Genomic DNA, 144,179 nt, shown 5'->3' with positions numbered 1-144,179 from the left:
TCGGATGCCGTAAATTTTCGGGAATAGTAAGCCACTGGGTGCATTAGGTTGTTGTCATCTGCCTGGGATAAGATGGTGCCAATGGCAAAGTCAGAGGCATCGGTTTCGACTTGGAAGGGTTTTGTGGGGTCGGCATGTAGCAGCACCGGGGCAGTGATGAATGCGTGTTTGAGTGAGTCGAACGCATTTTGCGCCTCCGAGGTCCATAAAAATGGAGTGCCTTTATGGGTGAGAGTGATAAGAGGTTGTGCTAGGGTGGAAAACCCCTTATTGAAGCGACGGTAAAAATTCGCGAAGCCGAGGAAGGATTGCACATCTTTAAGTTGCCTTGGAGTCGCCCACGCCTAAATGACAGAGACCTTCTTCATATCCATGGTGATGCCAGTGGGCGAGATGATGTAGCCCAGAAATTCGATCGAGGTACGGTCGAACTCGCATTTCTCGCCTTTGGCATAAAGGCCATGCTCGCGAAGTTTGGCAAGAACTAATCGGACTTGGCGAGTGTGCTCCTCCATGTTTGGCGAGAAAATGAGAATATCATCGAGGTAAATGACAACAAAAAGATAAAGATATTCCCGAAATATATCGTTCATCATATGTTGAAAAACTACGGGAGCATTAGTAAGACCAAAAGGCATTACCTTGTATTCGAAATGCCCATACCGTGTTCGAAATGCGGTTTTCCATTCATCCCCCGGTTTGATGCGTACTAGATTGTACTAGACTGGCGTTGAACCGATTTGGTTCGAAATAATGCCTTGTGCCTCCTTTTATAGTGTTCTAAGGAATACTCCTGAAGTTTCTAGAATGTTCCAGAGAAATCTAGAATATACATCAATTTTCTATAATAAAACATAAATGAAAATAATATTCTATGTATTACAATGTATAGTCTAATGGTCAAGAGCTCGACCCATGTAGTATAAGGTCATGGGTTCGAGTCTTGCCATATCATGACACTATCCCCCCTTTAAAACGACTAGTGTAACGAGTCGTTTTGGATTGAGGACCCGGTTTGGCTGGATATTGACGATGGAAGTCTTCAAGAAGAACACGAGCATTGGTGACATTCTCTATCGGTTCCCAAGTACGCTCGCTGGGACTATATCCTAGCCAGTCGACTAGATAGTAGAGCTTGTTGCGAACAAGCTTGGAATCAAGGATGGTGGCAACTTCGTACTCAGGACCATCTTCAAGCTCGATCGGGGGTGGAGGTTGTGTAATACGTCCTAGGATGGTGCTTTCTTGATAGGGTTCGAGGAGAGAACTATGAAACACCGGATGTATCCGAAGTTGTGGAGGTAGATCAAGACAAAAAGAGACATCATTAATCTTTCCGATAATACGGAAAGGACCTAATCGTCGATAATCCAACTTCTCGCATGGGCGAGTAGTGCTGATGTGTCGTCGGAGTAGCCATACCCGATCTCCAATGTTAAAACTAGATGGGAGTCGATGACGATCCGCATAAACCTTGTGTGTTTGTTGAGCTTGTTGGAGATGAGTAGATAAATCCGCTTGTATCTTGCGTAACCTCTCCAAACGATCCTCTGCGCAAGGATTTGTGGACACCTCTGGGGTTTTAAGTACACACCACCGGGGGTGACATCCTGTATAAGCATAAAATGGCGTAACTTTCATGGTTGCGTGGATAGAGTTGTTATAGGCAAATTCGGCGAAGTGGAGAATATCTGCCCAGTCATCCTGATGATAGCTGAGAAAGCACCCCAGATACTGCTCCAGCGTTTGATTGGTTCGTTCAGCTTGGCCGTCGGTTTGTGGGTGGTAGCTGGAGGAGAGGTTACAAGTGACCTTGAGCATGTTAAAAAGGTGCTTCCAGAATTTTGACACGAACTGGGGTCCACGGTCGCTGATGATACTATCGGGAAGTCCATGATGCCGACATACTTCACGCATGACAATTTCGGCAGTGTCTTCACTGGAGATCTCCTTAGTACATGGCAAGAAATGAGCCATCTTTGTGTATCGATCGACCACCGTTAGAATCGCATTGAACCCCTTAGAGACTGGAAGATCTGTGATGAAGTCTAGAGCAATGGATTGCCACAGCTTGCTTGGAATTGGTAATGGTTCTAATAAACCATATGGATGATGCCTTGGCATTTTTGCTCTGCAGCATGTATCACAAATCCGAACAAAATCCTCGACAAATTGTTGCATACAGGGCCACCAGAATGATCGTTGTACTAAATGTAGTGTTTTAGTACTACCAAAATGCCCAGTTGTATATGTGTCATGACAGTTTTGTACTACTTGAAGGCGGCAAAAACCATTAGGAAGATACAAAAGTTCTTTAAAGAAGAGTAATCCATCATGGTATTTGAATTGCCGATAGTCCGTACCTGGTGGTTGCGATTGTGAACACGAGGCTCGAGAGGGATCAATTTGTGCTAGTATAGCTTGGGCGAATGCATCTGTCTTCAAGTCTTCGCATATGGTATCGATAACGCGGGAATCCATGGGCATGTCAAAGATCTTTGTTGCTTCTAGTCGTGCCGGTCCCAAGATGACTTGTTTTTGGTTATCGAAAGCTGGCTCGCCAGGACGGGGTGCTAGATACGAACGTCGTGATAATGCATCTGCCTTCCCTTGGTGCTTCCCCGGACGATATGTAATTTTGAAGTTGAAACGCGTGAGGAAGTGGGCCCACCGAGCTTGACGTCGATTCAACACACGAGCATCCTGAAAGTAGGCAAGGTTCTTGTGGTCACTAAATACGGTGACCGGATGAGAGGATCCCTCCAAAAAATGCCTCCATTGCATAAAAGAATCCACTATTGCCAATAGCTCCTTATCATGAATTTCGTAGTTGATTTCGGTGGCGTCAAACTTGCGGGAGTGAAAAGCCACAGGATGTAGCTTCTCATCATTCCCCTGTTGTGACAGAATGCTCCCCAATGCAAAATCCGATGCGTCAGCTTCGATAATAAATGGTTTTTCCGGATCGACATGAGCTAGAATTGGAGCCGATGTAAATGCCTTTTTAAGACTCTCGAAAGGCACGTCCATTTCTTCAGACCAAATGAACGGTTGTCCCTTCCTGGTAAGTTGTGTGAGAGGTAGAACGATCTTTGAGTAATCTTGTATGAACTTCCGGTAAAAATTGGCAAAGCCTAGGAAGCATTGCACATCCTGCACCGAACGTGGAGTCTGCCATTCTACCACCGTTTTGACCTTAGCTGGGTCCATGGAGATGCCTTCTGACGAAATGATGTAGCCGAGAAATTCCACTTGGTTGCACCCGAAACTACATTTTTCCAGCTTTGCATACAGACCATGTTCTCGAAGTCGTTTTAGTACTAATAGTACATGAGAATCATGTTCTTCTTGGGTCTTTGAATAAACCAGTAGATCATCCAAATAGATGATCAAACAATCATCCAATAGATCTCGGAATATATCATTAGCCATGTGCTGGAAGACTGTTGGTGCATTAGTGAGGCCGAACGGCATGACCGTATACTCGAAGTGCCCATATCTGGTGCGAAACGCGGTCTTCCATTCGTCTCCTGGTCGGATCCGTACAAGGTTATATGCTCCCCGTAAGTCGATCTTCGTGAAGAACCTGGCACCATTGATCCGTTCTAAAAGACTTGAGATAAGGGGAAGAGCATACATATTCCTGATTGTAACCTTATTCAGGTCACGATAATCTACAACAAGACGAAGCGATCCATCCTTTTTCTTGACGAAGAAAATGGGCGCGCCGGCTGGAGATTTCGAATGCCGGATGAAACCATTTTCCAAATTCTCCCCTATATAGGCCCGAAGGACTTCCAGCTCGGTTGGTTACAAATTGTAGATCGGTCCCCATGGCGGCTCTTTTCCCGGCTGTAAATCGATGGGGCAATCGTACGGTTGATGATGAGGAAGTGTGTTGGCTTGTACTTTATCGAACACATCGGCGTGATGACAATATTTCTCGGGAAGTTGAACGGTGGATCCTTCTTTAGTGGTGTTGGAGGGGTTTATTGATATTGCAAAGAGGAACATTTCCACCTTGTGCCCTTCTTTACGCAACTGACGTAGCGAAATGGTTGCCATCTTCTGAGTTGACCCTTGGGTTTGTCGACACCGGATTTCTCTTGTTCTCCAATCTATGTTTGGGTTATGTAACTCGAACCACGGTAATCCTAAAACTATGGGATGTTCTGGGATACTAATAATATCAAATGATACTACACATGCTGACGGGGACCTAACGTTCCTTATGCACGACGCTCGGCCTCAACCGAGCGTAGAATGATACACAGAAAACGGGAAGTAAAACACGACACAAAGGAGAGGAAGATATACACACACTACATAGGAGGTTTACGTGGAAAACCCAAAGAGGGAAAAACCACGGCTGCCCACAGGCTGCAAACTATCACTAAGTTGGAATGTACAAAACAGTGAGTTCACAAAGGCAACGACCTCGTGCTCACGATCTTCGCCGCAGGCGACGGTTACAACAGAGGCAACGACCTCTTTCTCTCTCTCTCTCTCACTCTGTACACTATTACGTGCTCTCTCTTCTTCTTGCACCAACAAGAAAAGTAACAACAACACAATTAGTTTTGCCCTAAGTCATATTTATACTAATATGACTTTTCGGCTATTTACAAATATAGCCACAATGGGCTCTCAGAAACATATTTACGAATATGTCTCTTCCTCCGGTTCATACCGGGTCTGCACCATCCGGCTCTCCGTAGCCAGGTACTCCTCATCCGGCATCCGGCTCTCGGTAGCCGGGTACTCCTCATCCGGTTCATACCGGGCCTGTATCATCCGGCTCTCGGTAGCCGGGTACTCCTCATCCGGTTCATACCGGGCCTGTATCATCCGGCTCTCCGTAGCCGGGTGCTCCTCGTACCGTTTCGGCCTCGACCGAGTTTGTTCGTCGGCACTATTCTTCTCCCTTCCCATCCGGAGGGACCTGTCTCCCAACAAACTCCCCCTTCACTCCGGCATGGGGTGTCTTTCCAGTCCGATTCTCTTCCGGCATGCATCCAGCTTGTCGGGTGTCAACACTTTGGTCAGCATATCTGACCCGTTCTCGTCCGTGTGGATCTTCGTCAGTGCGAACTCCTGGTCATCTACTCTTTCCCGGATCCAGTGATACCTCCGCTGGATATGCTTCGTCCGGGAATGGTAGGCCGCATTTTTAGCAAGGTGGATGGCACTTTGACTGTCGCAGTAGAGTCGGTATTCCTCTTGCCGTATACCGAGCTCTCCAATGAAGTCCTTCATCCATAAAATTTCCTTGCCGGCTTCCACAGCCGCCATGTACTCCGCCTCTGTGGTTGACAATGCAACCGTCTTCTGCAGCCTCGACTGCCACGAAACAGCTCCCCCTGCATATGTCATCACATACCCGGATGTAGACCGGCTGGTATCCACATCAGCCGACATGTCCGAATCGGTGAAACCGTCCAGTTGAGGTTTTCCGGAGCCGAATCGGAGACACATATTTGAAGTGCCCTTCAAATACCGGAGTATCCATTTGACCGCGTTCCAATGCTCCTTGCCGGGATTACTCATGAACCGGCTCACCACTCCGACTGCGTATCCTATATCCGGTCGGGTACACACCATAGCATACATCAAGCTCCCGACGGCAGAGGCATATGGAATCTTCATCATATCCGCCTTCTCTGCTTTCGTCTTCGGGCTTTGCTTGCCGGATAGCCTGTAGTTTGCCGGAAGTGTCGATCCGAAAGGTTTCGCTTCTGACATGTTGAACCGGTGAAGCACCTTTGTCACATACTTCTCCTGTGACAGCCATAGTTGCTTCTTTAACCGGTCCCGAATGATGTGCATCCCCAACATCTGTCTTGCCGGACCCAAGTCTTTCATTGAGAAGGTCCGGTTGAGAGCCTTCTTCAGCATCCGTATTTTGACTTGGTCACGTCCGACGATCAACATGTCATCTACGTACAGGAGGAGTATTAAGAAGTCGCCTCCTTCGAACTTCTTCACAAACACACAGTGATCGGCCTGTGTCTTGTGGTACCCTTGATCGGTCATGAAGGAGTCGAACTTCCGGTACCATTGCCGGGGAGCCTGCTTCAATTCCGTACAGGCTCTTCTTCAACCGGCATACCAGGTGCTCCTTCCCTTTCTCCACAAATCCTTCCGGTTGCTGCATGTAGATCTCTTCTTCAAGGTCGCCGTGAAGGAATGCCGTCTTCATGTCCAGCTGCTCTACCTCAAGGTCCATGCTTGCTGCTATACTCAACACCGTCCGGATGGAGGTCATCTTTACTACAGGGGCAAATATCTCGTCGAAGTCCACGCCCTTCTTCTACTGGAACCCCTTCACCACGATCCTTGCTTTGTATCTCGGAGGGTTGCCGGCATCTCCCGGTTTCAACTTGTACACCCACTTGTTTCGGAGTGCCCGCTTTCCTTTCGGCAGGTCCACCAATTCGTATGTATGGTTCCCATGTAGGTGTCTTCCTTCATTTCTTCGAAGCTTTCCGGCTCCCCCTCATCGGTCAGCAGAACATGCTCTGCATCCGGAAATCTCCGGGGGGGCCTTCTCTCTCTGAGAGGATATCTCCGTCTTTGGGCTTCGGTGACCGGCTCATCCATGTGCTCTTCATCCGAATCCGATTCGGGGTCTTGGCCGGTTCCGGTCTCAGCTTCCTCTTCTTCTTCTTCTGTCGGTTCGGTATCCTCACCGTAACCGGCTGGTTCCTCGAGTGCTAACTGGTCTCTTGCTGGTTGGGTCTGCTCATCGTAGAGTCTATCCTTACCGGTCGACTCGGAGTTCATTATCTTCTTCTCCGACTCCCAGTCGGCGAGCGTCTTGTCCTCCATGAAGATAATATCTTGACTCCGGAATACCTTCTTGTCGACCGGGTCCCACACTCAGTAGCCGAACTCATCGTCACCGTAACCGAGGAATATGCATGGCCGGGTCTTTGGATCTAACTTACCTCTCCGGTCCTTAGCTACATGCACGTAAGCGAGACACCCGAACACCTTCAGATGCCGGTAGGATACTTCCTTACCGGTCCACACTCTGTGTGGCGTGTCTCCGTCCAAGGGTACTGAGGGTGATCTATTTATCACGTATGTCGCCGTCGACAGTGCCGGTTCATCCTCTCGGTTCATCCTCTCGGCCAGTCCGTTTAGTTCCGGCGTCTTCGGCACGGTAAATTCGAGTCGGATTCCCTTCGAGCGGCAGTACTCCTCGAACTGCCCCCGGTACTCTCCTCCGTTATTTGCTCGAACCGCCTTCAGCTTCCGGCCGGTTTCTCTTTCCACTCTCGCGTGGAGCTCTTTGAAGACGGATAACACCTGATCCTTTGTCTTCAACGGTGTGGCCCACAGCTTCCGGCTGTGGTCATCTATGAACGTTACGAAGTACTGCGCTCCGGCATGTGACTTCGTGTCTACTTGACACACATCCGTATGCACCAACTCCAGTGGTGCATTACGTCTCATCGGTGGCCTTGGTCGGAAGGAGGTCCGGTTCTGCTTACCGGCCAGACAATCAGTGCACCTCTCTAAGTGCACGTTCTTCACTGGAATAAGGTTGTCGTCTGCAAGCCTCTTCATCCCCTTCTCACTCATATGACACAGCCTCTTGTGCCACAGCTCACCGGCAGTGTCGGATGCCACGTTCACTTCTTCCGGACATAACCGGGCATTCATCAGGTACAGTGTGTTTACCTTCCGGGCCCGAGCCACAATCAGGCTCCCTTTGCTGAACTTCATGACACCATTCCGGATGCTACCTGTGTAGCCTTCATCATCTAGCCGACCGGCTGATATCAGGTTCAGACGAACTTCCGGAACGTGTCCTTCAGCAGCAACTTGCATCCGGTTGGTGTTGACAGCCACACGTCTCCTATGCCGATAATCCGGCATGTACCTTCATTCCCCATCTGGACACAACCGTGGTCACCGGCTGAGTAGGATGAGAAGCATTTCCGGTCTGGGGTAAGGTGGAACGATGCTCCGGAGTCTACCACCCAGGTCATCTCGTCGCCGGCAAGGTTTATCTCACACTCCTCGGTGATGAGCATCAACTCTTCTTCACTTGCCGCGATTGCCGTCGTTCCCTTCCGGTCCGGCCCCTTTCGGTCTTTACCGTTCTGGTCTGAGGTTTGCTTCGAATCGGTACCGTCGGTTTCCTTGTCTTTACGGAAATGCCGACAGTTCTTTTGGAAGTGTCCCGGCTTGCCGCAATAGAAGCAAGTAGGCCTCCCCCTTGACTTTGACCGTGTCCCCGACTTCTCCCGGTTCTGGGGACTACGGTTTCTATGTCTTCCACGTTCCGATTTGGTAAGAAGCGCTTTGGAGTCGGAGCTCGTATCTTTGTCTTTCCGACGCGCCTCCTCATCTAGCAAGCTCGACTTTACTCTTGCTAGGGATAACCGTTTTCCTTCCGGCCCGGTGTTGCCCAAAGTGACAACCAACGTCTCCCAGCTATCCGGGAGGGAACCGAGCAGAAGTAGCGCAAGTACCTCATCCACGAGAGGTACTTCCAATGAAGTTGCCTGGTGTATCAGCCCCTGGAAGGCATTCATGTGCTCCGCCATGCTGGAGCCATCTTGGTACCGGAGTCTTACTAGCTTCCGGAATACCGAAACCTGATTAACAACATTTTTGTTTTGGAACATTATGCCGATCTTCTCCCAGAGCTCATCAGCCTTGCTCTCTTCATTGAAGTTGTTGTATAGGCTCATGTTGATGAAGCACCGTATGTACGCCGTTGTCTTCATGTGCATCACCTCCCATATCGCGGCGTCGATTTTGTCCGGTCTCTTGTCCCCGAACTGAACCGGCAGCCAAAGGTCTTTAACAACGAGCATGTCCCTCATCTTCGACTTCCATACTGAATAGTTGGAGCCGGTGAGCTTGAACATGCCGCCAAATGATTTGTCCATTTTCTGTGTCGATTTTGCTCTGATACCACTTGACGGGGACCTAACGTTCCTTATGCACGACGCTCGGCCACAACCGAGCGTAGAATGATACACAGAAAACGGGAAGTAAAACACGACACAAAGGAGAGGAAGATATACACACACTACACAGGAGGTTTATGTGGAAAACCCAAAGAGGGAAAAACTACGGCAGCCCACAGGCTGCAAACTATCACTAAGTTGGAATGTACAAAACAGTGAGTTCACAAAGGCAACGACCTCGTGCTCACGATCTTCGCCGTAGGCGACGGTTACAACAGAGGCAACGACCTCTTTCTCTCTCTCTCTCACTCTGTACACTATTACGTGCTCTCTCTTCTTCTTGCACCAACAAGAAAAGTAACAACAACACAATTAGTTTTGCCCTAAGTCATATTTATACTAATATGACTTTTCGGCTATTTACAAATATAGCCAGAATGGGCTCTCAGAAACATATTTACGAATATGTCTCTTCCTCCGGTTCATACCGGGTCTGCACCATCCGACTCTCCGTAGCCAGGTACTCCTCATCCGGCATCCGGCTCTCCGTAGCCGGGCACTCCTCATCCGGTTCATACCGGGCCTGTATCATCCGGCTCTCGGTAGCCGGGTACTCCTCATCCGGTTCATACCGGGCCTGTATCATCCGGCTCTCCGTAGCCGGGTGCTCCTCGTACCGTTTCGGCCTCGGCCGAGTTTGTTCATCGGCACTGTTCTTCTCCCTTCCCATCCGGAGGGACCTGTCTCCCAACACATGCTAAGTTATCTAGGACAATATTAATGGGCTCTAACTCTTCTATGATATTTCCGGAAGCAATGGGACGTCCATCAATGACTACTACAGAGGCTGGACACTAGAGTTTTCTTAGGGATATCTTATGAGCTTGAGCAAATTTCTTATCCATAAAGCAAGAGTTAGCTCCGGAATCTAGGGGTGCTAGGACATGTACTGGAGGGGTACTTTTAGTACTAACTATTACTTGGGCTACGAACACATCACTAACTTGCTTAGAGGGAATGGAACCACTAATGGGTTGCACAGATCTAGGGTTGTCCAACCAAACGGCTCCTATTTTGGCTGGACTTAGTCGTTTAACTCTTCTTCTAACTGACTAAGGACATCAAATCTGTTTGCTAGATCTGGGCTATTCGTACTATTAGGACTATCAGATATCCCTACTGAAATAGGCTCGGGTTTAGTACAATTAGAACTAGCGACTATTTGGTTTACCTGTCTTCTTGGCCTATGGGGGCAATTTATTGCAATATGTCCTGGTCCACCGCAGTAAAGACATAGTCGATTTGTACGGCGTCACTGCTTTTCTTCTTCGGATAATGGCCCTCAACGACGTGTAGTGTCAATCTCCATCGGAGTCGGAGTATTCGTTGGAGGAGCATTATATGACTCCCTCGGAAAAGGTCTTGCTACCACTGAGGCGTAGGTGGGCTCTGATCTTGCCCTCGGCATCTGTAGTTGTCGTTTCGAACGTCGCTCAAAGAGGCGGTTGTCACATCTCACCGCGCGACTAATTGCTTCTCCTAAGGACTTTGGCTCTTCGGGGAAGGTCAAGAGTAAATCCTTGACATCGTTGCGTAAACCATAACGGAATTGCTCCATCAACGCTTGATCATCCCAAGGGATATCGGCGGCGAGTAGGTGAAAATCTGCAGCATATGCAGAGGCTGGACGGTCACCTTGGCGTAATCGCCGAATTTTGTTGATTACGGTCCTGATGCTGTCAGTATCTCCGAAACATGCTTTAAACTCACCTAGAAACTCTTCAAAATTGTTGAGTAACGGGGATTCCTTTTCTAATAGTGGAGCGAACCATGCCAACGCTGAGCCACTTAACAAAGTGCCTACTAAACCCACTCGTGATGCATCGGTGGGATACCGGGAAGGATGCATTTGAATAACTAATCGTACCTGGTTAAGGAACCCTCTAAACTGCGATCGCGTTCCATCGAACTTCGTGGGAAGGCCAATCTTGGGTTCTTTATGAATCCCTTGTGTTTTGGGCCCTTGTTGTTGCATCGCTACGATGGTTGCTTCGAGTTGTTGCACGCGTAACGCAAGTTCCCCATGTTGTTGTTGCGTTTGCTGCTTTTCTAAGGAGATTTGCTGAAGATCCCCCAGCAACCGTTGGTTTTCTTGTTCCAAAGCATGGAACTTCTCTTTCAAGCATTGAAATTCCGAGAAAACATATTGATATTCTTAAGTGCTAACAGTGGCCATGGGATGAAAGAAAAGAGGAATAAGATATTAGTAGGAAATAAGAGAGATAGAAGGTAGGCAAATCGGTTCAAACTGTCAGGAATAGTACTAAGACAGAGAAGGAATTAGTACTAAAAGAAGTATTAGTACTAAGAGAGGTGAAGAACTCTCGAGAGAAGGAAAGAGTGAGTGAGAGGGAGGGAGAGAGAGATCGAGAGAGAGAGAGAGAGTGATGATAAGAAAAGATATATATTATGTGAAGAAAATGTACAATAGCTAGGAGGCTTAAGACTGGCGTTGAACCGATTTGGTTCGAAATAATGCCTTGTGCCTCCTTTTATAGTGTTCTAAGGAATACTCCTGAAGTTTCTAGAATGTTCCAGAGAAATCTGGAATATACATCAATTTTCTATAATAAAACATAAATGAAAATAATATTCTATGCATTACAATGTATAGTCTAATGGTCAAGAGCTCGACCCATGTAGTATAAGGTCATGGGTTCGAGTCTTGCCATATCATGACAACGTTAGTCCTAAGACAATCGGATATCGAGGAGATGCGATGAGGTAAAAGGCGAGCTCCTCCTGGTGTGAGCCCACCCGAAGCCCTAATGGGATTGTAGCTTGAGTAATTGCACCTGACGAGAGGACGCACCCGTCGATGGCTTGAACTGGAATAGGTTTTGAGAGGCCAACGATAGGTACGCCATGTGCTTGGGCAAATGCGACGTCGATGAAGCAAGAAGATGCCCCAGAATCAAGTAAAGCAACAGACTGAATGGAACTAGAGTTAAACGAAAGCCATACCTCCAATGTGAAATTGCCTGATGGTCCGGCAATGGAACCAAGAGAATGTGGGCGACGGGAGATGTCCAGTTACATGGCTCCTACTGCAATCGAATGATGTCGTTTTCCGGATGTTGGGGTCCGTTAGCTCGATGGAATTGTGGGCGAGTACTCCTAGGACAATGGCGAACGACATGACCGGAGGCGCCACAATACATGCACAAGCCATTAGCCCGCCGAAATTGTCGTTCAGCATCAGTCAATGGCCAAAATCGGGCTTGATCAATTTCCATGGGGATAGGAGCATCTGCCAAAGTAGGCGAGTGTGAGGATGCCTGGGGTTGTATGACCGGGGCGTGGCGTGGAAGTGAATGAGGTGGAACCCAAGTCCGGCGCTCTTCTTGGCGAAATTCGAAAAGACGATTGTCACAATGGATTGCTTGTGAAATCACTTGGGATAACGAGGTGGGCTTCGGAAAGTTTAAGAGAAGATTCTTGACATTGCTTTGAAGGCCGCGTTGAAAGTGATCAGCTAAAGCTTGATCATCCCAATTGACGTCACATGCTAGTTGTTGAAATTCTAAAGCATAGACCGAAGCTGCACGCGAACCTTGTTCGAGTGCATAAATCTTGTTAAGAGTTGTACATCGTCGGTCCGTCTCTCCAAATGTGGCCTCTAACTCGGCGAGGAAGGCGGGAAAGTTCTCCAATAGAGGTGACGAGGTTTCTACCAATGGTGCAAACCAAGCTTGGGCCGGACCGGAGAGAAGGGTGCCCACAAGGCCGACTTGTCAAAGACCATCTCCATAACGTTGAGGTTGTAGCCGAATGATAAGTCGAACTTGGTTGATGAACCCTCGGAAACGCGACCTCGTTCCATCAAATTTTTCTGGGAGGCTAACCTTAGGCTCAAGAAACTGTGACGAAGCTAGGCTAGATGTTGGTAGAAGATCGGGCTCTAGGCTAGGTTGTTGTGGGAGACTAGGGTTCGGGGGTTGTGAGGATAGGGAGGTACTGACTTGAAGTTCTTGTAAAGAATTTCGAAGAGCTTCATTTTCAAGTTGTAGTTGTCGTAAGGCTACCATTATTTGGCCTAACTCACTAGTTGAGTCGGACATAGCTATGGCTTATGAGGGGAAGAGCTATGAGGATGGGAAGGTGAACAAAGTGTCACGGATCATAAGCTCAAGAGACAAGCAAGAAGATAACCAAATGGACAAGAAAGAAGATAGTATTAAAGGAAAGACTCCATAACTGGTGTTGTTCACCTTGAATTCCTTCAAGGTGAACTCCTCTATTTATACTACATGGCATGCATAATTGTTGCACACATGTGAATCTACAATAGAGCATGTAGGTATGTATGCATGTGCCAAGTGTAAATACTACAAGGGAGCAACTATGCACATGATGCTAGCAAAATAATAAGGACCAATTACATACATAACTATGTACTAGATATCTTGGTTAACTCATAATACTAGATTATAACATGGTCGTGTCAAGAGTTTGAATCTTTACAAGGCCAAGTGAGTCGTCACCGATAGCTATAAGGAGACAAATGGCTGACAGAGCCAAATCTGAGTCGGTCGACTCGGAAAGACCGACAGACTATGAGTCAGAGTCGGTAGAACTGTTGAAGTCAATTGATGAATATGAGTTGGAGTTATCCAACCTAGAGATGCCGATTGACGAACAGAATCCCGAGCAGAGAGAAGAGTTGGCAGAGACATCCAAACTGGAGCCAACAACGAGTGGACGAAGATACCCACTCAAAGAAAGGAAGGCACCGATTACATATGCCAATCAATACGTCCTCTTGACTGATGACGGTGAACCGGAGTGCTATGAAGAAGCCATTGCCGACAAGAGCAAAGATAAATGGCTGAGCGTGATGCAAGAGGAGATGGAACCCTTGCACGTGAATTACACCTACGACTTAGTAGAGCTGTCGAAAGGTAAGAGAGCACTCAGGAATAAATGGGTCTACAAGGTGAAGACTGGAGAAGTCGACAACAAGCCTAGGTATAAAGCCCGCATAGTGGTGAAGGGTTTCCAACAGAAGAAGGGTGTCGACTTTGACGAAATATTCGCACCAGTCATGAAGATGACATCCATTCGAACTGTTCTTAGCATTGCGGCCAGTTTGGACCTAGAGATTGAACAGTTGGATGTCAAAACCGCATTTCTGCACGGGGAGCTAGAAGAAGAAATTTACATGCAACAACCTGAAGGCTTTGAGGAGAAGCAAGGAAAAGAACGAGGTCGAAGAATCAACGAAGAAAGGAAAAGAACGAGTGGCACCGACTTACAAGTTAAGATCGGACATAGAACAAACAACTGACTTGCGGAAGATCCTTGAGGAGAAGGTTTTAGACAGTCATGTTGACCTTACTTTGAGAGAACTGCTTGGGATCGTGAAGAAGGAGTTCCATGATACTATTGTGGACCTTATTAAAAGGAAGCGGCAACAATCTGATGAAGAGGAGGTGAAAACAAGTGCCATAACCATGGAAAGATTGGAAGAGGAGGAGGAAGAAGAAGTGGTGGCAGATAGCCATTACTCTCGACCTCATTGGGCAAGAGCGACAACGTAGAAGCCGGTGAAGATCAGGGAGAAGAAAGAAACCGTGGTAGCCTTGATTGACCATGGCTCGGAGATTAACCTCATGTTGACCGAGTTCTACAAGAAAGGAAGATGGCCGATTAATACAAACCACGGATGGAAGATTCGAGCGGCGACGAAGGCTACGGAGGACTTGTACGGAGCTTGCCCCAACGTTAAAGTCACGATCGGGGATGTGGAGATTGATCAACACTTCTTCGTGCAAGACTCGGCTTCGCATCTTGTCATCCTAGGACAACCGTATATAACATCGTCCCGGATGGAGACCAAGGTGTTCGATAATGGAGCAACCTTCGTGCGCGTCAAGAGTCTTGATAGTAAAAGATCTGTTCAATTCCTAATGGTGCGAGCTAATCACGAAAGGAACTGAGATAGCCTTGGAGGTGAATCCTCAGATTTTTAAAGTGAACTATTGAAGTATGGGGCACAAATAGTCCGAGCAATCATAAGTCCCCACAAGGAAGCAGAGTGCGTGGATTGCAAAGAGAAGCAACATGCGTCACACCTAGCGGCGCATGCAAACTAAGATCACTCAACAAGGAGGAAAAGTGTCTGATACAAGACTTCGAGGAGGTGCTGAAAGAAGAAAGCATAATCGAAGAAGAAGAATTCGTGTCTTATATTCTGGAGGAAGCCTCATTTAACGACACCATCGGCAAAATCGAGGAAGTCATGGACTTGAGCTATCCTCACCATCAACATGTGATTTCGATTAACTCCGTCAACATGTATGCTATCATCGATGAATATCATCGAGGCATCTTGATAGAGGAAGCCGAAGTCAACACAAAATATAAAACCGTGGATAGGAAGGTCAAGCCAGTTGCAGTTCCACTATCGGAAGATAGCTGGCAAAAGATGAAGGAAGTTGCAAAAGATCCAAGCTTAAGGAACCCAAATACAATTGGTCACGTCTTCACTGAAGAGGCGAAGGGAAAGCTATGAGTTGGAAGGGAGGATTTCCTCCTTCCTGAAGAGGAGCAAATGTTCTGCGAAATGCTTGAAAGACATGGGAAGGCTTTCACATTTTTCCCACAAGAAATCGGACGTGCTAATCCAAGGATGGTAGAACCGATGGTGATCTTCACGGTGCCACATGTGCCTTGGAATTTAAACTAATACAGGTTCCGAGAGCACACCTACCGAAGCTGATCGAGCTCTTAAAGGAGAAGGTGAGGATGGGAATTTTGGAACCGTCGAACACTCCTTATTCTAATAGATGGTTCATGGTGCCAAAGAAGAATGGATCGTTGCGATTCATTCAAGATCTTCAACCTGTCAACAAGGTGACAATTCGGAATGCTGGAATCGGTCCAAGTGTGGATGAAATTGCTGAGGTGTTTGCGGGTCGGTCGATCTACTCCATTGGTGATCCCTACTCTGGCTACGATCAATTCCAGTTGGCGGTCGACAGTCGTGACATTACAACCATGAGAACTCCTATCGGGTTGGTGCGGATGTGTACCTTACCTCAAGGTGTGACGAACTCGGTGGCTCATATAATGAACGCCATGAACAAGGTCTTGAAGGATTGCATCCCGGATATCACGATGCCATTCTTGGATGATATTCCGATAAAAGGATGTTCGGATGAGAGAAGGATGAATCAAAAGATAAGGATGGATGTAGAAAGTTCGTCGTGGATCATATGAAAGATTGCGAGAAGGTGCTCCAAAGGGTCGAATATGCGAATTTGACATTTTTGGGAGAAAAATCTACATTCGGGCAACCAGAGATCTTGGTGGTAGGTCACTTGTGTGGAGCATACAGTCGGAAGCCTTCGCCATCCAAGGTGAATGCAATCCAAGACATGAAAGAAGAATGCGTAACCCAAACGGAGGTTTGAAGGTTCCTTGGAGCATGCGCATTTTATCATATTTGGATTCCACACTACGCCCACATTGTTGAGCCATTATATGGTCTACTAAAGAAGAAGCGGATGTTCGAATGGACGAGCGAGCATGCAATCGCCATCCGAAGGCTGAAGAAATTATTGATGGAGGCACCTGCATTACGGAAAGCGGACTATTCATATGACAAGTCAATTTTCGTGACCGTGGATACTAGTCCAATCGGAATCGGATGGGTTATCAACCAAGAAGATGAAGATTGCAACCGATATGCAATTCGGTTTGGCGTGAAAGTGTTAAGTGACAGGCAAAGAAGGTATGCCCAAGTGAAGAGGGAACTATGGGGAATCGTCTCAGCAATCAAATATGATCGTGATTACCTTATTGGAGCAGAAGTCATAATTGAGACAGATTGCCTACCAATTTTGGGTATGATATCTGGTTGTAGTACACTGGATATTGCCATGTTGCGTTGGATTGCATATATCGGGAAAATAACAATCTCCGCCAAAGCTTTTGGCTCAAATCACTCAACCTAGAGATCCATCATATAACTGGGAAGCGTAATGTCGTTGCAGATATGCTATCACAAGCGAGATACAATGGAGAAGAAGATCGACATTCTAATGAAGAGGATGTTGGCTTGGATTTCTTTACAAGTTCCTACGCTCGGGTGCTGACTACTTTCATAGAAGAGGATTACGAAGGCGAATTCGTGGAGATCGGGAAATACTTGAGTTCTCTCCAAAAAGATGAATCATGGTCGACGGAAGACATGCTAGTGGCGCCCACCCTTTTGCTTGCCGGAAGACTTCCATCGAATTCGGAAGAAGGCATACAAGTATTTTCTTAAGGATGGAGCTCTTTGGAGGCATGCAAAAAAAAAGAATGGGACTCCAATGAGAGTTGTCTGCAAGCTAGAAGACCGACAAAAACTAATGTCTGAATTTCATGATAGTGTTTTTGCAGGCCATCGAGGAATATGGGCTACGTTTGCGAAGCCTAAGGAGAAATATTGGTGGCCGGGCATTTACAAAGATGTAGCAACTTATGTGGAAACATGTAAGGAATGTCAGATGTTTTCGAATATTCGCCATCGAGATGAACTTCATCCGACTTACTCGTTGGCTATGCATTACAAGTGGATGGTGGACATCGCGATGATGCCAATGGGGGGATGGCAGATGAAGTATCTTGTGCTCGTGAGAGAGGATCTTACCAATCAAGTTGAAGGGCGAGCATTGAGAACTAAGGAGACATCATCGGTATGCAGATTCCTTCTTGAAGATGTTATTTGCAGATATGGATGTGTCGGCAAGATAGTGGCTGATAGAGGCGAGCTAGACGCCAATGAAGCTAGAGAATTCTTCTCTAGGATGGGAATCAAATTATCTCTTACCATGGCGTATAATCCGAAAGCAAATGGGAAAGTGGAACGTGGACATGGACCGATTGTGAAGGCTCTAGTGAAAGCTTGCCATGGGAAAATAGGAGAATGGTCGCGTCTATTGCCATTTGCACTATGGGCTGACAGGACTACTCATAGCACGGTGACAGGATACATGCCGACAGAGCTCATATTCGGACAAAAGCCGATAATGCCTGTAGAACAAAGTATTATTTCATGGTTTGCATTGCCATGGTAAGATGAGATAAGTAGAGAAGATCTTCTAGCATTGAGGATTCGTTAGTTGGAGCGGAATTTGGAAGATATAGAAGTGGCTAAAGCGCGACTAAAGAACAAGAAAGACTTCGATAAACGACATCGACTTTGCCCGAGGAAAATCGTTGAAGGAGATTGGGTGCTAGTCTATGATAGTAGCCTAGACAACCAACATAGTACAGCTTGAAAATTTTCACAACGATGGTTTGGACCATATGTGGTGAAGAAAGTGGAAGAAAATGCAACATATCATTTAGTACAATTGGATGGTACACCACTTGACTTGCCAATTGCCGGTAAAAGAATCAAGATCTTCAAGAGAAGAGATAGAATAGAAATTGGATTCGAAGCTTTTGACGATTCTGTCTTGAGCATCGACGAAAAAGTAAAGTAATCAAAAGTGGAGCCTCACTTAAATTGGCACATACCGGTGGATGTGAAGGTTTGGTGGGGGCGAATGTCGTGTGAATCTTCACACACTATGTAAAAAAATAATGAACTAATTATTTTAGATTAGATTAGTAGCTTGTTATAGAAATATTGATGTACTCAAGAGTTTCAAAACGCATTTTACTACATACAAAATAGACAACTACATATCAAGTTAGGTGGACATGAAGCTTGAGAAGATAGGGAAAATAGAATTTTGAAGTATCCCACATAGATAGGAAACTTAAGGCCCTGGCTATGTAAGCACATTAAGATCCCTCATTTTTCATTTGTGCTAAGAGCACTTTGGCCACTTTGTCTAGATAGATGAATGTGGCCAAGTTCCCAAAAACCGATTGGCAATAAAATGGAACTGGCCGTAAAACAAACCAGAACCGGTCGGTAAGTAATTCGAAACCGGCCGAAAAGCAAACCGGAACCGGTCGGTAAGCAAACCGGAATCAGCCGGACAACAATCCGGAACCGGCCGGTAAGCAATCCGGAACCGGCTGGTAAGCAAACCGGAACCGGTCGGTAAGCAATCCGGAACCGGCCGGTGAGCAAACTGGAATCGGCCGGAAAGCAATCTGGAACCGACTGGTAAAAGGACCGGAATCGGCGAAATCTGCAATCGGATGGTGTCGGAAACCGGGCGGATCCGATAATCGGCGATCGGACAGAACCGGTGATCGGACGAGGCTGGACGCGGACCAGACGGATTGGATGGGCGATGATCGAGACGGACAGATGATAGGATCATGTGGCTAATTAAAGTAATTTAAAGAAAACTAAAGTAAAGGTCATGTGGACGGTCGCATGCAACTAAAAGAAAAAGCCATGTAACTAAAAATGGATGCAACTAAAAGTAGAGGCCATGCAACTAAAAGTAGAGGCCATGCAACTCAAAGTGGACATGCAAAGTAACACGAAAGACTATGATCAACGGAGAACTCCATATATATTCCATTTTTTTTTTACACTCATCCTCTCTCCATATTTTTTTATTTTTATTTTCCTTCTTAGCTCTCTTATCTGATCGAAACCATAACACTCAAAAAACCCTAATTTTTCTTTTCTATTAAACATAGTAAACCTAAACTTCTGAATCCCAATCTTAGGACATATTGTAATTTCTTTTCCTTTGCTAATGAAAAATTATTAAATTTCTTCTTTCCATTAATTGTTAAAAATATAAACGCATGAATGTCATATCCTCTGGTCAGAGGCCCCGGGGTCTTGCCTTAAGATCTTGTGTCCTCGTCGTATTTTCGCGACACCAGAAAGAAGGGGACAAGTAAACATAGGCCTCGAACTTTCCGGTGCGCCGCACTCAAATCGATGGTTCACTTTACCGAAGAAGGACGTAAGCTTGGACTTTATTCATGACCTGCAACCCAAGTGTCAATTCGTAATGTAGGAGTCAGACCGACTCGATTAGAGACCGATAATCTAGGTATGGCCCGTGGCTACAACCACCTTTGTTGTAGACGGGTGATTGGTTTGAGCACATACCTTGGCCTCTACATGGGCTATCTTGCATTGGGTAGGTGTCACCGAGTCGAGCATCGTCATCACCCCTTTGGTGGTTGGTCACCTGATTCGAATTCCGCTAGCATTTAAGTTTTGAGTGTTGCCAGTTGGTGTGATGATTTTCTTGGCTTCTTCAAATATCGATAATGTGGAAGCTGCGTCAAACTCTGAGTCTGTGCCAAGACAACCAACATACATACATACATACATACCTACTGATACACCGCAGCTATGGCAACGGGGCTGCTGCCAGTGCTGACCTACACACCAAATTCACACAGTCGCACCCCTCAATATCCCTCCTTGCCAGTCTGCCTCCATCATCGACGTTGCTCTGTTCGCCTCCCTGGTACTCGCTTGACTGTTCGGCCATATGCATCTTCTTCTTCCTCCTCCTCCTCTGCACCTGATGATGAATATATTTCCCCAACCCAGCCAGACTTGTATCAGGTAAATTTCTTTTCCCTCATTTCCTCAAACTCATGCTAATTTATCAACCTCAACTTCTCTCGGATTACATCTGCAGGAGACGAAACGCCAAAGTTTCTTTACGAAAGTTAATGGGCTTCAGGTTTTCTTTTCTCACCTCCACCTCCGCCACTCACACTCGATGTACAAAAGAAAACAAATTTCATGTAATCCATGTGGTGTAAATACACAGAACCCTTGCATATATGGTTCAGGAATCACCGAATCATTGAAGAAAAACACACATAAATTGCTCTAAAAACTTAAAAGAAGGACCAATGGAGTTTTAGTAGCATCCACATAGAGTAATAGTGTATACACACATCTATCTATATAGACACTAGGTGTACTCTCTGTGTGTGTTGAAATGGTAGGAAATTTCACCCAGCATGTATATATATATGCTCATATTTGGGATGTTGTGCAGTGAAGATGTATGTAATGTGTAGAATTAATGGTTCTCAGTGTGGATACAGAGCAATGCTGCAAAGATGAAAGAACAGGTTGCTAAGCTGGGATTGGCAGCAATTCTGGCTTACGGTCTCTTTGATGGTATAACTTACACCACATTCTTTGTGTTGGCGTTTCTGGGTTATGAGAAAAGCACTGGCAAGAACCCTGCTGCTAATATTCAGGCTCTACTTGGAGTAAGTGCATGTATACTACTATATTTTAGCTAACTACACAGATTTATTAGAGCTATGTCACAATACACATTATGTTGGATTTATTGATACCATCTCATAAACCCATCATTTGTCTCTACTTATTATGTTCAGATTGTGGTATTGATGTGGACGGGGAACAATGTCACGAGACCGTTCCGGGTTGCTGGAGCTGCAGCCCTTGCTCCACTTATTGATAGAGGCCTAAAACGAATACAGGAAGTCCTCAAATTGCCAAAACAAATTTATGCATTTCTGGTTGTAGTTGTAACATTTGCATCTCTCTGTTTCTCTGTCATTGGATTGTTGATATTATCAAGATGGGGAAAGTAGCCTGATATCAGTACACAATCTATGTTTAAGAGTCTGAATAAACGGTATGTGAGGTTCCAAATTCACTTTGCTCTTACCACATGTCACATGTAGGCTTTTTACGAATGGTTTTGGATCAGAAAGGGTTGGTTTGTTTCCAAAATGACTTTGATGTGGTTGCTTGTGACATCTAGCATGCCATTTGTGCTCCAGCATCTTCAGATAGTTTTCGAGGAACGATAGGGTTCCAGCAATGGAATCATGGTTTTCGTTTCTCAAAATGCATGACTCTGCTTTTCCAGGGAACTTTATTTTTATGCCTTTGTGATTTCTTGTCAAATTGGATTTCACTATAATTGATTCGAATAAAACTTAAACCTTTACTTTAATTTAAGCTCATGATAAAATAAAACATCCTTTCTCAAGAATGAGCCAAGGTCTTGCTAGTAACTTTGGCACATTCTTATTACAGCTTCCCAGATACTTGTCTGAGCGAGTTTTGTTAGCTATCCTGGAATTAGCACACATGGTGTCTGCCCTTCTTTTCAAAGACCCTTGGGTGCTTAATATAAGAAATTATAAGAAATGAGATACCAAAGGTTTCATTATATTTATGTTTCTTCTTCTGCATTTATGAGATATGAGAATCTATTGCATGCATTTGATAAATTCTTCGTTGTTTTTGTGTCATGGACATGAAAGGATTGTTGAATAAATAGAATATGTATGATATGTTAACTGTCTAGAACATACTAACCTCGATTGGCTTTTTGGACACTGTTTCACCTCCTTACGCAACGTTAACCACATAATACAGTATACCTGGCTTTTATGTCTGCTCTATAAACCATTGTACTAGATGCCAAATTACAGTCCTTCAATCAACTTCCTGCAATCCACTTATAGTAAGAAATACTCAACTCATTGCAAGAAATCATTGTCTTAAAATAGATTAAAGTTCTGTTCTGAAGAACTTTGTGATCATCACCATGATCAGAATACAAGGAATCTATGCCCTGGGTTGACATCCTGGAAACCAACTCTCTTTGCACAATAATGAATAAACATCTTGAAGGAAGCGAAAGGATACATATTATATTGTTTCTTGAAGGTGTCTATGGATTATCACTCCCTGATAGTGGCGTTTGGTATTACATAAGGAGAAAATGCAACATGTTGAATGTATTTCACGAGGAACACATGTAGTAGAGAAAATGCTTGATTTGCATACGAAGATAGGGCACGGGCAAGACGAAAATGCTTGATTTGCATACGAAGATAGGGCACATGCTCAAGTTTTCTTCAGTTGGTTTTTGGGGAAGTGAGAGTGCTGATAAAACGAGAGGCTAACTAATGTATGCACAGACTATGCATGGAAATAGTGTAAATCTATAGTGCGTGGTGACTTGATTCACAGCCAGCATTGTTAGTTCCCCTTACTCTTATCTGTTCAGATGCATCTTGTATTATGCCCTGACCGATTTGATACATACATTACACATACAGATACTTGGATAAATTCACTCATTACAATTTAGACACACGCACGTGCTCCCACAACCAGGCAGCTGTAACGCGAAAAGCTAGCTAGTTTGACGCATGACATGACAAGTTTTCTTTTTATCGTCGGACATAATGTATAGATGTGGATGAAATAGCTATTTTAGTAGGAAGCAAAAGGAAAAAAAGCACGGAGGGAGGGGGGAGGAGAGATAAATAAAGAAGAGAAGAGCGAGAGAAAGTCAAGGAAGGGGAAAGGAAAAACGCACACTTACAAGAGTGAAGGAGCAGGAGATTTTTAAGGTTGGGCGACAGGAGGAGGAGGAGGTGTGTTATTTATTGTATGTATTGATCTTTGTTTTGTCGGTTTTATTATAAGTAGTAGTAGTAGTAGTAGTAGTAGTAGTAGTAGTAGACGACGACTGTGGTGGTAGGTATGGGGCGGCGGAAGGTATGCCCGAGCAAACTGAGGCGGAAGGAGCAGGACCGCAAGGAGACATTTTCGAAACGATGCAAGGGCCTCTTCAAGAAAGCTCATGAACTGGCCTCCATGTGCGGCTGCCAAGTCCAGCTTTTGGTGGAGGGGGAGGACGGCCGTTTCTACCATCTGCACCGCCTCCGCCACCCACACCTCCCCTCCCCCTCCTCCTCCTCCTCCTCCTCCACCCCACCTCTCCATCTTCCTCCTCCTCCATCTTCATCTTCTTCCTCCTCCTCCTCTTCCTCTTCCTCTTCCTTCCCACATGATAATAATAATATATTGTCCAACCATAATGATCAATATAGTTACGATAACAACATGCAGGAGAAACATGATGCCGCTGCTGCTGCCGCCTCCTCCTTCACTCCTCGCAAGCATCATCATCATCATCGCCGCCTCTTCTACAACCACATCACGTTCAAGATGGAAAACTGCCTTCCTGCTTACTTCACCTATCTCCGAAATATTGGCACCACCCCAGGGATTATGGGTACCACTGCCTCCTGCTCATGCACATGCACGTGTGCATGTCGTGGATTAACCGCTGCCACCCATGCCATGACTGCTGCAGCTGCAGACCACGAGGTGGCTAGTAGTAGTAGTAGTATAAAGGATGAATCTGATCTGCTTTTGTGGAGCCATGCCGGGGATGAGCTTGGAGGGTCATCGGCGTGTAGATGCTTTGACTGCTGGTCTGGGCTGGCAATGATGAGGGATTCTGTGCTTACCACATCTAATTCCGATACTGGACCTGCTCTAATGCCTAAACAAGAGATGCATGAATTCTATAACTCAGCGCCAGCTTCCCCTCCCACTACTGCTGCTCCTGCTGCTGCTCCTGCTCCTGCTCTGGTTCTATCACAGCAATTGCCTCCAGCGTCCGGTGCTTTCACCACCACCACCACCGCTGCTGCTGCTGCTGCTGCTTCCGGTACAGTTATGAACCATGTGTTCCGGAGGACTGTGGCCACTGCCAGCTACCTGTATGGGCTTCAGTACCCCAAGCTGGTAAATAACGCGTCTGCCATCCTCCAGCCGCCGCCGCCACCGCCACCACCACCACCAATGACACAGGACACAACCCCTTCTGTCTCTTCTGTTACTGTTGATCATGATTCAGGTAAACACAAAATCAATTCCTACACACGTATAAATAATTTATACTGACACACTTACAAAATACGTACATACATACATGCATATGCTAGGTGTCACAAGCTGTCTGGATGGACCCAGGAGTTGTGATTCTTCCACTGTGGACTTCACCACCAATAACCATTGTGAGTTCAGTCCCTTCACCGACCATGCGTCTAACCATGTCAAAGCAGAGGGTTTTGATCCGTTTTATATCCTGTGGGATGCCGAGAAATTCTATATGCCCTGCGACAATTGGGAGAGCTTGGAGAGCCACCCTTATTTTCTTTAATAATAATATTCATGTCTTTAGATGGATAGATTCATTTACGAAATATGTAATGTCTGTATGTATGTAGGATGGAGCAAGAGCCACCTCCCAAATTTTAACTCCACCCGCAAAATTAATCAATCAACCATGACTTACTTACTCTTAGTCATTTACAGCAAACAACTAGATAGATAGGTAATCGATCAAAGGAACTCCCAAAAGGGAGCTTTTTGGTAGTAGCTAGTACACCAAGATCAACCCCCACACCAATACACACTGCATTTTGTTTTTATAACAAAATTTTGATGTACTGCTTTTTGTGGTGGCTGTGACGAACTATTGTTACATTGTTATCATTATTATTAACATCATTCATTTTTGGGTACACATCATCATTATCATCATGAGAGAATGAGTACACAATACGTTTTATTGCATCACAACAGGTAAGTTTACAATCACTCATTCCCAAGGGGAGTTTAGAACACTAATGTTTGTATGTATATGTATTGTGTTCTATAAGAAAATCACGACGTTATTAATTGAGTGAAAAAAAAGATAGCAATTAAAATCATCACTAGATCTAGCTTGATCAAAGTAGAGGTTTGCAAAACCGCAATAGACTTGTTCATGATGTACAAGCTGAATTGCCCTCCCTTCCCTGTCATGTCCACCTTGTTTTGCCCGGGTGGTGGGCAAAAGCTCGAAGGATTGCCCCAAGCTGTCCAAGAACAATAGCCAGTATACGTATTGCGAGGATGATACCAGGGCAGCTCCTCCTCCCAACCCCAAAGGGTATGAACCGAAAGTCGTTTCCATTGGCTTCAATCTTCTCGGTGCCTAGAAACCTGTCAGGATGGAACTCCTCAGGCTTATCCCACGACTCCGGGTTGTTGGCAAGATACCATGCATTCACCAACATCTTACTCTGCCGGGATGTCATAACCCCTAAGCTTTGCCTGCTTTAGATTCATGTGAGGCACCAACAGAGGAATAGCAATGTGCAATCTCATAGTCTCCTTGATAAAGGCATGAAGATATGGCAAGTTTGGGATGTCTGGCTCCGAGATGAGATTGCCTTGGCCGAGCATGGTGTTGAGCTCATCGCGTACCTTCTTCTATATGTCAGGGTTGTTCACCAGTTCTGCCAATCCCCACTCGACAGACCAAAGGGTGGTCGCAATGGCTGTGTACATGGAGAGACACATAGAGAGAGAGAGAGAGAGCCAAACAATTTACCTCAAACGCTTATATATAGACTCCGCATTAAATTTATCACACTAAAACCACTGAATACTATGGACACTTGTATTAAGCATAGATCACGAAACCCATTACTACCTGCCACATTGATGTTCTCGATTATGTGTAGAACATTGTCTTCATTGATTTTGCCATTCTTCTCCGCATCTAGGATATGCTCAATAGTGTTGGGTCTATCCACTTAACTGGAGCCCACAACGTGAAGGGGGCCGAAGGGCCGACTGAGAGTTGCTCAGCCGATTGGGAGGGGAGTGGGGCCAAAAAGGAGAAAGTGATAATTATTTATAATTATATATACATATCCCTTTTTCCTTGTATGTTTTTTGGTGTGTGTCTTTTGTGTGTGTGAGTGTGAACACAGGTATATAGACGTTGGACAATAGGGAGGAAAGAGAGCGGGACCTAATTGTTTCGTGTTGTTTTCTTGTTTCCTGTTTTGCTTGTTTTTCTATCCACCCAATTGGGTGAAGAATTGTAAGGTTATTTGTTTGTTGGTTTATCTACCCAATCGGGTGAGGATCGTAGCCAAGGTTGTTGTCTTAAGGCTAGCACATTTCCTGTGCTTATCATTGTTGTATCCACCCAATCGGCTGAAGATTGTAGCCAAGGTTGTTGCCTTGAGGCTAGCACATTTCTTGTGCTTAATGTTGTTATATCCACCCAATTGGGTGAAGATTGTTGCCAAGGTTGTTGCCTTGAGGCTAGTACATTTTTCTAGTCAAAACCTAGAGAGAGTCCGTACTCATTTGTACCCACTATTGTGTAGCCAAGGCTGCTGCCTTGAGGTTTGTACATTCCTCTGGTCAAAACCTAGAGATGTCGTACTTAGCTTGTAATCTTTGTTATTCTATCCACCCGATTGGGTGAAGGTTGTAACCAAGTCCATTGCCTTGAGGTAGATACACTCCTCTAGTGAGGTCGTATTCCATTGTACTCAAAATTATAGTGAAGTTGTTTGGAACCTACGGTTCCCGTGGTTTTTCCCTACTTTGGGTTTTCCACGTTAAAATTTTTGGTGTACTCTCATTTTCGTCTTGTGGTTTCATCTAGTGTTAATTGTGTTTGAAGTTTAAATCATCCCGATTCAGCCTCATATTCCCAACAAGTGGTATCAGAGCAGAGGTTCATACCCTCCGCAAAGACTTGGAATATGGACGAATCATTAGGCGGGATGATTAAACTGATGGGATCCAACTAACCCATTTGGAAGTCCAAAATGAGGGACATGTTGGTATGTAAGGACATGTGGTTGCCCGTACGACATGGTATGACCAAACTGGAGAACATAGATGCATTAACTTGGGAAGCAATGCATCTAAAAACATCATACATACGTTGTTTTATAGATATGAGTCTATATAACAATTTCGTTGATGAAACCAAAGCACACGAGTTATGGGGGAAAATCGAAACTATGTTTCAGACCAAAAATACCTTAAATAGAGTCTGTGTGTTTAGGAAACTTGTAAGACTTAGATATCAAGATGGCTCTAGTATGGCAAAACATCTAAACACGTTTCAAGGACTTATAAGTCAAACAGTCTCGCTAGAAATACCTCTAGCAAATGAGGTGTTGACTTTGTTATTGTTAGGCTCTCTCCCGGATAGTTGGGAAACCCTTGTTGTGACGCTTGGGACTGCAACACAACAAAAGGAGCTAACATTGGACACTGTAACGGAATGGGAGGCAAGAGTGATTGCAATGCAACGGAAGAAGATTGAGAGAGTGTGTGTGTGTGAGGCAACAGAGGGAGAGAGAGAGAGAGAGAGCTCTTAAGGCACAGATGGAAACAAACTGTATATTAACAAAAAATACATCAAACATAAAACATCCAACAGTAACTAAGTTACAATGCGTTGGTTTATATACCAACTAAGCTAGGGCAAGTGCCCTTTCTACTATTTACAAAACTAGCCCAACATGTCCATGAGCTAGTGTGAAACCTATCTATGGGAAGTTGAGTTCGACTCTCAACATGCCCCTTCGAACACAACTTCTATCTGTCGAGAAGGTTGTTCGATTCGTACTTAGACTTGTCTAGTCAGCTGTGTTGTGTACTCGCGTACTCGATCAAAGTGCGTATGTGTTGCGTATCGTTGAGTATTGCTTCCATGTCGCCGACACTTGTACTCCCCCTCAAGTTCGACAATGGAGATGTCATGAGACCAAGGTCTGATGCAAATTGCCCGAGCTTGTCGACTCCTAAGGCCTTCGTAAAGATGTCAGCAACTTGGAGGTGCGTACTAGTATGTTGTAGATCGATCTCACCGGCCTGTACACACTCGCAGATGAAGTGGTAATGCACTTTGATATGTTTAGTCCACGCGTGGAATACGGGGTTCCGCGCCAGGTAGATACTGCTCATGTTGTTGTAGTAGAGACGAATTGGATCCTTGATGGGAACGCCCAGATCCTTTAGTGTGCGTTTAAGCCACACGGCTTCGCATGCGGTGACTGCTGCGCCCCTATATTCGGCTTCCGTGCTCAACAGTGTGACTGTCGGCTATTTGTTGCTACTCTAAGAGATTGCTCCGTTACCGAGGGAGAAAACAAATCCGGAGGTGGATCGTCTATCTGCTATATAGCCTGCCCAGTCCGCGTCGGTGTACCCTTCGAGTCGAATAGTCGTGTTCGACTTATACATGATGTCGTAAGCCATTGTCGTACTGACATACCGTAGTATCCTCTTAGCACAATCAAGATGAAGGTTTCGCGGATTCTCCATGAATTGGCTAAGTAGGCCGACTGAATAACTCAAGTCGGGTCACGTAATGGTTAGATACATCAAACTACCGATCAGTTGTCGATACCGAATCGGCTCGCTCTCAGCGGTTCCGGAATTGGCATCAATCTTTAGGTTACGATCAAGAGGAGTAGACACAGGCTTGCACTCGGTCATTCCGAACTTGTAGAGTAAGTTGAGGACGTAGTGCCGTTGTGAGATCATTATCTCGACTGGTGTCCGAATTACCTCAATGCCTAGGAAGTAATGGAGTTCATGCAGGTCTTTCATTTCGAATCTGTCGGAGAGAAGTGTTTTGACTTAGTTGATCTCGGCGAGATCCTTTCCTCTGATGACCAAGTCATCCACGTATAGGATGATGATGATCAGGCTATTCGACTCATTTCGGATGTACAGAGAAGTATCGGATTTTGTCATCCGAAATCTGACTTGATGAAGATACTGTGTGATCTTCGAATGCCAAGCACGCGGTGCTTGTTTGAGGCCATAGAGTGGCTTCTTGAGTCGGCATACGGCGTGCGGATGTTTACGCGATTCAAAACCGGGTGGTTGTTTCATGCACACCTCTTCTTCTAACTCTCCTTGGAGGAAAGCATTTTTCACGTCCATCTGGTGGAGGTGCCATCCCTTCGCTGCGGCGAGTGCAATTACTGTCCGTACAGTTGTCATCTTTGCCACCGGGGCAAAGGTTTCTTCATAGTCTATGTCGTGCGTTTGTGCGTGCGTAGCCTTTCACAACAAGCCGTGCTTTGAAGTGATTTACGGATCCATCGGCATTGTATTTTACTTTTTATATCCATCTGCAGCCAATCGCGTTCTTGTTCAGGGGGAGAGGAACGAGATCCCATGTCTCGTTTTTGCATAAAGCTTCCATCTCCTCATTCATCTCGTCGACCCATCGCGGACCCTTTGCGGCTTCGGAAAGCGTTTCTAGTTCCCGTACTAAAGCTTCTTTCATCATAAAAGCGTAGTGATACACCATGTACTCGTCATAGCCGTAGCGGTTTACGGGGTTCTTTTCATGTGTGGATTGGCGTAACTCTTGATCCGTGGGGAGTATGGCTTTCTTCGCTCCATCTATGCGGATGTCGAGATCTTCAAATTCATTGTCAAGAGAGTTAAGCATCTCAATTTCTTCCTGATCTTCATATTCCCACATTTTCTCCTTCCCTTTGTCTAGCTTCGGACTCGGCTGAGATATGCTTTCATCACTCGGTGGCTCGGATGGCGCACTCAGTCGTGTCATAATTGGGCTGTCTTCTAACATCTGTGTGAGCCGATCCATGGCGCTGCCTATCACTTCGTCGGGGCCTAGGACTCCGCACGCCCTGAGACGTTCCTCTGCCCGCTTCTTCTCCCGGCCGCTAATGCCGGCTATTGTACAGCCTCCGTTGTCGGAGAACCAAAATTTCCTGTCTATAGTACATGGTTTCCTTCCTATTGTACTTGTGGGGTTTTTCTGGGGTGTCCAGACTATCGCGGCCCCACGCCTTGATAGCCCTTCCTAAAAATCCCCTCGACCTTCACCGTCGAGGGTCTCACAGTTGCGCTCGTGGTTCGGTCACACCATTAGAAATTGGACGGAGTGCTGCCCATCCTAGGTCTTCACTCGGGCGTATGCCGAACCTATATCCAACACCTTCGTCTCCATGCGTGCCGTCATGATATACGGTTCGCTGAGGGTAACCGGGTGCGAGGATGCCTCCTGCACGAAGAAGTGTTGATCAATCTCGACATTGCCGATCTTCACTAGTACATTTGGGCAGGCCTCGTGTAGCCCCTCCATGGTGCGCGTCGTCGCTCGTATTTTCCACCCGTGTTTGGTGTTGATCGGCCACTTACCCTTCTTGTAGAAGTCCATGGACATCAGGTTGATCTCCGAACTGTGTTCTACCAACGCCACCGCCGGCTCCTGGACATCTCCGATTGGAACGGGGGTCTTTGCAGTGGCTCTAGCCCAATGCAACCTCAAATAGTGAATTTCTGTCAACTCATCCTCCAGGGCCATATCTTCCAGGTGCGTCGTTCGCACCTCCACCGGCTTCTCCAGCTCCGGTTCCGTTGAAAGCCGTTTCCACTTCACCAAGTCCACGATGGAGTCGTGGAACTCCTTCTTGGCAATCCCAAGCACCTCCCTCAGCGACAACTCCACCTTGGTGTCGAGAATCCGCTCCTCGAGGACCTTCCACAGGTTCGTCGTCTTTTCGATTTCGGTGCCCAACCGGTAACCGGTCGGCCTTGCTTTATCTGCCATGTCGGGATTGCCGGCTTCATTCCTCTTTGGCCCAAATCGGGTCTCGTACCGATTCGGGGCCGTGGTCCCACTGGCCTTCCCTGTGTCAGGAATAGTACTAAAACAGAGATGGAATTAGTACTAAGAAGAGTAGTACTATTAGTACTAAGAGGACGGGACTGCGTAAGATTCCCGAGAGAGAGGAAGTGAGAAATGGAGAGAGAGAGAAATAGGATGATGACAGCAGCTCTTATATTATATGAAAGATAAGTACAAATCGACTAAGAGGCTTAAGACTGGTGTTGAACCAATTTGGTTCAAAACAATGCCTTGTGCCTTCTTTTATAGTGTTTTTAGGAATAATCCTGAAGCTTCTAGAATGTTCCAGAGAGATCTGGAATATACATCAATTTTCTATGATAAAGCATAAATGAAAATAATATCCTACAAAATACAATTCATAGTCTAATGGTAAGAGCTCGACCCATGTAGCATAAGGTCATGGGTTCGAGTCTTGCCATATCATGACACTATCTCCCCCTTAAAGACGACGAGTGGAACGAGTCAGCGCTAATTGCGGACCGGGTTTGTCCGGATACTTTCGGTGGAAATCAGCAAGAAGATCTTGTGCATTGGCAACATTCTTGACGGGTTCCCAAGTACGTTCGCTCGGACTATAACCGAGCCAATCGACCAAGTAATAGAGTTTGTTGCGAACAAGTTTGGAATCGAGGATGGCAGCAACTTCATACTCCGGGCCGGCGTCCAACTCCAGTGGGGGCGGCGGTGGTGTCACACGATCGGGAATGGTGTTTGCTTTATAAGGTTCAAGAAGAGAACAATGGAAAACCGGATGTATCTGAAGCTGCGGAGGGAGATCAAGGCGGAAGGTGACATCATTAATCTTCCCCGTAATACGGAAAGGACCGAGTCGTCGATAATCCAACTTGTCGCACGGTCGAGTAGTCTTGATGTGACGACGTAAGAGCCATACTCGATCTCCGATGGCAAAAGAGGAGGGAATCCGATGACGATCCGCATAAGTCTTCTGTGTGTGTTGAGCATGACGAAGGTGAGTAGAGAGATCCATCTGGATCTTGCGTAGCCTCTCCAAATGATCCTCGGCACGAGGGTTGGTAGGTAGCTCCGGAGTGTCGATCACCGACCAGCGAGGATGGAAACCGGTATAAGCGAAAAATGGGGAGACCCGAGTCAAGGAGTGAATAGCATTATTATACGCAAACTCCGCAAAGTGGAGAATCTCGTCCCAATCGTCCTGTTGATAACTCAGGAAACACCGGAGATATTGCTCCAGCGTTTGGTTTGTTCGTTCCGCCTGTCCGTCGGTCTGAGGATGGTAGCCGGAGGAGAGGTTGCAGGATAACTCAGGAAACACCGGAGATATTGCTCCAGCGTTTGGTTTGTTCGTTCCGCCTGTCCGTCGGTCTGAGGATGGTAGCCGGAGGAGAGGTTGCAGGAGACCTTGAGCATCTTGAAGAGATGCTGCCAAAATTTGGAGACGAATTGCGGGCCTCGGTCACTGATAATACTGTCTGGGAGGCCATGATGCCGAAAAACCTCACGCATAACAAGAGCGGCGGTTTCCTCGCTAGTGATGGCTTTAGTACATGGCACAAAATGTGCCATCTTCGTATATCGATCGATGACGGTTAGGATAGCATCGAACCCTTTCGAGACCGGCAGATCTGTGATAAAATCAAGACAAATAGACTGCCATGGCTTACTTGGAATTGGTAAAGGTTCCAACAAGCCATATGGATGGTGTCGTGGCATCTTTGCTCGGCAGCAAGCATCACAGGTCCGAACGTAGTCGTCGACAAAACGGCGCATGTGGGGCCACCAAAAAGATCGCTGCACTAGCTCCAACATCTTAGTACTACCGAAATGTCCCGCCGTATGGGTGTCGTGACAATGTTGGACAATTTGAAGGCGACAGGAGCAATCGGGGACATATACGCGCTTTTTAAAGAATAACAAACCATCATGATATTCGAATTGTCGGTAGTCAATACCTGGTTGTTGAGACTGAGAACAGGATGCCCGAGAAGTATCAATGTGCGCCAGGATGTCTTGAGCAAAACTATCCGTCTTCAAGGTTGCACGTATGTCATCGGTAATCCGTGAATCCATCGGGGTGTGAAAAATCCGCGTCGTGTGCAATCGTGTTGGTCCCAAGATTACTTGCTTTTGATTATCAAATGTTGCGTCACCAGGACGAGGTGCAAGATATGAACGTCGTGATAGTGCATCTGCTTTTCCTTGCTGCTTCCCCGGTCGATATGTGATTTTGAAGTCGAAACGCGTGAGGAATTGCGCCCACCGAGCTTGCCGTCGATTTAGTACGCGAGCGTTCTGAAAATAAGCAAGATTTTTATGATCGCTGAAGACAATGACCTGATGTGGAGAGCCCTCTAAGAAATGCCGCCATTGTACAAATGAATCCACGATGGCTAATAACTCCTTGTCATGTATTTCGTAGTTGATTTCTGCGACATCGAATTTGCGCGAATGGAAAGCCACCGGATGCAACTCTTCTTTATCACCTTGTTGAGAAAGGATGCTACCGAGGGCGAAATCTGATGCGTCGGCCTCCATGATGAATGGTTTGCTTGTATCCACATGAGCTAGAATCGGTGCTGATGTAAAGGCTTTCTTAAGATGCCGAAAAGCCATATCTGCTTCAATGGACCAAAGAAATGCTTGGCCCTTCTTCGTAAGTTGTGTGAGAGGTAAAATAATCTTCGAGTAATCCTGTATAAACTTACGGTAGAAGTTAGCAAAACCTAGAAAACATTGTACATCTCGTACCGACCGTGGAATTTTCCACTCTAGTACAGTTTGGATCTTAGCTGGATCCATGGCGATGCCCTTTGAGGAGATGACGTAGCCTAGAAATTCCACTTGCTTGCAGTCAAAGCTACATTTTTCTTAAGGATATCTGAGAAGCTTGGGCAAAATTTCGATCCATGAAACAGGAATTAGCTCCGGAATCTAAAAGTGCTAGGACGGGTACTGGGGGAGTACTTTTAGTACTAACAATGACTTGGGCTAGGAACACATTGCTAACTTGCTTGGAAGGAATGGAACCACTAATGGGCTGTACAGATCTAGGGCTGCTGTCCAACCAAATGGCTCCTATTTTGGCTGGACTCAATCGTTTAACTCTTCATCTAATTGACTAAGGATTTCAAATTTATTTGAGATACTTGGGCTATTAGTACTATGAATACTATCTGACACTCTATTAGTACTATTACTACTATCAGACACTCCGAAGGGAAGAATTGACTCAGGTTTAGTACAGGCGACGATTTGATTTACCTGTCTTCTTGGCCTATGGGGACAATTGATGGCGATATGTCCTGGTCCACCGCAATAAAGGCATAATCGATTGGCACGTTGTCGTTGCTTTTCTTCTTCCGATAACGGGCCGCGTCGACGCATGGTATCGATCTCCATCGGTGTCGAAGTATTTGCTTGAGGTATGTCTCGTGCAAACGGTTTAGCCGTGACTGCGGCGTAAGTGGGCTCTGGCCTAGAGCGTGGTATCTGTAATTGACGTTCTGAACGCCGTTCAAAAAGGCGGTTGTCACATCGAACTGCTCGACTGATTGCCTCCGTAAGAGACTTTGGTTCTTCGGGGAAAGTTAGAAGTAGATCTTTGACATCGTTTCGCAAGCCATAGCGAAACTGCTCCATTAGTGCTTGATCATCCCAGGGTATATCTGAAGCAAGTAGGCGGAAATCCGCCGCGTAGGCAGAGGCTGGACGATCGCCTTGACGCAATCGCCGGATCTTGTTGATCGCCGTCCTGATGCTGTCGGTGTCTCCAAAGCAGGCTTTAAACTCACCAATAAAATCTTCAAAGTTATTAAGCAAGGGCGATTGTTTTTCTAGAAGCGGAGCGAACCATGCCAAGGCTGAGCCGCTAAGCAGCGTGCCTATTAGGCCGACTCGAGATGCATCAGTGGGATATCGGGAAGGATGCATCTGGATGACTAAGCGTACCTGATTAAGGAATCCCCGAAATTGCGAACGCGTTCCATCAAATTTCACAGGAAGTCCAATCTTGGGCTCTTTATGAAATCCTTGGGGACTGGATCCTTGTTGTTGCAATGCTGCTTCGAGTTGTTGTACCCGTAACGCTAACTCCCCATGTTGTTGTTGCGTTTGTTGTTTTTCTAGAGCGATTTGTTGCAGATCCCCTATCAGCCGTTGGTTTTCTTGTTCCAAGGCAACAAACTTTTCTTTTAGGCACTGTAGCTCGGAGAAAACGGATTGGTATTCTTGGGCGCTAACAGTAGCCATAGTATAGGGGAAAGGGTAGGAGGATGAGGGAGAGTGACAAGTAGGCTAGAGGAAAAAATTGGTTCAAACTGTCAGGAATAGTACTAAAACAGAGATGGAATTAGTACTAAGAAGAGTAGTACTATTAGTACTAAGAGGACGGGACTGCGTAAGATTCCCGAGAGAGAGGAAGTGAGAAAAGGAGAGAGAGAGAAATAGGATGATGACAGCAGCTCTTATATTATATGAAAGATAAGTACAAATCGACTAAGAGGCTTAAGACTGGTGTTGAACCAATTTGGTTCAAAACAATGCCTTGTGCCTTCTTTTATAGTGTTTTTAGGAATAATCCTGAAGCTTCTAGAATGTTCCAGAGAGATCTGGAATATACATCAATTTTCTATGATAAAGCATAAATGAAAATAATATCCTACAAAATACAATTCATAGTCTAATGGTAAGAGCTCGACCCATGTAGCATAAGGTCATGGGTTCGAGTCTTGCCATATCATGACACCCTGCCCTCTTATCATCCACCAGAACTTCGTAGTTCTAGCACGCGGCTTCCACGAAGCCGGTCTTCTCCTGTACCGGGTCGTCCCACCCGGTGACCTCCGGACCCGCTACTCCGCGGGGTTCGCTTCTTCCCTCTTCAGCCATGCGCCGGAGAGGCCTTCTAGCACTGAGGGCTAGAATCCAGAGTCTTTCGGTTTCAGGTCTTCACTACCTCCTCCCGGATTCAGGCCGATGCCGAATAATGGACGGCCTCTACATGGCGCGCCTCTGCTTCTTCCATCAACCTTGTTACTCCTAAGGGCCGGACAATAGCCTAACAGAGGGTGTCTATGGAAGACACTTCACCAAAGGGTGTTACAGCGAGGTAACTTAGACTAACGATTGCTTAGACCTTTATCGGCTACTTAAGCAACATATCATGAATCTTAATACACGCGTAAGATAGAAAGTAATTAGCACAGAACGGTAATCAATACACAGAGATAAGACAATAGGGCTTTATTAATTATCCGTCAGGTTACAATGTAACCGGGCCTTTTTATAGATCACCGACTTTGCATACAAAATGGTGCCAACCGGCACACTGATATGAACCAGTCCGGATACGGATTGGCATACCGTTTTCGGTCCGTCCGTTCACTTCTCAAAATATACTTAATTACGTAATATTCTAATAACAACTTCCGATAAGTCCTGCCCTTTCACATTCTGGACTCTCCTCCACTCCTTGCTGGCTGGCTAACACATTGCATGCTCGTGGGACAGTACCTTGTACATCGAATCCCACTATCCGGCCTTCAATCCTCGTCCAAAATGTCTAGAATGCTCTAATCGAGGGGCTCTAAGGGTTCTTCGGAAAGCTGATCGGACTGTTGTTGTTGTTGTTGTTGTTGCTCCTCCTCCTGCTGCTGCTCCGTTGGTTGTGGCCGTTGCTCCGGTTGCTGCTCCATTGGTTGTTGTTGTTGTTGCTCCTGCTGCTGCGCGGTCTCCGGCTCTTCTGGGCGTTGCTCCTCCGATAGCTGTTGTCTGGCCCTTGGTGCCGACGGTTGTTGCGTATATTCCTGCCTTGGCTGCTCCTCCTGAGTTAAATCCGGTTGGCTTGTCCTAGCCTTGCCTTTGTCCGTCCTTTGCTCCGACGATGACTCTTCATCACTGAGATTGATTGTTGCTGTAGCCTCTCCTTTTCATAACTTTCAAACCGGATTTGGTTATCTAGCTGATCATCGTCCAGTTGTACCACTAGTTGCCGGACCACTGCTATCTGTTCATCAGCCAATGCTACGAAGTCATCTGCCAATTCATCTTTCACGGCAACAAAGTCTTCCTTTTCCAGCTTATAGAACTCATCTCCTTCCCTTTGCCGGTTTTCTGCGTCCGCCCTCAGCAACTGTAGCTCGGCAACATGCTTCACCCATTTCGACCACCATAATATTGAGTTGTCTTCAATCAAGTGCTTCGTTCGATTCTTCCATGCTTGTACAATGCATCGGATCTGCTCCAGCCCCATCTTTGATTTGTCTTCTGTAGCCTGCCGTTCATCTTTCAACTGTTTGATTAGGTTTGCAGTTACCACCTACTGGTCCTTGTAGCGCACCAGTTGATTTTGATAGTTTTTCTGCACTCTTTGTAAGACCATGGTGGTGCGTTCCGTTTCCACATGATGTTGCATCTGGAGTTCCAGGCATTCTTGTGCCGCTTCAGTTCGTATGTTTGCCTTCTCAGCCCGTTCTTCCGCTAGCGTTGTCTCCGCCCTTTGCACTTCGTTCCGGAGCTCGAACATCTTCTCCTGTTGTCGGTCGGTGTCGGTGATGAGCTTCTTGTATTCCGTCTCGACATGTTTATAATCCCGGTGCAAGCGGTCAAAATCGTCTATTTTCTGCTTTAGCTTCAGATTGATTTGGCGGCGAGCTCGGTCTTCCCTATCCTTTTGCTGCCAAAGCTCTTTTTGAGCCTCTCTATCTCTGTTTCCGCCATCCTTCAAAGTTTATCCTTCTCTTGCAACAATTTTTCTTTCTCTTCCTTAAGCCGGTCATAGGCTTGGTGTCCCTTCCGTAGGCTTTCTTCTGCTCGGCGGAGGTTGTTGGCAGTCTTCCGTTGTTCCCCCTCTACTGCGATTTTTAATTCTCTTTCCCTAGCCCGTAATGCTTCCTGTGCGGCCAGGTCTTCTTTGAGAATGGAAAGCTCTTATGCTTGCGCTATAATTGTATCCAGGATTGTTTCCGTCACCGGGGTCGTATTATTATGTACGGTTGTCGGTGTTTCATTATTCTGTACATGTACCGGAGCCATCGGTTCTTGTTCCTAGGGTCCTATTATGACCATCTTAGCCAATGCTTCCGTGGCTATTTCCAATTCTTGTTCCAAGCTCCGGATCTTTGATCGGGCCTTCTCTAGTTCTCCGGTTGTGGCTAGCAACCGGTCCAATTGTGCTTTCTCTTCTGCCTCCATATAATGGACCACTCCGGCTATTTGCTCACCAATCCACCACAACCATTGGCTGCCCATGCCTTGTTGTTGTATCCGCGCAGAGGGTTGGGCGATTTCTGCGCTTGACAGTGGCTTATCTTGTCTGGTTGGCAACTCTGGCTCCGGTTATTTACCACTTGGTAGTTCCAGCTCTGGTTTTGCCTCAGTTGACCGTTATGGCTCTGGTTCGTCCTGGTGTGCCGGTGGTGTAGACAACTAAATCATCGGTTCCTGAATCACGGGTCTTGTTACATCCTGACCCGCCGGCATAGCCTACTGCATAGGGAATTCTGTGACCGGTTCTGTTCGAACCGATTCCGATTCCACCCTTGGCTCTGGGCCATCAGGGCGGGGTATCGGCGTCCTATCCTTCTCTGGACCCGATTGCTCCCCGGCATGGTCCGCAGTGCTCTTCTTCTGGTGCCGCTGGAGGTGCTCGCTGGGCTCCTCCGCCGTTTCCTGCTCCTGAGTCCCAAGATTGATTTTCATTGCCAAGGGATCTGGCTCCTGTTGACCTGGTCGGCGCAATGTAATCTTTATTGGCCGTGCCGGTATTTCCTCTTGCGTCTTCGCCTGGTTAGGACGCTCTTTCGTCGTTTTTTCAATGTCAGCCTCCTTCCCTTTGGTTGCCTTAGCAGCCAATAGCTGCTGCCATTTTGAAGCCATTTTGGGGGTTCCTTCGATTGATCTCCCCCGCTACTTCGCCGTGATGAGCTCCACTAGTGGTTCTAACAGTGTGAGCCATTGCACCACCGCCGTCCATATTTTCCTACCATCCTTCCCTCTTACCAAGTCGATGGCCGCGCGCAGTCCATCGGCGATCAACACCGACCAGTCCACCTGTATACCCTCATATGTGGCTATAATTAAACCGGCTATGTTCCTAGGCATTGCCGAGGGTCAAGGGTACACATGGCCAAACTCGTGGAGTACACAAGAAATCTCTCGGAATAAGCCATCCTCGTTGCCCTGTGTGCGATATGCCTTGCTGGCCAGAGAGTACTCACCGAAGTATTTCGTGAGCTGCTCCGGGATAGTGTTGTTTATGGTGAAGATGCCCCGCGTTCGGGTAGGCCCGTCAGGGCACGGATTGCCTCCTCTGTGATTACTTCTATGTCGATGTCTTTGACAACCTTTTCTGTCTCTCTGTGTGGTGGTACCTCCATGATCCTTAAGAATCCTTCCAATCTGTGTTGCTTCAACCACTTCTTGGTTGCCTCAGAGAGTGCCATGCAGTCCATTTCTCATTCTGAGTCGGTGGGTGCTGGTGAGGTAGGTGCGTTAGTGGGCTAAGGGTGCCCGCGTCTGATTATCTTTAATTGCCTGTGTGCGTTTGCAATTCTCTATTCGCGAAATGAGAAGGTCTCCATGCGGTGGAGGTTTTCTTTCTGCATGTTGGAGCCTTTGTCGATTTCTGCGCATGCGCACGTCGTGTACTATAATAGCAATGAAGTGCCATGTGGCGGCGTTTTAATGCGCTATAAATAGCCCACTACGTGGCTTTTCGAAGTGCCCGTTCACTCCTTGTCATTGCATGTGGCTGTTCGCTCCTCGCCATCACATGATTTGGGTTTGATTTGATCTGATTCGATTTTTATTTTTTATTTTTTATTTTTAAGACAATTTTGTTAATCCGTATCCGGCCCGAATGGATCCTTCTCTGGATTGTGGTCCCTTTCACCGGTTTCGTGCTTGCCGATTGCTTGACCGGTTATCGTCTCGTCGTGCTTACCGACGTCTGGTTCGGTCTCAACCTTTCTCTGTTCAAACGGGTTTCTTGGCATGGGTCCTATTGAGCGGCAAGCTCAACCGGATCCGGAAGGATGAGCCGGATTGGTGACCTAGTGAGCAAGTGAGCTGGTGAGCTGGGGAGCCGTGTTGAGTGACAAGCTCAACATTGAGTGCGTAATACGGTGCGGTGCGTAACCCAGTGCATAGACTGGGTGCGTAAAATAGTATGCATAACGTGGCCGTTTCGGTGCGTAAACTAGAAGGTCGTTAGTTTGATATTCCTCGTAAGGAATAATTTTGGGAGTTAGTGTAGTAGGCTCATTTATGAGCAGTCAAGTACTGCCAGTACTTGTGTCAGCCCTATTGTTAGGGCTTGTATAAAAGGTGCTCACTAAGCACGGTGTATGTACTGAACAGAGCATTATTTTGAATCGGAGTTTTCTGTTGTCTACTCAATCTCTCTTTGTCTCTCCATCTCCATCTCTGCGTTTTCTGTGTTTTACCGAACTGTCTTATTCTCCCGAACTGTGCACTCTGTGTCTTACGCACATGCTTCCGCATAACGTATTCTTTTACATGGTATCAAAGCGCGAGGGTTGCGAGAGAGATGATGATAGAAAAGAGAGAGAAGGAAGATATAGAAACCCAAATCTACAAAGATATATTAATAAGGAGTGATGATCATAGAAACAAGAGAAAGAAGATACATAAACTCAAGCCTACAAGGATGAATTGATCACTAGAAAAACGCACTACATGAATAGGCAAGAAAAACATCACAAGAAAAAAGCTCTCCTCACCACCTCACTCTTCTTGCTTTATATGAAGTTCTCCTCTAGTAGATAAGTTTCGCTTGCTTTCTTTTCCACGCTTTTTTTAGAGCTTTTCCATCTCCTATTCTTAGCTATGACACAACGATCTTCTAATCGTCATATCTCCCTCATCCATGTTCCAAATTTAGAGTTTTAAAAAGCTACGGATAGCTCTCGTCATAAGCTTTCTAACCCATATTTGCACATTATATTTGGCTTCCAAACGAATGAGTTATGGGCGTTCGTTGTAGACTATATTTTGGTGGCCCGTTTTTTTCTTCTTTGACTTTTCTCCATCTTTCTTGCTTTTAGTTTGACTTATACTTGAAACCTTAGCTCGTGTTCTTGGCCTTCGGGTGTGAATGCTCCATACCTTATATTTTTGTAGACTTCAATACCTTTAATTCTAAAAACACTTTCACATTTAGCCCTCCCCCTTGCTTTTTGGTGAACCATTTATGGTGAACCCTAAGCTACTAATAAAACTAAAGGTTCTCCTTCGTCTTATTCATGGCTATAGACAAAGAAGGAGAAAATAAATAGAAAAGAAACAAACTATGTGAATAAAACCCCCGCTAGTCGATAGGAAAAACCTCACACTTCTAAACACACACACATACACATTGACAATTGCCATCACCATCTTTCTCCTTGTCAACACAAAGAAAGAGGTTACAACAATTAGTATATCTTCATCAACTTTCCAAACAGAAGTAGGTCTATGTGATACATAACTCTTGATAGAAGTAAGCATGTTAACATATGAATAAATCTTTCAAGCGAGCGAACCTTTTGTACAAATACCTTTAAAGCTTCGATACTTGTCAGAATTGTCATATTTTGAATTACGTCGATCTTTGCTTCATCAACATGACTTTCTTCTTGGCACACCACATTCTTCACATTACCTTGTTTTGTATGTATGACCATTTCATCTAGAATCTCATCTCGAAAAGGAAGCAAAAATAAATCTCGTTTGGTTTAATCATTCAAGGGTTGGAAGTTGACGTCTTTCTCCTTTGGAACAACCACAATAAGTGAGACAAACTTCAAATTCTCCATATGATAAATGAAACTCTCTTGTAACAATGCTTTATTATCTTTCTTTTGCACAACCTTAGATTCTTGAAGAGTTTGGGCAATTGGTACCTTCAATTTGATAAGGTCTTTGAAGCAACCTTCTCCTTTTATATGTGAATAGACATTTATGAGTAATTTTGGAAACTCAAAAAGAAAAGAACTAAACCTTAGATGCTCTTCTCCTTGGATATAGCTTGAAATCATCTTCTCCAAGGTGATAATGCTTTTCTCTTCAATGACTTCTTCTTCCTCCTTAGACACCATGTGGAATGATTTGTTTTCCCTATCCCATGAAGATTCATCAATTGTTATGCTTTCCTCTTCTTGATTGCTATTGTCGATAGATGATTCCTTCTCCTTTATACATTTGATTAGTTGTGGTGGATCCTTTGATGGTGATAAGTTCATGATACTCCAATCATGCATTGCAAGTAATTCTCTTTTCTCTTGATCAAATTGTTGTTGAAGAGTTGATGCCCACATAACTTTGTTGCTACTCAATGCAAATCCAAAACATAAATCATGCACGAACACCTTCATACACTGCAACTTGGCACTTACCAATGCTTCCTTACACGCATTGATCTCCAAAAGCCAATCTCCAGCTATCACTTCTAGGTTACCTTCTTCATCTTGCAACTTCGTTGTGGGTACTTCACCATCAACAACTTCTTTTGTCATATCTTCCATTTCATCTTGCACATATTCATCATCAACCACCATATCGCTTGTTGTATCAATAATGTCCTCAACATGATGTACATTGGCATCACCATCCATAACATCGCTTCTCATAACAATCTCCTTAGATTCGTCTTTCACATCATCATTCTTTATATCATGGTTGTCCTCATGAACTAGATGGGGGGACTCCACATTCATCACCTCTTCTTCATTGTCTCTGGAATCACCTTCATAGACATCATTATAACTCCAAAAATTAGAATAATGATATGAGGGAACCTGTTGAATCGGACATTGCAAGTAGGCTGGTTGTTGGCTCATGACCGATCCACAATTATTATAGCTTGGATTTATGGTATATGACGCCGATACTCCATATGCTTCACCGAATAACAACTTCTTCAATTGTTGATCATAACTTTGACATACTCGAAGCAAATCATGGAAAGACCTTGGGTACTTCATATGCACTTCATATTGAAAATATGGATCTAGCCCTGCTTTGAATCTTTCCATCTTGAAGTATACATCTTCAACGCCTCCAACAAGTCCAATCCAAGTGGACCATATATCCAAAAACGTCTTCTCATACTCGAGGTAGCACATTGGTGAAACCATACGCAATTGGAAAAGTTCTCTTCGTAGATCTGTCGCATCGCGAACTCCATATCTTGCCATTAGTTTGATGATGAATCGGTAGATCCAACCATCAATTAGTGGACAACCGTTCCTCCCGTTATACAGAAAGGATCGACCCTCCCTGGAGCGCCAAAAATGAAAAGAGAGATGATGATAGAAAAGAGAGAGAAGGAAGATATAGAAACCCAAATCTACAAAGATATATTAATAAGGAGTGATGATCATAGAAACAAGAGAAAGAAGATACATAAACTCAAGCCTACAAGGATGAATTGATCACTAGAAAAACGCACTACATGAATAGGCAAGAAAAACATCACAAGAAAAAAGCTCTCCTCACCACCTCACTCTTCTTGCTTTATATGAAGTTCTCCTCTAGTAGATAAGTTTCGCTTGCTTTCTTTTCCACGCTTTTTTTAGAGCTTTTCCATCTCCTATTCTTAGCTATGACACAACGATCTTCTAATCGTCATATCTCCCTCATCCATGTTCCAAATTTAGAGTTTTAAAAAGCTACGGATAGCTCTCGTCATAAGCTTTCTAACCCATATTTGCACATTATATTTGGCTTCCAAACGAATGAGTTATGGGCGTTCGTTGTAGACTATATTTTGGTGGCCCGTTTTTTTCTTCTTTGACTTTTCTCCATCTTTCTTGCTTTTAGTTTGACTTATACTTGAAACCTTAGCTCGTGTTCTTGGCCTTCGGGTGTGAATGCTCCATACCTTATATTTTTGTAGACTTCAATACCTTTAATTCTAAAAACACTTTCACATTTAGCCCTCCCCCTTGCTTTTTGGTGAACCATTTATGGTGAACCCTAAGCTACTAATAAAACTAAAGGTTCTCCTTCGTCTTATTCATGGCTATAGACAAAGAAGGAGAAAATAAATAGAAAAGAAACAAACTATGTGAATAAAACCCCCGCTAGTCGATAGGAAAAACCTCACACTTCTAAACACACACACATACACATTGACAATTGCCATCACCATCTTTCTCCTTGTCAACACAAAGAAAGAGGTTACAACAATTAGTATATCTTCATCAACTTTCCAAACAGAAGTAGGTCTATGTGATACATAACTCTTGATAGAAGTAAGCATGTTAACATATGAATAAATCTTTCAAGCGAGCGAACCTTTTGTACAAATACCTTTAAAGCTTCGATACTTGTCAGAATTGTCATATTTTGAATTACGTCGATCTTTGCTTCATCAACATGACTTTCTTCTTGGCACACCACATTCTTCACATTACCTTGTTTTGTATGTATGACCATTTCATCTAGAATCTCATCTCGAAAAGGAAGCAAAAATAAATCTCGTTTGGTTTAATCATTCAAGGGTTGGAAGTTGACGTCTTTCTCCTTTGGAACAACCACAATAAGTGAGACAAACTTCAAATTCTCCATATGATAAATGAAACTCTCTTGTAACAATGCTTTATTATCTTTCTTTTGCACAACCTTAGATTCTTGAAGAGTTTGGGCAATTGGTACCTTCAATTTGATAAGGTCTTTGAAGCAACCTTCTCCTTTTATATGTGAATAGACATTTATGAGTAATTTTGGAAACTCAAAAAGAAAAGAACTAAACCTTAGATGCTCTTCTCCTTGGATATAGCTTGAAATCATCTTCTCCAAGGTGATAATGCTTTTCTCTTCAATGACTTCTTCTTCCTCCTTAGACACCATGTGGAATGATTTGTTTTCCCTATCCCATGAAGATTCATCAATTGTTATGCTTTCCTCTTCTTGATTGCTATTGTCGATAGATGATTCCTTCTCCTTTATACATTTGATTAGTTGTGGTGGATCCTTTGATGGTGATAAGTTCATGATACTCCAATCATGCATTGCAAGTAATTCTCTTTTCTCTTGATCAAATTGTTGTTGAAGAGTTGATGCCCACATAACTTTGTTGCTACTCAATGCAAATCCAAAACATAAATCATGCACGAACACCTTCATACACTGCAACTTGGCACTTACCAATGCTTCCTTACACGCATTGATCTCCAAAAGCCAATCTCCAGCTATCACTTCTAGGTTACCTTCTTCATCTTGCAACTTCGTTGTGGGTACTTCACCATCAACAACTTCTTTTGTCATATCTTCCATTTCATCTTGCACATATTCATCATCAACCACCATATCGCTTGTTGTATCAATAATGTCCTCAACATGATGTACATTGGCATCACCATCCATAACATCGCTTCTCATAACAATCTCCTTAGATTCGTCTTTCACATCATCATTCTTTATATCATGGTTGTCCTCATGAACTAGATGGGGGGACTCCACATTCATCACCTCTTCTTCATTGTCTCTGGAATCACCTTCATAGACATCATTATAACTCCAAAAATTAGAATAATGATATGAGGGAACCTGTTGAATCGGACATTGCAAGTAGGCTGGTTGTTGGCTCATGACCGATCCACAATTATTATAGCTTGGATTTATGGTATATGACGCCGATACTCCATATGCTTCACCGAATAACAACTTCTTCAATTGTTGATCATAACTTTGACATACTCGAAGCAAATCATGGAAAGACCTTGGGTACTTCATATGCACTTCATATTGAAAATATGGATCTAGCCCTGCTTTGAATCTTTCCATCTTGAAGTATACATCTTCAACGCCTCCAACAAGTCCAATCCAAGTGGACCATATATCCAAAAACGTCTTCTCATACTCGAGGTAGCACATTGGTGAAACCATACGCAATTGGAAAAGTTCTCTTCGTAGATCTGTCGCATCGCGAACTCCATATCTTGCCATTAGTTTGATGATGAATCGGTAGATCCAACCATCAATTAGTGGACAACCGTTCCTCCCGTTATACAGAAAGGATCGACCCTCCCTGGAGCGCCAAAAATGAAAAGAGAGATGATGATAGAAAAGAGAGAGAAGGAAGATATAGAAACCCAAATCTACAAAGATATATTAATAAGGAGTGATGATCATAGAAACAAGAGAAAGAAGATACATAAACTCAAGCCTACAAGGATGAATTGATCACTAGAAAAACGCACTACATGAATAGGCAAGAAAAACATCACAAGAAAAAAGCTCTCCTCACCACCTCACTCTTCTTGCTTTATATGAAGTTCTCCTCTAGTAGATAAGTTTCGCTTGCTTTCTTTTCCACGCTTTTTTTAGAGCTTTTCCATCTCCTATTCTTAGCTATGACACAACGATCTTCTAATCGTCATATCTCCCTCATCCATGTTCCAAATTTAGAGTTTTAAAAAGCTACGGATAGCTCTCGTCATAAGCTTTCTAACCCATATTTGCACATTATATTTGGCTTCCAAACGAATGAGTTATGGGCGTTCGTTGTAGACTATATTTTGGTGGCCCGTTTTTTTCTTCTTTGACTTTTCTCCATCTTTCTTGCTTTTAGTTTGACTTATACTTGAAACCTTAGCTCGTGTTCTTGGCCTTCGGGTGTGAATGCTCCATACCTTATATTTTTGTAGACTTCAATACCTTTAATTCTAAAAACACTTTCACATTTAGCCCTCCCCCTTGCTTTTTGGTGAACCATTTATGGTGAACCCTAAGCTACTAATAAAACTAAAGGTTCTCCTTCGTCTTATTCATGGCTATAGACAAAGAAGGAGAAAATAAATAGAAAAGAAACAAACTATGTGAATAAAACCCCCGCTAGTCGATAGGAAAAACCTCACACTTCTAAACACACACACATACACATTGACAATTGCCATCACCATCTTTCTCCTTGTCAACACAAAGAAAGAGGTTACAACAATTAGTATATCTTCATCAACTTTCCAAACAGAAGTAGGTCTATGTGATACATAACTCTTGATAGAAGTAAGCATGTTAACATATGAATAAATCTTTCAAGCGAGCGAACCTTTTGTACAAATACCTTTAAAGCTTCGATACTTGTCAGAATTGTCATATTTTGAATTACGTCGATCTTTGCTTCATCAACATGACTTTCTTCTTGGCACACCACATTCTTCACATTACCTTGTTTTGTATGTATGACCATTTCATCTAGAATCTCATCTCGAAAAGGAAGCAAAAATAAATCTCGTTTGGTTTAATCATTCAAGGGTTGGAAGTTGACGTCTTTCTCCTTTGGAACAACCACAATAAGTGAGACAAACTTCAAATTCTCCATATGATAAATGAAACTCTCTTGTAACAATGCTTTATTATCTTTCTTTTGCACAACCTTAGATTCTTGAAGAGTTTGGGCAATTGGTACCTTCAATTTGATAAGGTCTTTGAAGCAACCTTCTCCTTTTATATGTGAATAGACATTTATGAGTAATTTTGGAAACTCAAAAAGAAAAGAACTAAACCTTAGATGCTCTTCTCCTTGGATATAGCTTGAAATCATCTTCTCCAAGGTGATAATGCTTTTCTCTTCAATGACTTCTTCTTCCTCCTTAGACACCATGTGGAATGATTTGTTTTCCCTATCCCATGAAGATTCATCAATTGTTATGCTTTCCTCTTCTTGATTGCTATTGTCGATAGATGATTCCTTCTCCTTTATACATTTGATTAGTTGTGGTGGATCCTTTGATGGTGATAAGTTCATGATACTCCAATCATGCATTGCAAGTAATTCTCTTTTCTCTTGATCAAATTGTTGTTGAAGAGTTGATGCCCACATAACTTTGTTGCTACTCAATGCAAATCCAAAACATAAATCATGCACGAACACCTTCATACACTGCAACTTGGCACTTACCAATGCTTCCTTACACGCATTGATCTCCAAAAGCCAATCTCCAGCTATCACTTCTAGGTTACCTTCTTCATCTTGCAACTTCGTTGTGGGTACTTCACCATCAACAACTTCTTTTGTCATATCTTCCATTTCATCTTGCACATATTCATCATCAACCACCATATCGCTTGTTGTATCAATAATGTCCTCAACATGATGTACATTGGCATCACCATCCATAACATCGCTTCTCATAACAATCTCCTTAGATTCGTCTTTCACATCATCATTCTTTATATCATGGTTGTCCTCATGAACTAGATGGGGGGACTCCACATTCATCACCTCTTCTTCATTGTCTCTGGAATCACCTTCATAGACATCATTATAACTCCAAAAATTAGAATAATGATATGAGGGAACCTGTTGAATCGGACATTGCAAGTAGGCTGGTTGTTGGCTCATGACCGATCCACAATTATTATAGCTTGGATTTATGGTATATGACGCCGATACTCCATATGCTTCACCGAATAACAACTTCTTCAATTGTTGATCATAACTTTGACATACTCGAAGCAAATCATGGAAAGACCTTGGGTACTTCATATGCACTTCATATTGAAAATATGGATCTAGCCCTGCTTTGAATCTTTCCATCTTGAAGTATACATCTTCAACGCCTCCAACAAGTCCAATCCAAGTGGACCATATATCCAAAAACGTCTTCTCATACTCGAGGTAGCACATTGGTGAAACCATACGCAATTGGAAAAGTTCTCTTCGTAGATCTGTCGCATCGCGAACTCCATATCTTGCCATTAGTTTGATGATGAATCGGTAGATCCAACCATCAATTAGTGGACAACCGTTCCTCCCGTTATACAGAAAGGATCGACCCTCCCTGGAGCGCCAAAAATGAAAAGAGAGATGATGATAGAAAAGAGAGAGAAGGAAGATATAGAAACCCAAATCTACAAAGATATATTAATAAGGAGTGATGATCATAGAAACAAGAGAAAGAAGATACATAAACTCAAGCCTACAAGGATGAATTGATCACTAGAAAAACGCACTACATGAATAGGCAAGAAAAACATCACAAGAAAAAAGCTCTCCTCACCACCTCACTCTTCTTGCTTTATATGAAGTTCTCCTCTAGTAGATAAGTTTCGCTTGCTTTCTTTTCCACGCTTTTTTTAGAGCTTTTCCATCTCCTATTCTTAGCTATGACACAACGATCTTCTAATCGTCATATCTCCCTCATCCATGTTCCAAATTTAGAGTTTTAAAAAGCTACGGATAGCTCTCGTCATAAGCTTTCTAACCCATATTTGCACATTATATTTGGCTTCCAAACGAATGAGTTATGGGCGTTCGTTGTAGACTATATTTTGGTGGCCCGTTTTTTTCTTCTTTGACTTTTCTCCATCTTTCTTGCTTTTAGTTTGACTTATACTTGAAACCTTAGCTCGTGTTCTTGGCCTTCGGGTGTGAATGCTCCATACCTTATATTTTTGTAGACTTCAATACCTTTAATTCTAAAAACACTTTCACATTTAGCCCTCCCCCTTGCTTTTTGGTGAACCATTTATGGTGAACCCTAAGCTACTAATAAAACTAAAGGTTCTCCTTCGTCTTATTCATGGCTATAGACAAAGAAGGAGAAAATAAATAGAAAAGAAACAAACTATGTGAATAAAACCCCCGCTAGTCGATAGGAAAAACCTCACACTTCTAAACACACACACATACACATTGACAATTGCCATCACCATCTTTCTCCTTGTCAACACAAAGAAAGAGGTTACAACAATTAGTATATCTTCATCAACTTTCCAAACAGAAGTAGGTCTATGTGATACATAACTCTTGATAGAAGTAAGCATGTTAACATATGAATAAATCTTTCAAGCGAGCGAACCTTTTGTACAAATACCTTTAAAGCTTCGATACTTGTCAGAATTGTCATATTTTGAATTACGTCGATCTTTGCTTCATCAACATGACTTTCTTCTTGGCACACCACATTCTTCACATTACCTTGTTTTGTATGTATGACCATTTCATCTAGAATCTCATCTCGAAAAGGAAGCAAAAATAAATCTCGTTTGGTTTAATCATTCAAGGGTTGGAAGTTGACGTCTTTCTCCTTTGGAACAACCACAATAAGTGAGACAAACTTCAAATTCTCCATATGATAAATGAAACTCTCTTGTAACAATGCTTTATTATCTTTCTTTTGCACAACCTTAGATTCTTGAAGAGTTTGGGCAATTGGTACCTTCAATTTGATAAGGTCTTTGAAGCAACCTTCTCCTTTTATATGTGAATAGACATTTATGAGTAATTTTGGAAACTCAAAAAGAAAAGAACTAAACCTTAGATGCTCTTCTCCTTGGATATAGCTTGAAATCATCTTCTCCAAGGTGATAATGCTTTTCTCTTCAATGACTTCTTCTTCCTCCTTAGACACCATGTGGAATGATTTGTTTTCCCTATCCCATGAAGATTCATCAATTGTTATGCTTTCCTCTTCTTGATTGCTATTGTCGATAGATGATTCCTTCTCCTTTATACATTTGATTAGTTGTGGTGGATCCTTTGATGGTGATAAGTTCATGATACTCCAATCATGCATTGCAAGTAATTCTCTTTTCTCTTGATCAAATTGTTGTTGAAGAGTTGATGCCCACATAACTTTGTTGCTACTCAATGCAAATCCAAAACATAAATCATGCACGAACACCTTCATACACTGCAACTTGGCACTTACCAATGCTTCCTTACACGCATTGATCTCCAAAAGCCAATCTCCAGCTATCACTTCTAGGTTACCTTCTTCATCTTGCAACTTCGTTGTGGGTACTTCACCATCAACAACTTCTTTTGTCATATCTTCCATTTCATCTTGCACATATTCATCATCAACCACCATATCGCTTGTTGTATCAATAATGTCCTCAACATGATGTACATTGGCATCACCATCCATAACATCGCTTCTCATAACAATCTCCTTAGATTCGTCTTTCACATCATCATTCTTTATATCATGGTTGTCCTCATGAACTAGATGGGGGGACTCCACATTCATCACCTCTTCTTCATTGTCTCTGGAATCACCTTCATAGACATCATTATAACTCCAAAAATTAGAATAATGATATGAGGGAACCTGTTGAATCGGACATTGCAAGTAGGCTGGTTGTTGGCTCATGACCGATCCACAATTATTATAGCTTGGATTTATGGTATATGACGCCGATACTCCATATGCTTCACCGAATAACAACTTCTTCAATTGTTGATCATAACTTTGACATACTCGAAGCAAATCATGGAAAGACCTTGGGTACTTCATATGCACTTCATATTGAAAATATGGATCTAGCCCTGCTTTGAATCTTTCCATCTTGAAGTATACATCTTCAACGCCTCCAACAAGTCCAATCCAAGTGGACCATATATCCAAAAACGTCTTCTCATACTCGAGGTAGCACATTGGTGAAACCATACGCAATTGGAAAAGTTCTCTTCGTAGATCTGTCGCATCGCGAACTCCATATCTTGCCATTAGTTTGATGATGAATCGGTAGATCCAACCATCAATTAGTGGACAACCGTTCCTCCCGTTATACAGAAAGGATCGACCCTCCCTGGAGCGCCAAAAATGAAAAGAGAGATGATGATAGAAAAGAGAGAGAAGGAAGATATAGAAACCCAAATCTACAAAGATATATTAATAAGGAGTGATGATCATAGAAACAAGAGAAAGAAGATACATAAACTCAAGCCTACAAGGATGAATTGATCACTAGAAAAACGCACTACATGAATAGGCAAGAAAAACATCACAAGAAAAAAGCTCTCCTCACCACCTCACTCTTCTTGCTTTATATGAAGTTCTCCTCTAGTAGATAAGTTTCGCTTGCTTTCTTTTCCACGCTTTTTTTAGAGCTTTTCCATCTCCTATTCTTAGCTATGACACAACGATCTTCTAATCGTCATATCTCCCTCATCCATGTTCCAAATTTAGAGTTTTAAAAAGCTACGGATAGCTCTCGTCATAAGCTTTCTAACCCATATTTGCACATTATATTTGGCTTCCAAACGAATGAGTTATGGTCGTTCGTTGTAGACTGTATTTTGGTGGCCCGTTTTTTTCTTCTTTGACTTTTCTCCATCTTTCTTGCTTTTAGTTTGACTTATACTTGAAACCTTAGCTCGTGTTCTTGGCCTTCGGGTGTGAATGCTCCATACCTTATATTTTTGTAGACTTCAATACCTTTAATTCTAAAAACACTTTCACACATCCTGTGTGAGTGATCAACTTCTAAGCTATATTCGGGATGCCAAGATGGCGAAGGACGCATGGGCAAATCTCAAAAGGATTTTCGCCGCCAGCACAACGGCCAGAAAGATGCAGCTCAGATAGGATCTCAGCAATGTACAACAAAGAGATATGTCGGTTGCTGATTACACCACCAAGATCAAAGAAATCTGCGAGTCCCTTGCCTCCGTGAACGTGAACGTCGAGGAAGATGAAATGGTGCAGGTTTGTCTTGGTGGCTTGGTGTCAAACTTTGGACCTTTCCGAACGGTAGTCTACACGAGGGAGATTATGCCTTCATTTTTCGAGCTTCAGTCAATGTTGCTCGTAGAAGAAAACCACGCAGGTGCGTGGACGAGTGCGCACGGCGATGGCAAGATGCTTTACACGGAGGATGATAGGCCCCATGGTCGTAGTGGATGAGGTGGATCGGCGCACAATGGGGGCGGCCAAAAAGAGCAGAATGTACGGCATAATCGAGATGCCGGAAGCAATTCCGTACCCTCCGCAAGCAAGGGGAGTCATGGCGGCGCTAGAACACGGCAAGAGAAGACTTCATCGGAATGCTGGTACTGTGGCAAGAAAGGCCACAAGGAGAGCGAGTGCTCGAAAAAGAGAGCTGATTCAGACAAAGCCGAATCGGGCCGAAAAGACGCATATAGGCGTCAGAGATTGCACTACACAGAAGGCTCTGAACGAGCCGGAAACAAATCGGGCCCAGCCTTTGTAATGAAGCATAAAGCCAATTCAATGGCCGTGAACACCTCGAAATCGAGTGAGGTGTGGTATGTGGATTCCGGAGCGTCAAATCATATGACGAGCCATGAGGAATGGTTCTCATACTTGGAGAAGCCGGAATCACGAGGAATGGTCGAAACCGGCGATGACACTCTGCATACCATCGAACATGTCGGCGAAGTCCCCCTCAGCCACATTGGGCAGAAAGGGAAGCTAATGAATGTAATGCACGTCCCAACAATAACAAAGAACCTTGTGTCGGTCGGAAAGATCGTTGACCAAGGTATGCAAGCTCGATTCACGCATCTCGGCTGCTTCATCGAACATGAAGGCAAAGTGATCGCGCAAGGGCCCTGTGAAGGGAGGATGTTTATCCTCGACACTAATCAAGCCGGAACTGTGTTGTACGCGAAAGGACAAAGGCTCGAGTCGGATATCGACCTGTGGCACAAGCGGTTCGGCCACGTAAATTTCCCACAGCTTCGTGAAAAGCAGACGAAGAACATTGTTTTCGGGTTGCCGAAATTTCGTGGCCGGAATGGCCAAGTCTGTGAAGCTTGTCAGATGGGAAAACAACACCGACTTCGATTCCCAAATGAGTGTAATTGTAGTCGAAGTCCACTGGATTTGATCCATTCGGATGTGTGGGGTTCGACACAAAACATGAGTCTTGGTGGAAGCCGTTACTTTGTAACCTTCATTGATGACTTCACTCGGCACACATGGGCATGCATGATTGAGAAGAAGAGCGACGTCTTCGCATGTTTCCTGAAGGGAAATGGGGCGTAAGATCAAATGCCTATGGTCCGATGGCGGGAAGCAGTACTTCTCCGACCAGTTCACATGTTATCTACAGAAGGAGGGAATTCGATGCGAATTCTTGTGTAGATACACACCGCAGCAGAACGGCGTGGCCGAGCGGAAGAATCGGACAATTGAAGAAGAGGCCAGGGCAATGCTTGAAGAGAAGCATATGCCAAAATTCTATTGGGCTGAAGTGGTAAAGACGGCCATCTACCTACAGAATCGAACTTCTGCTAATGGAGGATTGTCGTCACATGAGCTGTACTTCGGGAAGAAACCGAACTTGGCACACTTGAGGATTTTCGGCAGCATCGTGTATATGCTACGTGCTGAAGGAGAAACAGAGGAAGTTGGACGCGAAAGCCGAGAACTGTATCTTGGTCAGCTATTCGGAGGAGCAGAAGGTTTATAAGTGTTATAACCCACGCACCAAACAAGCGCATGTGAGCCGCGACATTGTGTTTGACGAGTCCGCGTCCTGGTAATTGCCTCCGACTTCGGACCTCACTTCCAATCCGATTTCTGAAGAAGAAATCAGTGAGGCTGAAATGCCTCCGCACGATGACAAAATTGGAGCTCTGAGAGAGAGTCCGATCTCATTTCAGCTAAGCGGGCCGAATGAGGTGTTGGGCCGAGATGGCCAACCAGATGATGACACGGCGAGTAGTGGAGACTCGGCCGTAATGTCCCCGCGTAAGGAACCGAGGTGACAGTTTATGTGCAAGGAGAAGGGCAAGAAGAAGACACCGGAATACGATTTCGGTAGTGTTGAGTCAGTTCGAAGCGAATCTGACATCAAGCCAGTCGAGAAGGAACCTCCACGGAAGAGGTCAAAATCAGCCGAACAAGTCGTGAAATCGGGTAATCACGAATTACGCCGATCTACCCGCTAGAAGAACCCCGTAAAGAGATACGGGTATATTGAGTACATGGCGCACCATTACGTGTACATGACGCGAGTGGCGGAAGTGCGTGAGCCGGAGAGGTACGTAGAAGCGGCGAAAGACGCAAATTGGCGTTTCGCAATGGAGGAAGAGATGCACGCCTTAATGCAGAACGAGACATGGGACCTGGTTGATGCACCGAAGGGTGTGAAGCCGATCGGCTGCCGATGGGTGTATAAAGTGAAACACAACACGAACGGCTCCATCAATCTCTACAAGGCCCGTTTAGTAACAAAAGGCTATGCGCAGAAGCATGGCATGGACTATGACGAGACCTTCGTGCCTGTCGCGAAGATGACGACCGTTCGTGTTTTGGTCGCGGTAGCAGCGGAAAAGGGGTGGCACCTACATCAAATGGATGTAAAGCACGCGTTCCTGCAAGGTGATCTTGAGGAACAGGTGTACATGGTACAGCCCCCGGATTTCTATCCGAACAAAACACCTCGGCAGTTTGCCGATTGAAGAAATCCTTGTATGAACTAAAGCAAGCCCCGCGAGCTTGGAACGCAAAGATTACGCAGTACTTGCGTAGGATGGGGTTTGCGTCGTCGAAATCGAACTCTTCTCTATTTTTTCGGCAAGGACAATATGGACCAGTCAGCCTACTCTTGTACGTTGATGATTTAGTCATCGCTGGTGCCGACCTTGACGAAATCCGCTGCGTGAAGTCTCAGCTTGCGGCATCATTTGAAATGAAGGATCTCGGAGACCTTCATTACTTCCTCGGGATCGAAGTGATCCATACCCCCGAAGGCGTATGCTCTTCAAGTTCGGGATGGCAAATTGTAAGCCCATCTTGACCCCTTTGGACAAAACCTTCAAGCTTCGCCGAGATTTGGGTAAGGCATGCAACCTGACACGATTACGACAGATTGTCGAAAGCCTTATCTATCTGACGATTATTCGGCTTGATCTTAGTTATCCAGTCAGCCTAACTAGTCGATTCATGTCACAGCCTACGGTTGAAAACTTTCAGTGCGCGCAAAGGATACTATGTTATTGTAGAAAGTAACGTGCAGAAGCAAGTATGAAGACCGAACAGAAGGAAGGAAACTCAAGTTCAATGGAGAGCTTGAGCTTACACGGTATACGCAGGAGAGACAGAGAGAGTGAGAGAAGACACAAAAAACTATATTCAATAATAATACTCAGTCTTTACAAGTCCTAGAAGGACTGACCGAAGTACTGACAGTACTTCAATGCTAATCAAGAGCTCCTACACTAACTCCCAAGTATATTCCTCACGGAATATCTTTCCTAACGACCTCCCGGTTTACGCACTCGGCCTAACCGATCGGTCCCAACCGATCCGGTCCTCGGATTCTTCAGCCGAACCGGCCGATGTTGAGCTTGTCTCTCAACACTCCCCCTCAAGCTTAACTCGAGGCTCTTCGGGATCCTCGAGCTCACAGCTCTAGTTCCTCTTGGCTTCACGCCTCGCTCGCGCTCCTCGACCTGTTCGACTCCGCACGCTTCGACCCTTCCGGTCGGCTTGTCTGCTCATGCATTCCTTATCAGCTCTTCTGTTGTTGCGGTGTCAACACTTCTTCTGCTGCCTTTTCTTCCGCTTCGGCCTCGGTTGATTCAACGTGTCTGAATCAAACATCCGAACCGACTCGGCTACCTCCGATCGGTTTTCGCTCTCGTCCGAGTTGGCTGTCTCCAACTCGTCTTCGGTCTTCTCGCCCTCAATGGCGTCATCTTCCCCATGCGTGGTTGGCTTCGGCTCTCTCCTTCGGTTGCTCCCCTTCTGTCTGCTTCCGAACTTTTCCGCGGGTCCGCCCTCGGCTTCTTCAGCCGATCCGAAGTCGAACTTGTCAACCAACTCGATGTCACGGTCTCTGCTCCTTTCCTGCTGCCTTGCTTGGTTGTTCGGGACTGTTCTCCCCCTCAAGTTCGGCACGTCAAGGTGACGCAATCCGAGCGCAGCTGAGAATTGCCGCAACTTGTCCAAACCAAGAGGCTTGGTGAAGATGTTGGCAGCCTGCAGATCCGTCGGAACGTACTGAAGTTGAACTTCACCGGAAAGGACACGCTCACGGACGAAATGGTAGTGCACCTCAATGTGCTTGGTCCGTGCGTGGAAGACGGGGTTCTTTGCGAGTTGGATGCTGCTGAGGTTGTCGCAGTAGATCGTCGTTGGATCGGTCACCTCCTCTTGCAGGTCCTTAAGTAGCCGCTTCAACCATATGGCTTCGCATGTCGCGACAGCCGCTCCTCGGTACTCAGCTTCGGTGCTCGACAGTGCAACTGTCGGCTGCTTCTTACTGCTCCACGCGATCGCGGCACTCCCGAGGGAGAACGTGTATCCAGACGTGGATTGGCAATCCGCGGCATTGCCAACCCAATCAACATCAGTGTAGCCGACTAACTGCGCGGCTGCACTGGTCCGATATAGCAGTCCTCGATCCTTAGTGCCACTTACGTACCGCAGTACGCGTTGCGCACACTGAAGGTGCTCCTTGGTAGGTCGCGCCATGAACTGACTGATCACCCCGACCGGATAACTGAGGTCGGGTCGGGTGATGGTCAAGTATATGAGGCTTCCGACAATTTGTCGGAACCTCATCGGGTCACATACATTTCCCGTATCGGGACGAAGCTTGACAGTTCTGTCCAGAGGAGTCGAGACGGACTTACAGTCGACCATCCCGAGTTTGAAGAGCATACCTAGCACGTAATGACGTTGGCTGATCAAAATGCCTTCAGGGGTATGGATCACTTCGATCCCGAGGAAGTAATGAAGGTCCCCCAGATCCTTCATGTCGAACGATGCCGCAAGCTGGAGCTTCACGCGGTCGATTTCACCTAGGTCGACGCCGGTGATGACCAAGTTATCAACATATAGTAAAATACTAACTGGTCCGAGTCGACCTTTCCGGATGAACAGGGAAGAGTCCGATTTTGACGTGATGAAGCCCATCCAACGCAGTTGTTGCGTGATCTTCGCATTCCAAGCACGCGGGGCTTGTTTCAGTCCGTAAAGGGACTTCTACAGTCCGCATACTGCCGGGGAGTTCGTTCCGGAGTGAAATCCGAGGGGTTGTACCATGTACACTTGTTCCTCAAGGTCACCTTGCGGGAACGCATTCTTTACATCCATTTGATGTAGGTGCCACCCCTTGGCCGCAAAACACGGACAATCGTCATTTTCGCGACCGGCGCAAACGTCTCATCGTAGTCAATGCCGTGTTTCTGCGCGTAGCCCTTTGCCACTAGCCGAGCCTTGTACCGGTTGACCGAGCCATCGGTGTTGTACTTGACCTTGTACACCCACCTACACCTGATCGGTTTTACCCCCTTCGGTGCGTCAACTAGGTCCCAGGTCTCGTTCTCCGCCAATGCGTGCATCGCTTCCTCCATCGCGGCACCCCAATTCGCGTCTTTAGCCGCTTCTGCGTAGCTCTCCGGCTCACGCACTTCCACTTCCATAATGATGCGCCATGTACTCGTTGTATCCGAACCGCAAAACAGGGTTCTTCTGGCGGGTAGATCGGCGTAATCTCGTATTAGCCGATGTCAAGGCCTTCTCGGTCGACGCGGTCTTCACTTTTAAAGACTCGTCACCGGTTCCCTCGGAGTCGGACTCGCGTCGGTCTGACTCATTCTTATCGGTGCCGGAATCCGACACCTTCTTCTTCCCTTTCTCTTTGCGCGTAAGCCGTCTCCTCGGCTTCTTCCGCAGGGAATGCACGGCCGAGTCTCCACTACTCGCCGGCTCTTCGTCGGACTGGTCGTACCGACTCAGTCATCCAATCGGTCCACTTAATGGGAGTGAAATCGGACTCTCTTCGCGGGTCTCGATTTCGGGCTCATTCGGAGGCATCTCGGCCTCGTTGACCTCATCGTCAGAGCTCGGATTGGGGGCAGGTACCAGGACGCGGACTCGTCAAACACAACGTCGCGGCTGACACGCGCTTGTTTGGTGCGAGGGTTATAGCACTTATAACCCTTCTGCTCGACCAAGATGCACTTCTCGGTCTTTGCGTCCAGCTTCCTCCTTTTCTCCTTCGGTACATGCACATACGCAATGCTACCGTACACCCTCAAGTGTCGTAAGTTTGGCTTCGTTCCGAAATATAGCTCGTGTGCCGACACTATGTCTCCGATCCGGTTTTGGATGTATACCGCGGTCCTTACCGCCTCGGCCCAATAGAACTTGGGCAAGGTCTTCTCCTCCAGCATTGCCCGTGCCGCTTCCACAACTGACTGATTCTTTCTCTCGGCCACGCCGTTCTGCTCTGGCGTGTATCTACAACTGAATTCGCGGCGAATTCCCAGTTGTTGTAGGTAACCGTTGAATTGACCGGAAAAGTACTCTTTCTCGCCATCCGACCACAGGCACTTGATCTTTCGTCCCGTTTCGGCTTCCACGAACCCTTTGAGGTCCCGGAAACAGTCGAAGACTTCGCTCTTCCTCTCAATGAGGTAGATCCACGTGTGCCGCGTGTGGTCGTCGATGAAGGAGACGAAATATCGGCTCCCGCCAAGACTAACGTTTTGTGCCGGCCCCCACACATCGGAGTGTATAAGGTCGAGTTTGTTCCGGCTCCGGTTTCGCTCGTTGGGGAAAGGAAGTCGGTGTTGCTTCCCGAGCTGGCAGGCTTCACAAATTTGTGCCTTTCGGCCACTAAATTTGGGCAATCCGAACACTACCTGTTTCGATTGCAGATCTTGAAGCCGCTGGTAGTTGACGTGGCCTATCTGCTTGTGCCACAAGTCGATGTCCGACTCGGATTTTTGTCCCTTCGCGAACATTGCGGTGCCGCCGTCAGTGGAATCGAGGATGAACATCCTACCGTCTCTACGCCCTTGCGCAATCACACGGCCTTCTTCCTCAATGAAGCACCCGAGGTGTATAAACCGAACCTCCATCCCTTGGTCGACGATCTGTCCGACCGAGACCAAGTTTTTCGTGATTGTCGGAACGTTCAACACGTTCATGAGTTTCCCTTTTTGCCCGACATGGCTAAGGGGAACTTCTTCGACATTCGCGATCGGATGCGGAGTGTCGTCCCCAGTTGCGACTACTCCAGGTTGTACCGGTTTTTCAAGGTACGAGAACCACTCCTTATGGCTCGTCATGTGGTTTGACGCGCCGGAGTCTACGTACCACACCTCGTCCGATCTCGGGGTGGTCTGTTTCATTGAGTTTGCTTCGTGTCTCGTCACGAAGAAAGACCCTTTTCCGGCTCTCCCGGAGTCTTCGGCGTAGTGCGACCGCTGCCGATTTCCCTTGTCGGTATGTCCGGAGCTGTTTCCGGAACCGGTTCTCTCCGAATTGGCGCGCTTCTTCTAGCACTCACTTTCCCTGTGGCCTTTCTTGCCACAGTACCAGCACTCCGCGATGGCCTTCCCTAGCCGATTCTCATCGCTTCGACTCCCCCTGTTTCCGAAGGGTCCGGAGTTGCTGTTGGCATCACTTCGGTGCCTTCTTTCCTGATCTCGTCGGCCGCCTCCATTGCGCGCCGACTCGCCTCGTACTCCACGTCCATAGGGCCTATCTCCCTCCGTGTACAACATTCTGCTGTCGGTGTGCGTGCTTGTAGATGCACCCGTGTGGTTCTCCTCTACCAGGAGCATTGATTGTAAGTCAAAAAAGGACGGCGTATTCTCCCGGGTACACACAGCCGTTCGGAACGCTCCGAACTTCGACGCCAAACCTCTGAGACAGATCTGGACCATCTCGCTCTCCTCGATGTTCACCTCTATGGAGGCGAGGGAGTCGTAGATATCCTTGATCTTCGAGGTGTAGTCTGCCACCGACAAGTCGCGTTGTCGTAGGTTGCTCAACTCCTGTCGGAGCTGAAGCTTCCTAGCTGTGGTGCTCGCGGCGAAAATCTTCTTCAGATTTTCCCACGCACCCTTCGGCGTCTTTGCATCCCGAACATAGCTCAATAGCTGTTCGCCCACACACGACGCGAAGCAGTACAATACCCTGCTCGCCGATTGCTCCCGCGACGGGAAGTCTCTGTGTGTCGATTCGGGTGCCGCGTCATTAGCTCCTTCGACATAACTCCAGTAGTCGTGCCCGAGCAGGTACTGGTGCATCTTGTAGGACCAAGACGCATAGTTGGTTCTGTCGAGCTTCTCTGTTGGAAGCGAGCTCGCCATGCCTCTATCCATCGTTCTTCTCGTTCTTCTTCATCAAGCTGTGTTGGCTGCAGAGAGGTTCTCAAACCTCGCGCTCTGATACCATGTAGAAAGTAACGTGCGGAAGCAAGTATGAAGACCGAACAGAAGGAAGGAAACTCGGGTTCAATGGAGAGCTTGAGCTTACACGGTATACGCAGGAGAGACAGAGAGAGTGAGAGAAGACACAAAAAACTATATTCAACAATAATACTCAGTCTGTACATAAGACGTGCTCAGTGAACACTTTTATACAAGTCCTAGAAGGACTATCCGAAGTACTGACAGTACTTCAATGCTCATCAAGAGTTCCTACACTAACTCCCAAATATATTCCTCACGGAATATCTTTCCTAACGACCTCTCGGTTTACGCACTCGGCCTAACCGATTGGTCCCAACCGATCCGGTCCTCGGCTTCTTCAGCCGAACCGGCCGATGTTGAGCTTGTCTCTCAACAGTTATGTTAGCGGCACGAAAGACCTGGCTTTGTTTTATCGAGCAAGCGTAGTCGAACAGTTAGTCGGCTACACGGATGCCGATTGGGCCGGAAACGCCAGTGATCGTAGATCCACATCCGGATACGCCTTCTCGTTAGGAAGTGCAACGATCGCGTGGAGCAGCAAAAAGCAGCTGACATTAGCACTATCAAGCACGGAGGCCGAATATCGAGGGGCAACTATCGCTACGTGCGAAGTCATTTGGCTGAAACGGCTGTTACGGGATTTGCAGGTAGAGATGTCTAATCCGACGACGATCTATTGCGACAACCTAAGCTGTATCCACCTTGCGAAAAACCCTGTGTTTCACTCCCCGACCAAGCACATTGAGGTGCATTACCATTTTGTCTGCGAGCGGGTCCTTTTAAGAGAAGTTGAATTGGTGCATGTTTCGACCGATCGGCAGATTGCCGACATCTTCACAAAACCTCTTGGTCTTGTCAAGTTACGACATTTCTTGGGTGAGCTAGGGTTGCGTCACCTCGCCACGCCGAACTTGAGGGGGAGAAAGGAAGACGAACAGGAACAAGAGCGTGAAAGGAGAGGAGGTGTTCATCACGGCGGAAGTGACCGTGATGAGGAATCAGATGAAGAATTCAATTTTGGACCGACTGAAGAAGCCGAAGAAGAAAGCAAGGGCCGCAATCGTAGGGAAGAGCCAAGGGCAGCCAAATCTAGGGGAGATACAGCCAAGAAGGGCATAAAGGCCAAGACGAAGAGATGGTCAGAAGTTGTCAAAGGCCTGAAGACCGAAGACGATTTGGAGACAACCAACTCGGACGAGAGCGTAAACCGATCGGAGGAAGCCGAGTCGGTTCAGATGTTTGATTCAGATACGCTGAATCAACCAAGGGCCAAGCGGAAGAGAAGGCAACAGAAGAGGCGCCAACACCGCAACAACAAGGAAGCTGAGAAGGGATGTGTGAGCAGACAAGCCAACCGAAAGGGTCGAAGCGCGCGGAATCGAATGGGTCGAAGCGCGCGGAATCGAATGGGTCGAGGAGTGCGAGTGAGGCGTGGAGCCAGGAGATGCCGGAGCATAGATCCAGCAGAGCAGGCGGAACCTCAAGTTGAGCTTGAGGGGGAGTGTTGAGTGACTAGCTCAACATTGAGTGCGTAATACGATGCGTAACCTAGTGCGTAGACTGGGTGTGTAAAATAGTACGCATAACGTGGCTGTATCGGTGCATAAACCGGAAGATCGTTAGTCTGATAATCCTCGTAAGGAATAATTTTGGGAGTTAGTGTAGTAGGCTCATTTATGAGCAGTCAAGTATTGTTAGTACTTGTGTCAGCTGTTACCCCGTACGAGTTGTACGGAGAGTCAAGTGTGATGAGCGAGGGTCGAATATTATCATGATGATGTTGTATATGTGTAGGGAACATAAATGTAATTGTGAGTTGATATGTATGTGAACACATGCACACGTGTGTGCATGTGGAGGGATACGATGAGGTGTGAGTGAGTGTCCAGTATGAATGCTCTATGGGGCTTACACCCCTTTGTAACTACCCCCTCTTGTACTATTTAACCCCTTATGGGGAATGAATGAAGAATGAACCATTCTCTCTCTCTCTCTCTCTCTCTCTCTCTCTCTCTCTCTCTCTCTCTCCCTCATCTCTCTTCTTCTCTCTCCCCTTAACGTTGAACCCCCTTGGGAGGGGGGTGGAGCCATTCTAGGCACCACCCCCACCCCTCAATGCTTGTCTTGTTCTTCATGATCTCTCTCAATGCTCATCCCGTCATCATCAATTCCACAATGCTCATCTCCATCATCACACCCATCATTATCATCATGCTATCATAATCCTCTACCTTAACCCTAAAAACCTACAACATCAGCCCTATTGGTAGGGCTTGTATAAAAGGTGCTCACTAAGCACGGTGTATGTACTGAATAGAGCATTATTTTGAATCAGAGTTTTCTGTTGTCTACTCAATCTCTCTTTGTCTCTCCATATCCATCTCTACATTTTCTGTGTTTTACCGAACTGTCTTATTCTCCCGAACTGTGCACTCTGAGTCTTACGCACACGCTTCCCCACAACGTTGTCATGAAGATTTTCGGCAATGGTGTGAAAATCAAATAAAACGTACGAAATCGAGTGTGATTCATATAAAACAATAATCGTGAAGATAGTAATTTAAATATGTTTAATATCTTAGTACAAAAAGATGGAGGTCTTCAAGAGCTTTCAAATGTGCTTTACCACATAAAAAACGGACATCTAAGTGACAACTTATGTGGGAGTGAAGTATGAGAAGGAAGAAGAGAAAAATAAAACTCTGAGATATCCCACATAGACAGGAAAAAAGGATCTCACCATATATAAGGTAGAGCAAAAGCTATTATCTTTGTGTCTATGTGTGGAGCATAGAGAGTTCAAGGTGACTTGAACTAAGCCATTGGGTGTGGCTTGGCTACTTGCAAAGGTTTTGCCCAACCTAAACTAGACCGGCAACGTAACCAGCATCAAGCAATGTAACCAGCATCTGGCAATGTAATTGGGACCCAGAGACTGAACCGTAACCAGCATCCGGCATCCGATAACCGGCGACAGAATCGGAATCCGGCATCCGGCAACCGATAACACATATATAAATAAATAAATAAATAAATATATACACATATATATATACACAAGGTGTGCAAGTGTAGATTTGAACCTTGCACCTCCAAGTTGAGAGTCTATAGGCTTACCGCTAAGCCAAGACATTTTCTTAAAATTATATTTTTATCATTGAAACTTTACATGTAAATTACATGAGAGCTAAAATGAGTGACGTGGTTATCATGCACCACATGTAATACATGAGCGCCAAATGGCAAACATGCATTTTATGCATGTCTTGAACTCTCAAATGCATGAGGGCATCTATAAAAGAGGGGATGAAAAAGATCAAAGGGGTGACGTAATATAAAAATTCTTATCAAGAGCTTTGTACTTTATATCAAAATTAATATTAAAAAGAAAATTCGTTATCCTTTTGATGATATACCTTCTTCTTCAAATCTAAAGTCAAGAGTTCAATCTTAATCTCTCTCTCAATCTAAAATCAAGCGTTCTATCTTATCTCAATCTCTCTCTCTTTCAATCTATCTTAAATCCTTTCTCGCTAAAGCTTGTGCAAACTTCGAGTCCTTCCGGTCCAGAACCCCGACGGTTCCGCCTCACGATCCGTGCGTAGTGACAGATCTTCATGACAATGTATTCTTTTACAAGCCAGTTAGCTAGATCTATCAGTAAACGGAAGCCTAATAGCAGCTAGACTACTAGGGAGTTAATAGTCTCGTAGTCAGTGCCAGACGCTCGAGCAAGCATTGAAGTACGCGATACTTCTGTCAGTCCTCTCAAGACTTGTATAAATAGTGTTGTTGAGCACGTTGTATACACAAAGTGTTGATATAATTTTTGAATCGAGATTCTTGTTCTGCTCTCTCTATCTCTCCCGAGTATCCTCTGTATTCTGTGTATTTCTCTCTCTCTACTGCTATGCAGTAAAGCTGTTGTCTTACGCTTCCACACATATGCTTCCACATGGTATCAGAGCGCGAGGGTTGAAGACCTCTGCAGCTGACATTTGCTTTCGCAAGACAAACCCTATAAGTTGTGAGAATAGAACAGTAGACAAAGAAAAAAATAAAAATAAAAAAATAAAATATGGACAGAGGTATGGTGAGTTCACTTCCTACAGAGAAGCTTGACCACAACAACTACACGTCCTGGTCTTACAAAATGCACCAGTACCTACTGGGGCATGGGTATTGGAGTTTCGTGGAAGGAACGAATGAGGTAGCACCAGAGCCTGGACACAAGGACTTCTCGGTATGGGAGCAAGCAACGAGCTGAGTATTATACTCCCTCGTGTCTTGTGTGCACGAGCAGATGCTCGACTACATTAGGGATGCAAAGACACCAAAGGAGGCCTGGGAAAATCTGCGTAAGATTTTCGCTACAAGTACCACATCCCGTAAGATGCAGCTCCGACAAGAGATACGTCAGTTACGAACTAAACCACCAAAATAAAGGAGATTTGCGATGCGCTCAGGTCCATCAACGTGACGATGGAGGAAGAGGAAATGGTACAAATCTGCCTTGGTGGTCTAGCGCAAAGGTACGGTCCAATCCAGACAACGATCTACACCCGGGAGAAACCACCAACCTTCTTCGACTTGCAATTGATGCTGATGGTCGAAGAAAACCACGCGAGTGGGTCCAGGACCACTCAATCGGACAGCCAGATGCTGTACACGGAAGAAGGCACAGAGAACGTGCCGACAACAATTTTTGGACTTCCACAAGCAGGGGGAGTCAAGGCAGCGTCAGAGGCCGGCAAGACAAATCCGCCACGAAATCGTTAGGTCCGGAAAACAGCCTAACACAGGGTGTCCACTTAAGACACTTCACCAAAGGGTGTTACGGCGAGATAACTTACGACACAACGCTTAATTGGACCTTAATCGGTTACTTAGCAATACGTCATTAACACACGTAAGATATACAATAAGCACAGAACGGTGAACAATACTCAATGATTAAACAAAAGGTTTATATTACTCTCCGTTGATGACTACATTGTAATCGGGCCTTTATATAGGTCACCAGTGCGAAGTACAAAACGGTGTCAACCGACAGCTATTCGGGATCGGTTCGGATCCGGATCATCATACTGATTCCGGTCTGTCCATCCACATCTTCTCATATATTAATATATTAAGACTAGTAATTACAACATATTCCAAAATAACAATTCCCCTTTTCACACCCTGGTCTTGTCGTCCTTAGCTCCTTTGCCGGCCGGGTAACACATGGCACGCCTGTGGGACAGTACCTTGTACGTCGAATCCCACACCGGCCCCTTAGTCTTCGTCCAAGATATCCAGGATGCTTTGCTCCTGGGTCTCCAGTGGCTCGACGGGAATCTGTTGTTGCTGTTGTGGTTGTTGCGGTGGCTGTTGCGACTCCGGTTGTGACTCCAATTGTTGCTCTGGCACCGGCATTTCCTTCGTTGTTTCCTCCGTTGGAGTTTTCTCTGGTTTACTTGCCCCGGCCTGGTCCCCGTCTGGTCCTTGTACCGGCGACGTTTCCTCATCATTGCGGTTGACCGTTGCCGCCTGCCTTGCTTTTTCTTCCCTAAGCCGGGACCGCTCATAGCTCTCAAACTGGATTTGAGCATCCATCCGATCGTCGTCCAATTGAGCTATGAGTTGCTAGAGCTGCACCAATTGCTCATCCGCCAGAGCTGTGAAATCTTCTGCCAGCTCATCCTTTATGGCGGTGAAGTCCTCCGATGTGAGCATGTAACAGTCGTCACCTTCCTTCCGCCGGTTTCCCGCGTCCGCCCTGAGCAACTGGAGTTCAGCCGAATTCTACGCCCATTTCATCCACCATCGCACGGAGCTCTTGTCAATCAAGCGTTTGGTCTTGTTTAGCCATGCCCGAAAGATGCAATGGATCCGTTCCATTCCCATTTGTGATTTGTTTTCCGCGGCTTGTCGCTCCTCTTTCAATTGCTTGATGATTCTGACCGTGTCCGCCTCCTGCTGCCTATAATGCGACAATTGACTTTGATAGGTTGTTTGCAACTTCTGTAACACCATTGTCGCCCTCTCCTTTTCTTCATGGTGCTGTTTGTGGAGCTCCATCCGGTCCCTCGCCGCTTCCTCCAACAGCTTTGTATTCTCAGCCCGTTCGTCGGCGAGTGCCGTCGTGGCCCTATCAACTTCCTATCGGAGCTCGCCCATCCTTTCCTGCTGTTGCTTATGCTCCGTGTCCAAGCTCTTAAAGTTCTGATGCAGGTGGTCGAAGTCCTCTATCTTCTGGTTCAGCCTCTAGTTGATTTGTCGGCGAGCGCGGTCTTCCCGGTCCTTTTGCTGACGGAGTTCTTCTTTCAGCCTTTCGATTTCCGTTTCCGCCATCCGTCGCAGCTTGTCCTTCTCCTCCAACAATTTTACTTTTTCCTTCTTTAGCCGGTCGTAAGCTTGATGCCCTTTCCGCAGATTTTCTTCTGCCCGGCGGAGGTTTTCAACAGTCTTCTTTAACTCCTCTTCTCCCGCTTTCTTCAAATCTCGTTCACGGCTCCGTAGTGCTTCTTGTGCGGCAAGTTCGTCCCTTAATTCGGCAAGCTCTTGGGCTTGCGCCACATCTTTCTCCTTGACGGTTTCTGTCTCCGGGGTCTTATTCGTATGTATAGGCGTGGTTGTTTCTTTATTTTGTACATCCACCGGAGTCACCGGTGCTTGGATCTGTGTTGCGGTTAAGGCCATTTTGGCCATGTCTTCTGTGACCCGATCCAAGTCTTGTTCAAGGCACCGGATCCTTGATCGGGCCATCTCTAGTTCATCGGTTGTGACTAGCAACCGTTCCATTTGCGCTCGTTCTTCCGCCTCTACATACAGTATCACTCCGGCAACCTACTCTCCTATCCACTAGAGCCATTGGCTGTTGGTGCCCTGTTGTTGCGTTTGCACGGAGGGTTGGCTAATGGGTTCACTTGCCGGTGGCCGGTCCTGCCTAACTGCATCGAGCTGCAATTCCGGCTCTGCCTGCTGACCACTTTGCCGTTCAGGTTCCGGTTGTGTTTCGGCTAGCCGCTCTTGTTCTGCTTGTTCTTGGCCGACTGAGGAAGGTGGCACATGCCTTACCGGCACTTGCGTTTCAGGGCTTTCCGTTTCCTGACCCGCCGGTATTGCCTATTGTGCAGGGGCTTCTGAGACCGGTTCCTCTCTTGGCGTGGGATTCTCAGTGTAGGGTAAAGGCATTCCATCCTTCTATGGGTCCGAACGCTTCCCGACTGATTTTGCGGTGCTCGTCGTCGGGCGCCGCTGGAGATGCTCCGTAGGTTCTTCCTCCGTTTCCTCCTCCTGAGTCCCGACGTTCATTCTTGCTGCTAGGGTGTCCGTTTCTTGCTGCACCGGTCGGCGGAGTGTGCTCTTTAGAGGCCGTGCCGGTGTCTCCTCCTGCGTGTCCATCGGCTGCTTCCGGATGGCGCGCTCCTTCGCCGCCTGCTCCGTGTCAACTGTCTTCCCCTTAGTGGTCTTGGTGGCCAACAACTGCTGTTGTTTTGAAGCAGCTTTCGGGGTGCCGTTCGTTACTCTTCCCAGCTTCTTGGTCTGGACGGGCTCGACAAGTGGTGCCAATAGGGTGAGCCATTGCGCCACCGCATGCCATATTTTCCGGCCTTCTTTGGCTTCCTTACCTCTTACGGTGTCAATAGCTGTACACAATCCGTCGGCGATCAGCACCGGCCAATCCACCTTGACCCCTTTGTATGTTGCGATGATCAAGCATGCTCGGTTCTAAGCCATAACGGGGGGTCGAGGGTATACGTGGCCAAACTCATGGAGTACATGGGCAATTTCTCGGAATAACATATCTTCTCCGCCCTGTGTCCTGTAGCCCTTGCTGGCCAGAGAATACTCGCCGAAGTATTTGATGAGCCGTTTGGAGGTAGGGTTGTCAATAGTAAAGATGCGCCCCTCTGAAAGGCCTGTGAGTGCACGGATTGCTTCCTCCGTGATCAGCTCGGTGTCAATTTCTTTGATGATCTTGTCAGCTTCTCTGTGTGGTGGTGCGTCCATGATTGTGAGGAACCCCTCCAATCCGTGTTGTCGTAGACATTTCTTGGCGGCCTCAGAGAGAGTCTGGTAGTCCATGTCTGCGTCGAGGTCGGACAGCGTTGGTGAGGGCTGTGTATGAGGAAGCTCTGTGTGAGGAGGCTCTCTGTGTGTGGGCTCTCTTCTGATGATCTTCAAGCGCTTGTGTGCGTTTGTGCTCCTTGGTTCGCGAAAGAAGAAGGTCTCGATGCGGGGGGGGTTCTCTCTGCATCTTGGCGCCTTTTTCGAGCCTATGCATGTGCAGGTCGTGTACTATAATAGCATTACGTGCCATATGGCGGTGGTTTAATGCCCTATTCATAGCCCCCTCGTACCTTTTCGAAGTGCCTCTTTACTCCTCGCTTGGATGCCCGTTCGCACCACTCCTTTGCATGATTTCTTTGCATGATTTTTTTTTTTTTAATCAATTAATTGTTAGGTTAATTTGTCTCTAGTCCTACCGGATTCTTAACCGGAGCATGCACCCTGCCGGCCTCTTGACTGTTTGCCGTCATTTTGTTCTCCCCGGTTGCCGTTTCGTGCTCCTCCTTACCGGCTTTGTGGCTGCCGTTTTCAACCCAAGTTGCTGTATCGGTCGGCTTGTCGGCATCTACTTTGGTGTTGGCTTTTTGTTAAAATGGGTTCTTGGCCATGGGTCCTTCGTACAGCTTTAGTCGAAACCCGTTGACCCACTTACCCAGAACCTCGTCGGCGAGTGTCCCTAACTGGTAGGATCCATTGAACTCGCGTGTGATCCAGTATGGTCCGGTCCACCGAAACCGTAGTTTCCCCGACATCTTTCCCATCCGGGTCTGGAACACTAGTACCGGCTTGCCGATTCCAAACATCTTTTCATTTCCTTTTCGATGGCGATCCACAAACGCCTTTCTTCGCCGCTGCTCTAGTTCCAGGTGCATGATACTCGCTAGTCGGTGTTCTTCTAGTTCACACAGAGTTGCTAACCGAATTGCCTCTGATTCCTTCTCGTTTAACCTTTCCCTAATCTGAATCCGTAAGCTCGGGACCTGGAACTCTACCAGCATGACGGCCTCCAATCTGAATGCTAGCCGGAACGGTGTGGTTTGGATGCTTGTTTTGTAGGTTGTCCGATAAGCCGAGAGTGCGCTGTGCAACTTCATATCCCAGTCTATCCGGTTTTCGTTTACGATTTTCCGAAGGATATTATGTAGCATTTTGTTCGTCGACTCGGGTAACCCATTTGCTTGCGGATAGTATGGCGTGCTCCGTTTATGCACCACGACATAGAACGACGTCAAGCTTTCCACCACTTGTCCGAGGAAGTGTCCTCCTTGGTCACTTATTAGCTCGATCGGGCATCCATACCTGCACCAGATGTATTCATACAAGAATTACACCGTCAACGCCGCGGTGTTATCGCGCAAGGCTTTGGCTTCTACCCATTTCGTGCAGTAATCCGTAGCTACGATCACATACCGGTTGCCGGTTCTCATTGCCGGTGGTTTGAATGGACCCACAAAATCCAGCCCCCATTTCTGAAATGGTTCTAACGGCAGTACCGGCTGGTGCGACATCCTAGCTTGTTCGGTTGACTGGCCCATTCGCTGACATAGATCGCATTCTTTGGCGTACCGGACCGCGTCTTTCAATGTTGTCGGCCACCATAGGCCAATCTGCCATAGCATCTCCGGCGTAATGGCCTCCGGCGACTCCGCAATGTGCTTCTTGTAGTATTATATCCTTCTCGTCGCTACGCACCGCCCATCGCCATATACTGTCCGCGCCTTTGTGGTATAGCGTGTCCCGTAATAAACAAAAGTGTCGGCTTTGTACCGCTAGGCATTTCCTCTCGTCCCGGTTCATCTCCTCCGGAGACAATCCGGTGCTCAGAAATTGTTGCATATTCGTTAGCCACTTATCTTCTTGTGCCACCGTTTCATCTGTTGCCGTTTCCGCGGTGACTCTAAATAGCTCAGCATCCGGAAACTCGTCCGGGACTCCGTCACCACTCTCGCCGGAATCTAACCGGCTCAAATAGTGTGCTACTGCGTGTTGTATGCCAGGTCGGTGGAATATTTCAAACTCAAAATCCGGCAACAACAACGTCCACCGTGCCAACTTACTGGTTAGTGATGCTTTGGAAACTAAATAGAGGAGTGCCGAATGATCTACGTGGAAGGAAAATTTCTTTCCCAGCAAATAATGTTTGAATTTTGTCACGTTCTAGATCATGCCCAAAGCTTACCTTTCCGTGGTGGAATAATTTCGTTCGGCTTGGGATAACTTTCGGCTTGCGTAATATACGGGCCGGTACCACCTTGGCTCCGTAAGTTGCATCAACGCACTTCCGATTGCAATGTCTGACGCATCCACGAACACATGAAACTCCTTAGCCCAATCCGGGGGTTGCACTATCGGCGCTTGCGACAATAGTACTTTGAGTGCCCGGTACACCTTGTCTTCGGTGTCGGTCCATTGGAACGGTGTTCGGTGTATTGCAACATGTAGTGGTGTAGCTAGGTCCGCCACATACCGGAGCATTCGGTTATGCCACCGGATTTGGCCTAAGAAACGACTTAATGCTTTGGCCGTTGTTGGTGTTGGTGCCTCCAAGATTGCTTTTACTTTGTCCGGGTCCACGGCAATTCCTTCCTTGCTCACAATGTGTCCTAATAGCGCCCCACTTGACACTCTGAATACACATTTTTCCGGATTCAAGCTTAGCCGGTAAGCCCGACATTTCTCTAGACACTCGGAGGTGCTGAAAGTGATCTCCTCCTCGACTATAGACGACGAAGTCATCCAGAAACACCTACATGAATGCCGGTATGAATTCTCCGAATATTTCCATGATGATCCTCTAGAACGTTGCCGGCGCCGTTTTTAGTCCGAACATCATTACTACGGCAACAAACACTCCCCATTCGGTGACGAAAGCCATTTTCTCTTGGTCATCGGGGTGCATCCGGATCTGGTTGTATCCGATGAATCCGTCTAAGAAACTGTATACCTCATGGCCAACGACTGCGTCCAAAACTCCATCCATAAATGGGAGTGGGAATGCATCTGTTACCGTCACCGCATTAAGCTTACGGTAGTCGACACAAACTCTAATTTTGCAGTTTTTCTTTGGTACAACTACTATCGGGCTCAACCATGTAGATTTCATTACTGGGCGGATAAAGCCAACCCTCAGCAACTTGTCGATTTCCTCCTTGACTTTGGCGGCGTAATTTGGATTCATTCGGTACTGCCGTTGTGCTATCGGTTTGACGTCTTTGATCAAATGTATCTGATGCTGATATAGCTGAGGATCGAGCCCTCGCATATCCTCGTAAGACCAGGCAAATACGTCCCGAAATTCTTTGAGAAGTGTAATCATTGCCATTTTGTTCTCCGGAGTCATTTCCTTGGCAATGTACACCGGTCTCGCCTCTTCCGTAGTTCCTAGATTTACCTCCTCTAGTTGGGATGCTTTAATCCGTTGCGATACAACCATTTCTCTTTCTAGCGCCTCTTGTGCTTGCCGTAGCTCCCGAATCACTTCTTTATTTGGTTCCTCGTCGGCTCCGTCCGGTGGCAGTATGTATGGTGATACGGCTTCGGCTACGTTGATTTCGAATAGAGGTATGATCTTCGGATTATCCTGCAAGTATTGATCTACCTTTTCGTCTGCTAATCCGTCTAGCATATTGACACATTCGGCATATAGGGGTGTCAATTCCTTCCCAGTACCCATCCGTGGTTGTGTCGGTACCTGTACTTTTTCTTTTCCCCGCCGAAAGGTGCTTATATTCTTCCTTCAGTTTTGTTTAATGTGCGTCGTTTTCAACCACGACCACCCCAACAATAGTGGGTAAGCTCCTTGTGCCTGTAGTTGTAGCACTACTGCAGAGATGCAAAATGTGTGGCCGTCGATCGTTACTTCCAAATCTCGTATCAAGCCGGTCGATCGCACTGAGCTTGTTTCCGCCATCCGTAGCCAGAACGGGCATGGTTCCCACTCTTGGATTCCCAAGGTTTTACACGTTCAGAGGCTAATCACATTGACGCTGGATCCTCCATCTATTACTGTTCCGGGTAACTCCTTTCCCTTCACGATGGTTGTGATCGCCGAACTGTTTGTGTCTATTACCGTCGGTTCCTCCTTCGGATTTAGAAGAATGTTGGAGCCGGTGGTGTTTCTCCTACCGTCATGCCTGTCTTGAGTCCTTCTGTGAATCTGGGCACTAGCTCAGGAGCCGTCCTAATGGCAGCGTGATTTGGCATTCCTGCAATGCCTGCCATGTTGCATTTTTGGGCTGACTGCCGCCGGCGCGCCCTTCGGTATTTTCCTTTTGTTGTGCAACCTCTGCCATGTTTCGCGCATTCGCCTTTTTTACCCATTCCGTTGCCTGCTTGCGGATGACCTCTTACACCTCCCATTCCGTCGCCTTACCCTTCGATCTTGTGGTTACCTGTTGTAGGTCTGCGACTTCGGCGACTACCATGTTCACCGTCGGTCGTTTATCATAGCTCTTTGCCGGGCATTGATTACTATAATGTCCTTCTTCTCGGCAATAGTAGCAATATGCTTTCCGGGTAGTGCTGGATTCGGCGTTGTTTCCTGGCCCCGGTGGGGGACCTGTGGTAACGGCGGGGCTTTGATCCGGTTGGCTGCTTGAGGCGCCCTTCTCCGGTTCCCGTAGGTGACCCCTTTTCTTGAAATGGTGTTTCTTTTTGTTTCGATACTCTTGACGGGGCTGGTCATTATGTCTACCGTAGGCTTCCCGTCATTGGTTGTAACCGGGGGATTGGTCCCGATTGTATCTTTCGTACCATCCATTATAATCCCGGTACTGATCATATCTATCATACCGGTCATAGTTGTCCCTGTACCGGACATCCTGTGCCGGTCGGTATCGCTCTTCTCGCCTCCAACGTTCTTCTTCCTCCTCCTTCGTACTCCGTGGTTCGATTTGCCGAGCCGGTGGTGCTTGGCGATTCAACAAATTGTACTCGCACTGCTCCATTGTGTGGTTCCTGGAATGGCACAGTAGACATTGCGACCGCATGGTACATTCTAGTGGTGAGTGTCCGGCATTTATGCATGTTGTGCATTGAATGGCCTGTTGAAACCGGAGATCCTCATCGGTTGATAACGCTCATAGGAGTGCTCCCATTGTTAGCCAAGAGCTTTTTTTCTCCATTTCTCTAACCCAGTCGATGACCTGGTCGACGGTACTTGTGCGAAAGTCGATGACCATGCATACCGTATGTAGAGGTTCCCGGAGCGCGACTAAGAATATAGCCCGTGTTTCTTCCTCCGGAGGTGTTCGGATAAGCTGACTGTGCATCCGTTGAAACTGGATGACAAACTGCGGAATGCTCTCCTCAGGGTCCTGCCGGATGGTATAAAATAGGCCCACCATTTCTCTCTGGTCCACCTCCTTCTAAAAGAAGTGCAAGAATTTAGCTTTCAAGTCCGCAAAGGTGGTGATGGTGCTAGGGTCCTGCGTCCAGTGCCATCTGGCGGCCGGTCTGTTAAGAGTCTATTACTAATCAATAGACCAAATCAAGTAAAAAGGAAGAAAATAGATTGGATAGAAGAACCCGTTCCACCCGACCACCCCCGAGCTATGATCTAGACATAGCCAACCTACCACCGACGTCCCATACTGCCGGATATTAGGATGACTAATACCTTGGAAGAGATAAACACGATCGTCGAGACGAAAGCCTAGCCCGCACCACCGGTGTCTACGACAGCAGCCTTCCGACGTGATCCCTATGAGGGTAGCTAAGCCTCATATTTATACCTTTTCCTAGGCCCCTTGAATAGATGTGCCTTTCTAAAAGGCTCTCTATTCATTGGTTGTCTAAATCATGATAGTGCATGCACATATCATTCATTCTATCCAATCATTAGTCCCCTTTTTAATAATAGTGAACATACCCTTCACTAATGTAAATATTAGTGACCTACCCTCACCAACGTTATGTGTACATAACATACTCCCCTACTTCAAAAGATTGCACTCTTGCAATATAAAGTGAGGAAATTGTGCCTTAAGCGAATGCTCGCGTTCCCATGTGGCATCATCAATAGGTTTATCCATCCATTTGATCTTGAATAGCCGAATCTCTTTAGAACGTAAACGTTTAGTACGAGAATCAAGAATTCGTTCAGGAACATGAGGTTTGTAAGAAAAATCCTCTAATGTTACAAGATCTTGGATTGTGATGGTGTTATCACCAGAGCCTAAAAAAGGTTTTAGACGACTGACGTGAAAAACAGGATGAATACCAACGTTACGAGGTAAGGCAAGGTGATAAGCAGATGACCCAACTCGCTTAAGGATTTCAAATGGGCCACAATATCGTGGGGCTAACTTAACGCACTTGCCCGTAGATAATGACGTAGAATCAGTCGGGACACGCAAAAAAACTTTTTGACCAATAGTAAATGCACGAGGACGTCTATCCTGATCAGCATAAAATCGAGCACGATCTTGAGTTGTCTTGACATTTTCTTTGGCAATATGCAACATTTGGTTCATGTCTTGCAAAAAATTGCGTGTATTGTCTAATGTATCACGATGAATCGTGACATCAACTGGGGCACGTGGCTGAAAACCATACATCAACATAAAAGGACTATATCCAGTGGATGTATGTTTAGAGCTATTATAGGCAAATTCTAAGATAGGAAGGTATTGCTCCCACTTAGAAGGGGTTTTTGCTACATAAGCTCGAAGCATGTCCTCAATAATTTGATTAACTCGTTCAGTTTGTCCATCAGACTGAGGATGATCTGCGGAACTCATGCTCAACGTAGTTTCTAGTTTCTTAAAGACCTGAGTCCAAAAGTCACTAGTAAACTTGGAATCTCGATCACTAACAATATCCATCGGTAATCCATAAAAACGAAATAACTCATCAACAAATTGATAAGCCAACTGTTGAGCGGTTACCGTGGTTTTTGTAGGAATAAATCTAGCTAATTTTGTTAGCCTGTCAACGACAACCCATATGGCATCATGACCCCTCTGTGTACGAGGTAAACTAACAATAAAATCCATCGAGATACTTTCCCATTTATTGTTGGGAATATCTAAGGGATGTAAAAGACCAGCACCTTTAAGTCTTTCCGACTTATTAATCTGACATTGTAAGCATTGAGTTACGTATTTATGCACGTCAGAGCGCATCTTAGGCCAGAAAAAAGTACACGAGATGAGAACGAGTGTGCGTTGTATTCCAGGATGACCAGCAGATGGTGCATCATGACATTCATGAAAAATTTTCTGTTTAACATTTGGTAAATCTGGAACACAGACCTTTCCACTACGGTAGAGCAAACCGTTTGTAATGTGAAAGGTCGCCTTCGAGGGTAGGGTGCTAGTATCGGCATCTAAACCAGATTCGGCTTTCGTCCAGTATTTTGAGAAATAACTGTCATCAAGGTATTTCCCTCGAAGGTGATCTAAAAGATCAGATTTTATTTCCGTGAAGCTAAGCATGTTAACTTCTTTAATGCGACTAAGAGCATCAGCAACGGTGTTCATAGAACCCTTGCGATATCGTATGGAAAAATCAAAATCTTGCATAAGGTCAGCCCAACGGCCTTTACGACCAACAAGATCGGGCTGGTCACAAAAATACTTTAATGATTGATGGTCTGTTGTAACCACAAATTTATTTCCATAGAGATAGTGCCTCCATGTTTTAAGTGCGTGTATCACCGCAAACAACTCTTTCTCTTGAACCGAATACCGAGATTGAGCAGCATCAAGCTTCTTACTTTCAAAAGCAATAGGGTGACCACCTTGATAAAGAACGGCACCAATAGCATAATCACTAGCATCGGTTTCAATTGAGAAAGGCTTAGAAGGGTCTGGTAATAGAAGAGTGGGAGCCTGACACACATGCTCCTTGAGTGTCTCAAATGATTTGTCAAGTTGTTCATTCCATGAAATTGGTTTGACAGACTTACGTGGATGACCTTTTAAAAGGTCAGTTAATGGCGTAGTCAATTTGGAATAGTTACGAATTGATTTTCGTAAAAATCCAACAAACCCTAAGAATGATCTAAGTTCACGAATATTACGAGGAATGGGCCAAAGTTTAACCTTTTCAATACGAGAAGGTTCAATTTCAACGCCATTTTCTGTAATTAAATGACCTAGGTACACAATAGATTTTTGGAAGAAGTCACATTTTGAATGTTTTGCATAGAAAGAGTTGTCACGCAACTTTCGCAAAACAAATCGAACATGTTGAACATGATCTTGCAAGGTACGGCTATATATCAAAATATCATCCAAGAAGACGACAACAAAATCACCGAGTTGATCTCGGAAAACATCATTCATCGCTTGTTGGAATGTGGCTGGAGCATTAGTCAACCCAAATGGCATGACTAAAAACTCATAATGGCCATAGCGCGTACGAAAAGCGGTTTTAGGAATATCATCCTTGGCGATGCGAATCTGATGATAACCAGTTCGTAAGTCAATTTTCGTAAAATATCGAGCCCCGTGCAAACGATCAATCAAATCATCGGCACGAGGTAATGGATATGCATTCTTAATTGTCATTTTATTCAAACGGCGATAATTGATACACATTCGCCACGAACCTTCCTTCTTCTTGACTAATAGAACTGGCGCACCCCAAGGTGATTTACTATACCTAATGTGGCCCATACTCAAGTATTCCTTAAGTTGTTTAGCGATCTCATCCTCTTCTAATCGACTAAGTCGGTAAGGTGGAATGCTCACAGGAGCAGCCCCAGGGATGAGTTCAATTTGATGGTCCACATTACGTTTAGGTGGTAAAGTAAGCGGTAATACAGTAGGAAACACATCTTGAAAATCCTCTAAAATAGAGTCGAGTAATCGTTGCTCAAAATGTGGTAATTGTGTGGCGTCAATATTAAAATAATAAAATTGAACCGCAGGATCAATTACACACGAATAAATTAATGAACTAGAATACTCACTTAAAGATTTAGAAGACACAAGTGAATGAGAAGGAAGTTTGGAACATTGAATAAAATGTTTACAATTATTAAGTTCAAATGTGATTGAGTGATTAACCCAATCAATGGACAAAGAAGGGTTTTTATTAAAAAACCAAGGATATCCTAAAATGACATCTGCGGATTGTAATTTCATAACATGAAAGTCAAGCTTCTCCAAATAAGTATCTATTTGAATTGGCAGTTGACAAACAATGCCACTGATGTATTGAACGTTTCCATTTGCCATGTGAACTTGATAGATATGATCACTTGCGTTTATGTGGAGCTCCATTTGCTGCACAAAGTGATCATTAAGAAAATTGTGAGAACTACCGGAATCAAACAAGAAATGTGCTTGTGTTCCATTGATATATCCGACTGCTTGGAGTAAATCATTAGGTCCAAGTAAATGTGAAGGAAAAGTGCATTCACATAAACTTAAGTGATTGGTATGAACTTCAACAATATCAAAAGACTCACCTGTGTGACTCGTAGATTTGTCTTGAGGAGGGGTGTTCATTGACTTCCTCTCAAGACGACGACAGGTATCCTTTGTGTGGCCCCGCTTCTTGCAATATGCACAGAAGAGGTTCGGTTTCTTTGAGTCGCGGTCAAGAGTGTCACTGGATTGCTTACGTTTCCCAATGAACTTGACATTCGGAGTTTTGGCGAACTCAGGTTTATTGTGGTCTTTCTTGGAAGTCCTATGGTATCGCAGCACAATGTTGACGGCTTCCTCGAAAGTTGTGGGGTCCTTGTCATGGACAATCCAATGATAATCCCCATTGGGAATACCATTCAAAAAACAAGCGACAAACCATTTCTCACCCGTAAGTCCCGATTTTTGGATCTGGGTCCGAGCGTGATGCACATAATCCTCGAGAGAGGTAAATGGCTTACTAGACAATGTGAGCAAGTGTTGCGCTTGTTCGGTTTGAGAAGGTGGCTGCAATAATTGTTTCTTAAAAACATCAACGAAACCTTCCCAAGTTGTGGGTAAGTTTTTTTGTGGTCCTTAGGCCACGCCACCAAGCAGCAGCTCGGCCACCTAACTCACGACCGACATAACCAATTTTTACTGCATCGGGCTTGGGATGAAGCTCAAAGTGAGACTCCCAACGACCAAGCCAAGTGCTAATGGCCTCCTCGGTTCTTTCTTTCTTATCTCCCTTGAAAGGCGTGATTACGAAGGAAGGTTCACCTTCTTTCTTGGACTCAATAGTTAATTCTTGGAATTTCTTTTCCAATGCCATATTGGCCTGTCTCATTTCGGCCAATTGATTCAAGGTAGTAGTGAGCAATTGCTCAATAGTGATCTCAGCTTGTGTGCGAGATGCGGATTGGGGTTGAGAGGTCTCATTTGGAGAGATCGTTCCAACTGCGTTCAAAACTTGTTCCATGATGCACGTTGTGGGTATGCAATAAAATAAGGAGGTTCAGAAAATACACAAGCAAAATGAATGCTTGAAATTTTGATTGAAAGAACTTTATCCAAGAAAGTATCTCATGTCTTTACCCCTCTAGACATATGAGATGTGATTCGAGATCCGATAACTATGGTAACACTATGGTGTTTTAAAAACCATGGGGGAAAACATAGCTAAGATGTATTTCTCGGATCTCTATCTTGAGTAATCATGGCGGCTCCCCGAGGCTCAACCATGGTTCTTACATCAATGAAATTTCCTAGATAGCCTTATATTAATGCCAACCCATCATGTATTATATGGTCGAGAAAGTGTATTACGTGAAAAAACAAGTGCACTCACAAGTAATATTCTAGTCTTGCGAGCAATAAGCAAACGTGATGATAAAATGATAAAATAAGGCACTACTCATAAGAGTTAAGTAGTGACGAAAACAAGGGTAAAAAAAAAGAACCCATGTGTTACCTACGAAAAAAACAATGTCACAAATAAATGGGAAGTGCAAGGTATGCACACATACATCCCAATATGATTGTTATAACTTGCACAATTGTGACATAAGCCACAAATTGATACAAGTGATGACGGTGTTGTGCGCAAAGATGTAATACTCAAATCCATGAGTAAAACATCAATAAGGGAACTCATATGGTTTTACTCGTTTTCTAAGGCTTGATGATAAGAGTTAAACCTAGATGACCCGTTGAAAAAAAAATCGTTCAACAAGCCACTCCATACGAAAAAATAGTCTACACGTAAAGGTTACATTAAAAATAAACGATGTAAATACTTTATACATGGAAAGGAAGTGGAAAAAGGAGAGTTAATTGTGGGCGGGTAAATAATAATTACTAGAAAATCATATAAGTGAAACAATACTTATGAAATTAAAATTTAATTAGAATAATCAACAATTTGGTGTATGGAATCAAACATGCCCTAAGATACGAAACCCTAGGGTAGTTGACATGCACCTCCTCAAGACCACCACATATCCCTAGAATCGGCCAAGTAATGGCTAATTAAAGAGGAAAGTGGCATAGGTAAGTGACATATACCTCGTCAAGGCCACATCATCCCTTAGAATCGGCCAATTGATGGCTAATTAAAAAGGAAAGTGGCATATGTAAGCTACATATACCTTGTCAAGGCCACAACATCCCATAGAATCGGCCAATTGATGGCTTAATAGAGAGTAGAGTGGCATAGGTAGGCAACATACACCTCGTCAAGGCCACATCATCCCTTAGAATCGGCCAAGTGATGGCTCAATAGAGGGGAAGAGTGGTATACTCAACATCATATGCAAAACGGCCATGAGATAAGCGTGTGCGATTAGAGCAAACACGCTCGACCCAATGCACAAGAATAATTATTATCGTAAGAGTTCAAGAGAGGAGAGAGTGGGATATATATCGCAATATGCAAAAGGCCATGAGTTGAGCGTGTGCGATTAGTGCAAACACGCTCGGCCCGATGCATAATAATAAGTAAAATCGTAGCGTAGTAGGAGGTAGAAAGAAAGAGAATAAAACGTAATACCAATTTGATTCGACCATAAAGAACGCATAATAGAAAAAGAGAAGAGATCAAAAAAGAAGAATACCGGGTTTAGAGTGTTGTTTTGATCCTGAGAAGAGCATGACGAGCCTTGTTAGATCCCCCTCGCTCACACGCAAAAAAACATCAAAACAACAAAAAAATTGTTAGTAAAAGCTCTGATACCACTGTTAAGAGTCTATTACTAATCAATAGACCAAATCAAGTAAAAAGGAAGAAAATAGATTGGATAGAAGAACCCGTTCCACCCGACCACCCCCGAGCTATGACCTAGACATAGCCAACCTACCACCGACGTCCCATACCGCCGGATATTAGGATGACTAATACCTTGGAAGAGATAAACACGATCGTCGAGACGAAAGCCTAGCCCGCACCACCGGTGTCTACGACAGTAGCCTTCCGACGTGATCCCTATGAGGGTAGCTAAGCCTCATATTTATACCTTTTCCTAGGCCCCTTGAATAGATGTGCCTTTCTAAAAGGCTCTCTATTCATTGGTTGTCTAAATCATGATAGTGCATGCACATATCATTCATTCTATCCAATCATTAGTCCCCTTTTTAATAATAGTGAACATACCCTTCACTAATGTAAATATTAGTGACCTACCCTCACCAACGTTATGTGTACATAACACGGTCCTTCCAATGTCACGCCGAATTCGGCTATCTTAGATCGTTCCTCTTCGGCTGCGGTTAACCGTTGTGACACATGGTTCGCCTCCCATGTTTGTTGAAAAGCGTGAACATGAGCCTCCGCGTCCGGGTCATCCCTATACTTGGGATACTGGAACGACATGTCGTCGTCCGGTGTTGGTGTGCGGGTTGGCGGTGTCAGTGGTCTTGCCTGCTCTTCTGTCGGCGTCAGAGGTCGTTGTTGGTCCTCTGTCGGAGGTTGCTCCACGTCTAGTGCCGGAGGTTCCCGGTCTGACAATTCTGGTTCCGGTGTCGGTAATGTATCCGACTCCTCGTCCTCCGGTCCTCCTGGGGTGTCGTTACTGCTGCGATAGTTCGTGTGCGTGCTGTAACCCACTTCCGAATCCGATTCCAGCACCGAAAATGCTTCGGATTCGCCATCTCCTCCGGCCAAGGCCTGGAGAAGAGATTCCGCTTCCCGGGGACTACTTAAGCTGCTTCCTTCGTCCGGGTAGGCGTTTTGTTGCAGACGGAGCGACTCCTCCGCCACTTTCCGGATAACTTTGGAAAATGATCGATCCGATTGGATTTCTTCTGCCACTCGCTGGAAAGCCTTCGCCGTTCAGCAAGTCTTCTTGCTCTCTCCATAATCGGGTCGTCCGTTGGCCTTGTCATCCATTCCCGCCGTTGTTCACTACGATTGTGCAGGAATTGTGGTCACCAAAAACTGTGTTAATCCTTAGGGCCGAACAACAGCCTAACACAGGGTGTCCACTTAAGACACTTCACCAAAGGGTGTTACGGCGAGATAACTTACGACACAACGCTTAATTGGACCTTAATCGGTTACTTAGCAATACATCATTAACATGCGTAAGATATCAATTAACGGTGAACAATACTCAATGATTAAACAAAAGGTTTATATTACTCTCTGTTGATGACTACATTGTAACCGGGCCTTTATATAGGTCACCGGTGCGAAGTACAAAACGGTGCCAACCGGCACCTATTCGGGATCGGTCCGGATCTGGATCGGCATACCGATTCTGGTTCGTCCGTCCACATCTTCTCATATATTAATATATTAAGACTAGTAATTACAACAAATTCCCAAATAACAATTCCCCTTTTTACACCCTGGTGTTGGCGTCCTTAGCTCCATTGCCGGCCGGGTAACAAAAGCTAGTGCTCGAAGAAGCGCGCCGATTCGGACAGATCTAGATCTGGCAAAACCGGTCGGGAGAACTGGAAAAGCTCGCACTACGCACAAGGATTGAAAGGATTCGGAACCGGGAAGACCAGTAAGGGGTCGGCCTTGGTGATGAAGCACGAGGCAAATTCGATGAAGAAGACCACTTCCAAATCGGAGGAAGTATGGTATGTTGATTCCGGTGTGTCGAATCACATGACGAGCCACAAAGAGTGGTTCTCCTTCCTTGAGAAGCTGAATTGGGCCTGTTGAGCAGACAAGCCGATCGAGGAGGTCAGGGTGCGCAGGAACAGAAGGGTCACGGCAAATGGGACCGGACCAGACGAGAAGCGCAAGCGAGGTGGAGCGACGCCAGAAGGAGCCGGGTAGAGGAACCGGTTGCCAGAGACGTTGACACTATGACCGAACCTCAAGTTGAGCTTGAGGGGGAGTGTTGAGCGGCAATCTCAACTAGATCCGGTTCGGCTGAATAAGCCTGAGCCAGATCGGTGAGCCGGTGAGCTGGGGAGCCGGTTAGCTAGATCTATCAATAAACAGAAGCCTAGTAGCAGCTAGACTACTAGGGAGTTAATAGTCTCGTAGTCAGTGCCAGACGCTCGAGTGAGCATTGAAGTACGCGGTACTTCTGTCAGTCCTCTCGGGACTTGTATAAATAGTGTTGTTGAGCACGTTGTATACACAAAGTGTTGATATAATTTTTGAATCAAGATTCTTGTTCTGCTCTCTCTGTCTCTCCGAGTATTCTCTGTATTCTGTGTATGTCTCTCTCTCTCTCTCTCTCTGCTGCTACGTCTCTCTCTGTTGCTACGTAGTCAAGCTGTTGTCTTACGCTTCCGCACATACGCTTCCACAGGTCCATAGTATGGTTTGAGTCGAAACCCATTGACCCATTTACCCATGACTTCTCCGGCGAGTGTCCCTAGCTGGTAGGAACCGTTGAACTCTCGTGTAATCCAATATTGTCCGGTCCACCGAAACCGTAGCTTCCCTGGCATCTTACCCATCCGGGTCTAGAATACAAGTACCGGCTTGCCGACCTCGAACATATTTTCGTTACCTTTCCAGTGTCGATCGACGAACGCTTTCCTTCTCCGTTGCTCCAGTTACATGTGCATCAGGCTGGCTATCCGGTGTTCCTCTAGTTCACATAGTGCTGCTAGCCGGATTGTTTCCGACTCCTTCTCGTTTAGGCGTTGCCGAACCTGTAACCGCAAACTGGGAACCTGTAATTCGATTGGCATTACCGCTTCCAATCCAAATGCCAATCGGAAAGGCGTTGTCCGGATACTTCTCTTATATGCTATCCGGTAGGCCTAGAGTGCATTGTGCAGCTTTGTATCCCAATCCGTCCGGTTCTCATTGACGATTTTCCACAGGATGTTTTGTAGCGTCTTATTTGTGGATTCGGCTAATCCGTTGGCTTGCGGATTATACGGAGTGCTTCGCTTGTGCACTACCGCATAGAATGTCATCAAGCTCTCCACCACTTGTCCTAGGAAATGCCCACCTTGGTCGCTAATTAGCTCGATCAGACATCCATACCGGCACCAGATATATTCATATAAAAACTTTGTCGTGGATGCCACGGTGTTGTCACATAGTGCTTTGGCCTCCACCCACTTGGTGCAGTAGTTCGTAACGACAATCACGTATCGGTTGCCGGTTCTCATTGCTGGTGGTTTAAATGGGCCGACGAAGTCCAACCCCCATTTTTGAAATGGTTCCAATGGTAGCACCGACTGGTGAGGCATTCTTGCCTGTTCCATTGGTTGGCCCATCCGCTGACATAAATCGCATTCTTTAACATACCAGACGACGTCTTTTAATGTTGTCCGCCACCATAGGCCACTCTGCCATATTTTCCTTGCCATAGCATCCCCAGCATAATGCCCTCCGGCAACGCCGCAGTATGCTTCGTGCAGTATTTGGTCTTTTTTGTCGCTGCACACTGTGCGCCGCCATATGTCATCCACGCCTTTATGGTATAGTGTGTCCTGCAGTAGGCTGAAGTGTCGGCTTTGTACTGCTAATCATTTCCGCTCGTCTCTGTTCATCTCCTCTGGAGGTAATCCGGTGCTCAGGAATTGGTGCATGTTAGTGAGCCACTTGTCCTCCTCGGCGACCGTACCATCTGTTATCGTTTCTGTTGTGACCCTAAACAACTCTGCATCTAGAAACTCGTCTGGGACTCCGTCACTCGTTTCACCGGAGTCTAACCGGCTCAAATAATCCGCAACCGCATGTTGTATGCTTGGCTGGTTAAATATCTCGAACTCAAATTCCTGTAATAATAACATCCACCGGGCCAGCTTACCCGTGACTAATGCTTTTGAGACCAAGTAAAGTAACGCCGAATGGTCTACATGAAAGGAAAATTTCCTCTTGAATAGATAGTGTCGGAACTTGGTGACATTGTAGATCATGCCCAAGGCTTCTCTTTCCATCGTTGAGTAATTACGCTCCGCCTAGGACAGCTTCCGGCTGGCACAATACACGGATTGGTACCACTTCGGTTCGGTAAGCTGCATTAATGCGCTCCCAATTGCTATGTCAGACGCGTCTACGAATACGTGGAATTCTTTAGACCAATCCAGAGGTTGCACCACCGGTGCTTGTGATAGTAGTACTTTTAATGCCCGGTAAGCCTTCTCTTCTATGTCCGTCCATTGAAACGGTGTCCGGTGCACCGCAGCATGCAATGGTGTGGTCAAGTCTGCCAGATACTGGAGCATCCGACTATGCCACCGGATTTGTCCTAGGAACCGACTCAATGCTTTCGCCATGGTGGGCGCCAGTGCCTCCAAAATTGCTTTGACCTTGTCTGGGTCTACTACAATACCGTCCGTGCTAACGATGTGGCCTAGTAATGCACCGCTTGACACTCCGAACATGCATTTCGCCGGGTTAAGGCTTAACCGGTAAACCCTACATTTCTCAAGACATAGTCGTAGGTGTTGGAGGTGTTCCCCTTCCCGGTTGTACACGGCGAAATCATCTAGGAACACCTGCATGAATGCTAGAATAAACTCTTCGAAAATCTCCATGATTATCTACTGAAAGGTTTCCGGCGCCGTTTTAAGTCCGAACATCATGACTACGTCGACAAATACTCCCCATTCGGTAACAAAAGCGGTTTTCTCCTAGTCGTCGGGGTGCATACGGATCTGATTGTAACCGCTGAACTCGTCCAAGAAACAATAAACTTCGTGACCGGCTACTACATCTAGGACTCCATCCGTAAAAGGGAGTGGGAAGGCATCGGCTACCTTGCCACATTCAACTTCCGGTAGTCGACACAGACCTTGATTTTTCCGTTCTTTTTCGGTACGACGACTATCGGACTCAGCCATGTCACCTTCTTGACCGGTCGGATGAACCCTACCCGTAACAATTTGTCGATTTTGTCCTTTACTTTTGCTGCATAGTTAGGGTTCTCGTAAGACCACGCTAATACGTCCCGGAACTCCTTTAATAAGGTGATCATTGTCGTATTGCTTTCTGGAGTCATTTCTTTGGTGATGTGAACCGGTCTTGCGTCTTCTGAGAGGCTTTTACGCGTTGAGATACTGCCAATTCCTTCTCCAAAGCTTCCTATGCTTGCCGTAACTCTCTGATGGCTTCTTTATCCAGTTCTTCATCGGCATCCTCCGGTTGCATTATATATGGTGCTACTGCTACGATGACATCAACTTCAAATAAAGGTACGATTTTCGGATTCTCCTGTAAGTATTGTTCGACCTCTTCATCATCCAATCCTTCAAGCATGTTGACACATTCCGCATACAACAGTGTCAGCTCGTTGCCGGTACCTGAACATGGTTTTGTAGGTACTCGTACTTTCGATTTGCAGTGCCGGAAAGTAATTATGTTTTTCCGCCAGTTTTGTTTGATGTGCGCTCGTTTTAGCCATGGGCGGCCCAACAACAGTGGGTATGCCCCTTGTGCATTGAGCTGGAGGACTACTCCCGAAATGCGAAATGCGTGACCTCCGATAGTTACTTCCAAATCTCGTATCAATCCGGTAGGTCTTATTGAACTGGTGTCCGCCATCCAGAGCCAAAACGGGCACGACTCCTAGTCCTAGATTCCCAGGGTATTACAAGTTCAAAGGCTAATCACGTTCACGTTGGATACTCCGTCTATAATCGTTTTGGGTAGCTCTCGTCCCTTGACGATGGCTGTGATAGCCGGACTGCTCGTGTCCACTACAGTCGGTCCTTCCTCCGGATTAGAAAAGAACACTAGAGCCGATGGCGTGTCGACCACAGTCATTCCCGTCTTCAGTCCTTTCGTAAATCGAGGTACTAACTGCAATAGCCGACCTAATGGCAGCATGATTTGGCATTCTTGCAATGCCTGCCATGTTGGGTTTTCCGCCTGGCTATTGCCGGTGGGCTCCTCTGGATTCTCTTTTTGTTGTTCTAGTTCTGCCACATTCTGCTCATTTGCCTTCTTTACCCATTCGGTGGCCTACTTCCGGATGGCTTCTTGGGTTTCCCACTCCGTTGCTTTTCCTTTTGACCTCGTGGTCACTTGTTGTATGTCCGCCCGCGACTTCCGCTACCACCATGTTTACCGTCGGTCGCTTATCGTAACTTTTCACCAGACATTGATTACTGTAGTGTCCCTTTTGTCGGCAATAGTAGCAGTAAGCTTTCCGGGTGTTGCTGGATTCTGCTATCGCTCCGGGACCCAGTTGAGGTCCTGTTCTAAGTGCTTAGCCTTGGTCCGGTTGGGTGCTTGATGTACCCTTTTCCGGATCCTGTTGGTGATCGCCTTTTTTATTGAAATGTTGTTTTTTGTTGAAATGCTTTTTGTTCCGGTAACCCTATCGAGACCGGTGGTCATACTTGTCATAGTCCTCCCTTCGTGGGTTGTAACCGGGGGAGTGATCCCCGTTGTATCACTCATTCCGTTCCCCATTATAGTCTCGATATCTATCATATCTATCATACCGATCGCGGTATCATATAAGCGTCTCTTCGATCACTGTACCAGACATCTTGTGCCGGCCGATAACGCTCCTCTCGCCGCCAGCGCTCTTCTTCCTCCTCCTGGTTGCTCCGTGGTTCAATTTTCCGGACCAGTGGCGCTTGCCTATTCAACAAGTTATACTCACACCGATCCACATTGTGTGGTTTCTGGAATGGCAAAGCAGGCATTGAGAACGCATAGTGCACTCTAGCGCCGAGTGTCCGACATTCAGGCAAGTCGTACATTGAATTGCTTGTCAAAATCGGAGGTCTTCATCGGTTGGTACCGCTCGTTGGAGTGCCCCATCGTCAGCCACGAGTTGGATTTTCCCATTTCCCTGACTCGGTCTATGACCTGGTCGACGATACTCATGCGGAAATCAATGCCTGTGCACACCGTTCGTAGGGGTTCCCAGAGTGCTGCTAGGAATATCGCCTTAGTCTCTTCCTCCGGTGGTGCCCAAATGAGCTGGCTGTGCATTCTCTAGAATCGGATTACAAATTGTTGAATGTTCTCCGTAGGCTCCTGCCGGATGGTATAAAATAGGCCGACCATTTCCCGTTGATCCACCTCTTTGTGAAAAAAGTGTAAGAATTTAGTTTTCAATGCCTCAAATGTCATGATGGTGTTGGGATCTTGATCAGGCGCCATCTGGCGGCGGGCCCTTCCAAGGTCATGCCGAACTCCGCCATCTTTGAGCATTCTGCTTCGGCCGCGGTTAAGCGTTGTGACACATGATTCGCTTCCCAGGTCTACTGAAATGCATAGACGTGGGCCTCTACGCCCGGATCATCCCGGTACTTGGGATATTGAAACGACATGTCATCGTCCGGTGTTGGAACGCAGGCTGGTGGTATCGGAGGTCTTTCTTCCTCATCCGTCGGAGGTCTTTCTTCCTCTGTGGGAGGTCTTTCCTCCTCTGCTTCAGGTGTCGGGGGTTGCTTAGACCTTGGCCGGTCTGTGGCTTCCAGTTCTGTCAATACTGGTTCCGATGATGGTAAGGTATCCGATTCCTCGTCTGTTGGTTCATCTGAGGTGTCGTGACTGCTTCGGTAATTGGAATGAGCGCTATTTCGCCGTCCGAGTCCGATTCAAAGGCCGAAAAAGGTTTTGAGTCACCTTCTCCTACAGCTAATGCTTGTAGAAGGGATTCCGCTTCTCGAAGACTACTTTAGCTGCTTCCTTCGTCGGGGTGGAAACCTTGTTGCAAACGGAGTGACTCCTCGCCCACTCGCCAGATCACTTTGGAAAATGATTGATCCGCACGAATCTCTTCCGCCACCTGATGGAAGGCCTCTCGCTTCCGCAGCCGCTCAGCAATTCTCCTTGCTCGATACATAACCGGTCCGTTCGTTGTTCTAGTCATCCATTCCCGCCATTGTTCGCTGCACTTTATGCAGGAATCGTGGTCACCAAAAACTGTGTTACTCCTAAGGGCCGGACAATAGCCTAACACAAGGTGTCTACGGAAGACATTTCACCAAAGGGTGTTACGACGAGGTAACTTAGACTAACGATTGCTTAGACCTTTATCAGCTACTTAAGCAACATATCATGAATCTTAATACACGTGCAAGATAGAAAGTAATTAGCACAAAATGATAATCAATACACAGAGACAAGACAATAGGGCTTTATTAATTATCCGTCAGGTTACAATGTAACTGGGTCTTTTTATAGATCACTGGCTCTGCATACAAAACAGTGCCAACCGGCACACTGATATGAACCGGTCCAGATCTGGATCGGCATACTGATTCCGGTCTGTCCATTCACTTCTCAAAATATACTTAATTACGTAATATTCTAATAACAGCTTCCGATAATTCCTGCCCTTTCACATTCTAGATTGTCCTCCACTCCTTGTCGGTTGGCTAACAAACCTCTTCATTCCACCGCGCCCGAAGTTCGTCTCTAGGGGTCTCCGGGTATCACCGGTGTGCACTGACCTATTCCATACGTACACCACATTGCTTCTAAGTGTGTCTGCAAAATCCGTGCACTCTTTCCAGGCATGGCCGAACGCATCACACCACATGCATCGTTGCCCAGCCGGAGGCCTCTAGTCACGGAACTGTTCGCCTATGTCTCTCCGGGCCTGCGCGATCTGGAGATCGCGCACCATCTGTGTCAGCTCTTCTAGAGACACTCCTCCGGATGGGCCCTTGACCACACCGGTCGAGGTGGAGCCCGTCTCGAGCCAATCCCGGGTTTCTTCCTTCCGTGCCGGCGAAGGCTCATTGAACTTCCTTGCCGGGACGGGTCTCGCCGTCGACAATCCCTCGTCACCCCACTCACGCCATTTGTCAAAACGGCCTTAGACTCTCTTCACCACGGCCCAGTCGGTCGTCAGCCCGTCATTCATCTCCAACAGGAGACCCACCTGATCTCGATCCCGCGTGTCCATGGCTTTGACAAACAACAAGACATGGCTCGTGTCTAGCATGGCTCTGTCTAGTGCCGAGAGCTGCGTGAAGCGTTCTTCAAACTTCTGTAGAAGCACCGACGCATTCCTACCTTTTCTGGGGGTCTCCACCCAAGCCATGAAATCTCGCTTCGATAGTCGAAGTGCATCATGGAGCCTGTACCTTTCGAGGAGCCGCCCCTCGAACTCTTCCCAGGTCCGGCATCCGGCCTACACCCCGAGCACCTCCGCGTGGATACCCAATGTTGCCACCCGAGGGAATCCGGCCAATCGCGTGTCTTCCGGAATGTCCCTCATCACCATCTCCGTTTGGTAGACCGTCAAATAGCTCGTGGCGTCCTTCCCACCGAACTGGCCTATTGTGCCGACAATTGCTTCGATGGCCCTATCGAGGGCGCCCATGCCCTCGCGAGCACTTACTATCTGATCGACTGCTGCTGCCATGGCTTCGGCGAGCTTTGATCCCCTCATCTTTGACTCCTTTGCCGCCTTGCTTCACGTTGGGTTCACCAAATTGTGTTGTGTTGTTCCGCTTTTGCGTAGGAAATAAGGCTGGACCGCGGGGGCCCTAAACCAAGGTGCAAGATAAAGAAGAAGACGGGGCAGAGGAAGAACGCATGCACAGGACCGGTTAGGCCCACTTACAACCGATAGCGCATTCCAACTGAATGAACCACTAACGCATATACCGACTGCACAAGATGCACGCTCGCATAAAAGGGGAGACTCACGGAAACACAGAGAGAGAGAGAGAGAGAGAGAGAGAGAGAGAGAGAGAGAGACAAGAGATTCTATTCCAATATCAGTAAAGGTTACAGAGTATGCAAGATTACAAACGGATAACTAGCGACTGACCCAACCCAGACAACCACACGCCCACGCACACACACAGTAGAGCCTTCCCGGAAGCACATGGCTTTCCTCGAAGCAGAGGCAACCAACTCAGAACATGCAGAAAACAACGAAAGAGGAGGAGGAGAGAGCTCGGTTCCCAATCTGACAACACCTCGTCCTAGCCAAAACGCGATAGCCCTCTCTGTCTTTTCCCCTCCCCTTTTATAGGCCGTTGGAGAGGGACCGTTACATCCTGTCGCATCACCTTTATTCTCTGTCCCTTTGGATAGAGATCCGCATCGATTTCCTAGTTAATAAATCTTTACTTCCTAGTATATGTACATCAGCCCACCTATTCCTATTAATGTACCCTTTTTTCAATACTTGTGTCCGCGCGTAAGGGCTAGTTCATACACTTTTTTCACCGATTCCGCCTAAGGCCGGTTTTCTTCACGACACCGGCTTCTTTCCAAAGAATTTCTCATGCGGAGTTATATCGTGTACTCCCGAGGTTGTGCACTTGTTCATGAGATATACAGTTGTATTTGCCGCTTCTGCCCAATATGATTTCGGCAGGTTCTTCTTGTTCATCATGGCTCGTGAGACTTCTACTACATGGCGATTTTTACACTCTGCTACGCTGTTTTGCTGAGGCGTGTATCGACACGAGAACTCTCGTCGGATTCCTTCCTTTCGGAGATATGCCGAAAATTCATCCGAAAAATATTCTTTGCCTCCATCCGATCGAAGACAGCGTACATGTCGACCCGTAGTTTTTTAGACTGCGGCTTTGAATGTCTGGAAGTGCCTGAACACTTCACTCTTCTACTTCATTGGATAGATCCAAGTGTTCCTGGAGAAGTCGTCAATGAACGTGACATAGTATTCGCATCTGCCGAATGTTGCTGTCTGGGTTGGTCCCCACACATCTGAATGTACGACATCCAAGATTCCTTTGCTCACATTCCACTCTTTAGGGAATGGGTGGCGGCGTTGTTTTCCAAACTGACATGCTTTGCATACGCTTGTAATCTCCTTCGCCGTAAAGTTCAGGAGTCCGATTACGACTCCTTTCGATTGCATGTTCTGGAGCTTTTGGGGATTGATGTGGTTGATTATCTTGTGCCCCAGTTTCAACTTGGTTTCGACTTTCTGGCCATTTGCAAACATGGCCAATTTTACCTTGCTCGATTCAGGGATGAACATACAATACGGCCTTCACGACGGCCGTGAGCTATGACTTGATCCCTTTTTCAATGAAGCACCTATCGTTATTGAAGCGTACTTGCATTCCTTGTTCGACAATCTTGCCAACCGAGACCAAGTTTTTCGTAATAGTGGGGACATGCAGCACGTTCTTGAGCTAGGTTTGTTTGTCGTCGTTTCTGAATGGAACGTTCCCGATATGCTGTATTGGGTGAGTCGTGTCATCTCTTGTTTCGACATATCCGGGACGTTCGGGCTTCCGTAGTTCCCGAAACCAATCTTCATGGGACGTCATGTGATTGGATGCTCCCAAATCGACAAACCATACGTTGTTCGGAGTGGAATCGGTAGTTGACACAAGTGCGGACATTGAGTGTGCTTCGTGCTTCATTATGAACATTCAGCCTCGGTCTCCGTAGTCAAAGTTCGTGGCGTAATTTGTCAGTTGTCGACCTTGCTCATGCTTCTTCTTCCGACACTCCTCTTCATAGTGGCCAGGTTTTCCGCAGTACCTGCACTCAACTAGGTTCCTACGGTTGCTTGGTCCAGCGTGATGACTCCCCCTTCCGCCGAACTCTCTAGGGTTATTTCTATCCGCTTGCCATTGGTGGGAGTTACGCTCTTGGTTGTGTCGGCCTTGGCCGAATCGACCTCTCCTTCCGTGGCTTTGTCCTCTTCCTCCATCAAAGTTCTAATATAGCATTTGTCTGTCATGCACGTTGTTTCTTTGACGCATGTGATTCTCTTCAACTAGCAACAATGATTGGAGATCAAAAAAGGAGGGAGGATTCTTGCTCGTGAGAACGGCCGATCTTATTGCGCCAAATCGCGGTGCCAAGCCACCGAGGCATATCTGCACCATTTCTTCCTCGTCAATGCTAACATTGATTGATCCAAGGGCATCGCACAACTCCTTGATCTTTAAGGTGTAGTAGCCGATTGACATGTCCCTTTGTTGAAGATTGTTCAGCTCTTGTCGAAGTTGGAGCTTTTGTGCGGCCGTATTGGCTGCGAAAATCTTCTTGAGGTTTTCCCACGCCTGCTTCGGCGTTTTTGCCTCTCGAATGTAGCAGAGCATATGATCATGAACGCATGATGCAAGGCAATACAACACACGGCTTGTGGCCTACTCCCAAGCGGGATAGTCGGCGTGTGTTGGGTTGGGTTGTGATTCGTGACCTCCTTTGATGTAGCTCCAGTAGCCTTGTCCGACAAGGTATTGATGCATCTTGTATTCCCATGATGCAAAGTTCATTCTATCGAGCTTCTTGATAGGAAGAGCGCTTCCCATTTGAGTATTCATGGTGATTTCTTCTCTGTTGATCGTCGGCGTGCAGCACAACATAGTCGAATAGGCTTAATCAGATAACCACACACTTTGATACCATGTAACGGAATGGGCGGCAAGAGTGATTGCAATGTAGCGGAAGAAGATTGAGTGTGTGTGTGTGTGAGGCAACAAAGGGAGAGAGAAAGAGAGAGCTCTTAAGGCAGAGATGGAAACAAACTGTATATTAACCAAAAATACATCAAACATAAAACATCCAACAATAACTAAGTTACAATGCGTTGGTTTATATACCAACTAAGCTAGGGCAAGTGCCCTTTCTACTATTTACAAAACTAGCCCAACATGTCCATGAGCTAGTGTGAAACCTATCTATGGGAAGTTGAGTTCGACTCTCAACAGACACGCTTAAGTCGAGTCTTCTACATGAACAAACAAGACAAAAGGTGCACAAGTCCAACAATGAGCACGAAGCCTTGGTCATAGAAAACAACCCCAATTGTTAAGAGTCTATTACTAATCAATAGACCAAAGTAAAGTAAAAGAAGGGAAATAGATTGGATAGAAGAACTCCTTCCACCCATTATATACGGCGGTATGGGACATCGGTGGTAGGTTGGCTATGTCTAGATCATAGCTTGGGAGGTGATCGGGTGGACCATATTCTTATCCAATCTATTTCCCTTCTTTTACTTTACTTTGGTCTATTGATTAGTAAAGCCATACTCGGGTCGGGGTCCACAAGATCATAGAAATAATGTTGAGGGGAGGTTAAAATCTAGAATTAGGAAAGACTTCAAGAAAGATTTCTCATGTCGTTATTTTGGTGGTCCAAATCCCTACGAAAGAGATTGTAGGAAGAAGAAGAGGAACCAAAAGAATGGAACCAATAACGACAAGAAAAATGACTCTATAATAGCCACATGTGATGGCGATGTTATTATTTTCTATGATTATTCTTGTGATAGTTTAGCATGTCAACAAAATGATTGGATCATTGACTCGGGAGCCTTGTATCACATCACCCCGTATCGGGAAATGTTTGAGTCATATACCGGTGGTGACTTTGGTAAAGTCAAAATGGCTAACCACAGTATGACAAAGGCCGTTGGCATAGGGGATGTACTCTTAGTCTCCGATACGGGTAGTAAACTCATATTGAGGGATGTAAGCCATGTATGAGATATTCTGTTGAATATCATCTCTACTGGTAAGCTTGATGATGAGGGATATGAAAATTACTTTGGTGAAGGAAGATGGAAAAAGAATTCCCTAATCATAGCAAACTGTCTAAAACAGAATTCCCTCTACATAATGCAAGTTGAAATGTACATGCGCAACTCATGGCGCTGAACATGGGGAACAATTTGGGCAATGTGGTTGTGTGCATGGTATTAGGCTTGAGAGGAGTGTTCAGAAAACAACTTAGCACAACGGTGTGGCTGAGAGGATGAGTAGGACAATTTGTGACTGGATAAGATATATACTATTGAAGAGAATAGTGTGAAATACTGCTCGGCCACAACCGAGTAATGAAACACTTCATTTAAGGATTAAACACAGAAATGGGAATAGAGATGAATACTTCAACACACATGAACAATAGAGAGTACACAGGATGTTTACGTGGAAAACCCTGCTAGGGAAAAACCACGGGAGCCCACAGGCTCCGAATTATCACCATTATGAGAGAGGTACAATCAGAGACTCGGAGGCAATGACCTCCAGCTTTGTTTCTTCGCCAAGCGGCGGTTACAATAGAAACCGTTCTGTATCTCACACACACACACACTCTCTCTCTATCAATAGTTATACACATACAACAATATGGCTACAACACACAACCACATAAAGTGATTGCCCTAAGTCATATTTATACTTATATGAACTTAGAATTATTTACAAATATAGCCTCAATAGGCTTACTCGAAAAAACATATTTACAGATATGTCTCTCTTCCGGTTCTCACTAGGTCTCCTTCGGTTTCCGGATCTCTTCTGGTTCTCACTAGGTCCTCTTCATTCATCACCGGATCCCATCCAGAGGGAGCGATTTCCCAACAATCTCCCCCTTCACACCGGCATGGGATGTCTTATCAGCCCAATCCGCTTTCGGCATGCGTCCAACTTATCGGTTGTCAGCACCTTAGTCAGCATGTCCGACCCGTTTTCCTCCGTGTGGATCTTTGTCAGCATGAACTCTTGATCTCCTACTCTCTCCTAGATCCAGTGGTACCTCCGCTGGATATGTTTCGTCTGTGAATGGTAGGACGCGTTCTTTGCAAGGTGGATGGCACTTTGATTGTCGCAGTAGAGCCGGTATTCCTCTTGTTGGATTCCTAACTCTTTGATGAAGTCATTAATTCAGATTAACTCCTTGCCAGCTACCCTGTACTCCGCCTCCGTGGTTGACAACGCAATCATCTTTTGCAGCCTCGACTGCCACGAAACTGTTGAGAAATCGTTGCGGAATATAAGTCATAGTAAACGAACTACGCTGAAAATACGAATCACAGAAATGTGCCAAGCAAAGACAAGAAAAAAACAGATGTACATAGAGATTTACGTGGAAACCCTAAAATGGGGAAAAGCACAAGAACAGATTCTTCACTATACAAATAGTGGATATACAATAGCGAGAAGATTACAACACTCTCTCTCGAGTGCATCAACCGCACAGGGCTCTTCGCGTTTGCTATTATACACACAGCAATGGCGCGACTCTTCCTTCTTCTCTCTCACTCACACTCACTGTTTCTACTGTTATGTTCTTACATTGTTCTACACTCGCTAAAGTTTTCCCTAGTTGCATATATACTTACGCAACTTTCAGACTATTTACAAATGTAGTCTCCCGAGTTGGCTATGTACACAATTCCGGTTTCGGACTCGGCCTATCGGCCTCGGCCAAGTCCCTCATCAACTCAGCTCCTCTCTCTCCCCATCAGGAGAGACCTATTTCCTAACATCATCATAATTATTATCATAATACTAATAATAGTCGAATTCTCAAACAGTCGACTCACTGTTTTCTGACTCTTCGACTGTCAGCTTTCCGAACAGTCGGATCATCCTCCCACTGGAGGGACATATTCCCAACAAACTCCCCCTTCAGTCCTGTGGGAGGAAATCTGTCAGTCCTGTATTTTGTCGACAGACTCAGAGTCTGTCCATAGGTAGGTTCTTCGTCAGCATGTCGGATCCATTGTCGTCAGTATGGATCTTTTCAAGAGCAAACTCTCCATCTTTGACTCTCTTTCTCAACCAATGATACCTTCTTTGTATGTGCTTGGTCCGAGAGTGGTATGTCGCGTTCTTGGCTAGACGTATGGCACTTTGGCTATCACAATGAAGCAAGAACTCCTTTTGCTTCATGCCTAGTTCGGTGAGGAAATTTCTCATCCAGATCAGCTCTTTTCCGGCCTCTACCGCTGCCATATACTCTGCCTCTGTAGTCGACAAGGCTACAGACTTCTGCAATTGTGATTGCCATGACACTGCTCCCTTGCATAGGTCATCACGTACCCTAACGTGGATCGGCTTGAGTCGACATCTCCTGACATGTCCAAATCGGTAAAACCTTCCAGCACAGGTTTTCCGACACCATACCTTAGGCACACTTCCGAGGTGCCTTTCAAGTACCTGAGTATCCACTTCACCGCTGCCCAATGTTCTCTCCCTGGATTACTCATATATCAGCTTACTACTCCCACAGCAAATGCTATGTACGGTCTCGTACAAACCATAGCATACATTAGACTTCTGATGGCTGAGGCATATGGGACCTTCTTCATCTCATCCTTTGCCATCTGCCCTTTCGAACACTACTTCGCATTTAGTCTGCAAATTATCGGCAGCACTAAGCCGACCGGCTTTGCGTTCGTCATGTTGAACCTCTCTAGGATCTTCGTTACATACTTCTGTTGTGACAACCATAGCACCTTCCGAGCTTTTTCTCGGGTTATGTGCATTCCTAGGATTTGCTTTGCCGGTCCAAGGTCTTTCATGGCAAATGATTTGCCAAGAGCTTTCTTCAAGCTTCCAATCTTCCTTGCATCTTGACCGACTATCAACATATCATCAACATATAGGAAAAGAAACAAGAAATCTCCTTCCTCGTACCTTTTGACGAACACACAGTGATCAACCTGTGTTTTCTAGAACCGATGTTCCATCATGAAGGACTCGAATTTCTTGTGCCATTGGTGTGGAGCTTGTTTCAGACCGTACAATCTTTTCCTCGGTCGACACACCAGATTCTCTTTCCCTTTCTCCTCAAAACCTTTGGGTTGACGCATGTAGATCTCTTCGTCTAACTCCCCGTGTAGAAATGCGGTTTTGACATCCAACTGTTCGATCTCCAGGTCCAAACTGGCCGCTATGCTCAAAACAGTTCAAATGGATGTCATCTTCACAACTGGTGCGAATATTTCGTCAAAGTCGACGCCCTTCTTCTGTTGGAAACCCTTCACCACTATGCGGGCTTTATACCCGGACTCGTTGTCGACTTCTCCAGTCTTCACCTTATAGACCCATTTATTCCTGAGTGCTCTCTTACCTTTCGGAAGCTCTACTAGGTCATAGGTGTAATTCGCGTGGAAGGATTCCATCTCCTCTTGCATCGTGTTCAGCCATTTTTCTCTACTCTCATCGGTAGTGGCTTCTTCATTACAGTCTGGTTCACCATCATCAGTCAAGAGGATGTATTGACTGGCATATGTAGTCGGTGCCTTCCTTTCTCTGAGTGGGTACCTTCGTCCACTCGCTCTTGGCTCTTTTCCAGATGTCTCTGCCAACTCTTCTCTTTGCTTGGGATTCTGCTCATCAATTGGAATCTCCAGGTTGGACAGCTCCAACTCATATTCCTCAATTGATTTTAGTAGGTCTGCCGACTCTAACTCATAGTCTGTTGGTCTTTCCGAGTCGACCGACTCGGATTCAGGTCTGTCGGCCAGTTGTCTCCTTACAGCTGCCGGTGACGACTCACTTGGCCTTAAATCGATGGTAGTCGAGGTTGACTGGGGAGTCGGTTCCGACTTCTGTTGCTTCCAGTCTTCAATTGTCTTGTCTTCTAGAAAGACTACATCCCGACTTCTCACTACATTTTCTTGTCGACTAGGTCCCATTGCCTGTAGCCGAACTCATCTTCCGAGTATCCCATGAATATGCATGCTTTCGACTTGTTGTCGAGCTTTGACCTCTGATCCTTTGGTACATGCATATACGCCAAACATCCGAACACCCTCAGGTGTTGGTAGGAGACATCCTTCCCTGTCCACACCCTTTGTGGGACATCACCCTTTAATGGCACTGAGGGAGACTTGTTGATCAAATAAACAGATGTGTACATCGCCTCAGCCGAATAGGATTTCGGCAGTTTCGCATGGGAGAGCATGCTCCTTACTCTCTCCATGATCATCAGATTCATCCTCTCTGCAAGCTTGTTCAACTCTGGGGTCTTTGGTACTGTGTATTCGATTCGAATACCTTGGCACTTGCAGTATTCCTCGAACTGCCCTTTGTATTCGCCACCGTTGTCGGTTCGGACAACCTTCAATTTCCGACCTGACTCTCTTTCGGTTCTTGCTTGGAACTCCTTGAAAACTGATAGTACTTGATCCTTCGACCTCAATACGAAGGCCCATGTTTTCCGACTATAGTCGTCAATAAACGTTACAAAGTACTGTCCTCCTCGATATGATGGAGCATCCACATAGCACACATCCGTGTGCACTAGTTCCAGTGCAGCATCTCTTCTCCTCGGTGGTCTTGTGTGGAATGCCGCCCTGTTCTACTTTCCGGCTAAGCAGTCGACACACTTCTCCAGGTGCACTCCCTTGACTTCTGGTAGAAGTTTTTGGTCTGCTAACATGTGCATTCCCTTCTGACTCATGTGGCCTAGCCTGTTATGCCATATCTCCCCTGTCGAGTCAGTTGCCACATTTACTTCCGATTTGCACAGTCGGGCATGCATCATGTACAATGTGCCTTCTTTCTATGCTCGGGCTACTATGAGATTTCCTCGGCAGAACTTCCACTTGCCATTCCGAAAGCTACCACTATAGCCTTCGTCATCAAGACTTCCAGTTGATATCAAATTCAATCTTATATTAGGGACGTGTCGAACATCCTTCAACGTTAGTCGACACCCTGTCGACGTCGTTAAGCACACACTTCCGACTCCGGTTATCTTGCATTCTCCACTATCACCCATCTTTACATAGCCATGATCCCTGGCTATGTAAGTCGAGAAATACTCTCTCAACGGAGTAATATGGAAGGATGCGCCGGAGTCGATCACCCACGTGCACTCTTCACTTGCAAGGTTTGCACTCGTCTATTCACAAAAGAACAGGAGTTCTTCATTGCTGAAGTGTTCTTGTCATCCGGAATCTTCCAGGGTTCGACATTGTTTCCGACACTTGTCTTTTTTCATGTCTTGGCAGTCCTTCAATTTGGCGTGGGATTTGTCCATTCACTACGGACTTCTTCTTCACTGGTCCCTTCCTCTGTCCATATGTTGAGTCAGATTCGACTCCATTTGGGACAGGACTCCTTTGTCTTTCCTCCTTGCCTCCTCGTTTAGGATGCTTATCTTCACCGTCTGTAGAGACAAGTTCTCTTCTTGACAGGAGGTGCCGAGAGTAACCACCAGGTTCTCCCAGCTTTCCGATAGTGTGCACATCAACAGGACGGCCTGCATAGCGTCATCTAGGGGGAACTCAGTCAACACAAGTTGATTTACATACCCCATGAACGTGTTGATGTGTTCAACGATGCTCTCACCATCTCTGTATTTCAGCCGTACGATCTTTCTCATGAACAAGGTTCTATTGAGCGCGTTCTTCTTCTCATAAAGACCTGATAGCTTCTGCCACATCTCATGGGCATTTGTGTCGTTCGCCACATGCTGAAGGACACTTACATCGGCGCATTGTCAGATAGTGGCCATTGCCTTCCTATTCAGAAGCTTCCAGTCCGACTCCAATACCCCCTGGGTATTTCTGCTTTGTCGACTGGCTCGTATAGGTCTTTAACTATGAGAAGGTACTCCATCTTGATCTTCCAGTCTGCATAGTTCTGTGAGTTGAGGACTATCAGTCCTAGGAAACCGCTCACACCTCCTTCCATGCTTGCACCTCAAGCTCTGATAACAGTTTGTTGAGAAATCGTTGCGGAATATAAGTCATAGTAAACGAACTACGCTGAAAATACGAATCACAGAAATGTGCCAAGAAAAGACAAGAAAAAAACAGATGTACACAGAGATTTATGTGGAAACCCTAAAACGAGGAAAACCACGAGAACAGATTCTTCACTATACAAAAAGTGGATATACAATAGCGAGAAGATTACAACACTCTCTCTCGAGTGCATCAGCCTCACAGGGCTCTTCACACCTGCAATTACACACATAGCTATGGCGCGGCTCTTCCTTCTTCTCTCTCACTCACACTCATTGTTTCTACTATTCTGTTCTTACAATGTTCTACACTCGCTAAAGTTTGTGCTAGTTGCATATATACTTACGCAAGTTTCAGACTATTTACAAATGTAGTCTCCCGAGTTGGCTATGTACACAATTCCCTCATCAACTCGGCTCCTCTCTCTCCTCATCCGGAGAGACCTGTTTCCTACTAACATAGTCGAATTCTCAAACAGTTGACTCACTGTTTTCCGACTCTTTGACTGTCGGCTTTCCGAACAGTCAGATCATCCTCCCACTGGAGGGACATATTCCCAACAGAAACAACTCCCCCTACATAAGTCATCACATATCCGGATGTAGATTGGCTGGTATCCGCATTAGCCGACATGTCCAAATCCGTGAATCCGTCATGTTGGGGATTACCGGAGCCAAACCGGAGGCACCTACTCGAGGTGCCTTTTAGATACCAGAGTATCCACTTGACCACGTTCCAGTGCTCCCTTCCGGGATTGCTCATGAACCGGCTCACCACTCTGACATACCATCACATACATCAAGCTTCCGATGGTAGAGGCATGTGGTATCTTCATCATATATGTCTTCTCCGCCTTTGTCCTCAGACTTTGTTTTCCAAATAGCTTGCAGTTTGCCGGAAGTGTCGATCCGATTGGCTTCGCCTTCGACATGTCGAACCGTTGGAGCACCTTTGTCACATACTTCTCCTGTGACAACCACAACAGCTTCTCCAACCGGTCCCAGATGATATGTATTCCAAATATCTGTCTTGCCGGCCCGAAGTTTTTCATTGAGAAGGTTCGGTTCAGAGCCTTCTTCCGCATCCGAATCTTGACTTGGTCTCGTCCGACGATCAACATATCATCCACATATAGGAGGAGTATCAGGAAATCTCCTCCGTCAAATTTCTTCACAAACATGTAATGATCGACTTGCGTTTTGTGGTACCCTTGGTTAGTCATGAAGGAGTTGAACTTCCGGTACCATTGTCGGGGAGCTTGTTTCAATCCATATAAGCATTTCTTCAGCCGGCACACCAGGTGCTCCTTCCCTTTCTTCTCAAATCCTTCTGGTTGATGCATGTAGATCTCTTCTTCGAGGTCGCCATGTAGGAATGTTGTCTTGATGTCCAGTTGCTCTACCTCGAGGTCCATGCTTGCCGCTATATCCAATACCGTCCGGATGGATGTCATCTTTACTACCGGGGCAAATATCTCATCAAAATCCACTCCTTTCTTCTACTAGAACCCCTTCACCACGATCCGGGCTTTGTGTCTTGGTGGGTTTCCGACATTTCCAAGTTTCAGCTTGTACACCCACTTGTTCTGGAGTGCCCTCTTTCCTTTCGCCAAGTCTGTCAGTTCATACGTGTGGTTCTCATGCAAGGAATCCATCTCATCCTGCATGGCACTTAACCACTTGTGTCTGTGGGTGTCTCTCTTTGCTTCTTCGAAGCTTTCCAACTACCCCTTGTGAAGTCAATTTTTACTCATAGGAAAAGACCGTGACAAATGCATTGGATGCGAAGGTATAGAAGAATAAAGCACAATATGAAAGGTCCAAGAGTTAAAAGGTAAATGAAATTGAAGAGAGAATAAAGTTAGAGGCGTTTTTCAAAAGTAGAAAAAGCAAAAAAAAAGAAAAAGAATAAAACGCAGGAAATTAAGCAGAAAAAGCAAGGTAGAGAATCATAACTTCTTCATCTCTTATCCAAATTTCAAAAGAAAAGATTCGTAAGAAAGTTGACAAAGAGAGCTTTCTAGTATGACAAAATTGGATGAAAAACCAGAAATAATTATATGAAAAACGCACCACACAAACTAGAGGATATATAAAAGAAAAGAAAAGAAAAAAGCAAGAATAACACAACTAAAAACCTATAAGTATGAAGGGATTCTTAGCAATTAACAGGAGGAAGGAAGAATAGAATATCTACAAGAGAGGATAGATGATCTACAAGAAGAAGGGAGAAAGAATAAGAGGGTTATAAGAAGCTTAGTAGAAGAAAGGGTGAAGAAGGAAAGACTTTTTTGTCTAATATTATATTTAAGTAGTTATTTGGTTTTTATTACTCTTAGAGTATAAGAGTATTGTATTCTTTTCTTATTAGTATAATGAAGCATTCTTTTTTCCTCCTCCTCTCTTCTCTATCATTTTTCTCTATCTCTTCATCACCCCTCATCGGTTAGCAACACATGCTCTGCATCTGCAAATCTCTAGGGGGCTCTTCTCTCTTGGAGAGGATATCTCCGTCCCTGGTTTCTGACTACTGGTTCCTTCGTCTGTTCCTCATTCGAATCCAATTCGGGATCTTGTCCACTTCCGATGTCTTCTTCTTCTTCTTTGGCCGGTTTGTCGAGCGTCATTCGGTTACCGGCTGGCATCCGGTTTTCAACCAGGTAGGTCCTTATGTCCTCAGGCCGGTTTTCATTGGATGATCCGGAGTTGATCATCTTCTTCTCCGACTCCCAGACTGCAATGGTCTTGTCTTCCATGAAGACTATGTCCCGACTCTGGAACGCCTTCTTGTCGACCAGATCCCACACCCGGTAACCGAACTCATCATCTCCGTATCCAAGGAATATGCATGGCCGGTACTTTGGATCCAGCTTTGCTCTCTTGTCCTTCACCACATGCACGTATGCGAGACACCCAAACACCTTCAGATTCTGGTAAGATACATCTTTACCGGTCCAGACTTTCTGATGTGAGTCTCTTCCCAAGGGTACTGAGGGTAATCTGTTTATCACATACGTCGCCGTCGTGAGCGCCTTAGCCCAAAACGTCTTGGGTAACTTGGCATGTGCGAGCATGCTTCAGACTCTCTCCATTATGGTCCGTTTCATCCTTTCGGGCAGCCTATTCAATTCTGGCGTCTTTGGCATGGTAAATTCGAGCCGGATACTCTTCGACCGGCAGTACTCCTCGAACTACCCCCGGTATTCTCCTCCGTTATTTGCTCGAACCGCCTTCAACTTCCGGCCGGTTTCTCTTTCGGATCAATTCTGGACTCCCTGTCCTTCCGGCCCAGCGTTACTCAATGTGACAACTAACATCTCCCAGCTATCCAGGAGGGAACCGAGCAGGAGTAATGCGAGTACCTCATCGGCAAGAGGTATTTCCAACGAGGTTTCTTGGTGGATTAGTCCTTGGAAGGCATTCATGTGCTCCGACATACTAGAGTCGTCCTAGTACCGGAGCCTCACTATCTTCCGGAATACCGAAACCTAATTAACAATCTTCTCCCAGAGTTCATGAGCCTTGCTCTCTTCATTGAAGTTGTTGTACAGGCTCATGTTGACTAAGTACCGGATGCATGCAATCGTCTTCATGTGCATCAACTCCCACACCGTGGCGTCGATCTTATCCAGTCTCTTGTCCCCGAACTGAACCAGCAACCAAAGATCTTTAACCACCAGCATATCCCTCATCTTCGACTTCCACACTGAGTAGTTGGAGCCAGTGAGCTTGAATATACCTCAAAACGGTTCTTCCATTTCCTGTGTTGTTCGCTCAGATACCAGTTTGAAGAGAATATCACAGAATACTGCTCGGCCACAACCAAGTAATGAAACACTTCATTTAAGGATTAAACATAGAAATGGGAATAAAGATGAATACTCGAACACACACGAACAATAGAGAGTACATGGGATGTTTACGTGGAAAACCCTGGTAGGGAAAAACCACGGGAGCCCACAAGCTCCGAACTATCACTATTATGAGAGAGGTACAATCAGAGACTCGGAGGCAATGACCTCCAGCTCTGTTTCTTCGCCAAGCGGCGGTTACAATAGAAACTGTTCTGTATCTCACTCTCTCTCTCTCTCTCTCTCTCTATCAACAGTTATACACATACAACAATATGGCTACAACACACAACCACATAAAGTGATTGCCCTAAGTCATATTTATACTTATTTGAACTTAGGGCTATTTACAAATATAGCCTCAATAGGCTTACTCATAAAAACATATTTATAGAAATGTCTCTCTTCCAGTTCTCACAGGCTCACTTCCGGTTCTCATTGGGTCCTCTTCATTCATCACCGGATCCCATCTAGAGGGACCGATTTCCCAACTACTATCACACTCAAAATTGTCTAAACCCTTTTGGAGTGAAACAATGAGGACTGCAGTTGACCTCATGGATCTATCTCCATCAGTCTTTTTTTTTGGGATGATGATGTACCCGAGAGGGTGTGAACTGATTAGAAGGTGCCATACAAACACTTGAGAGTGTTTGGATTTAGGGCCCGTGTTCATGTGCGAAAGATGAAAGATCCAAGCTTGATGTAAACCATGCATATTTTCTAGGATACTGCCATGAAGAATCCAGCCATTGACTATATGACCTAGAGAAGAAGGTCATAAGAAACAGGGACGTGGTATTCCCTAAGGAGATGAATGAAATGCCAAATTTCACCCCTTGTTTTTCAGTCACTAAATGTCCAACTCCTACCCCTAGACACCCAAGGATCATGCAGTTGATGATGATACAGCTGATCATGCAGCCGATGATGATGATGATGGATAGGATCATGATCATCAAACTATAGGTGACTAGATAGATGGCGTTTCAGCATCTCCACAAGAGGTGGAGGAGGTGAGGGCTATGAGATGAAGATGATCTTCACATGATTATGTGATGTTCTTAGATAGTAGAGAAATAGAAAGCTTTAGAGAAGCTTGAAGTTTGCAAACGAAAGGCAAACCTAGTTGTGCCCCCCACTTGAGATGGATGGGGAGAATGTTGGGTCTATCCACTCAAGTGGAGCCCACAATGTGAAGGGCCGACTGAGAGTTGGATGAGCATTGCTTAGCCGATTGGGAGTCGGCTGAGTGCCGAATGGACATGGGGCCAAAAAGGGGGAAAGTGATAATTATTTAGAATTATATATACATATGCCTTTTTCCTTGTATATTTTTTGGTGTGTGCCTTTTGTGTGTGTGAGTGTGAACACAGGTATACAGAAGTTGGACAATAAGGAGAAAAAAATAAAGAGGAAAGAGAGTGGGACCTGATTTTTTTTCAGAGAACACAGTTTACATAGCAAAAACAGAAACAAAGAGAAAAATAGAAAATAGAGAAGAAAACAGAAAACGAAAGAGTGAGAGAACAAGCGGAAGAGCGTTCTACCGAAGTGAAGACAGAGACTTGTGAGGGATTGGTCGTGCTAACAGAGAACCATGACTGTACAACACATCTCCTATCTACTCGCATTCAGGTTCCTTCGTTTCGTGTTGTTTTCTGGTTTCCTATTTTGCTAGTTTTTCTATCCACCCAGTTGGGTGAAGAATTGTAAGGTTATTTGCTTGTTGGTTTATCCACCCAATTGGGTGAGGATCGTAGCCAAGGTTGTTGCCTTAAGGCTAGCACATTTCTTGTGCTTATCATTGTTGTATCCACCCAATTGGGTGAAGATTGTAGCCAAGGTTGTTGCCTTGAGGCAAGCACATTTCTTGTGCTTATTGTTATTATATCCACCCAATCGGGTCAAGATTGTAGCCAAGGATGTTTGCCTAGAAGCTAGGACATTTTTCTAGTCAAAACCTAGAGAGTCCGTACTCACTTGTACCTACTATTGTGTAGCCAAGGCTGCGGCCTTGAGGTTTGTACCTTTCTCTAGTCAAAACCTAGAGAGGTCGTACTCAACTTGTAATCTTTGTTATTCTATCCACCTGATTAGGTGAAGGTTGTAACAAAGGCAATTGCCTTGAGGTAGATACACTCCTTTAGTGAGGTCGTATTCCATTGTACTCAAAATTATAGTGAAGTTGTTTGGAACCTACGATTCCCGTTGTTTTTCCCTACTTTGGGTTTTCCACATTAAACTTTTTGGTGTACTCTCATTTTCATCTTGTGGTTTCATCTAGTGTTAATTGTGTTTGAAGTTTAAATCATCCCGATTTAGTCGCATATTCCCAACAAATAGCATACTTCTCATCATTTGAAAGGGGTTACACACTGTTTGATTCCCTGCAAGATTGCAACAATGGATACAATTGAGTACAGAAATTAGACAACATTGGACCAATTTACAATATATATTAGGGTACTAGAATTTTGGTACTTACTTGTGTTCATCATGGAAATAATCCTTCAAGATCTTGAGCCGGTGTTCCTTGATCTTTAGGCAGAGCCGGAGGTAACCTCTGAGGAAAGGGGCAAGGATATGGATAAAATCACCATAACTGAAGTCGAAGCTTTGGGCGAGCCGGTGGCGCTCACCATTGAGCCTCTTGAGCTCAATGAAGATGGGGTCATCCTTGTGCTCAAATCGGTGGCCAAACATCATCCTGGACATGAGCAGCTAGAGACTATTGCGGATGGAAATCCGTGTGATGTGGGCACCAGGGTTACCCTTGATGTCTGCAATGGCAAAGTTGATCTCTTCTTCCCAGTAGACCCTTGACTGATGGACCACCTTGTTGGTGAAGAAAGGGACGGTCATGATGCATCGCATCTTGCGTTAGTGCTCGCCATAGACAATAAAGACCATGTCCTAGCCTTTGCCTGTGAAGATATCAAAGATCCCGTTGCGAGTACAAGAGCCAAACTCTACACCCTGTGCGTGGAGCACCTCCTTGGTCAGCTCCACAGATGACACTACCATGAGGTGTTGGGGAAGCACAAGACAATACTACTCTTCCACACGAAAGCTAAAAAATCTTTTCCCCACTTGTGTTGTAAAATAGAAAATAGTAATCAAAATCAAAACCAATCTTGACAGAAATTAAGTAAGAAACTCCACACTTGAACACTAACAAGATAAAAAAGACACGAGATTTACGTGGAAAACCCCGATGTGGAGAAAAACCATGGGACCGTTGACAACGGCACCAAAATTCCACCAATAAACAATAATCCAGTGGGTACAACAAGTTTTCATCTCTAGTTCAAAACTAGAGGCTTTACCATCTTCAAGGTAAGTCCTTGGATCAACAAATCTCTACAAATCATAACATAGAGTGGCAAACTTCACAAATTCATGAAATCTGATCAAAGTAGAATCTATGAAGATAGAGAAAAGAAAAGCAATAATCCAACTATTGGATTTCTAAGAAGATAGTATCAGGAACAAGTCATTAAAATTTGGCCACGATCGGAGGTTGTTTGGTCATCGATCGAGGCAAGAATAGTAGCTGGCCACTCTACATCTATCTTCTATCCCTCTCTCTTTTCTTTCTTGCTAAATAGTAATAATGGGGTTATGTTCTTTTTTTTAGTATATTATAAAAATACAAAAGTAATAATAATGGGGTTATGTTTCTAAAAAAAAACCCTTATTACCCCAAAGAAAAAAAAACCTAGAAGTAGAAACTTTATTTGCGCCATTTTCATACTAATTTGGACCCATTACAACATACATATCCACATTCTAATGTGGATTAAAAAAAAACATAGACCCAATGAAATATTTGAACCTCTTCCTCCATGTAGGAGGGAAGAAACCAACAAATCTCCCCCTCACTCCTACATGGGGGGTTCAACCAAACCCGCTTTCAAGCGGCAAGCTTCAATCTTACTCTTAGATAAGATTTTAGTCAACATGTCCGATCCATTTTGATTGTTGTGCACTTTCTCAAGTGCAACTATTTTTTCTTCCACCACTTCACGAATCCAATGATATCTTCTTTGAATATGTTTGGTTTGGGCATGGTAAGCAGCATTCTTGGCAAGGTGAATTGCACTTTGACTATCACAATAAAGTATATACCTTTCTTGGGTCAAATTAAGTTCTTCAAGAAAATTCGTCATCCATAACAACTCCTTGCATGCTTTAGTGATTGCAATATATTCAGCTTTAGTTGACAATGCAACACACTATTATACCTTAGATTGCCAAGATGCAGCTCCTCCTGCAAATGTCATCAAATACCCAGAAGTAGAATTGCTAGAATCAATATCACCTGACATATTTGCATCTATGTAGCCATCTAACACAGGTTGTCTAGGTTCAAAACATTAACAAACTCTAGAAGTACCCTCCAGATACTGGAAAATCCATTTCACAGCTGTCCAATGCTCCTTTCCCGGATTAGACATGAATCGACTAACAACTCCAATTGCATGTGCAATGTCTGACCTTGTACAAACCATGACATACATCAAACTACCAACATCGGAGATATAAGGCACTGTCTTCATCTCTTCTTTTTCTTCTTTACTTGTAGGACACTGACTAGAACTCCATTTCACATGGCTTGCAAGTGGAGAATTCACATATTTAGCCTTGTTCATGTTGAACTTTTGGAGCATCGTTTCAATGTACTTCTCTTGTGATAACCATAGCTTATTGTTCTTTCTATCATAGGAGATGTTCATGCCCAAAATTTGCTTTGCAGGGCCAAGATCCTTCATGGCAAAGGACTTGCTTAAAGAATTCTTCAAATTAACAATCCTCTTGGTGTTAGAACCAATAATCAAAATATCATCCACATATAGAAGAAGAATAAAGAAATCAATCTCAGAGTAATTATTCACAAACACACAATGATCCACTTGTGTTTTGTGAAAACCATGATCAACCATGGATGACTCAATTTTCTTATACCATTGACGAGGTGCTTGTTTTAAACCATACAAGCTTTTTCTCAATCTACACACAAGTTTTTCCTTACCCTTAATCTGGAAATCTTCAGGTTGTAGCATGAAGATCTCCTCCTCCAAATCACCATGAAGGGATGCAATCTTTACATCAAGTTGTTCAATCTCCAAGTCCATACTCGTAGCCAGACATAGAACAACTGTGATTGAAGACATCTTCACAACTGTAGAAAAAATCTCATCAAAGTTGATGCTTTTTTTTATATTGAAGCCTTTCACCACTAATCTTGCTTTGTACTATAGTGGTGAGTCATCCATCATCTCCAGATTTCAATGTAAACACCCACTTATTTTTTAGTGCTCTTTTACCTTTTGGTAACTCCACTAGATCGAAGGTGTGGTTCTCATGTAAGGATGTCATCTCATCTTGCATGGCATTGTACCACTCCTTGCGCTTCTCATGTGACATAGCTTCCTCATAATTCTCTGGCTCTCCCCCATAAGTAAGCAATACATAATCACTAGAGGGATATCTCGAGGAAGGTTGTCTTTGTCTAGTGGATTTCCTCAGTTGAGGTTCTGCTAGTATAGGTGGCTCTCTGGTGGCTTGTCACCATTTTCATCATTGCTGTCATCTTCATGATCATCAACATCCTGTGTATCTCCCCATGTGTTTGAGGGGATGGATCAAGAAACACTGGGTTTGGGTGTACTCCGGTGATAGAAGGAGACTCTGAATGACTAGACTTGTCAATCTCTTCAATGGTTTGGTTTTCAAAGAAAACAACATCTCGACTTCTGATCACTTTCTTGCTAAGAAGATTCCAAAGTCTATACCCAAACTCATCGCCTGAATATCCAAGAAAAATGCATTGTTTGGTTGTCTTAGCAAGCTTGGATCTCTCATCCCTAGTAATGTGTACAAATGCTCTTCAGCCAAAGACCCTTAGATGCTTATAAGGAACATCTTTCCCCGTCCAAACTCTTTGTGGAATATCACCTTCAATTGGAACTGAAGGAGAAAGGTTGATAATATGCACAGTTGTAAACATTGCCTCTACCCAAAATATCTGATACCAAATATTATAGATCATAGCACTAATGTAAGCTTAAGATAAGGATAAAGAATTGAAAGATAGAAAGGAGAAAGAGAAAGAAGGGTGCCGATCCACCCGACCACCCCCGAGCGAAGGGATCGAGACGGACTCGAGCCTCGATCGGCGTCCCATACCACTGCCGTGGCGTCGAGTCGTACCTGGTGCTGGAGCGCTCGCTACAAAAGTTGACCCACCACACGAGCAGAGTCTCGATGTAGTCAAAAGATGCTCAAATGAGGGTAGCTAGGCCTCTTATTTATAGCGATACCCAAGGCCCCCAGGCAAGTTCACACTTGACCTAATGGGTTGTCTCAATCCCGAGGATTAAAAGTAATCCTCCCCTTCTTTACACTCTCATTTAACCCTCACACTTATCCACGTGTATAGAATACTACGGTAAATTCTTACCACGGGATATTATATGGTCATGCCCGTAACATACTCCCCCTCTTTAAAACATTGCACTCTTGCAATGGAAAGTTAGGGAAGTTAGTTCTAAGAGTATTTTCGCGTTCCCATGTGGCATCTTTTATTGATTTATCCATCCATTTTATTTTGAATTCTCGGATTTCTTTAGTACGTAATTTTTTTGTTTTAACATCGAGAATTCTTTCTGGCACATGTGGTTTAGAAGATAATTCTTCAGAAGTAACCAGAGTTTCAGTCGTAACTGTATTGTCGCCAGAACCTAGAAGTTCTTTTAGACGACTCACATGAAAGACTGGATGAATTCCGACACCATCGGGAAGAGCGAGATGATAGGCTGATGACCCAATGCGTTTGAGGACTGTAAAAGGTCCACAAAACCGTGGGGCTAACTTAGCGCACTTACCCGTAGACAATGTCTTAGAATTGTGAGGTACACGTAAAAATACCTTCTGTCCAGGGTTGAATACACGAGGTTGCCTATGATGATCAGCATAAAAACGCGCTCTATCTTGAGCTGTTTTTATATTATCTCGTGCAATATGCAACATATCTTGCATATCCCGAAGAAAGTTTTGCGTACTTCGCAACTCATCATGATGTATATTAACATCAATCGGGGCTCGTGGCTGAAAACCATACATCAACATAAAAGGACTATATCTCGTCGACGTATGCTTGGAGCTGTTATAAGCAAACTCCAAAATTGGGAAATAACGTTCCCATTTTGTTGGTTTTGCACCAACGTATGCTCGAAGCATGTCCTCAATAATTTGATTTACTCGTTCTGTCTGTCCATCGGATTGAGGATGATCCGTGGAGCTCATGCTCAACGTAGTTTCTAACTTCTTAAAGACTTGTGTCCAGAAGTCACTAGTAAACTTTGGATCTTGATCACTCACGATATCCATCGGTAACCCATAAAAACGAAACAATTCGTCAACGAATTGGTAAGCAAATTCAGGAGCTGTTACCGTGGTTTTAGTAGCAATAAATCTGGCCATTTTAGTTAGTCGATCAACGACAACCCAGATGGCATCATGACCTTTTTGGGTGCGAGGAAGGCTAACAATAAAATTCATGGATATACTTTCCCACTTATTATTGGGAATGTCCAGGGGATGTAAAAGTCCTGCGACTTTAAGTCGCTCGGCTTTGTTAACCTGACACTGGTGACATTTAGTCACATAGCTATGTATGTCAGGACGCATCTTAGGCCAATAAAATTGAGTGGAGATGAGAACGAGTGTACGATGTATTCCAGGGTGCCCTGCTGAGGGTGCATCATGGCATTCAAAAAGAATCCTCTTTTTGACCTCGGGTAAATCTGGAACACAAACCTTCCCATTACGGTAGAGCAAACCGTTAGCAATGTGGAAGTATTCCTTCAAGGATGTGGTGGTGTCTGTTCCAGACTCAACTCTTGCCCAGTATTTTGCGAAATAACTGTCATCAGGATACTTTCCTCGAAGGTGATCATAAAGATCTGATGATATTTCAGTGAAGCTAAGCGTGTTAACTTCACGGATGCGACTTAGTGCATCAGCGACAGTGTTCATGGAACCTTTACGATATCGTATGGAAAAATCAAAGTCCTGGATGAGATCAGCCCATCGTGCCTTACGACCTTTCAAGTCTTGTTGGTCACAAAAATATTTCAAGGACTCGTGGTCCGTAGTTACCACAAAGTGATTTCCATAAAGATAATGGCGCCATGTTTTGAGCGCATGTATAACTGCAAATAATTCCTTTTCTTGAACGGTATACCGACATTGAGCAGAATCAAGTTTCTTACTCTCGAATGCTATTGGTTTACCATCTTGATACAAGACAGCACCTATAGCATAATCGCTTGCATCGGTTTCAACCTCAAAAGGTTTTGAAGGATCGGGTAAAAGAAGTGAAGGAGCCTTGCAAACTAGGTCCTTGAGTTCCTTAAAGGCAAGGTCTAGTGTAGCATTCCACACAATAGGTTTTGTAGACTTACGCGTTTGACCTTTTAAAAGATCAGTAAACGGCGTCGTCAATTGGGAGTAATTACGAAGAGACTTCCGCAAAAACCCCACAAAACCAAGGAATGATCGAACTTCTCGAATATTCCGAAGAGTGGGCCAAAGCTTGATTTTCTCAATGCGAGAAGGATCAATTTCAACTCCTCGTTCGGTTATGAGATGTCCTAGATAAGTAATTGATTTCTTGAAGAACTCACATTTTGAGATCTTCGCATAAAACTGTTTGTCACGCAATGTTTGTAAAACAAAGCGGACATGTCTAGCATGTTCTTGTAATGTACGGCTATAAACTAAAATATCATCCAAGAAAATAACGACAAATTTTCCAAGTTGTTCTCGGAAAATGTCATTCATTTCTTGTTGAAAAGTAGCCGGAGCATTGGTCAAACCAAAAGGCATAACCAAAAACTCGTAATGGCCATAGCGCGTACGAAATGCCGTTTTAGGAACATCGTCCTCACTTATTCGTATTTGATGGTAGCCAGTACGGAGATCAAGTTTCGTAAAATACCGAGCTCCTTGGAGACGGTCAATTAGATCGTCAGCCCGGGGCAATGGATATGAATTCTTGATCGTCACTTTATTCAAGCGTCGGTAATTAATACACATACGCCATGTGCCCTCTTTCTTTTTAACCAAGAGAACTGGTGCACCCCATGGAGATTTACTATAACGTATAGAACCCATTCGTAAATAGTCCTTGAGTTGCTTAGATACCTCATCTTCTTCGGATCGACTTAAGCGATACGGAGGTATACTTATTGGTGCAACACCAGGTACAATATCTATACGATGGTCTATATTACGTTTAGGAGGTAACCCATCAGGTAGTTCACTTGGAAAAACATCATGAAAATCATTTAAGATTTCATCAAGTTGTTGTTGTTCAAAATATGTTAATTGAATCGGGACATTATCGATATTGTAAACGTGAATGTCCGGATCAAGTACACAATAAAATAACGTAGAACAAGACAACTCGGATATTGATGGACACAAGGAAACAATCGAGAGGGATTGTTTTTTTACACATTGAATAAAATGCGTACAATCGTTCAGTACAAAAGAAATGGAATGATGAACCCAATCAATAAATAAAGAAGAGTTTTTATTATAAAACCAGGGATAACCCAGTATTACATCGGTGCAACACCAGGTACAATATCTATACGATGGTCTATATTACGTTTAGGAGGTAACCCATCAGGTAGTTCACTTGGAAAAACATCATGAAAATCATTTAAGATTTCATCAAGTTGTTGTTGTTCAAAATATGTTAATTGAATCGGGACATTATCGATATTGTAAACGTGAATGTCCGGATCAAGTACACAATAAAATAACGTAGAACAAGACAACTCGGATATTGATGGACACGAGGAAACAATCGAGAGGGATTGTTTTTTTACACATTGAATAAAATGCGTACAATCGTTCAGTACAAAAGAAATGGAATGATGAACCCAATCAATAAATAAAGAAGAGTTTTTATTATAAAACCAGGGATAACCCAGTATTACATCGGTGGTACAAAGATTCATTACATGGAAGTCTACTTCCTCTATATAAGTATCAATAGAAATTCCTAATGAATGAATCGCCCCGTTGATGTATTGTACTCTTCCATCAGCCAAGTGCACCGTGTAGGTGTGATCACTTACGGTGGGTTGGATTCCCCATATCTGAACCAAACGATCATTCACAAAATTGTGTGAGCTTCCCGAATCAAATAAAAATTGTACGGGAGATCCATTGATATACCCGTTTGCACGTAGTAAATCATTGGGACCCAATACATAGTGAGGGAAAGAACATTGACAATTACTTAAATGATGTGTATAGACCTGAAGGACATTAGGAATCTGACCTTTATGGTCTGCAGCTTTAGCTTTGTTGTCGTGCTCTTTCCGTTGGAGCTTTCGACATTGATCTTTTGTATGACCCTTCTTTTTGCAGAATACACAAAAAGGATGTTGTCGCTTACAATCGCGATCCAGGAATTCGTTGGGTGTCTTGCGTTTCCCAACAAATTGCGACTGCTTAGTCCCGGGCGCTTCGTTGGGTTTGTTATGGTCCTTCTTCGAAGTGCGTTGATAGCGAAGAACTATTTCAACGGCCTCTTCGAAGGATTTTGGATCCTTATCGTGCACTATCCAGTGATAGTCCGAATTGGGGATGCCATTGACAAAACAAGCTATCAACCAATTGTCCCCTTCTAGACCCGATTTTTGGATTTGGGTTCTAGCATGGTGAACATAGTCTTCTAGCGAGGAAAATTTCCTGCTAGAGAGGTTCATTAAAGCTTGTGCTGCCTCGGTTCGAGAGGGAGGTTGCAGAAATTGGCCCTTAAAAACCGTGACAAAATCTGTCCAGGTATCGGGCAATTTCCCCATAGTACGGAGGCCACGCCACCAGGCGGCGGCCTTACCCCCGAGTTCTCGGCCGACATATGCAATCTTCGTACTATCTGGCGTGGGATAGAGCTCAAAATGAGACTCCCATCGTCCTAGCCATGTGCAGATTGCTTCTTCGGTTCTTTCCTTTTTGTCTCCCGTAAATGGCTTAACGACAAATGATGGTTCACCTTGTCGCTCATCAGGTCTATTAGTCTCACGTTGTAGACTAATGACACGTGCCTCAAGAGCACTCTGAGATTGCCGAAGTTCGGTCATCTGTTGAGCGGTGAAACTAAGGTATTGGGTTATTTGTGCCAAATACATCTCAGTGGACATTTGTCCAGGAGGATTCCCTTGAGTTCCTTCCGCTTGAGCGGATGACATCGGGTCGTTAATTTGAGCCATTAAAGATTATTTCTGGAAAAGAAATAGGATAAGGTCAGAGATATAGTCATAACATCATGTCGTGATGTAAACATATCATGGGCGAGCATTAATCGATATCATTATCTCACGTCAATACCCCTCTAGACGTATGAGATGAGGTTCAAGATCAGGTTACTATGGTAACACAAAGGTGTTTTAAAAACCATGGGGGTGACAAATAAATGTCTTTCCCTGATCTTTATATCGATTTTTTCATGGTGGCTCCCCGAGGCTCAACCATGTATGTTCGCGTCATGAATAGTTTATACACGAAAAAAAATGTTAACAATAAACTATGTTTCGGTGCCCACATAAGTGGTTTCGGCTCTTTAAGTCCTATTACGAGGACCCCGAGGTGCACTTAGACCTTAAGTCTAAACATGTGTTATAGTCATATGTATCAAGGATGTTGTATGGTCTTTGTCATATTTGAACTCGAGACCTCGAAAACAAATACATTAAACACTTGAGCCAACCAAGTAAGTTGCTCTTCTCGAATGCTTAATGTTTGATGCGTATAAGAGATATGCGAGGCAATTGATCATATATGTTTTTTTAAAAGAACATATATGTCAAGGTCCTTATTTCGCCCTCATTTACCAAAACTATGTTGGTACGTTACCGAACCTCAAGTCTCGTAATTACGATGGCATATGCCAAAGGGCAACCTAATGGTCAAGCCAAATGAGCCCTCGTTTCGTAGTAGGCTCATGTGGGCCATCACATGGTCACGTCATTACGAATGCCTCTCGTAAGAACGAGCTCATGGTGGCATCGTATCCATGTAACGAGGGAGGGATGTTGGATACGTGCGTCATTGGAGCGACCTCACTTGAAGTGGGTCAAGCCCTACGAACTCAACATCATTATGGCTATTGCGTTTCTTTACGTAACGAAATCGAGGTCATCAACGGGGTTGTCAACAATAAAAAATTGTTGAAAATGGGATGGTGACAACGCCATTCTCACAAGAATGTGAGGACGGCCACCAACATCCTTTTCCCGACAAGGACAACTTTCGATATAATCACGTAATAACGAATATACACATATGTTTACTTATCACATATATACGATCAAATACGTATATATGTGACCACATATGCCTATATTAAACATATCGTTATAGTAAATAGCCACAAATGATGTGATCGAGATACGTAATCGAGGTATATACCTCTACGCACACGAAACATCCACAAATAAGAGATCATCGTAATACGCAATGGAGGTATTGACCTCTTACGCATACGAGACCAAACGCATATCGTTTACAACAAATCAAGGTATTAAACTCATACGCAAACGTAACATATGTTCGTGAACGTAATACGTAATTGAGGTATTAACCTCGTACGCATACGACACTCATCACATATTATCAATATGTCAAACGAGGTATTGACCTCGTGCACATATGTAAACGTTTTAGATAATCAATTAAAGACCACTACAACATCATTGACTTAATGAAAAAAATTACATATAAACTAAACACATGATTAGATGGGAGAAGAGAGAATAGAAAGAAAAATTATGGAAAGAGTTACCGAAGTTCTTTGTTGATCGTTGTCTGGATCAAGGCCAACCGCACAACGATCGATCAGCATCAATCAAAAGACAAATGAAAAACAAAGAAACATTAGTACAAAAATCTGATACCAAATATTATAGATCATAGCACTAATGTAAGCTTAAGATAAGGATAAAGAATTGAAAGATAGAAAGGAGAAAGAGAAAGAAGGGTGCCGATCCACCCGACCACCCCCGAGCGAAGGGATCGAGACGGACTCGAGCCTCGATCGGCGTCCCATACCACCGCCGTGGCGTCGAGTCGTACCTGGTGCTGGAGCGCTCGCTACAAAAGTTGACCCACCACACGAGCAGAGTCTCGATGTAGTCAAAAGATGCTCAAATGAGGGTAGCTAGGCCTCTTATTTATATCGATACCCAAGGCCCCCAGGCAAGTTCACACTTGACCTAATGGGTTGTCTCAATCCCGAGGATTAAAAGTAATCCTCCCCTTCTTTACACTCTCATTTAACCCTCACACTTATCCACGTGTATAGAATACTACGGTAAATTCTTACCACGGGATATTATATGGTCATGCCCGTAACAGCAACTTTTCTTGAGAGAGCATACATGTCTGATCCTTTCATTTATTGTTCTATTTGTTGTCTTTGCAACTCCATTTAGTTGAGGTGTCTTTGGAACTGTTTTCTCAAGCTTGATACCTTGAGCCTTCCAATAGGCCTCAAATGGTCCTCTATACTCACCACCATTGTCTAATCTCACATTCTTCAATTTTCTGTCAGTTTCTCTTTCAACTCTGGCCTGAAATTGCTGAAATACTTGAAATACCTGATCTTTAGTTTCCAACACAAAAGCCCATACCTTTCTAGAATGATCATCGATAAAGGTAAAATAATATTGTGCACCACCAAGTCATCTAACATCCATAGAGCACACATCAGTATGAACAAGATCAAGTGTATTCTTCCTTCTAGAAGGTGAGCGTGTTTGAAAAGCAACCCTGTGTTGTTTTCCAGCTAAACAATCAACACAGGGTTTCAAGTTCATACCTGCAACATCAAGGAGAAAGTTCTTCTTCGAAAGAATTTCCATACCTTTGGAACTCATGTGAGCAAGCCTATTGTGCCATAATTCACTAGACTTGACACACTTTAGCTTGCACACATACAAAGGTCTCATCTTCTGCGCTCGGGCCACCACCATTCTACCCTTGCGAAGATTCCATTTTCTGTCACCAAGTAGACTACTGAAACCTTCATCAACAGGCACACCAACTGATAACAAATTCAGTCTGATATCAGGAACATGTCTAACATTTCTCAAAACCAACTTGCAATATGTGGAGGTTACAAGATGCATTATACCCATGCCGATAATTTTGGATAATCCATCATTTCCCATCAACACCTAACCAAAATCACCACTAGTGTAGGAAGAGAAGTAATCTCGACATGAAGTGAGGTGATATGAAGCACCAAAGTCAATCACCCAATTACAGTCATCGCAAACAAGATTTAGACTACCCTACTCACCAATGAAACATACATCATCACTACTAACTACAAGTGCTCAAGTAACTTTTCCATCTGACTCTTTTTGCGGCCAGAAGTTGAAGTCTACGTCTTTTCTTTCCTCTCCTGGGATTTACCTCTTTTCTTTTTCCTCTAGAATTTCTTGATATGACCTGGATTGTTGTAGTATGGCATATAATATTGCCCTTGAACTTTGATTTTGATCTCCCCCTGGACTTATCTCTATTATGTGAGAAATCTTTGTTTTTAGCGCTTCCTCTATTGGAATCAAGAATAACATTGGCTTCAGAATGGTTAAAACCACTCAAGTCTTTTCTTCTTGCCTCCTCATTCAACAAGGTAGCTTTGACCATATCCGTAGACAATTTTCCTTCAGGAACAGAATTACTAAGTGACACAACAAGAATATCCCACTTCTCAGTAGAGAACTAAGTAGCAACAAAGCGTGCAACTCATCATTAGGTGACATACTCATTGCAGATAATTGGTTAATCAACCCTTGAAAATCATTCAAATGAACTACCATGCTCCCACCATCTTTGTACTCTAACTTCACAAGTTTCCTCATCAAGGAGGCTTTACTCATGGCATTTTTTTGCTCATACATATCACTTAGCTTCTTCCAAAGTTGGAAGGCATTGTGTTCATTAGCAATATGTTGAAGCACACTCAAGTCCACAAATTGTCTAATTCTTCCAACGGCCGTTCAGTTCAAGATTTCCCATTCTTTAGCAACAACACCCGATGGAATCGGCTCTCTTAGAATAGGCTTATACAAATCCTTCACATAAACAATATCCTCCATACGGATTTTCCAAGTGGTGTAATAGGTGGCATTTAAACTAACCATACCGGGCATGCCAACTTTATCATCCATTTCACTCAACACAAGAATCACACAAGTAACCTTGCTCTGATACCACTTTGGTGGGGAAGCACAAGACAATACTACTCTTCCACACGAAAGCTAACAAATCTTTTCCCCACTTGTGTTGTAAAATTGAAGATAGTAATCAAAACCAAAACCAATCTTGATAGCAATTCAGCAAGAAACTCCACACTTGAACACTAACAAGATAAAAAAGACATGAGATTTACGTGGAAAACCCCAATATGGGGAAAAACCATGGGACCGTTGACAACAGCACCAAAATTACACTAATAAACAATAATCCAGTGGGTACAACAGGGTTTTCCATCTCTAGTTCAAAACTAGAGGCTTTAAAATCTTCAAGGTAAGTCCTTGGATCAACAAATCTCTACAAATCATCACATATAGTGGCAAATTTCAGAAATTCATAAAATCTGATCAGAGTAGAATCTATGAAGATAGAAAAAAAAAACAATAATCCAATTGTTGGATTTTTAAGAAGATAGTATCAGGAACAAGTCATTAAAATTTGGCCATGATTGGAGGTCGTTTGGTCATCGATCGAGGCAAGAATAGTAGCTGGCCACTCTACATCTATCTTCTATCCCTTTCTCTCTTTTCTTTCTTGTTGCATGTTCGTTTTTTTAGTATATTCTAAAAAAACAAAAATAGTAATAATAGGGTTATGTTTCTATAAAAATAAACCCTTAAGTAGAAGCTTTATTTGAGCCCTTTTCATACTAATTTGGATCCATTACATACACATCCACATACTAATGTGGCTTAAAAAAAACATAGACCCAATGAAATATTTGGACCTCTTCCTCCATGTAGGAGGGAAGAACCAACGCGAGTTTCCGCTGCCCCATTTGGAGCAGGAAGACTACTCCTTATTTGCGAGCCATGTATGAGAGATTGAGCTGGTTGAGATCATTCCCAACTTGGAGCCAGTTGCTAAAGATTGGGAATGCCAGAGGCCCTGGGGGCAGACGGAGGTTGGGCTTGGTAAAGTTAAGGAATGCAAGGGTTGCTAGCAAGAGCAAAAGCAAAGAAAAGAAAAGAGGATGGCCTCCAGAGAGGGAGAATTTAGAGGCGAAAGAGGAAGGAGGTCAGGTAGGGCAGTTGCCATTGTTGCAAAAGGAGCGGTGTGTATATAAAATATCACAAAGAAAAAGGTCCTAACACATCTGCCTCTCTATGAATGTGCATGCCAGTAAAACGGGTTATGCTATGGTGAGTGGCAGATCAGGTGCCTCATACTACAATTATAAAGAAGAAGAAGAAGAAGAGTAGGATTGAGACACGATGAGTGAGGAGGAGGAAGAAGAAGGCATGAGGGAGTATTTATGTGTGTATCTATCTTCTTCTGCTTCCAAAGACTTGACTTGCCTGGTCTTCTACTTCTTTGCCCCTTTTTTCTTCTTCATTTGTGTTGAGAATAGCACAGAATATTGCTCGGCCACAACCGAGTCTTGAACACTTCTATGAGAATGGAGAACACAGAAATAGGAACTAAAGAGTGAACTCCAGATGTTTAGGTGGAAAACCCTAAATGGGAAAACCACGGGAGCCTACAAACTCCGAACTATCACTATGAAGAGAAGGGGTATACTGAGAGACTCGTAGGCAACAACCTCAAGCTCGGTTTCTTCGCTAGACAGTGGTTATAACAGAGTGTCGCTCTATATCTCTCTCTCCCTCTCTCTAACGCTCTCTCTATAAAATAGTTACAACAACAACATGATTGCCCTAAGTCATATTTATACTTATATGAACTTAGGTCTATTTACAAATATAGCCTCAATAGGCTTACTCAAAACATATTTACAGATACGTCTTCTCTTCCGGTTCTCACCGGGTCTCCTACGGTTTCCGGATCTCTTCCGGTTCTCACTAGTTCCTCTTTATTCATCACCGGATCCCATCCGGAGAGACCGATTTCCTAACAATCTCCCCCTTCACTGCAGCATGGGATGTCTCGTCAGCCCAATCCGCTCTGGGCACGCATCCAGCTTGTCGGTCGTCAACATCGTGGTCAGCACATTCGACCCGTTCTCCTCCATGTGGATCTTTGTCAGCACGAACTCTTGATCTTCTACTTTCTTCCGGATCCAGTGGTACCTCCGCTGGATACGTTTCGTTCGGGAATGGTAGGCCACGTTCTTTGCAATGTGGATGGCGCTTTGACTATCGCAGTAGAGCCGGTATTCCTCCTGTTGGATCCGTAGCTCTTCGATGAAGTCCTTAATCCAGATTATCTCCTTGCCAGCTTCTACAGCTGCCATGTACTCCGCCGCCTCCGTGGTTGACAATGCAACCGTCTTCTCCAACCTCAACTGCCACGAAACAGCTCCCCCTACATAAGTCATGATATATCCGGATGTCGACGGGCTAGTATCTGCATTAGCCGACATATCTGAATACGTGAAACCATCGAGTTGGGGTTTTCTGGAGCCAAACTGGACGCACATACTCAAGGTGCCTTTCAGATACCGGACTATCCACTTGACCGTGTTGCAGTGCTCTCTTCCGGGATTGCTCATGAACCGGCTCACCACTCTGACTGCATATCTTATATCGGGCCGGGTACATACCATCGCGTACATCAAACTCCTGACAGCAGAAGCATTCATGTGAACCGGCAACCAAAGATCTTTAACCACTAGCATATCCCTCATCTTCGACTTCCACACTGAGTAGTTGGAGCCGGTGAGCTTGAACATGCCGCCAAACTATTCTTCCATTTCCTGTGTTATTCGCTCTAATACCAGTTTGTTGAGAATAGCACGGAATACCAATCTTGAACACTTCTATGAGAATGGAGAACACAGAAATAGGAAGTAAAGAGTGAACACAATATGTTTACGTGGAAAACCCTAAATGGGAAAAACCACGGGAGCCCACAGACTCCGAACTATCACTATGAAGAGAAGGGATACAATCAGAGACTCGTAGGCAACTACCTCGAGCTCGGTTTCTTCGCCAGGCGGCAGTTACAACAGAGTATCTCTCTCTCCCTCTCTCTATACAATAGTTACAACAACAACATGATAGCCCAAAGTCATATTTATACTTATATGAACTTAGGGCTATTTACAAATATAGTCTCAATAGGCTTACTTAAAACATATTTACAGATATGTCTTCTCTTCCGGTTCTCACCGGGTCTCCTCCGGTTTCCAGATCTCTTCCGGTTCTCACCGGTTCCTCTTTATTCATCACCGGATCCCATCGGGAGAGACCGATTTCCCAACAATTTGATGTGGGTGTGTGTGTTCATTCACAAGAAGAAGAGTGAGACACACAAACACACACACACACACAAAGAGAGAGAGAGAGAGAGAGAGAGAGAGAGAGAGAGTCAGAGAAATGCTACAAGAAGTGATGGCGAACTAGAGAAAACAAAGAGACAGACAAACAATAGTAGAGAGAGAGAGAGAGAGAGAGAGAGAGAGAGAGAGAGAGAGAGGAGAGTTCGAATAAGAGAGATAGAGAAAGTGAAAATCAGAGAAACAAAGTAGGAGAAATAAGAAAATCAGAAGAAGAAGGAAGAAAAAAAACAGGGAGAGAGAGAGAGAGAGAGGAGTAGGAGTAGGAGAAACAATGTAGGAGAAACGTGAAAATCAGAGAAACAAAGTAGGACAAAATCAGAAAATCAAAAGAAAAAGGAGGAGAACACGCGAGAGGAACAATTATTTGCGGCTACATCAACATAATTGTGCAAGTGCTAAAACAACATTCTTCTTCGATAGCAAGCTCGAATGTCAGTGTGTCTATTTCAGGTTAATCATCCTCCTATTAATTTCCTTTTCCTTATAATTGGGGTGTAGTATATATGGAAGCAATGGATGAAGGTATAATTGAGAGACAAATACAAATTAAGAGAGGAGAAGGAGCAGATAAGGTTATTTTGAAGAAACAAAAGATTGGCATTATTAATATGCATGAGGGGGATATAGATATGATGCCAAGACCATCATATGCACATGTTATGGGAGAAGGAGAGGAGGAGATGAATGCGCAATATTGGGATGCAATGCATGTAGTTGCTAATGAAGCACTCCATGAGATTTTATTGGATACTATAGAGATGGTGGCCAATGTAGAAGATGATGAGATTGTCGAGGTGGAGATGCCACGTAGAGAAATCTTAAAGGCATTTTCTATGTTTCATGAGAGAGGCATTATTTGTTTCTTTACAAGGAAAAATCCTTTAGTAAATTGGATGGCGCAATGGATAAATGCAATGATTGGTAGAAATAGTGTGGAAGATGTGTATAAAGGTCCACGCCGTCGAGGTAGTTGTGGATCGTGCGACGAAGTCATAGGGACTAAGGTTAAGGGGAGTTGAAGGAACTTTTATAAGGCTTGCGCACACAATATTAGGAAGATTAAGGATAAGAAGAATAAGAGTTTAAAGTAATGTGTGTGAGAGAGAGACGAGTATAGATAAAAGATAGAGACAATGAATGTATGATTCAAGAAGTAAGATAGAGACAAAGTATGATTTAAGAAAAAAATGTATATGATATGAACATGATGTATATTACAAATACAAGATTTTACCAACTTTACAAAGCTTGATAGCAATATGAACTCTTTCTCTACCGACTCTTGATTCGAACCCTTGCCTCCAACTTAGAAACACGAGCCTTTTCACCAACAAGCTAATTTATTTGTTTGATTATTTTATTCTCTAACTTTTTCTTGATTCCCTCCCTTACTTGATTCCCCTCTTTTTATAGGTACCCCCGTGGATATAATGCATGTGAGGGTAAAGCCATGCATGCAATGCATGTGATGCATGATCGCCATTTGGCGTTCATGCATTACATTTGATGCATGATAGACATCTTGCTCATTTGAGCTTCCATGTATAAAAATAGACATGGGATAAGTATAATATTCTAAAATAACTAACCTAGCTAAGTGGTGTATACTTTGTGCTTGGTATATAAGGTTGAGGGTTCAAGTCTTTTGATTTTACTCAATACAATATTTAGCTTCATTCTTATATCATGAAATAGATTCTTTACAATAATTCTAAAAATAAGTAGCCTAGCTTAGTGGCATGTACATTGTATTTTATATATAAAGTTTTGGGTTCAAGTTTCTCAAATATTACTAAATACAATATTGAAGTTCATTTTTATATCGTGAAGCACATTCTTCACGACAACCACCCCCTCTGAACTTGCACATTGGTTGTGCAGAGTTCATCCAACACTTCTTCCAATTCTTTTAGTTCTTCTACTTCTTCATAAAATTTGGGCTCTAGTGACTCCCTCCTTTTAAATATTTTAATCCCTTTTCCTGCAATTGGGATACAAATTTCTATCCCATCTAATTCATTGAGGAAATATTTGGCCTTATATGTTATTTTCCTAACTTCATAAGGTCCAAACCATCTTTTTGTGAACTTCCGAATAATATTGTATTGATTATCTAGGCTGCTATCATATACTGATACCCAATCTCCTTCTTGCACCTTTCTTGGTTGTGTTCTTTTTATCTTGTCAAATCTGTCCTTATTCTTGATTCTTGCCTCTTTCAATCAAGTAGCCGCTTTTTCTATGTCTTTTGTCCTTGATTGAAGTTGAATAATACTGTATTGATTATCTAGGTTGCTATCATATACTGATACCCAATCTCCTTCTTGCACCTTTCTTGGTTGTATTCTTTTTATCTTGTCAAATCTGTCCTTATTCTTGATTCTTGCCTCTTTCAATCTAGTAGCTGCTTTTTCTATGTCTTATGTCCTTGATTGAAGTTGCCGTATCCGAATCGCAAGTAAATCTTCCCTACTCATTTCTTATTCCCCAGGCAACACAACCCATGTAGTTATCTTTTCTTCAATTAGTATTATCTACTTCTGCCTGTGATTAATTCTGCAGGCATATATCCAGTAACATTGTTCTGAGTTGTCCTATCAGCCCATAGTGCATAGGGTAAGATATTTGGCCAATCATTGACCCGTCCTTTACATGCCTTTGCTAAAGCTTTGACTATTGGCCCATTCCCCCTTTCTATCTTTCCATTAGCTTCTGGATTATACGCAGTTGTCAAAAAAAGCCGAATTCCTACTTTGTCGAAAAAATCTTGAGCTTTCGCAAAATTGAGTTCTCCCCTATCTGCCATTATCTTCCCGATACATCCATATCTACAAACAATGTCCTCCAAGATGAATTGGCCTACTCCTAATGTCCCTTTTGTTCGTAGTGTACATCCTTCCACTTGATTTGTTAGATCTTCTCTTGCAAGAACCAAGTATCTCTTTTGTCCTACTCCAAGTGGCATTGTTATCAAATCAATCAACCACTTGTAATGCACCCCCGGTGAGTATGTTGGGTGTAACTCATCACAAAATTATACATTTGAATAATATTGACAAGTGGGACAAGTTTCCACATACTTTTTTATTTCCTCATAGTATCGAAGCCACCAAAACCTTTCTTTAATTTTACTGAAAGTGGCCCACACTCCTCGATGACCAGCCCATTCTTTATCATGAAACTCTCTCACTATCTCCTCGATCTTAACATAGCTTGATCTAGAATATCACAATTAGCTATGATACCAAGAATCGACAAACAATCCGTTTCTGTTATTAGTTCAGCACCAATTAAGTAATCTCTATCTGTCTTAACTGCTATTACTATCCCCCATAGCTCTCTTTTCACCTGTGCATATTTTCTTTGTCGACCACTAAGAACCTTCGCTCCGAATCGGACTGGATACCTTTCTTCCCCATCTTGTTGGCTTATCACCCATCCAATTCCAATGGGACTAGAGTCTACTATCAAATATATGGGCCAGGTGTAGTCAGGTTGCTTAATGTTGGAGCTTGTGCCAAGTAGGACTTCAATTTCCTCATTGCTTCTAAATGCTCTTCACTCCATTCAAATGTTTCTCCTTTTCTAAGGAGTCTATATAAAGGTTCAGATAGATGGGCATAATGCGGAATCCATCTACAGTAAAAAACATATACCCCCAAAAACCTTCGTACTTCTGAAACGGATGTACATTCCTCTTGCATATTTTGAATTGCATTGACCTTGCTTGGTGATGACTTTCTCCCATACGGACCACACATATGACCAACTATAAATATTTCTTTTGCCCCAAATACTAACTTCGCCCCTGATAAGGTCAGATGCACTTCTTCCATCCTTGATAGTATCTTCTCACAATCCTTGATATGGTCGGCAACGAATTGTCGACAACCACTTTTGTCCAATTCCTCATTCTTCTCTTCCTCCAAGCATTGTAATATGAGGAATGAAATCACGAAGTACCTTGTTCATTCCATTCATCATATGTGCCACTGAGTTGGTCGCTCCTTGTGGCAAGGTACACATCCGTACTAACCCTATAGGTGTCTTGATAGAAGTAATATCTTAACTTTTGATAGCAAGTTGAAATTGATCATACCCGGAATAAAGGTCTCCCATAGAATATATAGCTCTTCATGCAAACATCTCAGCAAACTCATCTACAATTGGCCCTACTCCTGAGTTTCGAATTGTTACCTTATTCACTGGTTGCATATATTGGATAAATCGGAGTTGCCCATCTTTCTTTAACATAGTGAACCATCGACTCGAGTAAGGGGCGTTCGATGGTTCCAAGATACCCATCCTTATCTTTTCTTTCAGAAGTTCTAATAATTGAAGGATTCTAGCCCTAGGCATGGGTATTGGCTTAAAATTCCATGGAATATGAGGGATAGTGAATATAACCATGGGCTCCGCTATTTTTGGATCCACACACCCTATTTCCTCAAGTTGGAATGCGAACTGCCTTTCCATGCCTTTTTAACATCTCCCTAAATTGCTTTTCTTCGGTTGGTAATAGGAAGTCACCCCCTCCTATTTTCATCCCTTGTATTGTTTCTGGAGTAAACACATCTCCCACCTTTCGTGGGTCTCTGATCATTGGCTCAGTGGCTGCTTCTTTAATTGCTCTTTCACAATCCCCTAGAAGTGGAGCAGCAATAGGACGGACCTTCTTCTCCACTGTCTTGTACATTGTTAGGACATGTGCTTCATGGTCCTTTCAAGCAACTTCTTTAATGCCCTCGTACATCTTGATCGAATGGAAAGGAACTTGGATTTCGTTGTCATCCTCCATTGCTTCCAAATGAGTTATTGTATCTTCAAAACTTAATTCTTCAAACATATCTTGAATTTCTTCATCATCATCTATTAATCCAGAACACTTAAAGTACTCGAAAGCATTTTGTATTTTATTATTATATACTTTTAGTATAAAAGTAGCACCACTAGATGAGATTGTACAAGGAATATCATTATTTATATTATTATTCATGGGGTTTTCTTTCATGTCCTGGCTATCACAACCCCTACCTGTAAAAGCCCTATCTAAAAATCCAGGGAAAATTCTTCATCTACCTCCCGAACTGGATGTTCCCTCAAGGATTCTTTATTTCTTTCGTGGTTGGGCCTCACAGTTAAGAATTGGACCGTCTTCCTTCCATCTTGACTCTTAATCCTTGCAAAAGTTGAAACATCATCAATCACCTTTGTTTCCATCCTTATTGCGGTGATGTAAGGCTAACCAAGGATGACGGGGTAGGTTGATTGATCCTACACAAAGAAATTTTGATTCACCGACACATCACCAATTGTTACCTTCAGACTGGGACATGCTCCGAATAAATCTTCCATGGTCTCTATGGTAGCTCTTATCTGCCACTCGGTCTCACCAATGCGCCAAAAGTCTTCCAGCACATGGCAAATGATATATTCCGAGATCTCTTGGATATTTGTTTGATCCTCTATTTGGATGATCTACTAGTTTATTCGAAGACTTAGGACGAGCATGATTCTCATGTACTTTTAGTACTAAAACAACTTCAAGAACATGGGCTTTATGCAAAACTAGAAAAATGTAGTTTTGAGTGCAACCAGTTGGAATTTCTAGGCTATGTCATCTCCTAGAAGGCATCTCTATGGATTCAGCTAAGGTCAAAACTATGGTAGAGTGACAGATTCTCCGTTCATTGTGAGATGTGCAATGTCTTTTAGGCTTCGCAAATTTCTACTGCAAGTTTATACAGGACTACTCAAAGCTTATTTTTCCTCTCACAAAGCTTACCAAGAAGGGGCATGGTCTATGGAAGCAGACACGACTTTTGTAAATCTTCAGAAAGCATTTACATCAGCTCCTATTCTAGCTCATGTTGATCTGAAAAAACCGTTCATCATGGAGGCAGACACGTCTAATTTCGCCCTTGGTAACATTTTGTCACAATATATCGTTTGTTATCATCACCCTCTCTCTTTCTCTCTCTCTCTCTCTCTCCTTCACTCTTAGTACTAATCCTCATCTCTATCTTAGTACTATTCCTGACAATGCACGAGTGGGTCCTCACTAGTGAAGTCAAACTCCGGTATGTCCGGACAAATTGGTAGGTTGCCGACATCTTCACCCAGGCACTTGGAACCAACAAGTTTTTCAAAGATGCTTGGTCTATAGCATCTCAACATGTTGCACTTGAAGGGAAGAATAGGAAAGGAAACAACCCAAACAGGGGGAGACAAGATAGAAAAGGGAGCCAAGCCAACTGAAGAAGTCGGCATATTCGAACAAGTCGAAACAAGAGGCGATGGCAGCAAAGTCACGAAGGACAGAACTAATCGGAGGAAGAAGGCCAACAGCCAGACGTGGTCCGACGTGGTGAAGGGCCTGAAGGATGAAGATAAATTGGAGATAGCCAATTCGGACAAGAGATGGAACGAATCTGAGGCAGTCGATTGGGAAGATGAGTTCAATTTGGAGGAGCCGAATCAACTAGAGGCCAAGCGAACAAGAAGGCAATAGAAGTTGACACCGACACGGAGGAATTCACGAGTCGAGATGCGCCGAAGTCACAACAGCAAAGGAGCTGAGACAAGCCTTATGAGTAGACAAGCCAACCGAGAAGGTCAAGGAGTGCAGAACCAGACGGCTCGTGGGAAGTGGGACCAGACGGGATGAGCAGCGCGAGCAAGGCGGGGACATGCCAAGAGGAGTCGAAGGGAAGGACCCACAAATCAGTACCATGTTAGAGATTAAAAATGTCGTAAATCAGGTTTCGGTATTCCGGAAATTAATGAGGCTCTGTTACTAGGACAGATCCAGCATGGTGAAGCACATGAATGCATTCCAGGGGCTCATAAATCAAACAACCTCGCTTGAAGTACCTCTAGCTGATGAGGTACTTCCGTTGTTGCTGCTCGGTTCTCTCTTGGATAGTTGGGAGACGCTAGTTGTCACTTTGGGCAACGCTGGGCCGGAATGAAAACAATTGTCCCAGCAAGGGTAAAATCAAGCTTGTTGGATGAAGAAGCTCGCCAAAAGAACCGGGAGTCTGGAACCGATCCGAAAGCCTTGGTCACGGAAGATGACCATATCGGGAAGAGGTCGGAATCGGAGTCCCCAAAACTGGGACAAATTGGGGATGAGGTTGAAGTCAAGGGAAAGTCCCACTTGCTTTTATTGTGGAAAACCGGGGCACTTCCAAAAGAATTGCTGACACTTCTGGAAAGCCAAAGGGGGAACCGACGATCTGAAACCGAAGAGGATTTCAAAGAGAAGAGGAACATCGGCAATCGCGACAAGCGAAGAAGAACTACTGCTAATCACCGAGGAGAGTGAGCTACATCTTGTTAGTGACAATATGACATGGGTGGTCGACTCTAGCGTGTCATTCAATCTGACCCCCGACAGGAAATGCTTCGCATCCTACAGAGCCGGAGATCACGATTGTGTGAGGATAGTGAATGAAGGTGCATGCCGAATTGTCGATATAGGAGATGTGTGTTTGATGACATCAACCGGGTGCAAGTTTGTAAAGAATAGTGTGCGGAAACTTGTAGACAAACTAGTTTATCTGAATAGCAACAGAAAATAGAGACAAGGTTTAATAGAAGCTTAGGAACAGAGAATACACAGGAGAGACAAAGAGAGCAGAAAGCATAAACTCAATTCAAAATAATAACACTCTGTACATATAATGTGCTCAGTGAGCACTTTTATACAAGTCCATGAAAGGACTGACAACAGTACTGACATGTGTCATGAATCGTGAGTAGGAGAGAGAGAGAGAGAGAGAAAGAGAGAGAGAGAGAGAGAGAATACTCGAAATGGAAATCAGATCATATTATGAGGAAACACGATTACAAAGAGTAGGCTAGGGCTAAAGAATGGTGTTGAACCGAATGAGTTGTAATGAATGAATGAACACTTATTTATAGATCCTTATGGAGTGTTCTAGAATGTTCGAGAATATTTTAGATATTTTATGATAATAAATATAATAATGAAATATTCAAGGATGTTCTAAAATAATCTAGAATGTTCTAGAATATTCTAAATATCCCGTAATAACTAAAAATATAATTATTATAATTACACATCATATATGTTATTACAATGGTTAAGGGTTCAACACATAGACCAAGAAGTTGTGGGTTCGATTCTTGGTTAATGTATGTCTTTATGATATTATCCCCCCTTTTCGATGACGAGTTGTACGAGTCAAAAGACGAGTTCGGACTTGGTTTATGGGGATATTGGTTGTGAAATGCAACAACCATGTCGGAGGCATTAGCAAGATGCTCAGCAGGCGCCCATGTTTGATCATTAGCTGTATAACCTAACCAATCAACCAAATAATATAGTTTGTTGCGGATGATCTTGGAGTTGAGAATGGCAGCAACCTCATATTCAGAGCCATTGGAAACTTCGATTGGAGGTGCGGGAGGTGTAAGACGACCCAGAATAGAGCTTGTTGTGTAGGGCTCCAAAAGCAAAACATGGAAGACCGGGTGAAGACACATATGAGGAGGAAAATCAAGATGAAATGTCACATCATTGATCTTACTAGAGATAAAATATGGGCCAAAATGTTGATAATCCAATTTGAAACGTCGCTGATGAATCACGCCGATGACGGTAAGCAATCTTCTTTTGAGTGTTTTGGGCATCACATAAATGATGCAAAAGTATATCCTCAACTTCTTGGAGTTGGGTGAGCCGATCTGAAGTAGCCGAGTTTTTTGGGAGTTCGGGATTTTCAAGCATCGTCCAACGAGGATGGTACCCAGTGTTCGCAAAAAATGGGGAATATCTAGTAGAAGAATGTTCGGAGTTGTTGTAAGCAAATTCTGCCAAATGTAATAGATCCACCTAATCATCTTGTTGATAGTTGACAAAACAACGTAGATATTGTTCGATTGTTTGGTTGATGCGCTCACTTTGCCCATTAGTCTTTGGATGGTAACCGGAAGTGAGTTTACAAGAAGTATGTAAGAGTTTGAACATGTGTCGCCCAAATTTCGAGATGAATTGGGGACCCTGATCACTGATAATATCATCTGGAAGACCATGATGGCGAAACACCTCTTGCATGAGTAAATCAGTTGTCTCTTCACTAGTAATGGTCTTCGTGCATGGAAGGAAATGCGCCATCTTCGTAAAATGATCGACTACCATGAGAATAGAATCAAAGACCTTAGAAGGTGGAAGATCCGTAATAAAGTCCACGGAAATAGATTTCCATGGGCTCTCGGGAATAGGCATTGGTTGTAATAAGCCATATGGATGATGCCAAGGCTTTTTTGATCGGCAACATGTATTGCAACTACGAACATAATCCGTAACAAAATGGTGAAGCCGTGGCCACCAATATCGTCAAGAAATCAACTCAAAAGTCTTGTGGATGCCGAAATGTCCAGCCATTGGTGTGTCATGATATTGTTTCACGACTTTGAGTTGAGAAGGACCGTTAGGCACATACAAGAGCCTTTGTCGAAAAAGTAAATCATCATGCCAATTGAACTAGGTGTAGTCTAGATGAGGATTTTGAGATTGGGAGTTGGAAGCACGATTTGGGATAATATGGCTCAAAACCTCGGGCGAATGCATCGATCGCAATATGCTCCCAAATGGAATCAAGAAGCCTTGAATCTCCTGGTGTGGTGATAATATGCATTGCCATTAGTCGTAGATGATCAGGACCTAAGAGGATTTGCTTTTGACTTTCAAATGCGGCCTCTCTTGGTTGAAGTTCCATATACGAACGTCGAGATAAAGCATCTGTTTTTCCTTGTTGCATCACAGGGCGATATAGAATTACGAAATCAAAATGAGTTAAGAATTGTGCCCAACGAGCTTGTTGACGATTCAAGACTCTATCACTTTGGAAGTATGTTAGATTTTTGTGATCATTGTAGACAATAATCTGTTGAGAAGAACCCTCCATCTATCGAGCTCTTAACCATTATACCATCTATTGTAATACGTAGGATATTATTTTCATTTAAGTTTTATTATAGGAAATTAATGTATATTCCAGATTTCTTTGGAACATTCTAGAAGCTTCAGGGCTCCTCCTAAGAACACTATAAAAGGAGGCACAAGGCATTATGTTGAACCAATTTGGTTCAACACCAGTCTTAAGCCTCATAGCCATCTCGTACTTACTCTTCATATAATATATCATCTGTTATCATCCTCTCTCTCTCTCTCTCTCTCTCTCTCTCTCTCGTCCTCGCTATCTCTCTCTTGGGAGTCTTACGCAGTCCTGTCCTCTTAGTACTAATAGTACTTCCCTTCTCGAGTACTAATTCTCTCTCTGTTTTAGTACTATTCCTGACAGTTTGAACCAATTTTTCTCTAGTCTTCTTTTCGATTTCCCTCATCCTCTTACCCCTTTTTTTCCAATACTATGGCTACTGTTAGTGCCCAAGAATATCAATCTATTTTCTCTAAGCTACAGGGTCTAAAAGAAAAATTTGTTGCCTTAGAACAAGAAAACCAACGATTGTTAGGGGATCTTCAACAAATCGCTCTAGAAAAACAACAAACGCAGCAACAACATGGGGAGTTGCAACAACAACATGGGGAGTTAGCGTTACGTGTACAACAACTCGAAGCAACCATCATAGCATTGCAACAACAAGGGTCAAGTCCCCAAGGGAGCCCAAGATTGGACTTCCTGTGAAATTCGATGGAACGCGATCGCAATTCAGGGGATTTCTTAATCAGGTACGCTTAGTCATTCAAATGCATCCTTCCTGATACCCCACTGATGCATCTCGAATCGGCCTAATAGGCACGTTGCTTAGCAGCTCAACCTTGGCATGGTTTGCTCTGCTTCTAGAAAAACAATCGCCCTTGCTTAATAACTTTGAAGACTTTATTGGCGAGTTTAAAGCATGCTTTGAAGATACAAATAGCATCAGGACGACGATCAACAAAGTCCGATGATTGCGTCAAGGTGATCGTCCAGGCTTTGCCTATGCGGCTAATTTCCGTCTACTCGCCTTAGATATCCCCTAGGATGATTAGGCACTAATGGAGCTGTTTCGCTACGGCCTGCGAAACAATGTCAAAGATTTACTCGTAACCTTCCCCGAAGAACCAAAGTGTCCTATAGAGGCAATCAGTCAAGCGGTCCGATGTGACAACTGTCTTTTCGAACGACGTTCTGAAAGTCAATTACAAATACCACGCCCTAGGCCGGAGCCCACATAAGCCTTAGTCGCGGCTAAACCATTTGCAGGAGACGTATCTCAAGCAAATACTCTGACACTGATAGAGATCGACACCATGTGTCGACGTGGCCCGTTATTGGAAGAAGAAAAGCAATGCTGACGTGCAAATCGATTATGTCTTTATTGTGGTGGACTAGGGAATATCGCAATTAATTGTCCCCATAGGCCAAGAAGACAAGTAAATCAAATCGTAGCCTGTACTAAACCCGAATCAATTCTTCCCTTAGGGGTGTCTGATAGTATTAATAGTACTAATAGCCCAAGTATCTCAAACAAATTTGAAATCCTTAGTCCAAAGCATCCCATTGTCCTGGGATTACCTTGGTTTAAATTACATAATCCAGACATAGATTGGAGAACAAGAGAAGTCTGGTATCGACAACCCCAAGAATCTACTCATTGAGTTTCAGCCATTTCACTCCATCAACTATGCGAAAAAGGACACAAGGAGGCAATGTTTCTATTTGCAATATCAGTACATCCTTCCAACAATATTAAGAAGGAATCCTTAGTGCAACTTCCAGCAAAATAGCATCCTTATGCCGATGTATTTGACAAGGTAAAAGCCAGTAAGTACTCTTCCTCATCATCGTCCCTACGATTGTCCCATCGATTTACAACCAGGAACAGAGCCATCGTGGGGACCAATTTACAACTTGTCACCAACCGAGTTAGAAGTCCTTCGAGCCTACATAGAGGAGAACTTGGCAAGCGGGTTTATTCGTCATTCGAAATCTCCGGCCGGTGCACCCATCTTCTTTTTCAAGAAGAAAGATGGATCACTTCATCTTGTTGTTGATTATCGTGGCTTGAATAAGGTCACCATCAGGAATAGGTATGCACTTCCTCTTATATCAAGTCTTTTAGAGCGAGTAAATGGTGCCAAGTTTTTTACAAAAATCGATCTACAAGGAGCGTATAACCTCGTGCGGATCCGACCGGGAGATGAATGGAAAACTGCCTTTCGGACGCGGTATGGGCATTTCGAGTATACCGTTATGCCGTTTGGTCTAACCAATGCACATGGCAAATGATATATTTAGAGACCTCTTGGATATTTGTTTGATCATCTATCTGGATGATCTATTGATTTATTCGAAGACCCAAGAAGAGCATGATTCTCATGTACTATTAGTACTAAAACGACTCCGAGAGAATGGTCTTTATGCCAAACTAGAAAAATATAGCTTTAACTACAAGCAAGTGGTATTTCTAGGCTACATCATCTCCTCAAAGGGCATCTCCATGGATCCGGCTAAAGTCAAAACTATGCTAGAGTGGCAAACTCCACGTTCGTTACGAGATGTACAATGTTTCCTAGGTTTTGCTAACTTCTACCGCAAGTTTATACAAGATTACTTGAAGATTATTTTACCGGTCACACAGCTTACGAAGAAGGGACATGCATTTCTTTGATACAATGTAGCGGATATGGCTTTTAGGCATCTTAAGAAAGCCTTTACATCAGCTCCTATTCATGCTCATGTGGATACAAACAAACCAATCATCATGGGGACCGACGCATCGGATTTCACCCTTGGTAGCATCCTTTCTCAACAAGGAGATAAAGAAGAGTTACATCCTATGGCTTTCCATTCGCGCAAATTTGATGCCGCGGAAATCAACTACAAGATACATGACAAGGAGTTATTAGCCATCGTGGATTCATTTGTGCAATGGCGGCACTTCTTAGAGGGCTCTCCACATCAGGTCATCGTCTTTAGTGATCACAAAAACCTTGCTTATTTCTAGAACGCTTGTGTACTAAAATTGACGGCAAGGTCGATGGGCCCAATTCCTCACGCGTTTTGACTTCAAAATCACATATCGACCAGGGAAGCAACAAGGAAAAGCAGATGCACTATCACGACGTTCATATCTTGCACCTCGTCCTGGTGATCCAGCATTTGATAATCAAAAGCGGGTAATCTTGGGACCAACACGTTTGCACACAATGCAGATTTTTCACACTCCACTAGATTCCCGGATTATTTATGCCATAAGTGCTAACCTGAAGACGGAAAATTTTGCTCAACCATTCTAGCACACATTGATACCTCTCAGGCATCCTGTTCCCAGTCTCAACAACCAGATATGGACTACCGACAATTCGAATATAATGATGGTGTATTGTTCTTTAAAAAGCTCGTATATGTTCCTGATTGCTCATGTCGCCTTCAAATCGTCCAAAATGGTCACGACACCCATACAATGGGACATTTCGGTAGTACAAAGACGTTGGATCTAGTTCAACGATCCTTTTGATGGCCCCATATGCGACATTTTGTCAACGACTACGTTCAGACCTATGATGCTTGCTGCTGAGCAAAGATGCCACGACATCATGCATATGGCTCGTTGGAACCCTTACCGATTCCAAGTAAGCCATGATAGTCTATTTGTCTTGATTTTATCACAGATTTGCTGGTCTCGAAGGTTTTCGATGCTATCTTAGCCGTTGTTGATGGATATACTAAGATGGCACATTTTGTGCCGCGTACTAAGGCCATCACTAGTGAGGAAACCACCGCCCTTGTCATGCGTGAGGTATTTCGGCACCATGGCCTCCCAGACAGTATTATCAATGACTGAGGACCTCAATTCGTCTCCAAATTTTGGAAGCATCTCTTCAAGATGCTCAAGGTCTCTTATAACCTCTCCTCCGGTTACCATCCCTAGACCGATGGGCAGGCGGAACGAACAACTCAAACGCTGGAACAATACCTCCAGTGTTTTCTGAGTTATCAACAAGACGATTGAGTTGATATTCTCCACTTTGCAGAGTTTGCTTATAATAACGCTATTCACTCCTCGACTCGGGTCTCCCCATTTTACGCTTATACTGGTTCTCATCCTCGTTGGTCTGTGATCAACACCCCGGAGCTACCTACCAATCCTCGTGCCGAGGATCATTTGGAGAGGCTATGCAAGATCCAGATGGATCTTCGTCATGCTCAACACACACAGAAAACTTATGCGGATCATCATCCCTCCTCTTTTGCCATCAGAGATCAAGTATGGCTCTTACGTCGTCATATCAAGACTACTCAACCGTGCAACAAGTTGGATTATCGACGACTCGGTCCTTTCCGTATTACTAGTAAGGTTAATGATGTCACATTTCGCCTTGATCTTCCTCCGCATCTTCAGATACATCCGGTTTTCCATAGTTCTCTTCTTGAACCTTATAAAGCAAACACTATTCCCAATCGTGTTACACCACTGCCGCCCCCGCTTAAGTTAGACGTCGGCCCGGAGTATGAAGTTGTTGCTGTCCTCGACTCCAAATTTTTCCGCAACAAACTTTATTATTTGGTCGATTGGCTTGGCTATAGTTCGAGTGAACGTACTTGGGAACCCATCAAGCATGCCGCCAATTCTCAGTATCTTCTTGCTGATTTCCACCGACAGTATCCGGACAAACCCGGTCCTCAATCAGCGTTGTCGAGGTTATCCTCGCGGATGTGTAGAAGTTGGGCAGGACCACAGGGGTCTTGAACCAAGGAATCAAGAAAGCGAGGAGTGGGGAGTTTAGAGACCACGTAGGTCTTGGGACCACGGGAAAACAGGTAAGGGTAGCACTCGGGAGAGAGTAAGAGAGTCGTGCGTGGACGCAACAGACATGGTCAAAGACAGTGGGCACGACGTGTGTTAGGAGAAAAAAAAAAGCTTTCTATTAAACAATGCAAATGTGTGGTGCTTCAGGTGAATACAACTGGATCAGAGCCAGCGATGGAGCGTAGAGCTTCGTAAAAGCCAGATACAAAGAGACGTTGGTGCGTAGAAGGTCGATCCCCAAGTCGGGAGCACTCGGGCGTCTGACACGAGCAGGGGAAGCGCCTTCTTCCACGATCAGTCGTCGGTCCTTCTCTGTATATCGTTTCCTCTAGATGGCATCCCCAAGATAGTCAAAGGTCGCCCCTTTTATAGCACAAGGAGCGATCGTTACAAGCATTCATGACCCGTCACTTTTCGTCCTAGATTCTCTTCTCGTAACTCTCCCTACTTATGCGATGTCTATATCTCTTTTAATGCTCTAACTACCTAGTACCCCTCCTTATACTCATGCCTAGTATTTGTCCTATTTAATTCCCTCGAGGTGTGCACTCACGTACACCGGTGCCCCTGCATGTTTCACCTTGTTTCTGCTTATGGCCCGGAATCTTCATGACATCCACCCCCACTAAACCGCACATCCTCCGGTATGTGCCGGATTGCGAATTTAGTGAGGGATTCCGGGCCATTGGTTACTCGTCATCCTCTCCTGAACTGGCGCTTTCGGCTCCCGGGTTCGATTCTGCTTTGTTCCGTCTCTTCAAGGCTTTTATCCGCTTCCCAGCCATCGGAGTCGTTATCCGCGTCCCGTCGAGCTCGCGAGAGGATACGTCGCGTTGTTGTTGACGCTATTTACCATGTACGGTTCGAACCAATGCTTCGCAAACTTGCATGTAGACCTATGCTAGTTGTCGAGGTTGCTGTCGTAGACTAACACCCAATCACCTTCCTCGATCTTCCTTGGCTGGAGTCGGTGCGTTCAGTCGAACCGGGCTTTGTTTCGGATCCACGCTTCTTTCACCTTTATCGTGGCTTGTTCCACGTCTTCCAGTCTTCGCTCGAGTTGCCGGATTCGTGCTGCTAGAAGCTCTTCTCTGCTCATTTCGTTAGACCAATCGATTGCCGTCCACGAGGTGATCGTTCTCTCAACTGGCATGATGGGTTTCTGTCTGTACATTAGTTCCGCCGGCATGTACCCTGTAACCGAACTATGGGTGGTTCTGTCCGCCCACAACGCGTATGGGAGCAACCTCGGCCAGTTGCCGACTCGACCTTCGCACGCGCGTACAATGGCCTTTACGATCGAACCGTGGCCCCGTTCAATCTTTCCATTTGCCTCCGGGTTGTACGACATTGTGAGGGACAGTTTTACGCCTAACCGATCGAATAGTTCCTCGGCCTCTTCCGCATCTAGCTCTCCTCGGTCAGCCACGATTTTCCCCACACACCCGTATTGGCGGCATATGACATCCTCGATCAGAAAGTTACATATTGGCGCAGTGGTCTTGTTCGTTAGTGCTTGTCCCTCTACCTGGTTGCTTAGGTCCTCTCTAGCCAGCACTAGGTATCGCTTTTGCCCTTCGCCCATCGGCATCGTAACTAAGTCAACCATCCACTTGAAGTGCACGGTCGGAGGATAAATCGGGTGTAGTTTGTTGCGGTGCTGAACCATCGAGTGCATCTGGCAGCTTTCGCACGTAGACACGAAGTCGTGCACACTCTTGTTCATGCCTGGCCACCAGTATTTTTCCTTCAACTTCTCGAATGTAGCCCATGTACCCCGGTGTCTAGAGCAAGGGCTCTCGTGGAACTCCTACATCAGCTTCTGTTGGTCATCATCCGCGCTATTACCCGGAGTGGTGTGTCATTTCACCTTTTTGGGACCCTCCAGATTTTCCCGTTCCGTAGGAAATATCTGTACGCCTTCTTCCGGAGTTGTCCGGCCTCCTCCCTAGTCATTGAGATGTCCGCCATCATTGTCTTCAGAAACTTCCCGATTAGAAGCCATTCTCCGTCATACCCGTCTTCGTCGAATTCATTCGTTGGCGGAGTGCTTCCTCTTTTTAAATTCATCCTCGCCGATTTGAAGAAGTTCGCGCCGACTTCTTCGTTCTCTGATACCATGTCGTCCTCATCCTTGAATCTTGCTCTAGAAAGCATGTCAGCTATGGCGTTGTCTTTACCCGAGATGTGTCGTATCTCTGGTTTAGGGACTTGATGTACGCAATCCACCTGAGCATGGCCAGGTCGGGGGTCGTGCATCCGGAGACCATACCGAGAATCGGCAGGCAGTCCGTTTCTATAATTACCTCCACCCCGATCAAGTAGTCTTTGTCGACCTTAATCACCGAAACCATACCCCACAACTCGCGCTTGACTTGGGTGTATCCTCGCTTTCGTTCACTAAGTACCGTCGCACCAAACCGGATAGGGAAGCATGTGCCGTCTTCATCCTCTTGATTCACAACCCATCCGATCCCGGTCGGGTTGGTGTCCACTGTGATGTAGACTGGAGTACTTGGTGCGTATTCCACTTTGCGCAAAGCCGGTGCCGCAGCCAACGTTTGTTTTAGCCTCCGGACCACCTCCGTATGTTCCTTTGCCTATTCGAATTTCTTGCTCTTCTTTAGCAAGCCGTAGAGCGGCTCGACGATGTGCGCGTGCGCGTAGTGAGGCATCCATATGTGGTAGAAGGCACATGCCCCTAAGAATCACCGAACCTCTGTGATGGATCTGCACTCCTCCCTCATTGCCGAGATGGCCTCCACCTTGGTCGGCAATGGCTTCCAGCCGTACGACCCAGATAGGTGGCCAACCACTAATATCTCTTGTTGCCCGAAGGCAGACTTCTCTCCCGAGAAGGTAAGCTACGCGCCTTCGAGCCTCTGTAGTATCTTTTCGCAGTCGACAATGTGGTTCGTGACAAACCTTCAGCACCCGTCCGCGCCGATCGACTCATCCTTGGTGTCCTTCGGACACCCCTTGATAGGGATGTCGTCCAAGAAAGGCATGGTGATGTCTGGAATGCAGTCCCTCAGAACTCTGTTCATAGCATTCACCATGTGTGCAACCGAGTTGGTTCCTCCTTGTGGTAAGGTGCACATCTGAACTAGACCGAGAGGGGTTCGCATCGTCGTGATGTCCCTGCTTTCCACGGCCAGCTGGAATTGGTCGTATCCTGAGTAAAGGTTTCCGACCGAGTATATGGATCTTCCAGCGAAGGCTTCTGTGAACTCATCGATCGACGGTCCGACTCCCGTATTGCGGATGGTCATTTTGTTGACCGGTTGTAAGTCCTGGATGAAGCACAATGTACTGTTCTTCTTCGGTACCATAAACCACTAGTTAGAATAGGGGTCACTCAACGGTTCGAGGATGCCCGACTCTACTTTCTGTTTAAGGAGCTCCATCAGCATCAGCATGTGAGCCCTCGGTACTTGGATTGGCTTGAGGCTCCATGGTACATGCGATACCGTAAAGATTACCATTGGCTCGACGATGGTTGGGTCGACGCACCCGATCTCTCCTGGTGAGAATGCGAAGGCCTTTCTGTGCCTTTTGAGCATCCTTCTGAACCGATCCTCTTTCGCCGGCTGTAGGAAACCACCCCCACTGATCTTCAGCTCTCGTAGCGTTTTGTCGATGAAACAGTGCCCTATGCCGGCCGGATCCCGCAAGGTGGGGTCGATAGCGACCCCCTTTATTCGTTCCCAGCTGCCCTCCGACAAGGGAGCCGCAACGGGCTTCACCTTCCGGTCCACAGTCTTGTGTTTTGTGTCTACTCGGGTGATCCGATGCGCCCAGGTTCCTCTTTCGAAGTCTGCAATGACTTCATACATGTCGATCGAGTTAACCAGTATGACTCGGTCTTCGCTTAAACCTCCTTCAACTACCTTCTCGATTTCACCCAGGGTGTCATCAAACGAGACCGCCTCCACGGCATCCCCAATTCCTTCGTCGCAGCTCAAGGCTCTGCACGCCTTGAAGCGTATCTCGGCCCGTTTTCTTTCTTGGTCACTGATGCTGACTATGGTACATCCTCCGTGGTTGGAGAACAAAACTTTCCTACCTATTTTATAGGTGTGGGGAGCTTTCCGGTTATCCGGACTATCGCGGCCCCACGCCTTGATAGCCCTTTTTAAAAATCCGGCTTGTTATCATTTCCGAGGGTGTCCCGATTTCATTCGTGGTTCTTCCGAACGGTCAAAAATTGAACAGAGTGACGGTCGTCCTGACTTTTTACCCTCGTGTAGGCTAAGCCATTGTCCAACACTTTCATTTCCATTCTAGCCGCCGTGATGTATGGTTCCCCAAGGATGACCGGGTGAGAGGATGTCTCTTGCACGAAAAAGTGTTGGTTTATGTCGACGTCCCCGATGCTCACCTTGACGTTTGGGCAAGCCCCATGTAGCTCTTCTGTGGCTCTTGTAGCCACGCATATCTTCCACCCATGTTTGGTATTTTGATCGGCCAATCCCCCTTTTTGTAGAAGTCCATGGACATCAGGTTAATTTCCGACCCGTGGTCGATTAACGCCACCACCGGTTCCTTGACATTCCCCATACAAACTGGGGTTTCTGTAGTAGCCCTTGCCCAGTGCGGTTTGGCGTAGTGGCTCTCCGCGAGCTCGTCTTCCACGACTATCTCATCGAGGAGTGCCGCCCTTACCTCAACCGGCTTCTCGGGCTCCGGTTCTGTTGCGAGACGCTTTCTCTTCACGAGGTTCACGATGCTGTCGTGGAAATCCCTTCTTGCTATGCCGAGTACTTCCCTAAGCGTGAGTTCTATGCGACTGTCGAGAACTCGCTCCTCTAGAACCTTTTGTAGGTTTGTTGTTTTCTCTATCTCCGAGCTTAAGCGGAAGCTCAGAATCTTGCCCTTCTCCTTCTCCTGGGATCCGGTCGGAGCGGCAATGTGCTTTTTGGTTGCGCTTCATGTATCTTGCCTCCCCGATGGGCCCGCTCCCCCGGTTTTTCCCACTTGCCTTTCGTCGATCAAGGCTTCGTAGTTTCTGCACGCGGCCTCCACAAAGCCAGTGCTTTCGTGAACGGGGTCACTCCACCCGGTAACTTTGCGAAAGACGTTCTTCTGTGTGCTCTACTTCCTCCTTCTGCAGCCTTCCTCCGGACAAGGTCTCGAGAACGACCAACTAGAACCCAGATTTGGAATCGGGTTTGGTGATCTTCTCCCCTACGCGTATGCCGGCTGAAGCCGAATAGTGGATGGCTTCGACGTGCTGGGCCACGGCTTCTTCCATTAGCCTCTTCATGCCACCTCGTCCAAAATTCGTGTCAAGCAATCTTCGCGTGTTGCTCGCATGTACCCTGTCGTTCGAAAGGTAGACTACATTACTCCTAAGCGCTTCTCCGAAGTCAGTGCATTCTCTTCGGGCATGTTCGGTGGCGTCGCACCATACACACCTCTGATTGGCCGGTGGTTGCCTGTCATGCGGCTAACCTTCGTTGCTTCGTCGAGCCTGGGCGATCTGGAGGTCGCGCACCATCCTTGTCAGTTCTTCTAGTCCAGCGCCACCTGCAGGTCCCGCGACTATGTTCGCCGGGGGTGGGCCTAGCTCGAGCCACCTCCTTGTTTCTTCCATTCGGGTCGGCATTGGTTCGAACCTGATTTCAACAGCCGGTCCGATCGACGAGGACCCGTTTTCTTTCCAGTGCCGATGTTTGTCAATCCTGCTGCATACTTCCTTGACGGTCACCTAGTTAGTCGTGAGGCCTCGGTTGGTTTCCAAAAGAAGACCCACGCTTTCCTGGACGTGTGAGTCAAACGAAGTGACAAAAAATAGAACCTTGCTCGTTTCGAGCACGGTTCGGTCCAACCTAGAGAGTCGTGTGAATCGTGACTCGAACTCCTAGAGGAGCGCAGAAGCGTTCTGACCCTTGTCGGGGCTGTTGACCCATTCCATAAAATCCTTTCTCGATAGCCAGAGTGAATCATCATAGCTGTACCTCTTGAGAACTTCCTCTGCGAACTCCGCCCAATCGTGACAGCCCGCTTGTATCTCGACCATCTCTGTATGGATGTGTGGTGTTACAACCCGGGGAAACCCCGCTAGCCGTCTATCTTTGGGTATGTTCCTCATCTGCATTTCAGATTTGT

General features: G+C 45.0%; 1 protein-coding gene and 1 pseudogene across 2 annotated transcripts; one reads left to right on the top strand and one right to left on the bottom strand.

Annotated features, from left to right (window-relative positions):
• Positions 1-20,209: 20,209 nt before the first annotated feature.
• Positions 20,210-21,747, top strand: LOC147859094 (uncharacterized). Of its 2 annotated transcripts, none has more exons than XM_087325340.1 (4): positions 20,210-20,478; positions 20,555-20,599; positions 20,973-21,153; positions 21,276-21,595. In XM_087325340.1, exons 1-4 carry the CDS (start codon positions 20,260-20,262, stop codon positions 21,356-21,358), a joined length of 528 nt encoding a protein of 175 aa, XP_087181466.1. In that variant the 5' UTR covers positions 20,210-20,259; the 3' UTR covers positions 21,359-21,595. The 2 variants fall into 2 exon arrangements, with proteins under 2 accessions (XP_087181466.1, XP_087181465.1); XM_087325339.1 differs by having other exon boundaries at positions 20,219-20,478; positions 20,973-21,143; positions 21,276-21,747.
• Positions 21,748-25,451: 3,704 nt separating this feature from the next.
• On the bottom strand, positions 25,452-121,136 carry LOC147859093 (trans-cinnamate 4-monooxygenase-like; annotated as a pseudogene).
• Positions 121,137-144,179: the final 23,043 nt, after the last annotated feature.

This window comes from Azolla caroliniana, unplaced genomic scaffold (genome assembly GCF_043228905.1).
Source record: "Azolla caroliniana isolate FFs.n. ecotype wild unplaced genomic scaffold, voAzoCaro1.0.p SCAF_10, whole genome shotgun sequence".
Taxonomy (NCBI): Eukaryota; Viridiplantae; Streptophyta; class Polypodiopsida; order Salviniales; family Salviniaceae; genus Azolla; species Azolla caroliniana.
The sequence above is the reverse complement of the archived record's forward strand: the minus strand, read 5'-3'. Positions and strand labels throughout refer to the sequence as shown.

What these genes read in the sequence shown, in the direction of transcription:
- LOC147859094 (XM_087325339.1), top strand. Translation starts at nt 20,260, where the DNA reads ATGGCAACGGGGCTGCTGCCAGTGCTGACCTACACACCAAATTCACAC. An exon ending in CCCAGCCAGACTTGTATCAG is followed by an intron (nt 20,479 to 20,554) that starts GTAAATTTCTTT and finishes TTACATCTGCAG; the next exon opens with GAGACGAAACGCCAAAGTTT. An exon ending in CGAAAGTTAATGGGCTTCAG is followed by an intron (nt 20,600 to 20,972) that starts GTTTTCTTTTCT and finishes GTGTGGATACAG; the next exon opens with AGCAATGCTGCAAAGATGAA.